We start from the raw sequence: 144,179 nt of genomic DNA, 5'->3' as shown, positions 1-144,179 counted from the left end.
ATTCCATGTGCCCAAACAGCAGTTTTTGACCACATATGGGGTAGTATTTGATTCAGATCTTTCATTCACCCCCTACATCCGATCACTCTCTAGCTCTTGTCTGCTACAGTAGTGTTCAAAATAATAGCAGTCCAATATGACTAACCAGAATAATCACTGTTTTTGGCATAAATTATATTACCACATGTCAAACAATTTACCAGTTGTTGCAGTCGATTATAAGAAAACCAACTGACTCCGCATTCATGATCTGCGTGTTTTTGAGTCTGTATATTTGAACAATCAATTGAAAGGGGTGTGTTCAAAATAATAGCAGTGTGGAGTTCAATTAGTGAGGTCAATCATTCTGTGAAGAAACAGGTGTGAATCCGGTGGCCCTTATTTAAGGGTGAAGCCAGCACATGTTGTACATGCATTTCTCCTTGAGAGCCTGAGAAATATGGGTAATTCGAGACATTGGTCAGAAGAACAGCCTACTTTGATTAAAAAGTTGATTGGAGTGGGAAAAACTTACAAAGAAGTGCAGACAATGATAGGCTGTTCAGTTAAAATGATGTCCAATGCTTTAAAATGGAAAGCAAAACCAGAGCAATGTGGAAGAAAACGGAAGACTACCATTTGAATGGATCAAAGAATAGCAAGAAATGGTAAAGGCTCAGCCAATGATCAGCTCCAGGATGATCAAAGGTACTCTCAAGTTACCTGTGAGTACTATGACAGTTAGAAGATGGCTATGTGAAGCGAATCTCTATCAAGAAGTCCCTGCAAAGTCCCACTGTTAAAAAATAAAAGACAGGTACTGAAGCCGATACAATTTGCCAAAAAACACATCAACTGTCCTAAAGAGAAATGGAGAAACATTTTGTGGACTGATGAAAATAAAATTGTTCTTTTTGGGTCGAAAGGACGCAGACAGTTCATCAGGTGACCTCCAAACTCGGCATTCAAGCCACAGTACACTCTGAATACAGTGAAGCATGGTGGATCAAGCATCATGTTTCTCTTACTATGGTGCCGCACCTATTTACCGCATACCAGGGATCATGGTCCAGTTTGCATATATTAAAATATTTGAAGAGGTCATGTTGCCTTACGCTGAAGAGGATATGCCCTTGAAATGGGTGTTTCAACAAGACAACGATCCTAAACACACCAGTAAACTAGCAAAATCTTGGTTCCAGTCCAACAAAATTGAGGTTATGGAGAGGACAGCCCAATCCCTGGACCATAGTCCGATAGAATATTAGTGGGGTGTCATCAAAAATGCTGTTTCTGGGGCAAAGCCAACAAATGCCAAAAACGTGTTGGATGTAGCCAAAGCATCCTGGACTAGAATAACAGTTGGCAGGTGCCAGAAGTTTGTTGACTCTAGGCAACATATGAGGTGAAGCAGTTCTAAAAAACTGTGGGTATACAAATAAATATTAGGTTAGTGATTCACAGGAATGTTAAATCCTCAAAAAAGAGTGAGTTTGTAAAAACAAATGCAGACAATGCTATTTTTTAGAACAGCCCAATGTTCATTTTTTGTTATTTTCTATAAAGTAGTTAAAAAATAAAAACATTTCTCTTCATGTTTTGAATTAGAAAACAGTGTGCAATGTTCCCAATGCATGGAAGTAAAAACTAGTGTAAAGATTTTGTGCTTAACTCATGTTTTTAAACACACTGCTATTATTTTGAACACTACTGTACACCTCAAATACATCTCTAGAATTTGACCTTTTCTTACCTTTGACTCTGCAAAAACTCTTACTCTTGGTTTTATTCATTCTCGTCTGGACCATTGCAACTGTCTACAATTCGGTCTCCCTCTTAATAAACTCTTCCCTCTCCAATCCATCCTTAAGGCGGCAGCCATGATCATATTCCTTTCCAACCACTACACCGATGTCTCTACTCTGTTCCAATCATTGCACTGGTTGCCCATCCGCTACAGGGTGCAATATAAACTTATCACTCTTACTCACAAAGCGCTCCACAACTCAGCCCCACCCTACATTTCCTCCCTCGTCTCTCAACATTCTCAATAATCCGAAATTCTCACCCCTGTCTCCAAGATTTCTCGCGTGCTGCACCAATTCTCTGGACTGCACTACCCAGTACAATTCAGTTAATTCCCAATGCCAACAGTTTCCCGTTTTGCTCTTACAAAATTTTCTACCAAACCAGGATTCTCGTAGCATCTGTTTACACACCCTCCATGCACTTAACAGCACTCTGTATTCGTACTGTACATATACCAGCTGGTGACCGTTTCATGCAGCGGTATTTGAATATCTTATTTACTATCTTGAATACTTCAATACTTCAATACAAGCTCCTTTTACCATTTATCTTGCTTGTCTCCTCTATTTCCTCATAGTCATCTTGTGAGCAGGGCCTTCTCTCCTTTTGCTATCTATTGAATTATGTGTTACTCTCTAATGTCTTTATTGTCTGGTCTAGTACCTTCTGAAATGTAAAGTGTGGCGGAATATGTTGGCGCTATGGAAATAAAAAATATTTTTTTATTATTGCATTTGGGAGAATTTGTGTAAAAAAATATGGGGTCCATTTTTTTCCTATTATTCATTGTAAAAACAACATTTTAGAGGAAGAAACTTAATTTTAGTTTTCATATCTACATTTTAAAAAGTTTTGTGAAGTACCTGTAGGTTTAACAATGCTCAACACTAGAGATGAGCGTTGTTCTACTCGAACTGTTCGCCAATCTCAAATTCGAGCTGTTTTGGGCGGTGTTCGAGCCGTTCGGCGAACACGAACATTTTGAGAAAAATTCGGCTGTTCGAGGTTATGTTTGATAACTGTTCGTGCACCAAAATCATAACTGGATTTTTTCTCAGTAATGATGAAAATTAATGTTAATACGCAGTTTGAGTGTACAGCGGGGTGGGGGGAGGGGCAGGGGATGGATCTCTGCAGGAACAATGAAGATCTCCATTTTTTTTTCTCTTTCCCGCATTTGCAGTGGGGAGGTGCAATCTGTCAGCCTATCAGCAGCGCACACACGGAGCGAAGTGCTTTTTTTCACACAAGCAAGGGCATGTGTCATTGGCAGTGTATGTCACATGTCCTTGCCCTATAAGACCAAGCCATTTTCCCCGTCGCCACCATTTTCTCACTGCTGCAGCTGCGTGTTAGACGGCACCGCTGTTGCTGTGTGCGCTATACCTTGTTAATTTCAAGCCAATTTTCGCACAAATATACAGATAGCTTGGGAGTAGGGAATAGTTGTGATTGCAGTCCTTTTAAGGACTAGGTTACAGCATTTCCTACGACTTTTATCAGGGAGGTCTGTGCTCTTAAATAGATAGGTTGTGGGAGTAAAGACAAATTGTAATTGTAGTCCTTTTCAGGACTAGGTTACATGAGTTCCTATCAGTTTTTGCCAGGCAGGTCTGTGCCAGTGCTGTGCAAGTTTTTTTCACAGCATTTGGCGGAATCTAGCAAAGCTAATCCTTTTTGGCCTATTGCAGAGTGTGTTAGTCAGTGGAGTAGCCTATCTGTGTTGCAAGATATAACACCTGTGTATAGAATACCAATTTTTTTACTGCACCTAGTGAAGTAAAATCTTTTGGGCATAGCATCATTCTATTAGTCCATCTATACTGACCTCCATCAGGTTGCAAACTGAATATAATTTTTTTCTGCATCTAGCTCTGAAAAAATATTTGGGCTTCTAGCAGTGTGTGGGACTTGGTCTATTAGTCCATCTATACTGACCTCCATCAGGTTGCAAATTAAAAATATTTTTTTTCTTCATTTAGCTCTGAAAAAATATTTGGGCTTCTAGCAGTGTGTGGGACTTGTTCTATTAGTCCTTCTATACTGACCTCCAGCAGGTTGCAAATTGAATATAATTTTTTTCTGCATCCAGCTCTGAAAAAATAGTTGGGCTTCTAGCGGTGTGTGGGACTTGGTCTATTAGTCCATCTATACTGACCTCCATCAGGTTGCAAATTAAAAATAATTTTTTTCTGCATCTAGCTCTGAAAAAATATTTGGGCTTCTAGCAGTGTGTGGGACTTGGTCTATTAGTCCATCTATACTGACCTCCATCAGGTTGCAAATTAAAAATAATTTTTTTCTGCATCTAGCTCTGAAAAAATATTTGGGCTTCTAGCAGTGTGTGGGACTTGTTCTATTAGTCCTTCTATACTGACCTCCAGCAGGTTGCAAATTGAATATAATTTTTTTCTGCATCCAGCTCTGAAAAAATAGTTGGGCTTCTAGCGGTGTGTGGGACTTGGTCTATTAGTCCATCTATACTGACCTCCATCAGGTTGCAAATTAAAAATAATTTTTTTCTGCATCTAGCTCTGAAAAAATATTTGGGCTTCTAGCAGTGTGTGGGACTTGGTCTATTAGTCCATCTATACTGACCTCCATCAGGTTGCAAATTAAAAATAATTTTTTTCTGCATCTAGCTCTGAAAAAATATTTGGGCTTCTAGCAGTGTGTGGGACTTGGTCTATTAGTCCATCTATACTGACCTCCATCAGGTTGCAAATTAAAAATAATTTTTTTCTGCATCTAGCTCTGAAAAAATATTTGGGCTTCTAGCAGTGTGTGGGACTTGGTCTATTAGTCCATCTATACTGACCTCCATCAGGTTGCAAATTAAAAATAATTTTTTTCTTCATTTAGCTCTGAAAAAATATTTGGGCTTCTAGCAGTGTGTGGGACTTGTTCTAGTAGTCCTTCTATACTGAACTCCAGCAGGTTGCAAATTGAATATAATTTTTTTCTGCATCTAGCTCTGAAAAAATAGTTGGGCTTCTAGCGGTGTGTGGGACTTGGTCTATTAGTCCATCTATACTGACCTCCATCAGGTTGCAAATTAAAAATAATTTTTTTCTGCATCTAGCTCTGAAAAAATATTTGGGCTTCTAGCAGTGTGTGGGACTTGGTCTATTAGTCCATCTATACTGACCTCCATCAGGTTGCAAATTAAAAATAATTTTTTTCTGCATCTAACTCTGAAAAAATATTTGGGCTTCTAGCGGTGTGTGGGACTTGGTCTATTAGTCCATCTATACTGACCTCCATCAGGTTGCAAATTAAAAATAATTTTTTTCTGCATCTACCTCTGAAAAAATATTTGGGCTTCTAGCAGTGTGTGGGACTTGGTCTATTAGTCCATCTATACTGACCTCCATCAGGTTGCAAATTAAAAATAATTTTTTTCTGCATCTAGCTCTGAAAAAATATTTGGGCTTCTAGCGGTGTGTGGGACTTGGTCTATTAGTCCATCTATACTGACCTCCATCAGGTTGCAAATAAAAAATATTTTTTTTCTGCATCTAGCTCTGAAAAAATATTTGGGCTTCTAGCAGTGTGTGGGACTTGGTCTATTAGTCCATCTATACTGACCTCCATCAGGTTGCAAATTAAAAATAATTTTTTTCTTCATTTAGCTCTGAAAAAATATTTGGGCTTCTAGCAGTGTGTGGGACTTGTTCTATTAGTCCTTCTATACTGACCTCCAGCAGGTTGCAAATTGAATATAATTTTTTTCTGCATCTAGCTCTGAAAAAATAGTTGGGCTTCTAGCGGTGTGTGGGACTTGGTCTATTAGTCCATCTATACTGACATCCATCAGGTTGCAAATTAAAAATAATTTTTTTCTGCATCTAGCTCTGAAAAAATATTTGGGCTTCTAGCAGTGTGTGGGACTTGGTCTATTAGTCCATCTATACTGACCTCCATCAGGTTGCAAATTAAAAATAATTTTTATCTGCATCTACAGTACCTCTGAAAAAATATTTGGGCTTCTAGCAGTGTGTGGGACTATTTGTATTAGTCCATCTATACTGACCTCCATCAGGTTGCAAATTCAAAATAATTTTTTTCTGCATCTAACCCAGCCAATAGTTTTGGCCTAATACCACAGTTTGGCCACTCAGCTCTGCTCGGTTACCATCCATTGTTTTTTTGTGCAAACAACTCCAGAGTTGTGAATTAGTTAACCACCAAAATGAGTGGAAAAAGGCCTGCTGCTGGTGGAAAGGGGAATAGGCGTGTTGGGAAGGGGAAAAAAGGTTGTGTCCGTGGGGTAGGTGTTAAAGCAACAGTAACATCTGCAGAAGAAAGACCATCTTCCAGCCAAACTAAAATGTCTACTTCTTTTAGCGGACAATGTGATAAGATCCCTTTCTTACGGCCACGCCAATCGCTACAAATTCCAGATGAGGCACAAAAACAGCAGGTGCTTCAACGGATATCAAGTGCTCCTTTAAGTGGGCTCTCCTCCACATCAACTTCAACATCACAAATACTCCAGTCCTCAAAGGTGTCACCCAAATCGCACTTGCTTCCTCACAGCTCCCAAATCTCCAGCTGCCCGTCTGAGTATGAGGTAGAACAGATGGTTGAGTCTGCAGAGCTGTTTACTCATACTATAGCCTGGGAATCAGAGGTCGACTCCAGCGCTTCTGTGAATCCAGACGAGGAAATGATCTGCACTGATGCCCAGAATCTTTATGAGTCGGATCCAGGACCAGACGCAGAAGGTTCTGACCATAATGTAGACCCTCATTCCCAAACTGTAACTCCTGTTGGTGGAGACAATGAGGAAGACGATGATAAGACTCAAATACCTGATTGGAGCGACAACTTTAGTTTTTTGTCAGGGCAGGAACAGGTTGGCTCTGAGTACGACGGGTGTGATAACGCACAGGGTGATGATGATGAGGTCGGAGATCCCACTTACTGTCAACCCACAGTCAGCCAAGAGATGAGGTCAGCAGAGGAGGTGGAGGAAGATGCTAGTGACGACGAGGTCAGGTTGCGCCTTCCTGGACAGAGACGTAGTACTGGAAGCACGTCAACAACTGCATCCTCAAACACAACTCTGCCTCTCACCACAAGTCGTGGTGGCTCTTCAGGTCGCATGGGTGCTAAGCCTTGCATAGCCTGGGCATTTTTTCAGATCGATAAAGATGACCCAACTCGTGTTATCTGTAACATTTGTCAGCAAAAGCTAAGTAGAGGCCAAAAATTACATAGTTTGAGTACTTCATGCATGAACCGGCACATGGACATGAAGCATAAGTTGCAGTGGGAAGCTCAGTGTGCTACAATGCGGCCTAGCCGGCCGGGCCAATCACCGTCTGCCATATCTTGTGCATCCGCGGCCTCTTCATCCTCTGTGACTGGGGGGACAGCAGTCACACCTGTTTTGGGGCGCAGACCTGCCACCTCTTTACCCGCAACAGCCAGCGTGATTGGCAGGTCATCATTTTCTTTGGAGGTGGTAACACCAGCTGGTGTTGAGCGCTGTCCGACATCGATAGCACCACCTTTGGATCAAGGCAACCTAACATGTCCGCCTGCATCTTCCTCACAGACCGGCAGTTTGCCGGGGACACCCTTATCAACCCCGTCTAAGCACAATAGCCAGCCCTCGGTCCCTCAGATGTGGACAAGTAAAAGACCATTTCCTCCTAGCCATGAGAAAGCTAAGAGGTTGAATTTCACCATCTGCAAGCTCTTGGCTACAGAAATGCTGCCTTTCCGCCTGGTGGACACAGAGGATTTTCGAGACCTTATGTCCGTCGCAGTGCCCCAGTACCAGATGCCCAGTCGGCACTACTTCTCAAAGAAAGGTGTGCCTGCGCTCCACCAGCATGTCGCACACAACATCACCGCTTCTTTGAGAAACTCTGTGTGTGACAGGGTGCATTTCACCACAGACACTTGGACGAGTAGGCATGGACAGGGGCGTTACATGTCGCTGACTGGGCACTGGGTAACTATGGTGACAGCAGGACAAGGGGCTGCTGTCCAAGTCTTGCCGTCCCCACGAGTTGTGCGTCAATCCTCTTTATGTCAAAGTTCCTCCACTGCTTCTGCCTCCTCAACCTCCTCTCGGTCTTCCACCTGCACCCAAAGCCTGTCTGGTCATGCCACAAGCTTTCTAACTGCGCAGAAGGGATCCTGCACACCTCCTTACTATGCTGGCAGTAGGGCTCAACGTCATCAGGCGGTTTTTACATTGAAATGTCTGGGAAATGTGAGTCACACAGCTGAGGAGTTGTGGTCAGCTCTGGAGAACCAATTTCATGAATGGTTGTCTCCACTGGACCTGAAACCAGGGAAGGCCATGTGCGACAATGCTGCAAACCTGGGTGCGGCCCTTCGCCGGGGCAATGTCACACACGTGCCTTGTATGGCTCACGTGTTGAACCTGGTTGTCCAGCAATTTTTAGCCCACTATCCCAGACTAGATGGCCTTCTGCAGAGGGCACGGTCGCTGTGTGCTCACTTCCGCCGTTCGCATCCCGGAGCTCAGCGACTTACATCTCTACAGAAGTCGTTGGGCCTGCCACTTCACCGGCTAAAATGCGATGTGCCTACCCGGTGGAATTCAACTCTGCACATGTTGCAGCGACTGTGGCAGCACCGACAAGCCCTGGTGCAATACGTTCTGACGTATAGCCTGGGCCAACGAGATTCAGAGGTGGGGCAAATCACGCTGGAGGAGTGGTCTCAGATCAGGGACCTATGCACCCTTCTGCACAGTTTTGAAATGGCGACGAAGATGTTTAGTGCTGACGATGCCATTATCAGCATGACTATTCCGGTGATTTACATGCTGGAGCACATGTTAAACAGAATTCGGAGTCAGGTGGTGGCACAAGAGGAGGTGGAGGAAGTAGAGGAGGAGGAGTTGTATGCGGAAGGGCTAACATCTGCAAGGTCCAGACGGTCGGCAGCACCAAGGCGGCAGGCATGTGAGGGTGGGGGAGATGGTTTTACCAGGGCGCATGGTAGCAGCCAAACTAGTGAGGAAGGTGCAGGAGCCCAGGAAGAAGTGGAGGACGAACTGATGGAAGACTCATCAGATGAGGGAGACCTTGATCACATTTCTGTTGTGCGAGGTTGGGGGGAGAGGACAGAGGAAGGAAGCATGATTGTTACCTCGCCACCAACACAACAGGGACTTGGTGCTCCTGGATGCGCAACACACATGAGTGCCTTCTTGCTGCACTACCTGCAACATGACCCTCGAATTGTGAGAATTAGAAATAATCCTGACTACTGGGTTGCCACACTATTAGATCCCCGGTACAAAAGTAAATTTGCAGAAATTATTCCTGCCATAGAAAGGGATGCACGCATGCAGGAGTATCAGCAGAGACTGTTGCAGAATCTTACATGTGCTTTTCAACAAAATACCAGTGGTGCACGTAGTGAATCTCACAGTTCCAACTTGCCAACCGTGGGACCGTCAAGTGTTCAGCACTCAAACCGTAACAGAACCACAGTATCTGCTGGTAACATCAATTTTGCAGAATCATTTCACCACTTTTTTAGCCCATCCTTTGCAAGGCCACAGGAGACAAGAAGTCTGACACATAGTCAACGCCTAGAGACGATGGTACAGGAGTATCTCCAAGTAAACATTGAAGCCACGACTGTGTCACTGGACCCTTGCTCTTTTTGGGCTTCCAATCTGGATAAATGGCCGGAGCTAGCCACTTACGCCTTGGAGATCTTGTCATGCCCCGCAGCCAGCGTTCTGTCTGAACGTGTGTTCAGCGCTGCTGGTGGTGTGCTGACAGATAAGCGCACGCGGCCCTCCACTGATAATGTAGACAGACTCACGTTCGTAAAGATGAACAAATCATGGATCCGAAACGACTTTTCTACCCCTGTGTCATCCTGGGGAGAGTAAAAGCTTGATGATTGGTTAAAATTACCCTACCAACCGTTTTAAGCTTTCAAATTACTAATCATGTTTATCTGTATCTTGACTGGAAAATAATTTGGGCTTTGTAGCAGTGTGCAGCACTGATCCTATTAGGCCATCTATACTAAAGCTTCACCAGATTTAAAATTAAAAATAATTTTTAGCTGCATCTAGCCCGGAAAATAATTTTGGAGCTCCGAGATGCGCAAGGCACATAAGTGACTTCTTGCTGCACTACCTGCAGCATGACCCTCATATTGTCAGAATTCGAAGTAATCATGACTACTGGGTTGCCACACTCTTAGATCCCCCAAACTTTTCGATCAACCTTTTCATTTTAATAAAGACCAAAAAAATGGTCATTTTTGAAATTATAAGCATTAGCAGGTTGTTAGAAACTGAAATCAAACAGTTTTCAACTCAAAACTTTATTCTAGGTGATGTTACATTTTCACATAGGACCCCTTGTTCGAAAGGAGCTTCTGAACTCTCTCGTCCATTGAATTTGTCAGGTTTTGGATGGTTTCTGCTTCAATTGTTTTGCATGAGGACAGAATACCCTCCCAGAGCTGTTGCTTAGATGTGAACTGCCTCCCGCCATCATAGACACTCCTTTTAATGATGCTCCAAAGGTTCTGAATGGGGTAGAGGTCAGGGGAGCATGGGGGTCACACCATAAGTTTGTCCCCTTTTATGCCCATATCAGCCAGAGATGCAGATGTTTTATGTGCAGCATGAGATGGTGCATTATCATGCAGAAAAATGATCTTGCTGTGAAATACACGGTTCTTCTTCTTGAACCATGGCAGGAAGTGCTGTTTGAGAAAATCCACATACATTATGGAGTTCATCTTTAGCGCCTTCAGGGATCCCAAAGGGGCCGACAATCTCTCTCCCCATGATTCCAGCCCAAAACATTACTCCACCTCCTCCTTGTTGGCGCTGTAGCCGTGTTTGCGTGGGGTGTCCATCAACCAGCCATCCTCCACTCCATCCATCTGGACCATCGAGCGCTGCACGGCACTCATCCGTGAACAAAACAGTTTTGAAATCAGTCTTCATGTAATGTTTGGCCCACTGGAGCCGTTTCTGCTTGTGTGAAGTGGATAGAGGAGGTCGACAGGATGGCGCATGCACAGCTGCAAACCTCTGAAGGACCCTGCATCTTGTTGTTCGGGGGACGTTGGAGGCACAAGCAGCTTCAAAAACTTGTCTGCTGCTATGACAAGGCTTTTTTGCCGCTGCTCTTTCAACCTGACGTAATTGCCTGTAGGAAAGAGTCCTCAATTTGCCCTTATCAGCACGCACACGTGTGTACTGTGAATCAGCTACATACTTCTTGATTGCCAAGACACTTCATCCTGATCATCGCACAATGTTGATTGTAGTCATGCCTTGACCTAAACACTCCACAATTTGTTGCTTCTCAGCAGCCGACACATCCTTTTTCTTTCCCATTTTGGCAGAAAATGTAGGCTGCTTAATAATGTGAGAGAGCCTTCTTAAGTAGTCTTGCCTTTCATTGGACACACCTGCCAAACTAATTAGCACAGGTGTCTGCAATTGCTTACAGTGATATAAAGAGCCCTGACACACATCACCATCAATGAGTTTAACTGACAAAGAAACAAATTCTTCCCTTATCACTCCTAAACACTTTTTGTATAATAATTTGGAACGCAGTGTACATGTGCTTTTCCACAAAACACCAGTGGTTCACGTAGTGAATCTTACAGTTCTAACTTGCCAACCGTGGTCTGTATGGAGTTGTTCAATAAAGGGCCCAAAATTAAGATAACATAGATGGGAGAGGTCTCTATGAATAGGAATTCCTAAGTATTTGATACCCTGTGAGGGCCAGGCAAAGGGAAAGTTGGACTGGATGGAATCCTATATGGATTTGGGGAGGGAGACATCGAGTGCCTCAGACTTCGCTGCATTGATTTTAAAATTTTACCATGTAACAAAGTGATCTATTTCAGCCATAACAGCATGGATGGATATATGTGATTGAGTGATATATACTAGGACATCATCAGCAAATAGAGAGCACTTGTACTCGGTGCCTCCCACCTCAATCCACCTAATATTGGGGTTATGGCCAATTGATGAGAGCAGGTGCTCCGTCACTAGGATGTATAAGAGAGGGGACAGAGGACATCACTGCCTTGTCCCATTGGTGATTGTGAAAGGTGATGAAAATGTTCTGACGCACCCCCTGGGCCTTGGGACACCCGGAGCCGGACCCTTTTTGGTGGATGCTGGTGGTTGTAGTCTTCGTGGTGGCGACCCAGTTCCGTGGCTCAGGGCGGTCAAACCAGTGGCGGAACTATTTATGTGGTTTTCATGTTTAAATGTCCGACTACGCCACCCGTGGATTGCGGTCAGAGTGAACCGCCGCTACAGGGCAGACCACTGAGGCTGGTGTTGTGGGTGCAGCAGAGCGTAGCATAACTCCCCACGGGAGGAGTATAGCCTCAGGGCAGTGTATGCGGAGGATGGGGGTGATGGTGCAGGGCAGCAGCAGTAACGACACGGAGTCAGTGATGCAGTTCAGGGCCTTTACTCACAGTTCTTATTATCCAGACCACGTCTGCAGGTAACGGCTGCCCACATCGTACTGTGCTCACCAGGTGAGGGGCTCAGACAACTCCCAGATAACTTTGGAGCACTTCACAGGACCCCCTTTGTGTGTCCTTTGTCTGGCCTTTCTTACCAACACTTCTGTCCGGCTGCCTCGGGCCTCCTCTTGGTAAACTTGGCGCCAGTTTCCCTGACCCTATGTGGTGCCTTCCTAGCGGGTGTAGCGAGGGGCTGCGCCACATAAAATATCAGAGCCTCCGGTTTCTAGCTGAGGGTCGTTTCCTGCCTCCACTAGTTCGGGGACCGGTCTCCCCCTCTGGCCTGACCCCTCCACGCAGGTGGATTCGGGCGTGCGGTGGCGACTCGCCCGTCCGCACCCCTGGGATCCCTTCATTCCTCGTTCCTGGAGCCTTCTCCGCTCCTCTTCCTTCCTTCTCCCTCTTCCAGGCCTGGGCCTCTGTTACTAGGCCCGCCTCCGGAGCAGAGCTCATGCAGAGCCCCTGCTCCCTGCCACTTCTGCTCAGACTTCTCTGCACTGAACTAAGATGGTGCCCACCTTTTATACTCCCTTCTCAATGCACCCAGGAACTGCTTCCTCCCTGCTCCTGCACTACAGGGTTCCCCTTCCTCAGTGTTCCCTCCCCCCACTCCAGCCAGGGACAGGGACTGTCGTGCCCATCTCAGGGGCATATTGGTCGCCCTGCCCCACGGCAATGTGGTGTAATGCATGCAGGTGTCGGGTCCTGATCCACACTCCATCCTTACCTGAGAGTGAGATATCACACCTCTGGGTGAGGTGCAATACGTCTGTAGCAACCGAGCCCTCAGGGTGCTACAGTTCCATTTATCTTCAGCCTAGGTGACGTATTGCGATACAGGGCCGTGATTTTGGCTATAAAAGGGTCCCCTAGACCCCTACCCCAAGCTTTTTAAGAGAATCATATATGGCGTGCCAGGAGACTCTATGGAATGCTTTCTCAGCATCCAACGAGAGTATCTAATTACAAATTTTTAACTGCATCTAGCCCAGGAAATACTTTGTGCCTAGTAGCAGTGTCTGCTAGTGAGCGGATTATCCCGGCTGTTAAGCAAGCTGCACCACCTGTAGTTTAGACACTTAATTTTTTCAAAGGAAATGCTTCGGGACCATGGAATACTTAGTGAAGAGCATCAGGAGGCACCCCAAGGCATAGGGGCTGGGACTGGCAGTAGGATGCCTTGCGGTGGACAGCCGAGCTCGATCCTTATAAAAGCTTTTTAACTGCAGCAGCTTTAGTGGACGCTACTGGAGCTGGAATTACCGCGGCTGCTGGCATGAGACTTGCCCTCCAATAGATCCTTGTAAATGGATTTAAAGTGTATTCATTCAAATTAGAGAGACAATTTAAATTAAAAAGCTTAGAGCTGCCTCCACCACAGGGGGGCTCGCTCGACCCACCAGCGGACAGGCACCAGTATTGGGAGAGGGGGGCTGGCCGTCAGGGTTCACCGCGGCTCTGGCACAAACCCGGCGACACGGAGGTGGCACGGGCAGGAGCGGACTGGCCGTGTCGGCTTCTCACTTTTTGGATTTTAGAAGGGCATGACATGCCTATATCTGTGTCTCCCCCTCCTTTTACTCCTCCACCTCTTTTATTTTCGCATGACTATATGTACTTGTCACTTTTCCATGTGTTAGTTATGTCTTCTGAGCAGTTTGTCAGCTTTTGGACACCTTTGAAGGTGTTTTCTATGTGTTTCTATGTGTTTTTGTTTGCCTGCCATTGGTTTTAACGGTGTTCGAAGGTGTTCGACGAACAGTTCGACGAACAGTTCGGCGAACACACGGGTGTTCGACGAACCGAACCGAACTCGAACACTACGAGGGTGGCTCAACACTACTCAACACATCCTTAGATGAATTCCTTGATGTGTCTAGTTTCCAAAATGGGGTTACTTGTCAGGGGTTTCTCCTGTTTTTGTACCTCAAGGCATCTACAAATGAGACATGATGTCTGCAATCTATTCCAGCCAAATTTACATTCCAAATGGAAAAATGTCGCTTCTTCTCTTCCGAGCTCTGCCATTAGTCCAAACAGTACTTTTTGACTACATATGGGGTATCGTCATACTTAGAAGACAGTAGGTAAAAAATTGTGAGGTCCACTTTTTCGTGTTTCTACTTGCAAAGTGAAAATGTTGGTGAAAAAAATTAACATTTCCAATATGATGATTTAATGTTATCAATTTTTTTGTAGTACCTGTGGGTTCAAAATGCTTACTATACCCTTTGTTAAAATCCTTGAGGGGTGTAGTTTCTAAAATCAGGTCACTTGTTGGGGGATTCTGCTGTATAGGCACCTTAGAGGCCATGCAAATGCGACATAGCGCCCTCTATCTATTTCAGCCAAATTTGAGTTCCAAAATTCAGATTGTGCTCCTTCCCTTCCAGGCCCTGCTGTTTGTCCAAATAGAAGTTTCTGACCACATGTGGGGTAGCACCATGCTGAGAATAAACTGTGTAACAGATTGTGGGGTCAATTTTCTTGTGCTATTCCAATGTAAAAATTGGGGCTAAAGCAACATTTTAGAGGAAAAATTGTAATTTTTTTTTCAATCCCTTTTAAATGAATTCCTGTGTAGCACCTGAAGGGTTAAACAACCTCCTGACAACAGTTTTGAAGTATATGAGGGGTGTGGTTTTTAAAATAGTATCCCTTTTGTGGAGTTTCCTTAAAGAAACAGGTTTTGCTAATGTCTTGAAAAAATCAGAAAGTGCTGCTCAACTGTCAACCCTTCTAAAATCCTAAGAAAATAAAATGACTTGTTTTAACACCTTTCTGACGTGGTACGTAATAGTATGCACCACGTCGGCACCCGCTGGTCAGTGCGGGCTCCGGCACTGTCAGCTGATTATTACAGCTGACATGTGCCTGCAACAGCCGCGGGTGGAATCGTGATCCTCCCGCAGCTGTAAGCCACTTAAATGCCGCTGTCAATCTCTGACAGCGGCATTTAACTCACTCTTCCAGGAAGCGCGTCGATGACCCCGTCACGTGATCGCGGGTCATAGATGCGTGGGCATCACAACCCGGGGTCTGCAGCAGACCCCTGTGGTTGTCATGTCTCGTATGCTATTGACGCGCCCCCGGGGCAATGGGGTACTCGGCAGCCAGGCCTCTGGCTGCTGGTGGGGGATATCACGGTGGCTGGCCCGGTCTGTGGCCCAAGGCGGTCAACTAAAAAGGGGGATTTGTAACTTGGATAGGAAAATTAAAATAAATAGTTTGTGACGCCACCTGTGGAATGCGGCCAAAGGGAGCCGCCGCTGCGGAGCAGTCCTCTGAAGCTGATGTTACTGCAACAGGGATGGTGTGGCTCTCCACAGGAAGAGCTAGCTCCAGGGAAGTAGATAGTGTGGGTTGCGCTGGGCATTGTAGTGCAGGGGGAAAGATGGCGCAGCTGAAATAATGGACGGAGGCAGTGCGGTGCAGTCATCCGAGTTTTTACTCACAGTTGTTAAGTTCCTCAGGTTGTACTGTCCAGCTTGCAGCCTCCCACGTCACGCTGCATTCACCAGAACGGGGATTCAGCTCTTTCTCAGGTAGTTTAGGAGCACCTGACGGAACATCGCTTTCTTGTGTTCCTCTCTAGAACAACTTCACGCTGGGTCTTCTCCCTCCTGCCCTGCGCTTCCCCACTCTCAGTACCGCTCGGGTTCTCTGATGTCCCTCCTGTCTAACTGGAGTTCCCGGACCCGCTTGACCCTCACGAAGATTAGAATGAGGCTTTGGCAACTGGACTATGAAAGCCAGAAGCCTCCGTTTTTTCCAGCCGAGACCTGGAGTTACACGACTGGTCCAGGGGCCGGTCCCCTTCTTGCGGCCTAAGATCCCTCAGTCTTCTGACAGATTCGGGGCGTACGGGTGCTGTCCTGCACTCGCCATACCCCCTAGGATCCCTTTACTAGAACGGAGCCTACTCCTCTGCTCCCCTCCTGGGCCTCTAGGACTGGGCCCTACTTGTGGAGCAGAGCTCCTAAAGAGACTCTGCTCCCAGACTGTCTTCACTCTCTCCTCTCACTGACTGATCTGCCACCCTAAGATGGCTTCCCTTTATATCTACTGTCAAAGTGCTCCCCTTAACTGCTTCCTCCACCCACATCCACTACTGGTTCCCCCTACCTTTGGGTTCCCCCCACTCCAGCTAGGGACAGGGCTCAGCAATGCGCATGTATCTAGCTCCTCCAGCCGGCCTGGAGTAGTGTAGTGTTGAATGTGAGTGTTGGGGTTCCGGGCAGCACTCCCTCCTTACCTAAGAAAAGGGGATACCACACCTCTGGGTGAGGTGCAGTACCTCTGTGGCGACTGAACCCTCAGGGGCGCCACACTATGAGCGCAACCCAGTGGTCGGTGCTCATAGCAAATGTGCATTTCTATTACATACAGGCGATCTGCTCATTGCCTCTATGTAGCAGAGGCAATCGGACTGCTGCTGCTTCTAGTCTCCTATGGAGACTATTGAAGCATGGAAAAAGTATAAAAAAAATGTTTTAAAAATATTTAAAAAATGTAAAAAATATAAAAGTTTAAATCACCTCTCTTTTGCCACATTCAAAATAAAACAATAAAAAATAAACATCACATACACATATTTGGTATCACCGCGTTCAGAATCGCCCGATCTATCCATATAAAAAAAAGAATTAATCCAATCGTTAAACGGCGTAACGAGAAAAAAATTCCAAATGCCAAAAATTATGGTTTTTGGGTCACCACAACATTGCAATAAAATGCAATAACGGGCGATCAAAACATCGAATTTACCCCAAAATGGTATCAATGAAAATGTCAGCCCAGTGCGCAAAAAATAAGCCTTCACCCGGCCCCAGATCCCAAAAAATGGCATTTTTTTTTTTTTTAGCAAACTTTGGAATTTTTTTCCACCACTTAAATGAAAAAGAACCTATACAAGTTGGTGACTACGAACTCATAATGACCTGGAGAATAATAATGGCAAGTCAGTTTTAGCATTCAGTGAAGGTGGTAAAAAAAACAACAAAAAAAAAACAAACTGTGGAATTGCATTTTTTTTGCAACTTCACCGCACTTGGAATTTTTTTCCCGTTTTCCAGTACATGATAAAACCAGTGATGGCGTTTAAAAGTACAACTCGTCACACGGCCATATTGAAAAAAAAATAAAAAAGTTCTGGCTCTGGAAAGAAGGGGAACAAAAAACAAAAACGCAAAAACAGAAAATGCTCCTGTCATTAAGGGGTTAAAATAAGGCAGATGTAAAGTATCAGAAATGTCACTTATTAATTATTTTGTACAACATGACTAACTGGTTTAAGGGTATAAAAATTGAAAGTTTGAATATTGCAAATTTTTCAAAACTTTCGATAAAATCTGATGTTTTCACATATTGACCTAAATTTACCACTAACAAAAAGTACAATGTGTCATGAAAAATTATTCTCTGAATCACTGGGATATGTTGAAGCGTTCCAGAGTTATCACCACAAGTGAAGCTGGTGAAATTGAAAAAATGTAGCCTGTCATTAAGGTCAAATTTGGCTAAAGATAATTATACTTTTAAGTGAAAATGGTATTCATTGTTTTATTTAGAAGGACAACCCCCTCCTTATCTAGTCCAACAAGTTTTCAGTCCCGGTACAGGAGAGTTTTTCCTCCTCATGCCTTTTGTCAGCTGTGGTGTGTGAATGGAGTTGGCTGTCTACATAAGTTGAAAGGCTATACCATCGCCATTTTTCTGTCCCTGATTTAGCTATGATGGTGTAGAGGCCACATAACATTTGTCTAAAATTATTACGTATAAGGTGGTGCAAGCCATTATTATTTTGAGGTGCAGTTCATTCGGGATGGTATGGGTGTTGGATAACTTTGACCAAAAGACAGTCTAAGCATGCAATGTATATATCTTACAGTGTGATACATTTGGTGTCTCTTGATACAAGTTAGACACTTTCTCTTATATAAGTAAACTGGTAGGCCACTGTTTATCATTTTTGGTTTTCTTTTTTTTTTGTCATGTGGTATTCATTGATTTTGTTGCGCCAAACTCTTCAAAATGGCACACGTACCTCATGAATTTTGTGTAAATGCTCTTTTACACCTTTTTAGAGCAAAATGTCAAGTTCCACTAAATTGTCACAAAAATTGCTCAAAAATTTCAGGTGTTCAACGAAATCACTTTAGGGAAGGAGTGGGGGAATGAAGTCCAGATGCTTAAAAAATCTGCGACTTTTTAAAAATTTACAGTTAAAAATACAAAAAAATCACTCCCACCGAAAACAGTCCTTGTTTCTGTCCCTACCACCTTGTTCACTGAAATGAGACGTCATGGGTAGGTGGGTGATGATAAAAGCAGGGGGAGTGAAACAAGCACTGCTCCCTGATGATGATTCATTTTAATTTGGTGATAGAAGCCGTGGAACGGTGCTGCTGTCACTCACACTGATAACGTCTCATTTCAGTGAACAAGGCGGTGTGGACAGAATGAGTGACTGTGGCAATGACTGAAGATTCGGGCGACAAGGACAGACGCTTCTATCACTTCCGTGTCACCACTACTGAAGCAGAAAGCTATCTGGTTATGACAGTGACAGAAGCGGTGGTAAGTTACCGCAGCACCACTTCATGTTACAGCAAAATACATGGCAACATTCAAAACTACAACTCGTTCTGCAAAATAACAAGACTTAATATAGTATAGAAAATACAGAAAAATAAAGTTAAGGCTCTTGGAAGAAAAGGAGGAAAAAATTAAAGCGCAAAGCGAAAAAACAATTTTTAGGGTTACGAGTTAGAAGTTATCTAGTTAGGCTCACATATCTGTTCTTTTTGGTGCAAATAAGTTTGCCTAAATTTATTTGCGCTAAAAATGTGCAGTTTATTTTTTAACAAGAGGAAAACAGAGTCATCATGGTTTAAAAAAGAATACATATTTTATTGAGACATTAATTAAAAGATATAACTCAAAGACAAAGTGAAGAGCAAGGTAGACAACGAAATATCCGATTTAGCCAAACAGAGCCTGCCCAAGTACTGGATACTCAGTCAAATTGACATAAGTTTACAGATAGAAAACCAAAACAGATTACCATGAAAGTGGAAAAGCGCTGCACCCCAAATTCTTGACCAATAGAGTAAAGATTATAAAAATATAGGTAATAGACATAAAATGTAATAAGGTGCATAATAATGTCAAGGTTAACAGGCTATTATTAAACCAACCATGTGGTGGCACACTCTATAGTGCACTGCTAAGAAGCAGCCAGACCAGACCTGTCAGATAAGGTGCAGAGTGCATGTTTACACTGGTATAAAGTTTTACAAGTAGGAGAATATCTACACCAAAATCCCCCCAAATGAAGAGAGGAAAATAACCTCTTCTTGCTCTAGGGCTTAGTAACAGGGGAAGTGTATCCCTAAAAATTAGCATAAAGGAGATAGTTATCATACCAAAGGTAACAGGCTGTCAATAGGCTTATCGGATAGAAAACCACGTGCGTCCCCCGACGCGCGATTCACGGCAGCTGAGGCCGCTTTCTCAAGGGGCAGAAGCAACAATGGGGATAGGAGACCTTTTAAACCGTTCGCATCGGTCACGTGAGCGCTCACGTGACTGGTTGCACGTGTAGTAGAGGCGTGCACAGGTGCCCCAGAGACGCCAAGAGGGCGCATTTTCCTGCCGAGTCCCGCGCCAGGCAACGCCCCCAAGCCATCAGGAATAGTGTTGAGCCACCCCCGTAGTGTTCGAGTTCGGTTCGGTTCGGTTCGTCGAACACCCGTGTGTTCGCCGAACTGTTCGTCGAACTGTTCGTCGAACACCTTCGAACACCGTTAAAACCAATGGCAGGCAAACAAAAACACATAGAAACACATAGAAAACACCTTCAAAGGTGTCCAAAAGCTGACAAACTGCTCAGAAGACACAACTAACACATGGAAAAGTGACAAGTACATATAGTCATGCGAAAAGAAAAGAGGTGGAGGAGTAAAAGGAGGGGGAGACACAGATATAGGCATGTCATGCCCTTCTAAAATCCAAAAAGTGAGAAGCCGACACGGCCAGTCCGTTCCTGCCTGTGCCACCTCTGTGTCGCCGGGTTTGTGCCAAAGCCGCGGTGGACCCTGACGGCCAGCCCCCCTATCCCAATACTGGTGCCTGTCCGCCGGTGGGTCGAGGCCCCCCATGGTGGGGGGGGGAGTAACATCTGCAGAAGAAAGACCATCTTCCAGCCAAACTAAGATGTCGACTTCTTTTCGTGGACAATGTGATACGATCCCATTCTTACGGACACGCCCATCGCTACAAATTCTAGATGAGGCACAAAACAGCAGGTGCTTCAACGGATATCAAGTGCTCCTTCAAGTGGGCTCTCCATCACCTCAATTTCAACATCACAAATACTCCAGTCCTCAGAGGTGTCACCCCAATCGCACTTGCTTCCTCACAGCTCCCAAGTCTCCAGCTGCCCGTCTGAGTATGGGGTAACACAGATGACTGAGTCAGCCCAGCTGTTTACTCATACTATAGCCTGGGAAACGGAGGTCTGCTCCAGAGCTTCTGTTAATCCAGATGAGGAAATGATCTGATCCGATGCCCAGAATCTTTATAAGTTGGATCCAGGACCAGATGAAGAAGGTTCTGAGCATAATGTAGACCCTTGTTCCCAAACTGTAACTCCTGTTGGTGGAGACAATGATGAAGACGATGATGAGACTCAAATACCTGATTGGAGCGACAACTTGACTTTTCGGTCAGGGCAGGAAGAGGTTGGCTCTGAGGGCGACGGGTGTGATAACACACAGGGTGATGATGACGAGGTTGGAGATCCCACTTACTGTCAACCCACAGTCAGACAGTCGATGAGGTCAGCAGAGGAGGTGGAGGAGGATGTGACTAGCCCTGGGGATGGGGATGACTCGGTACCCGGGCATTTGCCTGGCCTTGGGGATGTCGCGGTGGTCGGCTCCCTGGCCCGTACCCTGGGGTCTCTCTTTAAAAGGGTGGATAATTGTTAATTTTATAAGAGTTCATGACGCCACCTGTGGTATCTGGTGACAAGCACCAGCGCTGCAGCAGTCCACTGAGGCCGGTGATAAGGCAGCTCGATGGTATGGCTCCCCACAGGTGGAGCTAGGTCTCAGGGCAGCTTATGCAGGGGGAATGCAGGACAGGCGAGACCCAGCTGGGTCAGAGCAAGAACGGGAACGGACACGGTAGTCACTTCAGTACCTTTTACTGGTGGAAATTCAGGCACATCCCGGAGCACTGTAGGGTGAAGGGTGGATATCAGGATCCTCCCCAATGAGCGGGTGTAGGGCCTCCTGTTTCTTGCCTCTGCGTAGTAAGTTTCTGACCTGCCTGGAGCTAGGCCTAACTTTGTCTCTGTCCTGCGCTGGCTGACCTTGTGGTAGGGCCTTCTCTTGGAGTTCACGCTCCCAGTATGCGGGGCCTAAGCGTCTCCTGGCTCTGTTACATATCAGCACCTTAGCGATCCTGGGACTTGTAGTTCTCCAGGGATTCCAGTTATGCCTTACTGGGTCATAGAGATACCGGTAAGCTCGGATTCTGTGTCCGGTAAATGCTTCGGGGTGAGCTGGTTAAGCTCCTCTGCCCCTTATGTACTAACTCGCCACTCGCCTTTGGCCTACTCGGGCCCTCACTAGGCTATACACACTAACAGCAGCTTGCCGCGCTTCACTGATCTTACGGCACCGGCACACCTTAAGCTCTATCTGGGCTCCCTGAATCTAGCAAGCAGGAGCCTCGTGCTCCACTGCTGAACTATTAACTGCGTTCTCTAGACTAGACTGAGCTCCACTGCAGACTGACCTCTCTTAGGCTTCTCTACTGCAGTAACTCTTCAGAGGAACTGAACTGCCTAGCTCCACCTTCCCTATTTATATCCCTAACGGGCTCCCTCTGCTGGTCTGAGGTGGAAGGTGGAGATGTGTGAATGTTTATGGGGGCCTCTTGTGGAGGATTCCATCAATGCACTCTTGTAGGATCTGTGATACCAAGCGCAGCGGGGCATCACAGATGCTATTGACGACGAGGTTAGTTTGCGCCTTCCTGAACAGAGACGGAGTACTGGAAGCACGTCAACAACTGCATTCTCAACCACAACTCTGCCTCTGACCACAAGTCGTAGTGGCTCTTCAGGTCACATGGGCTCTAAGCCTTGCATAGCCTGGGCATTTATTCAGATCGATAAGGATGACCCAACTCGTGTTATCTGTAATATTTGTCAGCAAAAGCTAAGTAGAGGCCAAAAAATACATAGTTTGAGTACTTCATGCATGTACCGTCACATGGATATGAAGCATAAGTTGCAGTGGGAAGCTCACTGTGCTACAATGCGGCCTAGCCGGCTGGGCCAACCACCGTCTGCCCCATCTTGTGCATCCGCAGCCTCTTCATCCTCTGTGACTGGGGGGACAGCAGTCACACATGTTTTTGGACGCAGACCTGCCACCTCTTTACCCGCAACAGCCAGTGTGATTGGCAGGTCGTCAGTTCATTGGGAAGTGGAAACACCTGCTAGTGTTGAGCGCTCTCCGACATCGAGAGCACCACCTTTGGATCAAGGCAACCTAACATGTCTGCCTGCATCTTCCTCACAGACCGGCAGTTGCCGGGGACACCCTACTCAACACCGTCTAAGCACAACAGCCAGCCCTCGGTCCCTCAGATGTGGAAAAGTAAAAGACCATTTCCTCCTAGCCATGAGAAAGCTAAGAGGTTGAATTTCACCATCTGCAAGCTGTTGGCTACAGAAATGCTGCCTTTCCACCTGGAGGACACAGAGGATTTTCAAGACCTTATGTCCGTCACAGTGCCCCAGTACCAGATGCCCAGTCGGCACTACCTCTCAAAGAAAGGTGTGCCTGCGCTCCACTAGCATGTCGCACACAACATCACCGCTTCTTTGAGAAACTCTGTGTGTGACACGGTGCACTTCACCACAGACACTTGGACGAGAAGGCATGGACAGGGGCGTTACATGTCGCTGACTGGGCACTGGGTAACTATGGTGACAGCAGGACAAGGGGCTGCTGTCCAAGTCTTACCGTCCCCACGAGTTGTGTGTTAATCCTCTTTATCTCGAACTTCCTCCACTGCTTCTGCCTCCTCAACCTCCTCTCGGTCCTCCACCTGCACCCAAAGCCTGTCTGGTAATGCCACCTGCTTTCTAACTGCGCAGAAGGAATCCTGCACACCTCCTTAGTATGCTGGCAGCAGGGCTCAACGCATCAGTGCTTACTTTGAAATGTCTGGGAAATGTGAGTCACACAGCTGAGGAGTTTTGGTCAGCTCTGGAGACCCAGTTTCATGAAAGGTTGTCTCCACTGGACCTGCAACCAGGGAAGGCCATGTGCGACAATGCTGCAAAACTGGGTGCGGCACTTCGCTGGGGCAATGTCACACACGTGCCTTGTATGGCTCACGTGTTGAACCTGGTTGTCCAGCAATTTTTAGCCCACTATCCCAGACTAGATGGCCTTCTGCAGAGTGCACGGTCGCTGTGTGCTCACTTCCGCCATTCGCATCCCGCAGTTCAACGACTTACATCTCTACAGAAGTCGTTTGGCCTGCCAGTTCACCGGCTGAAATGCGATGTGCCGACACGGTGGAATTCAACTCTGCACATGTTGCAGCGACTGTGGCAGCACCGACAAGCCCTGGTGCAATACGTTCTGACGTATAGCCTGGGCCAATGAGATCCAGAGGTGGGGCAAATCACGCTGGAGGAGTGGTCTCAGATCAGGGACCTATGCACCCTTCTGCACAGTCTTGAAATGGCGACAAAGATGTTTAGTGCTGACGATGCCATTATCAGCATGACTATTACGGTGATTTACATGCTGGAGCACATGTTAAACAGAATTCGGAGTCAGGTGGTGGGACAAGAGGAGGTGGAGGAAGTAGAGGAGGAGTCGTATGCGGAAGGGATAACATCTCCAAGGTCCAGACGGTTGGCAGCACCAAGGCGGCAGGCATGGGAGGGTGGGGGAGAGGGATTAACCAGGGCGCATGGTAGCAGCCAAACTGTTGAGGAAGGTGCAGGAGCCGAGGAAGAAGTGGAGGACGAACTGGCAATGGGCATGGAAGACTCATCAGATGAGGGAGACCTTGATCACATTTCTGTTGTGCGAGGTTGGAGGGAGAGGGCAGAGGAAGGAAGCATGATTCTTACCTCGCTACCAACACAACAAGGACATGGTCCTTCTGGATGCGCAAGACACATGAGTGCCTTCTTGCTGCACTACCTGCAACATGACCCCCGGATTGTCAGAATTCGAAGTAATCCCGACTACTGGGTTGCCACACTCTTAGATCCCCGGTACAAAAGTATATTTGCCGAAATAATTCCTGCCATAAAAAGGTATTGACGAATGCAGGAGTATCTGTTGCAGAATCTTACATGTGCTTTTCCACAAAACACCAGTGGTGCACGTAGTGAATCTCACAGTTCTAACTTGCCAACGGTGGGACTGTCGAGTCTTCATCACTCAAACAGTAACAGTAACACAGTATCTGCTGGTAACAGCAATTTTGTGGAATCGTTTCACCACTTTTTTAGACCATCCTTTGCAAGGCCACAGGAGACAAGAAGTCTGACACATAGTCAATGCCTAGAGAGGATGGTACAGGAGAATCTCCAAGTGAACATCGAAGCCATGACTATGTCACTGGACCCTTGCTCATTTTGGTATTCCAATCTTGAAAAATCGCCGGAGCTCGCCACTCACGCCTTGGAGATCTTGTCATGCCATGCAGCCAGCGTTCTCTCTGAACGTGTGTTCAGCGCTGCTGGTGGTGTGCTGACAGATAAGCACACGCGGCTGTCCACTGAGAATGTAGACAGACTCACGTTCATAAAGATGATCAAATCATGGATTCGCAAGGACATTTCTACCCCTGTGTCATCCTTGGGAGACTAAAAGCTTGGGGATTTCGTAAAATCACCTCACCAACCGTTTTAAGCAACAGTGGGGCAATTGATGCCACTTAACCCTAGAACGCATGACCATAAAAATCTACACTTTCACATACCTGGGGCCCTTTAGGACCGTGTGCAAATAACATGGAATAACTCAAACTCAAATGACAAACAACTATATACATGAAGAATACCTAGAGTTTCAAAATTCTAACTAAAGCAATCTTGCAGAAAATAGAAAACAATTAACTGGGCGGGCCTGCAAGGCCACAGGTATGCGTTCTAGGGTTAAGTGGTGTCTGTGCCACAATTTTGGGAGTCCCCTTGCTGTGTCTTACGTGACGTTGGGATCGTCAATTCCAGGTGGGTTGGGTCGCACCCCCCCCTTTTAACTGTAAGAAACTACATACACTATGGCTTGGGGTAACACAGATGGTTGAGTCTGAAGAGCTGTTTACTCAGAGGTCTGCTCCAAATCTTCAGTGTCTGCTAGTCAGCGTAGAATTTTTAACTGCATCTAGCCTAGGCAATACTTTGGGCGTAGTAGCCCAGCTGCGAAGCAAGCTGCACCGCCTGTGTATCTAATAAGAATTTTTAAATTAATCTAGCCTAGGCAGACTGTGGGGACCCCCAACCAAACCCAGATGCTCAGCCCCCCTACCGCCCCCCTTTCATGGACAACCCAATAATGTAACTCTTACAACTGGATGGGTGAGGATCGGTCACAGCTTTATTAACTCTTTATACTCATTCCATTAGAAGGGCATATTATTTCTAAAATAATTCAGCTTGTTGCAGCATGCCCTGGGTCCCCACTCCGGCAAGTTGGCCAACAAGTGTAACTCTCCAACATGTCTTTTCTATTTCCAGGCCACTGAGGATCCAGCGTACTCGTATGCAGGACTCTGACCCCCACCCATCACTCTTAGCGCTTGTTCCACTCCGTCCTGGAGTCCTGACAGGAATATGTCCAGTCCAATATCTATTAAGTGAACACCGTCGGGCCGTATGAGGCCTGCTTTATCTCCTTCCAGTTGTCGGTGTCGTATCACTACACCGCCTCTGTCTCTTCTAAATTTTGCCATCCGAATATTTATTACCCGCCTTGTCCATTCGATGGCCGTGATGTCTCGAGCAACCTTGCCATACCGCTATCGGCACAATCTCTGACCATACTATAGCCAATTTTGTGAAAAATTCTCTGAAGCGCTCAGTGTCTAGTTTCATTATTGCCATTAGTTATGCGCTCTTGTGATGACCTAGGTTGTTTCCCCCGGCCTGTATAACTAAGATGACCGGACCTCTTGCCTCTCTCCCTACCTTGATTACCTCCATTAGTACCTGTGGCCATTGCAGGCCTCTAATACCTCTCCAGTTGAAATATGTGTTATGAAACTCTAATTTCCTCCCGCCTGGGTGGACTTTCGCCCTTTTTTGTGCCCAATATATATACGAGTGGCCTATCACTCACACTGTTGGCTTAGCGTCACCTGTAAAAGAAACAAACCACATTAGGATAACAAGTCCGGTCTTATGTATCTCGCCAAACACGTGGATCGCCATCTCCCTATCCTCTGAACTTCCGTTTCTGACAGTCCTGCTCTTGCTGCTTCCGTGGCCGCACCTATGCGGAATGAGTGTGTCCCGTAATCTTTGGGGTGGTTCCCTGCCGATGTTATGCATTTATTAAATATAGCTTGGAACAGGTATCTTGATAATGGCGTTCCATCAATGTGTGATACGAAGAAATTACTTTGTGATCTGATGGTTAGATATGTTTTTACTATTGTTACCCGACTCAGTGTACCGTTTGTGGGTTGTAGAAGTACCCAAGTACCCCTGCCCGCTGGAACCATTTTCGATTGGTGTATGCGTACACGTATTGCATTATTGGCTATGACTACTTCCTGGTGTAATAAGCGTCCACTGGTGGTAATTTTGGATTGAGGGACTAATTCGCTTATACATAGCGCCCCGAAGAAGGCGATCACAAATGCAATAGACATTAGTGTTGCTTCAAATTGTGAGTGTCATGTTAATGGTGTTAGGGATAAGATGTGAGAAATCAGTTTTAGTGACACGGGACGGGACGTCTACATTCCTGACTTGGCTGACCCCTTTTCCACCCTTTTATGGATTGCCTGATGATGAATCTTTGTCACATCTCCCCAATTCAGTAGTTGGAAGTGAAATGCTTCTCCGGTCAGACACCGCTGCGCTGACGCCCCTGATATGCCCCTCATCATTAGCTGGTGGAGAAATTCTATGGTGACTTGTGATCTGGCTTGTTCACATTGGTCAACCCGTCTGCCTGCTACTAGTCGTGTCCACTCTTCCCATGTCTTACCGTATGCTTGCCACGTTGACGGGGCAACTGACGCTCTGATTAATGGCATCAACTATTCGCCACTAGATCCCATAGGGAGGGTGGGCAACTGTTGCCCGATGGGTGGGCGTTGTGGAAGAGCTCTGTGAAAATCTGCCAATTGAATTGTTATAAAGCGTTAGCAGCAGCTTTATACCCCTCAGCATAGTGGCTAGCGCGGACCCATACATTGTGTTTTAGGCACAGGAATACTAGCCTGCGTAGTAGGCCTAGCACTGGGAGAGACGATGATGCCATCTTATTAATGCAGTGCGCTAGGCTAGTGTTTTGTGTTATGAAGCGTATATTTTTGTTAGCCAGGCGCGCGCCCCATATTTCTATTGCTACCACTATTGGGAAAAATTATTTTCAGATCTAGATGCAGCTAAAAATTATTATTAATTTCAAAGCTGATGGAGCTTGGTATAGATGGCCTAATACAATGAGTCCCACACACTGCTAGAAGCCCAAATAATTTTTCAGAGGTAGATGCAGATAAAAATTATTTTTAATTTGCAACCTGATGGAGGTCAGTATAGATGGACTAATAGAGAAAGTTCCACACACTGCTAGAAGGCCAAATATTTTTTCAGAGCTAGATGCAGATAAAAATTATATTCAATTTGCAACCTGATGGAGGTCAGTATAGATGGACTAATAGAGAAAGTCCCACACACTGCTAGAAGGCCAAATATTTTTTCAGAGCTAGATGCAGATAAAAATTATATTCAATTTGCAACCTGATGGAGGTCAGTATAGATGGACTAATAGAACAAGTCCCACACACAGCTAGAAGCCCAAATATTTTTTCAGAGGTACTGTAGATGCAGATAAAAATTATTTTTAATTTGCAACCTGACGGAGGTCAGTATAGATGGACTAATACAACAAGTCCCACACACAGCTAGAAGCCCAATATTTTTTCAGAGCTAGATGCAGACAAAAAATTATTTTGAATTTGCAACCTGATGGAGGTCAGTATAGATGGACTAATAGAGAAAGTCCCACACACTGCTAGAAGGCCCAATATTTTTTCAGAGGTAGATGCAGAAAAAAATATATTCAGTTTGCAACCTGATGGAGGTCAGTATAGATGGACTAATACAACAAGTCCCACACACAGCTAGAAGCCCAATATTTTTTCAGAGGTAGATGCAGAAAAAAATATATTCAGTTTGCAACCTGATGGAGGTCTGTATAGATGGATTAATAGAACAAGTCCCACACACAGCTAGAAGCCCAATATTTTTTCAGAGGTAGATGCAGAAAAAAATATATTCAGTTTGCAACCTGATGGAGGTCTGTATAGATGGATTAATAGAACAAGTCCCACACACAGCTAGAAGCCCAATATTTTTTCAGAGCTAGATGCAGACAAAAAATTATTTTGAATTTGCAACCTGATGGAGGTCAGTATAGATGGACTAATAGAGAAAGTCCCACACACTGCTAGAAGGCCACATATTTTTTCAGAGGTAGATGCAGAAAAAATATATTCAGTTTGCAACCTGATGGAGGTCTGTATAGATGGATTAATAGAACAAGTCCCACACACAGCTAGAAGCCCAAATATTTTTTCAGAGGTAGATGCAGATAAAAATTATTTTTAATTTGCAACCTGATGGAGGTCAGTATAGATGGACTAATAGAGAAAGTCCCACACACTGCTAGAAGGCCAAATATTTTTTCAGAGCTAGATGCAGATAAAAATTATATTCAATTTGCAACCTGATGGAGGTCAGTATAGATGGACTAATAGAACAAGTCCCACACACAGCTAGAAGCCCAAATATTTTTTCAGAGGTACTGTAGATGCAGATAAAAATTATTTTTAATTTGCAACCTGATGGAGGTCAGTATAGATGGACTAATACAACAAGTCCCACACACAGCTAGAAGCCCAATATTTTTTCAGAGGTAGATGCAGAAAAAAATATATTCAGTTTGCAACCTGATGGAGGTCTGTATAGATGGATTAATAGAACAAGTCCCACACACAGCTAGAAGCCCAATATTTTTTCAGAGGTAGATGCAGAAAAAAATATATTCAGTTTGCAACCTGATGGAGGTCAGTATAGATGGACTAATACACCAAGTCCCACACACAGCTAGAAGCCCAATATTTTTTCACAGCTAGATGCAGAAAAAAATTATATTCAATTTGCAACCTGATGGAGGTCAGTATAGATGGACTAATAGAATGATGCTATGCCCAAAAGATTTTACTTCACTAGGTGCAGTAAAAAAATTGGTATTCTATACACAGGTGGTATATCTTGCAACACAGATAGGCTACTCCACTGACTAACACACTCTGCAATAGGCCAAAAAGGATTAGCTTTGCTAGATTCAGCCAAATGCTGTGAAAAAAACTTGCACAGCACTGGCACAGACCTGCCTGGCAAAAACTGATAGGAACTGATGTAACCTAGTCCTGAAAAGGACTCCAATTACAATTAGTCTTTACTCCCACAACCTATCTATTTAAGAGCACAGACCTGCCTGATAAAAGTCATAGGAAATGCTGTAACCTAGTCCTTAAAAGGACTGCAATCACAACTATTCCCTACTCCCAAGCTATCTGTAGATTTGTGCGAAAATTGGCTTGAAATTAACAAGGTATAGCGCACACAGCAACAGCGGTGCCGTCTAACACGCAGCTGCAGCAGTGAGAAAATGGTGGCGACGAGGAAAATGGCTTTGTCTTATAGGGCAAGGACATGTGACATACACTGCCAATGACACATGCCCTTGCTTGTGTGAAAAAAAGCACTTCGCTCCGTGTGTGCGCTGCTGATAGGCTGACAGATTGCACCTCCCCACTGTAAATGCGGGAAAGAGAAAAAAAAATTGAGATCTTCATTGTTCCTGCAGAGATCCATCCCCTGCCCCTCCCCCCACCCCGCTGTACACTCAAACTGCGTATTAACATTAATTTTCATCATTACTGAGAAAAAATCCAGTTATGATTTTGGTGCACGAACAGTTATCGAACATAACCTCAAACAGCCGAATTTTTCTCAAATTGTTCGTGTTCGCCGAACGGCTCGAACACCGCCCAAAACAGCTTGAATTTGAGATTGGCGAACAGTTCGAGTAGAACAATGCTCATCTCTAGTCAGGAACCACCGCGCACGCAGTGCCCGACCGCTCGCGGACGTCGTATAGACAGCTGGGGGCGCGCCCAAAAGCAGGAGGGCAGGCGCATGCGCGCCACGTCACGGGGCAGCAGTACTCGCCTACGAAATGCATATAGGAGAGAATGAGAGAACATTACAGATGTCACCAAGTACATGACAAACGGGAGGTGAACAAGGGAGTGCATATATAATACAGTATCCATGACAATTTATCCATCAATGGTCTTTTTCTTTATCTTTGCCCATCGATTTATCATCCCATCCTTCATTTCATATGGGACATCTACATCACACAGTCACTTTGAATGGATAAGGGTTGGTCCAATAAGGTGCAAAGAGAGAAATTATTACATTATCTAGAAGAAAACTGAAAAAATAAACAGATTAAAAACCAAAGGTGAAGAATTATTTAAAAACAAAATATAATAAAAATAAACCCCAAACTAGACATATATGTCCCTCGGGCACAGTGAGGGTAGAAAGGAGGGGTCACTGTATGATATAGGATTAGCTATAGGTATCTTCATGTCATAAGAAAGAAGAGAAGGAAAGGGACTCATTTAGTCCACGAGGTGACAATGTTCCAAGTGTCACTATCCACTTGGCTTCCACTTGCGCCAAAATCTTTCTGATGTTGCCACCCCATGCACCCAAATGTGCAGTTTATACTGGATTTCTGGCACAACAACAATAGTAAGTATAGCACTTATTTTAATAATATAATAACCTATACAATTCTCCATCAAAAGTTGATTAGTCTCCCCTAACAACACACAATTATAACCAAAACAAAATGTCTAACTCATCATAGCGGCATCAAATAGAATCATATATAGAGTAAACCTAAACAGAGTTAGACAAAAAAAGGGAGTAACTGAGATAACATAATTAATTCTTTATTCAAAAATATAAACAGTACATGTATACACAGTGAAGGCTCTGTTAAAAGAACAATAAAGAGGCCATGAATCCCACAGAAATGATCTCTCCCAAACTTTCCAGTACAAGTTAACCCCTTTATGACGTGGTACATAATAGTACGCACCATGTAATAACACCCGGTTTAGCGAGGGCTCCGTGCTAAACCGGGCACATGTTAGCTGATTTATACAGCAACAATCGCGATCCACCCGCGGCTGTTAACTAGTCAATCTCTGACAGCGGCATTTAACAGCGCCGTGCTGGAAGCGCGTAAAATACCCTGCACATCGGTGACCCCGTCAGCAGACCCCTGTGGTTGTCATTGCCATATTGCTATGATCGCCGCCCAGCGGTCGGTACTCATAGCAAGTGAGCAATTCTGCTAGACACAGGCAATCTGATGATCGCCTATGTGTAGCAGAGGCAATCAGACAAGTGCAGCTTCTAGTCTCTCATGGAAACTATTGAAGCATGCAAAAAGTAAAAAAAAATGTTTTAAAAATATTTAAAAAAATGTAAAAAATAGAAGTTTAAATCACTTTCGCCCCATTTAAAATAAAACAATAAAAAAAACCACATACACATAATTGGTATCGCAGCATTCAGAATTGCCCAATCTATCAATATAAAAAAAGAATTCATCCGATCGGCAAACGGCGTAACGAGAAAAAAATTCTAAACGCCAGAATTACTTTTTTTGGTCTCCGCAACATTGCAATAAATGCAATAACGGGCGATCAAAACAACTGATCTACCCCAAAATGGTATCAATAAAAACATCAGGTCAGCACGCAAAAAAAAAGCCCTCACCCGGCCCCAGATCCCAAAAAATGGAGACGCTACGGGTCTCGGAAAATGTCGCCAATTTTTAGCAAACTTTGGATTCTTTTTTAAAAAAGAACCTATACATGTTTAGTGTCTACAAACTCATAATGACCTGAAGAATAGTAATGGCCGGTCAGTTTAAAAAAAACAACAACTGTGGAATTGCACTTTTTTTGCAATTTCACCGCACTTGGAATTTTTTTCCCATTTTCCAGTATACGATATAGTAAAACCAGTGAAATCTTTCAAAAGTACAACTCGTCCCGCAAAAAATAAGCCCTCACACGGCTATATTGACGAAATAATAAAAAAGTTATGGCTCTGGGAACAAGGGGAGCAAAAAATGAAAATGCTAATACTAAACCAGAATAATTAGACTGGATACAACAAGGTCAGACTATGCACAAGTAAATGACCAGACACAAAAGATCTACAAATGCACCAGTATGTCAGAGTTATAGAACCTAATATAAATAGTGAGCAACATATACAGTACAGACCAAAAGTTTGGACACACCTTCTCATTTAAAGATTTTTCTGTATTTTCATGACTATGAAAATTGTACATTCACACTGAAGGCATCAAAACTATAAATTATCACATGTGGAATTATATACTTAACAAAAAAGTGAGAAACAACTGAAAATATGTCTTATATTCTAGGTTCTTCAACGTAGCCCACTTTTGCTCTGGTGACTGCTTTGTATACTCTTGGCATTCTCTTGATGAGCTTCAAGAGTTTATCACCGGAAATGGTCTTCCAACAATCTTGAAGGAGTTCCCAGAGATGCTTAGCACTTCTTGGCCCTTTTGCCTTCACTCTGTGGTCCAGCTCACCCCAAACCATCTTGATTGGGTTCAGGTCTGGTGAATGTGGAGGCCAGGTCATCTGGCGTAGCACCCCATCACTCTCCCTCTTGGTCAAATAGCCCTTACACAGCCTGGAGGTGTGTTTGGGGTCATTGTCCTGTTGAAAAATAAATGATGGTCCAACTAAACGCAAACCGGATGTAATAGCATGCCGCTGCAAGATGCTGTGGTAGCCATGCTGGTTCAGTATGCCTTCAATTTTGAATAAATCCCCAAAAGTGTCACCAGCAAAGCACCCCCACACCATCACATCTCCTCCTCCATGCTTCACGGTGGGAACCAGGCATCTAGAGTCCATCGGTTCACCTTTTCTGCGTCGCACAAAGACACGGTGGTTGGAACCAAAGATCTCAAATTTGAACTCATCAAACCAAAGCACAGATTTCCACTGGTCTAATGTCCATTCCTTGTGTTCTTTAGCCCAAACAAGTCTCTTATGTTTGTTGCCTGTCCTTAGCAGTGGTTTTCTAGCAGCTATTTTACCATGAAGGCCTGCTGCACAAAGTCTCCTCTTAACAGTTGTTCTAGAGATGTGTCTGCTGCTAGAACTCTGTGTGGCATTGACCTGGTCTCTAATCTGAGCTGCTGTTCACCTGCGATTTCTGAGGCTCGTGACTCGGATAAACTTATCCTCAGAAGCAGAGGTGACTCTTGGTCTTCCTTTCCTGGGGCGGTCCTCATGTGAGCCAGTTTCTTTGTAGCCCTTGATGGTTTTTGCAACTGCACTTGGGGACACTTTCAAAGTTTGCCCAACTTTTCGCACTGACTGACCTTAATTTCTTAAAGTAATGATGGCCACTCGTTTTTCTTTACTTAGCTGCTTTTTTCTTGCCATAATACAAATTCTAACAGCCTATTCAGTAGGACTATCAGCTGTGTATCCACCTGACTTCTGCACAACACAACTGATGGTTCCAACCCCATTTATAAGGCAAGAAATCCCACTTATTAAACCTGAGAGGGCACACCTGTGAAGTGAAAACCATTTCTGGTGACTACCTCTTGATGCTCATCAAGAGAATGCCAAGAGTGTGCAAAGCAGTCATCAAAGAAAAAGGTGGCTACTTTGAAGAACCTAGAATACAAGACATATTTTCAGTTGTTTCACACTTTTTTGTTAAGTATATAATTCCACATGTGTTAATTCATAGTTTTGATGCCTTCAGTGTGAATGTACAATTTTCAAAGTAATGAAAATACAAAAAAATCTTTAAATGAGAAGGTGTGGCCAAACTTTTGGTCTGTACTGTATGTACAAATTGAATACAAAATGATGACATATATTCTATAGTATACAGATAAGTACATGTCATGACCTCATATAGCGATTATACCAGGTAGCATCATAGACAGATCAAAGAACGTAGCACAAAGTGCATATAGCGGCACATTTAAATAAGATAACTATTCGAATAAGTAGTTACCTATAGACATTATGCCTGAACTTGGGAGAGAGACACACAGTGGGGCACAGAAGGCACCTTGATGCAGGTTTTACCAATAGTAAGTGTGTCCCTTTGTTCCTTATATTAGTGCACTGACAATATAAATGGCTGTGTTGAGTGATTACTAAGGACTATTTGTCCAATTTGACCTTCTGTTTAAGACAAAAAACATTTAGTGTGACAAATGTGCAATAATTGAGGTGATGTATGAAGGGCCAGCTAATTTTTTTCATGGCATTATAGGTTCATCAAAGGTGAATCTACATTTTACGGTGATTTATTGAGGAGTCAACTGGCGGAGATAAAATTACATTTTTTTAACCATTAGTAATAACACTAGTACAATGTGTTTGTGTTTGTTACATTGAAGGGAGCCTTACAGCAGGATTTACCCCAATAAAGTGTTAGGAGGGTTGTATCAGCCTCCTAATGACAATGTCCTTATTTTGAATATGTGTTAATATATTAGCTGTAAAATTGAAGTTTTATCTTGGCTCTTTTGTTCCCAGACTAGTATGGGAGGGCCATCATCTCTGCACTTTGCTGGCTAGTCACCCCTCACAGTGTGATTGGTAAACCAGCATGTGCAGAGAGAATAGGGAGGAGGAGCACTTGGAGGACTTATTATCTTAGCACATGCTGGTTTATCAATCATGCTACAAGGGGGCAGACATGATGCCAACAAAGTGCAGAAATAAGTGAAGGTGTAGTCCGGGGACAGATCTATTGACGGAGGCGCCAATATGAAACTTCAGTTTTACAGCAAATATATAAACAGTAAACACATATTTATAAGGTCAACATTACAAACGTCATTAGGAGGCTTTACATGTGAATAGGGGTATACATAATAAAAAACAAATACAATAATCTTGAACAAAACAAGTCACCGACTGGTACAGTAGGGGAGAGGACCCTGCCCATGAGGGCTCACAGTCTACAAGGGATGGCTGAGGATATAGGTGAGGGTAGAGCTCGTTGTGCAGTCGTATGGTGGAACGAGGGTTACTGCAAGTTGTAGGCTTGTCAGAAGATGTAGGTCTTCAGGTTCCTATTCCTCAGTAGAGTCTGATATGTTGGGGTAGAGAGTTCCAAAGTAGGGGAGATACATAGGAAAAATCTTGTATGCAATTGTGGGAAGAGGAGATAAAAGGGGAGCAGAGAAGGAGGTCTTATGAGGATCGGAGCTTGCATACAGGTAAGTACCAGGAGACTAGGTCACAGATGTATGGAGGAGACAGGTTGTGCATTGCTTTGTATGCCATGGTTAGGGTTTTGAACTTGAGTCTCTGGGCAATGGGGAGCCAGTGAAGGGATTGACAAAGGTAGAGGCCGGAGAATAGGGGAGGGACAGCTGGATTAGTCAGGCTGCAGAGTTTAGGATAGATTGGAGATGTGCGAGAGTGTTAGAAGGGAGACCACAGAGCAGGAGGTTGCAGTAGTCAAGGCAAGAGATGATGAGGGCATCTGTTGGGGGCTGAGTGAGATGGTGGAAATACGATGAACTTTGTTTTATCAACGATAAGTTTTAGAAATCTAGCAGAGAAGAATGAAATAGCAGACAGACATTGTGGGATTCTGGTTAGTAAGGAGGTGATATTGGGTCCATAGAGGTAGATCTGTGTGTCATCAGCATAGAGGTGATACTGAAAGCTGTGGGACTCTATGAGCTGTCCCAGGCCGATGGTGTAGATGGAGAAGCAGGGGTCCTAGAACTGGACCTTGGGGGACACCAACAGATAGGGGGCGTGATGAGGAGGTGGTGTGTTAGTGGGAGACACTGAATGTCTGGTCTGTTAGGTATGAAGAGACCCGAGATAGGACCAGGTCTGTGATGCCAAGAGATGAGAGAATCTGTAGTAAGAGGAAATCATCCATTGTGTCAAAGGCAGAGGACAGATCCAGGATTAGGAGAACAGAGTAGTGTCGTTTGAATTTGGCAGTTAGTAGGTCATTGGTGACTTTAGTCAGGGCAGTTTCAGTGGAATGATGCGATCAGAAGCGGTCAAAGAGGGAGAAGATGCAGAGGTGGCAGGACAGTTCAAGATGGACGTGTTTTCCCAGCAGGTTTGATTCAAAAGGGAGAAGTGATATGGGGCGATATTTAGACACAGAGGATGGGTCAAGGAAGGCCTTTTTGAGGAAGTGTGTGATCGAGGCATCTTTAAAGCAAGAGGGAAAGACAGAAGTTGTTAGTGATAGGTTGAAGAGATTCGTTAGAGTTGGGATGAAGATTGTGATGAGGTTTGGGATGAGTTGGGATAGGATCGAGTCAAGTGCACAGGTGGTGAGATGTGATCTGGAGAGTAGAGAGGAGAGTAGATCTTCCATAATTGAGAAGAAGCTGGTTTTGGATGAGGGGGGCTGAGTAGCTATGAGGAGGCGCTGTGAGGACTGTAAGCCAAAGCTTTCTGTGATGTTTTCAATCTTCTGCTTGAAAAATGAGGCAAAGTCTTCAGCTGAGATGAGAGGAGAGGGAGGAGGTGATGAGGGTCGGAGGAGAGAATTGAAAGTTTTGAATAACTGTTTAGGGTTGTGAGACAGGTAGGATATGAGATGAGAAGTAGGATTTTTTGCTGCAGTGAGTGTGGACTTGAAAGTAGTGAGGGACTGTTTGAATGTGATGAAGTGCTCGTTGGAGTGGGATCTTTTCCATCTCTGATTAGCAACCCTGGATGCCCGCCTTAATTCTTTAGTCAGGTTAGTGTGCCAGGGTTGCCTGTTGATTGTGCAAGCATTGTTATGCGTGAAGAGGATGACCGATTAAAGAGCTGCATCTGTTGTGGTGTTATATAAAGTGACAAGATCATCTCTATCATGTAGGGAACCTATGTCTGCAAGAAGGAGAAGAGACTCAGAAAGTGAGTGCAAATCAAGGTGTTTGAGATTTCTGAGAGGGTGTGCAAATTTGTGGAGTGGGGATTGTGCACCTGGAGAGGAGAGTGAAGAAAATGTGAGCAGGTTATGGTCAGACAGAGGGAGAGGTAAGTTAGAGAGGTTAGATAGGGAACATAGGCAGGTGAAGATGATGTCCAGTGAGTGGCCATCTTTGTCAGTGTCTGTAGAAGACCAATGAGTGAGGCCGAAGGAGGAACTGAGAGATAGAAAAATAGAGACAGCTGAGTGGGAAGTGTCAATGGGGATGTTGAAGTCACGCATGATGATAGTGGGAATGCCAGTAGAAAGGAAATGAAGTAGCCAGATGGTGAAGTGGTCGAAACAGGTAGTGGCTGGCCATGGGGGGATGGTTAATGACAGCTAGTTGGATGTTGGAGGGGTATAAGATGCACACAGAGTGCACCTCAAATGAAGGGAAAGAAACGGAGGGTGGCAGTGGAATTTGGGTGAAGGAGCAGGTATTTGACAGGAGAAAACAATTCCTCCACCATGCTTGCTGCTGGGGAGGGGGTTGTGAGAAAGATCGAATCCACTATTATAAAGTGCAGCCAGGTTTCTGTGAAGCAGAGGAAGGAGAATTGTTAATAATGAAAAGGATCATGGATGTATGAAAGTTTGTGGGGGAGCAGGGGGCGGAGTGAATGGGTATAAGGATAGAGAGGATGCGGAAATTTGTGATAGATCGTATATGTGGAGTAGAAATGAAATGACTGTGGGGATATAGTGAGGAGAACTAGGATTTGGAGAGACTTCACCAGCAGTGAGGAGTAGAGATGAGCGAATGTTTCAATATTCGGTTCGGATTTAGTGATGAGCGAGCACTAATATGCTCGGGTACTCGTTGCTCGGGTCGAGCAAATTGGAATACTCGGGTGCTCGACCCGAGCAACGAGCCCAATGTAAGTCTATGGGAAACTCGAGCATTTTCAGGCGGCTCTCCCCGGCGGTCTGCAGAGGGCCTAAAAATTGCCCAAATCGATGGGAACAGTGCTCAAATGACATGGGAACAGCATGGGGAAGACCCCCTGGAAACATGTCTGACTCCCAGATCACTGCTGTCAGAGTATTACGCCACTTTTACAGACTCACAATAAAACATACAAAAACTAAACCAAAATGGATTTTCCTGGGAAATGTGTTAAGGAACATCCTTTCCAGGGTAATGACTTGTATATAAGGCAAAATAAATAACCAAAAACAAAAATACTCCTCCACAACTTGGGCTATGTTCACACGTAGCGTTTTTGATGCGTTTTTGCACTTTTGAATTGCTTTCAACCAAGATAAATGCATTCACCAGGAAATGTCATTTTAACATTTTACAACCTTATCTGGCCATGTGATGTGTGACACATCATCAGACACATGCACACAGTGCTGAAAAGACATGGGAACAGCATGGGGAAGACCTCTGGAAGCATCTCTGACTCCCAGGTCACTGCCTAAAAGTGTGCCCATCATAAGTGAAACCTTGGCTCATGTGAAGATGCCTCCCGCCAGCACCTGTCATTGCAGACTTGCAACTATCACTGTCCACGTCCTTGTCCCACTGCAGCGTTCAGTTGTCCCTACCCCATTCCCTATGTAGGCAGCCACCCACCCACCCACAGGCTGCAATACTTTACTGCCAAATTTTTGACAGCTGCTTGCACTTGAAATGTAGCCTTTTAGGCTCGTGGAGGCGGAAGCTTTTCACAACCTCATGCCGGCGATGGCCGGGTGTCCATACTCGGTCCCCAGCCGCCACTATATTTCCTGGTGTCGCTTCCGCCTTCAACAAGCACAGGTCCCACAGCATTACCCGTGCCCTCCCCAGTGCACTTACTGGGAAGGACCGCCTAACCACAAACACGTGGACAGGTGAATGTGGCCAGGGACGGTAAGGAGCCAGTCCACAACTTTTTTTGCTGAGAGTTGTATTTATCTCGGTGAAAGGACTGGCATAGAGGGAAACCGTATCTACCCTGTGTCATTTCTCCCAGGAAGTCCTCTAAAGCTGCTTGCACTTGAAATGTGGCCTGAACATTACTGCTTGTACTTTTCTGTGAGAATTTGCTTGCCTCCTACCAGCCTGGAATATTTCCAGCAAACTATGGTACGACGCCATGGTATTAGCACTGCCCCCAGTACCAGTAGCGAAGCCAACCCCAATTTCCTTCTCAAGAATTTTATTTTTTAGACTGAGTGGCTTCCCAAATACATTTTCTCCCAAAGGAGCTGAAGATAGAGTGGCAGTAGGTGCAAGTTTCTCCAGCCTGTTAGATATTATAGGGTGAACGGCAGCACATTGGATCAGTGGTTAGCACTGAAGCTTTGCAGCGCTGGAATCCTGGGTTCAAATCCCAGCAAGGACAACATTTGCAAGGACTTTGTATGTTCTCCCCATGTTTGCGTGTGTTTCCTCCTCAGTAAAAAAGCAGCCATGGAGTGTCCGGAAACCTTCCCACACACTTTTCTTAGTCAGGACTGCTTCTCGGCAGGGTTGGACGGTCCCACCAGAGAATCCTCTGGTGTGCCTTGGCTTCTACCTCAGGAGAGTTCTGTTATGATCTGCATCATGTACTAAGGAAAGATAGGGGAAAGCTGAATCCCTACAATGTAGCGGGCTGCCTGTTCCTATAGCGAGCAGACCCGCCTTAGTCCTTGGCTAGTCTGAACGAAGACCTATAGCATTAAGGGAGGGGTCCCTAAAAGAACTAAGGACTGGGACAAAATGCGACACCTCCTAAACAGAGAAGTTGTTGCAGAACACAAAAAGACAAACTGACAAAAAGGTATAAGAGGTCCCAGAAGGACCAAGTGAACTGACAGAGAAAGGCACAGAAGCACCAGGCTAGAGAAACAGTCAAACACTGAAGTGCAGCACAGCAAAAAGGGCGGAGCTGGAATATAAAGGCAGATGGTCACGTGACCGGAAAACACAAGATGGAAAAAACAAACAGGAGGGTTCTAACAGTACCCCTTCTTTTATGAGGATCCTCCGGATCCTCCAGGCCCAGGCCTATCCGGAAACCTCTTGTGGAAAGCTTTAACAAGCCTAGGAGCAGAGACATCATCCGTCCTTACCCAGGAGTTGTCTTTGGGACCGAAACCCTTCCAGGAGACGAGATACTGTAATCTCCCCCTATGCCATCTAGAATTCAAGATACGATAAATTTCATATTCGCCGTCTTCCACCACAGGATGAACTGTGACAGTGGCATCCCTATCAGATACATCAGCCTTTTTCAACAAGGAAACATGAAACACAGGATTAATCTTCCAGGAAGTAGGGACATCCAACCTAACAGCAGATGGGTTAACAACCTGAAGCACTTTAAATGGACCCACAAACTTATGGTTCTTCGAGGACAACCAAACCATGTCACCCACAGTAAAAAAAACGTCCTTACGTTTCCTGTCAAAATACTTCTTGGACTTCTGGTTAGCCTCTTGAAGTTTGCAACGTACATTAGTCCAAACTCTCTCCAAATCCCCGGAAAAATTGTCCTCCTCCGGCACCCCCGACCCCAATTTGGAGAACAAACCAAAAGACGGATGTCTCCCAGTACAACAAAAAAAAGGAGAACACCCAGCAGAGGAGGATGTATGATTGTTAAAAGCAAATTCTGCGAGAGGCAGAAACTCAGACGAAACCTCTTGGTTGTCCACCACAAAACAACACAAAAACTGTTCAACATCTTGTTTTTTTCTTTCAGTCTGTCCATTTGACTCAGGATGATAACCAGACGAAAATGACAAATGGACTACCAACCTGTCACAAAAAGCACGACAAAAGCGAGCCACAAACTGAGGTCCTCTACCAGAAACAATATCTGTGGGAACGCCATGGAGCTTGACAATCTCCTTAACAAATGCCTTAGCGAGTGTCTTGGCACAGAGCAACTTAATGAATGGAACCAAATGACACATCTTACTAAAACGGTCCACGACCACCCAGATGACAGTAAAACCCTCGGACACCGGAAGATCAGTAATAAAATTCATTGTGAGATGCGTCCAAGGCACACTAGGAACCTCAAGAGAGCAAAAGAACCCCGTAGCAGGAGTTTGTGAATCCTTAGACCTAGCACACACAGTACACTGATGCATCAACTTGATGACCTCTCTCTGCCATCCCGGCCACCAAAAACTGCAACTGATAAGTCTCTTAGTCTCCGAAATTCCTGGATGACCTGCCAACCGAGACTCATGACACTCCACATACAAATCTCTCCTAAAGGCTCTAGGCACGAACAACCTCCCTTGGGGAGTGTTAGATGGAGCATCATCTTGAGCTTTCAGAATCCCATTCTCCAAAACGGAGTCCAATGCCGCCACCACAACTCCCTTCTGTAAAATGCGCTCCTCCTCCTCGGCACCGACCGTAGGAGAGAAGCTGCGAGATAAAGCATCGGCTTTAACATTCTTAGTACCAGGGATATAGGTAACAGAAAAATGAAACCGAGAAAAAAAAAGTGCCCACCTAGCTTGACGGGCATTCATGCGCTTGGCAGCATCCAGATAGATCAAATTCTTATGATCTGTGAAAACCTGAATAGGAAATCTAGCGCCTTCCAAAAAATGACGCCAATGTTCAAACGCGAGTTTAATAGCCAGCAACTCCCGATTTCCAACATCATAATTCAGTTCAGTTTCCGAATTTTTTTTCGAAAAGAAGGCACAAGGATGTATTCCACTTTTGTTCTCCTGAGACAAAACTGCTCCGACCCCCACCAATGAAGCATCGACCTCGACCAAAAAAGGCTTGGTCTCATCAGGCTGCATAAGGATAGGGGTAGAACTGAACCTCTCTTTGAGATACTCAAACGCTTAAATGGCCTCAGTAGTCCACTAAGGCCATATTCGCACCTTTCCTGGTGAGATCGGTTAGAGGTTTAGCAATTGCAGAAAAATTCTTAATGAATTTCCTGTAATAATTTGCAAAACCCCAAAATCTCTGTATAGATTTCAAACCAATAGGCCTAGGCCATTCCTGCACAGCCTGAACCTTCACAGGGTCCATCTCAAAGCCCTCGCTGGAGACAATGTAGCCCAAAAAACTAATTTTCTGCACAGCGCACTCACATTTCTCCAGCTTAGCAAAGAGTGAATTATCACTCAATAACTGTAAAACTTCACGTACACTCTGCCAATGGAACTCTAGATCTGGTGAATAAATCAAAATGTCATCCTAATACACAACCACATTCTTACCAATCAAAGGTCTCAGGATATCATTAATAAGGTTCTGAAAAATGCAGGTGCATTGGTAAGACCAAACGGCATCACCAGATTCTCAAAATGACTTGCCGGAGTGTTAAAAGCAGTTTTCCATTCATCACCCTCCTTCACTCGTAACAAATTGTATGCCCCCTGGAGATCAATTTTAGAGAACCACTTGGCCCCCACTAACTGGTTAATTAAGTCAGGAATTAACGGCAATGGATAGGAATTGCGTACAGTAATCTTATTAATTTCACGAAAATCCAGACATGGACGTAAACCCCCGTCCTTTTTTTTAGCAAAGAAAAATCCAACTGCCACAGGCAACTTAGAAGGTCTAATGTGACCAGCAGCCAGGCTAGTCTGTATGTATTCCTCCAAGGCCTTTCTTTCAGAGATAGTCAGATTAAACAAACGACTCTTGGGACGAGTAGCTCCCGGAGCAAACTCAATGGCGCAATCATAATCCCTATGAGGAGGTAAAACTTACGACTCCTCCTCCGAAAAAACTCTCCAAAAATCTTGAATAGGTACAGGTAATTCCCGTTTTTCCACAGCCGCAATGCGACCATTACAACTTTTATCATAGCACTTCGGACTCCAAGACTTAATCACATTAGTAGACCAGTCCAGTAAAGGATTGTGCAGTTTTAACCAAGGCAATCCTAGAACAACCGGAGAGGGTAAATTATCTAATACAACCAAGTCCAAAATTTCTTGGTGAACTCCATTGATAGTGAGGGGAAATGCAGCAACCTTGTGAGTAATACATTTCAAGGGAGTATTATCAATTTCAATCACAGAAATAGGTGATGACAAAGGTTTGGATTTCAATTTAAGGTTTTCCAAAAACCCTTTATCAATCACATTAAGTGTTGAACCACAATCCACAAATACCTGAAATTCAATCAAATCTCCCTGAAAAGTAGTACTCCCAGGAAGCAATACTCCTGCAGAGCGTAAACAAGCAATACAGGCGTAACTGAGCTTTTTTTTTCCTTTACTTAAACGACGTTCACAATACTTAATCAAATGGTCAGCTTTACCACAATAAAGACACAATCCCTCAGCGAACCTCCGGTCTCTTTCCTGAGAGCGGAGTGACATCGCCCCAACCTCCATTGGTTCTCCGCCGTCTGAGCAGATTTTCTGGGGACTTGGAATGGACATTACAGGAGTCTTTACCTCGTTCAGCCTGCACCTCAGCCTCCTGTCCACATGAACAGCTAATTGCATGGCATCCTGCAGAGTCTCAGGTGCAGGGAATGTAAATAGCAGATGCTTAACCCTTTCACTCAGACCAGCAACAAATAAACATTTCAGCGCAGGATCATTCCAATTAACTTCTGAGGCCCAACTCCTGAAGTGTGTGCAATAATTTTCAACATCACCTGACTCCTGATTCAAACGCCTGAGTTCTGCCTCAGCAGATGAGATTCAATCAGGATCGTCATATAATAGCCCCTTAGCAGAAAAAATTCTTCAACAGACCTTAAACGCGGATCATTAGGTAGGAGAGAAAAAGCCCACCCCAGTGGTTCATTGTGCAAAAGTGACATAATAAAACCAATGCGCTGTGATTCATTCCGAGAGGACCTTGGTCCCAAACGAAATTATAACAAACAAGCATTTTTAAAGGAAAAAAAATCTTGCTGTTTACCATAAAAAACATCAGGAAGTCCTACCTTGGGTTCATCAAAATACACTCCAGAACAGCTTCTCAAGTGTTGCTGAAGCTCAGCCACCTCCAGAGACAATCCCTGCAGGAGTTGAGCCAAATCCTGGATGGAAACCATACTGATTCCCGAATTTCTTTCCTTTTAGTTTTTTTGGCTGGACTTACTGTTATGATCTGCAACATGTACTAAGGAAAGATAGGGGAAAGCTGACCCTACAGTAAGACTAAGCTGAATCCCTATGATGTAGCGGGCTGCCTGTTCCTAGCGAACAGACCCGCCTTAGTCCTCGGCTAGTCTGAACGAAGACCTATAGCATTAAGGGAGAGGTCCTTAAAAGAACTAAGGACTGGGACAAAATGGGACACCTCCTAAAGTTGTTGCAGAACACAAAAATACAAACTGACAAAAAGGTACTAGAGGTCCCAGAAGGACCAAGTGAACTGACAGAGAAATGCACAGAAGCACCAGGCTAGAGAAACAGTGAAGCACTGAAGTCCAGTACAGACAAAAGGGCGGAGCTGGAATATAAAGGCAGATGGTCACGTGACCGCAAAACACAAGATGGAAAAAACAAACAGGAGGGTTCTAACAAGTTCATGATAGCGCTAACTTTGCAGCTGTTATGGGGCTCTTGAGCTGGTGAGAAAGGTTAGCCCTCAGAATTAAATCCTCTGGTGGGCACAATGTTTTTCAATCTGAAATAGCTATTCAGTGGGAGTTGTATTTCACCACAGCCATATTCTTTATCACAGTGAAAGGACTGGCATAGAGGGAAACCGTATCTTTCCCGGCTGTCATTTCTCGGTCACCAGGTTCCGCCCGTTGTCACACACGACCATGCCTGGCTGTATGTTCAGCGGTGAGAGCCACAGATCAGGCTGCTGTGTTACAGCTTTCAACAACTCTGCAGCACTGGGCGGTTTGTCAATTAAGAATTAAACATGTTATCTTCAGCACAGCCTGTTGCCACTTGGCCAAGGCAGTGCAGCAATGCTGTCAGCTTGTGACTGATGTGGTCATTTCGGAGATGGAGGAGGAGGTGCATGAGCTGAACAATGTGACTACATTGAGGTTAAATTGGTGACGCTGTTTTTTATACTAAAGAAAGATCCTATTGTTTTGTTTTTTATAAGTTATTTTTTAAGATAAATGCATTTTCCGGGAAATATCATTTTAACATTTCACAACCTTATCTGGCAATGTGGTGTGTGACACATCATCAGACACATGCTTTTTAATTTATGATGGAGGGACTCTGAAAATCATGAAGCCTATTTTTACAAGGACATCAGACGGCCCTTACTATTCTTAAAGGGCCAGCAGTCAGCCCTAGCTATTGTTAGAGAGCCATCAGCCGGCAATGCTTTGTTGTTCCCATTATTAACAAGTGGGTCTCCTATATTGCGTACCAGTGACTGCAAGGCCTGCCAAAAATGAGGACGCAACCCAATACCCCTTTGAAAAGACAGAGAGGAGGGTCTCAATAAAAAAAATGTTCCCATTATAAAGGAGCGGGTCTCCTATAGTGGTAATGCCCATGTTATGACTGCAAGGGCTGCTAAAATTTGGGAAAAGCCCCAATAAGAATTTAAAGACACACGGAGCAGGGCCACAGTAACAAGGTACGACATGTTTCCATTAGAAAGGAAAGGGTCTGCTATACAGTTATAGGGTATGCAGTGAGTCCAACGGCTGACCAATTTTAGGAAAAACACCATAAAGAATTTAAAGACACATAGAGCAGGGCCACAGTGACAAGGTACGAATTGTTCCCATTAGAAAGGAGATGGTCTGCTATACAGTTATAGGGTATGCAGTGAGTCCAACGGCTGACCAATTTTAGTAAAAACTCCACAAAGAATTTAAAGACACATGGAGCAGGGCCACAGTAACAAGGTACAACATGTTCCCATTAGAAAGGAGAGGGTCTGCTATACAGTTATAGGGTATGCAGTGAGTCCAACGGCATACCAATTTTAGGAAAAACCCCACTAAGAATTTAAAGACCTACGGAGCAGGGCCACAGTAACAAGGTACAACATGTTCCCATTAGAAAGGAGAGGGTCTGCTATACAGTTATAGGGTATGCATTGAGTCCAACGGCTGACCAATTTTAGGAAAAACCCCACTAAGAATTTAAAGACACATAGAGCAGGACCACAGTAACAATGTACTACATGTTCCCATTAGAAAGGAGAGGGTCTGCTATTCAGTTATAGGGTATGCAGTGAGTCCAACGGCTGACCAATTTTAGGAAAAACCCCACTAAGAATTTAAAGACACACGGAGCAGGGCCACAGTAACAAGGTACGACATATTCCCATTAGAAAGGAGAGGGTCTGCTATACAGTTATAGGGTATGCAGTGAGTCCACTGGCTGACCAATTTTAGGAAAACCCCACTAAGAATTTAAAGACACACGGAGCAGGGCCACAGTAACAAGGTATGACATGTTCCCATTAGAAAGGAGAGGGTCTGCTATTCAGTTATAGGGTATGCAGTGAGTCCAACGGCTGACCAATTTTAGGAAAAACCCCATAAAGAATTTAAAGACACACGGAGCAGGGCCACAGTAACAAGGTACAACATGTTCCCATTAGAAAGGAGAGGGTCTGTTATACAGTTATAGGGTATGCAGTGAGTCCAACGGCTGACCAATTTTAGGAAAAACCCCACTAAGAATTTAAAGACACACGGAGCAGGGCCACAGTAGCAAGGTATGACATGTTACCATTAGAAAGGAGAGGGTCTGCTATACAGTTATTAGGTATTCAGTGAGTCCAACGGCTTACCAATTTTAGGAAAAACCCCACTAAGAATTTAAAGACACACGAAGCAGGGCCACAGTAACAAGGTACGACATGTTCCCATTAGAAAGGAGAGGGTCTGCTATACAGTTATAGGGTATGCAGTGAGTCCAACGGCTGACCAATTTTAGGAAAAACCGCACTAAGAATTTAAAGACACACGGAGCAGGGCCACAGTAGCAAGGTATGACATGTTACCATTAGAAAGGAGAGGGTCTGCTATACAGTTATAGGGTATGCAGTGAGTCCAACGGCTGACCAATTTTAGGAAAAACCCCACTAAGAATTTAAAGACACACAGAGCAGGGCCACCATAACAAGTACGACATGTTCCCATTAGAAAGGAGAGGGTCTGCTATACAGTTATAGGGTATGCAGTGAGTCCATCGGCTGACCAATTTTAGGAAAAACCCCACTAAGAATTTAAAGACACATAGAGCAGGGCCACAGTAACAAGGTACGATATGTTCCCATTAGAAAGGAGAGGGTCTGCTATACAGTTATAGGGTATGCAGTGAGTCCAACGGCTGACCAATTTTAGGAAAAACCACACTAAGAATTTAAAGACACACGGAGCAGGGCCACAGTAACAAGGTACAACATCTTACCATTAGAAAGGAGAGTGTCTGCTATACAGTTATAGGGTATGCATTGAGTCCAACGGCTGACCAATTTTAGGAAAAACCAGACTAAGAATTTAAAGACACACGGAGCAGGGCCACAGTAACAAGGTACGACATGTTCCCATTAGAAAGGAGAGGGTCTGCTATACAGTTATAGGATATGCAGTGAGTCCAACGGCTGACCAATTTTAGGAAAAACCCCACTAAGAATTTAAAGACACACAGAGCAGGGCCACAGTAACGACAAATTCCCATAAGAAAGGAGAGAGTCTCCCATAGTGTTGGCCTATGCAGTGAATGCAAAGGCTAGCAAAAATATGGAGGCACTCCAATGCCCCTTGGAAGCGACGTGGAGGAGGGCCCCATAAAAAAATGTTCCCATTAGAAAGGAGCGGGCCTCCTATACTTGTAATGCCCATGCACTAAGACAAACATTTACCCCTGGGGGGTATACATGAACATACTGTATAAATTTTTATTTTTACGGGCATCATAAACACCGTTTAAAAAAATTATCTGGGTGTTGCATCACGGATCACGGTCACCCTGGTGATATGGTGGTGGAGGATGAGGAGAAGGAGAAGGACAAGAGCAAATAGACAAAATCAGGAAGCGTATACCCATGTGTGGGTGTGAAAAGGTGCATGGGAATACACCTCCCAAGAAAAGACACTGGATTGGAGTTTATGTTACGCTGCTATCATTCGGTGGTGTTGAGAAAACTGGTCCAATCCAGCCCTTGTTCATTTTTATAAGAGTCAGCCTGTCAGCATTTTCAGTTGACAGGCGGATGCACTTATCAGTTATAATTCCACCAGCGGCACTAAGAACCCGCTCTGATAAAGCGCTGGTGGCAGGGCAGGCCAGGACCTCCAAGGCAGAGTGAGCCAGTTCATTCCACGTATCCAGCTTGGATACCCAATAATTAAAAGGCACAGAGGAATCATGGAGGATGTTGGTACGGTCGGCAAGGTACTCCCTCAGCATCTTCCCAAACTTTGCACTCCTTGTGAGAGTATCCCGCGCCTCAGGGCCTGTGCGATGGGAGTGTCTGAGAAAACTCTCCCAGAACTTTGACAGTGTTCCCCTGCCTCTGCTGGATTGAAGTTGTGTCTCTCTCGCCTGTACTCCATGGTTGTCCAACAAAGTGTGCCCTCTGCCACCAGCTTTTTCAGATGGGAATTTTTTTAATATTTCCGCAACAAGGGCCTTGTGGTACTGCCCCATTTTTGAAGACGTATCCGCCTCAGGAATAAGAGATATAATGGTCTCCTTGTAGCATGGGTCTAGAAGTGTCACCAACCAGTAATGACTGTCACCCAAAATTTTGAGAACGCGAGGGTCATGGGAAAGGCAGCGTAACATAAACTCAGCCTTGCGTGCCAGACTACTAACAGGCAAGACTTCCGTGTCCTCACCAAGAGGATGACTGACCATGCTCTCCTCCTCCTCCTCTCTGTCCTCTGGCCATCCACGCTGAACAGACGGTATGACTACTGTGCAGGTAGTACCGTCTATAGTGCTTGAAACTAGCTCCTGTCCTTCCTCCTCCTCCTCCTCCTCTTCCTCATTGTCACCCAATCCACGTTGGGATGAGATGAGGCTTGGCTGTGTGTAATCACCCTGTATGGTTCCTTGCACCATCTCATCATGCTCCACCTGCAATGCTTCCTCTTTGATTGTGAGCAGAGAGCGTTTCAGAAGACAGAGAAGCAGGATGGTGACGCTACTTATGGCGTCATCGCCGCTCACCATCTTGGTGGAGTCCTCAAAGTTTTGGAGGATGGTACATATGTCTGACATCCATGTCCACTCCTGAGGTCTTCTGTGTGGAGTCTGAACTGAATAATGACGGCCTTGTTGATGCTGGTTCTCAACAACTGCCCTCTTCTGCTCACAATTCCTTCCCAACATCTGCAGTGTAGAGTTCCAACTCGTGGGGACATCACACACCAGTCTGTCAGCTGGAAGCTGCAAACGCTGCTGAAATACTGCAAGGGTGGGGGAATCTGTAGCTGACATCAGGTTGTAGAATGCTTCCGTCTCCACGAGCCTAAAAGGCAACATTTCGTGCGCAAGCAGTCGTGAAATGTGAGTATTTAGTAGTGTGGCCTGTGGGGCGTTGGCTGCATATTTGCGCTTGCGTTCCCAGGACTGGGGTATGGACAACTGAACGCTGCACTGGGACAAGGACATGGACGTGCTTCCTGATGCTGCCACTTGAGAGTGTGCAATGACAGGTGCAGGGTAGGAGGCGTCTTCGCATGCACCATGGACAGGGGATTGGCTTGCATGCACAACAGCGGAAGAAGCAATGGTGCCACCCACATACACTGTTCCTGGACCCTGGGGTTCGGCCCGCAAAGTCGGGTGCTTTGCTGCCATGTGCTGGATCATGCTGGGGGTGGTCAGGCTGGTCGTTTTGCCACCCCTTCTGATGCTGGCCTGGCAGGTGGTGCAAATGGCCTTTTTGGGGTTATCGACAGAGTCTATAAAAAATAACCAGACTCGGGAAGAGATAACAGTTGTACTGGCAACTTCCTTCATGTTGGTGTTATGGGGAACGGTTGCCTGCCTTCTTTCTGCAGCCACCAAACTGCTTTTTCCTGCCTGTTGGGGTGCTCTGCCTCCATCCCCCTGTGTGCTGCTGTCCTCGCTCTGCATGTCCTCCGGCCAGGTTGGGTCAGTTACTATATCATCCACCACCTCGTCTTCCACTTCCGCACCCTGGTCCTCCTTCTGACTTTCTAGCAATTGTGTCTCATCATCGTCCACCTCTTGTGACACTTTCCAACCATCGCCTTCATGTGAACGTGACTGCTCAAATATTTGGGCATCGCTACACGCAATCTCCTCTTGCCCTGCTTCAAGTGGACCGGGTGAGAGGCCCAAATCTATAAATGGAAAAGTGAACAGCTCTTCAGAGTGTCCAAGTGTGTGATCAGTTGTCTCTGGGTACTCGGCATGGTGGAAGGAAGAAGGATCAGGGTGAGGAATATGCGGTCAGGACTCACAGCTACTGAGACTTGACCGTGTGGAAGACAGGGTGGTGGTGGTGGTGGCTAAGTGACTGGAAGCATTATCTGCTATCCAGCCAACAACCTTTTGACACTGCTCTGGGTTCAATAGTGGTGTGCTGCGGTCCCCTAGAAATTGGGACAGGAAGGTCAGGCGAGAAGATGTGGGTGTTTGTTGTGGCACAATTTCGGCTTGCCCTCGGCCTCTGCATGCACCATTACCATCACATCTAGTTCCCCTTCCTTTGCCACGTGCCTTGTCCATTTTAAATGGAGGACAGTATCTTCCACTCTCACTACAAATGTCTGAGTTTAGAGCGAACTTATATGTGATTCGTGTGATAGAGAAATCAGAGTTTTAAATACCTGGCTTGTAGGTAAGTAGTTTGAATAGCAAACTGCGATGAATTGCTTCAATGACACACTAAAGGAAATTTTTAATGGAGGCCAGAAATGGCAGTATTTTCTGACAACGTATATATGATCCGTTTGACGGAGAAAACACAGTTTTAAGTAGCTGGCTTTCTAGCGCTCTAATATGGAAAGGACCTGACTGTATTCTGCAGTGCCAACTAGCAAATGGCGCAGAAAAAATGGTGTTCTCTGGATTGCTTTTTAAACAAATAATGAGGATTAAGATCCAAAGACAAGTATTCCTGGCCCCTGAGACCTGGGCCTTTGTATAGAAATATCTAACAGCAGCAGAAGGCAGAATTGGAATGGAGTCTCTTGTGCTATATGCACGGCAGTCTGCTATATACACCGCCTGCCTATACACCCTGCCTGCCTGATATCTGTGCAGATGGATTAGTTCTCAGAAGGACTGTTTGTTAAGATGGATATGTGTAATGTACTGTTTTCCTCCCTACACTACCTAATACACAAGCAAATCCGTCCCTGACCCTGCAGCACCTCTCCAAAAACAAGCAAATGGCGCAGAAAAACAGTGCTCTCTGGATTGCTTCTTAAGCAAATAATGAGGATTAAGATCCAAAGAAAAGTATTCCTGGCCCCTGAGACCTGGGCCTTTTATATACAAATATCTAACAGCAGCAGAAGGTAGAATTGGATTAGAACCTCTTGTGCTATATGCACTGCAGTCTGCTATATACACCGCCTGCCTATACATCCTGCCTGCCTGATATCTGTGCAGATGGATTAGTCCTCTGAAGGACTGTTTGTTAAGATGGATATGTGTAATGTACTGTTTTTCTCCTTACACTACCTAATACATGATCAAATCTCTCTGAGGCCAGTAAAACATAGGAGATATGCTATGAACTATTTCAAACTGAGATGTCCCCTGCTTTATAACATTAGGAAGAGAAGAAAGTATATTTTTTATTGTGGATGAGGCCTATATAGCATACGAGATATTCTCCAAACTATTTCAAATTGAGATGTCCCCTGCTGTATAACGTTAGTAACAGAAGAAAGTAATTTTTTTAGTGTGGATGAGGCCTGTATAACATACGAGATATTTTCCAAATTATTTCAAACTGAGAGGTCCCCTGCTGTACCACGTTAGGAACAGAAGAAAGTATTTTTTTTAGTGTGGATGAGGCTTGTATAACATAGGAGATATGCTACAAACTATTTTAAACTGAGATGTCCCCTGCTGTATAACATTAGGAACAGAAGAAAGTATCTTTTTAGTGTGGATGCTCCAAGATATTTCAAACTCAGATCTAGTCTGCTGTATCACGTTAGTCACAGCAAACAATCTTTTTTTTTTACTCTGAAAACAGCTGAAGTTCAACGCCACTAAAGTACTAGGTGATTAGGTCACATTTGCAACCGAAAAAATATTTTGTGGACTCTAGCTAGCAACAGAAAAAAACATTTTTTTACTGTGCATACAGCTGAATTTCACCCACAAAAAATGACAAGGTGGGCTACTATAGTTTGCTCTATCACATTAGCAAATTAAAAAAAATAGGTTTTGTGCTCTGCACTCAGGAGCTCTGCAGAGTCTGCATACAGCTGAATTTCAGCCCCATAAAATGAAAAAGTGGGCTACTAGGGCTTGCTTGCTGTATCACATTAGCAAGTGAAAAAATAAATAGAAGGGATACTGGTGCCCAGAGCATAATACAAGCAGTGTAGAACACAGTTCTATGCCATGGGTCCTGCTGTTTTTGTCTGAACCTCAGTAATTGCACAAGAAAAAAATGTTCTGCAAGGTCAAGTTCACAGGCACACAGCAGACTACTTATCTAAACTATCTGACTTCCAACCGCCTATCTATCTAACTAAAATCACTCCTTACACAGGAGCACAGTCAGAAGCAGGGTTTGTGAGCAGTGACATGCATAAAATGGCGCTGAGGGAACATTGCTACTCATTATATAGAGAGGACGTGTGATTTCAGCAGCCAATGGCAGAAGCCCTTGTTTCTGGACAGTGTGGATGCTTCCTGCGCTCTGATTGGCTAGCCGAGATTTGCACACAAAGTTACAGGCAAAAAAAACGATTTCAAGTGCACTGCTCCTCTGAGCTCTCCCCTGCCCCTCCACTCATCAAACATGTCCCCCTGCTCATCACACACAAGCAGAATGCTAGCCAAACTGTGAAAAACACTGTAGTTGCACTGCAATAATTTTCCCACACTTCTTTGCCGAATGTTACCGAATTTCCCGAATTTAAGCAAAATTGTTTGCGTTTCCGATCACGAATCCAAATGTGCCATATTCGTGTTGAATTTAACTTTTGAGATCGGACTTCGAACATATTCGCTCATCACTAGTGAGGAGGAGCAGAGAAAGTGTTAGGAAGTGGGAGCTGGAGAGGGCATGAGTTGGTTGTCTGTTTCGGAGACAAAGGATTGTATGTTGAGGAACAGATCTGAAGAGATGAGATGGATGGTTAGGATGGAGGGAGAGAGGACCAGTTCATTACTGGGAGTAGGGATTAGGGGGTTTAGTAGGAAGTCAAGGACTATTGAGGTTAGAGTGATAACAAACAGAAACTTTGTTTACTGAGACTATGTATCCAGTCCCCTTCAGTTCCCTTCTGTTTCAAGTCTGGTGTAATTCATAGTACACTTAGATACTGCACTTGGATGATGCACCAGCAGACTATGCCTATGCAGACGTACTGTATTACTCACAATTTATTTGCTTACAAATGTATTCAGGTGTGAAACCGAGGGGAGAGGCCTGAACTCATCTTTATCAGGTAATTAAAGCTGAGCCAGATGCAGGATATATCACAGGCAGAGTAAACAGACTGGCCGTAAAGAAAAGTGGTGAGGGGATAGTGCAGTGGTCAATTCCAAAACATATTAATTAAATATAATCAGTAGAGGTTGGGAATATCACAGGATGGGTAGCATACCTGCAGGAAGAATAGATAAATAGTCATGATGAATAGAGTGTGGTGGTAGATGAACAGGTGCATTCTGTATACATCATATTAAATTCTGGTGTCATTTACTGCAGTACTCATAGATTTTGCACTTGGATGATACACCAGCAGACTATATTATCAAGATATTCACATAGTTGTGCAAAATGAAGCTATAAACTGTTGCCAGCCACAAGCCAATGAAGCCCGGACTAGTCTGGGGAGATATTTATTTGGAGCCTTGTCAAGCCTCAGTAGTCGAGGTCTCCATTGCCCAGGTGGTTTGTGCTCTTCCAAGCTTCTCTCTTTCCCTGTCACAGTTCTAAAATAATTCATAAATAAGATGCAGGTTATGAAAGACAAAATAGGAAAAATTATGGACACTTGTTGCTTGATGTATTTCCCCATTATTATAATGTCAGAAAAAGACTTGCAAACATAAAAAGGATCTGTTTAATTGTAATATGGGACCCAACAGCTTCCTTTTATGAACAGATGATTTGTGGTCCTTTGATTTCAAGTGCTGGAGTCGCTCAAATAAATCCTGAAGGCGTAGCTTAATTGTATACTTATTATTACTTTCAGTTATATTCATGGTTAAGAAGACTATTGTTAATGACCATTACATGTACAATTTGAATCACAAAAGAAAATTTTAGTCAGGTTTTTCCCAAAAAATTGTACTGACCTCTGCAACTTTTCGGGTATGTTCACACAGAAAGGATATGCTGTAGTTTTTTCATCAGGATCTTCTTGGTGTAAAATTTGTAGTGTATTACAGAACAAGAAAAACACATGGAAATTGTCCCAAGAGTGGATTTTAAAGAGAATCACAAGGTTTTTGCAATGTAATCTGAGAGCATGATGTAGGGGCAGAGATTCTGATTCAAGCAATCTGTCACTTACTGGAATGCTTGCTGTCATTTTGATAAATACCCTGTTTTCTCTGCTGCAGATCTAACAGTTCTCTGAATGCCGAGAGCGCTGTATAATCCTGCCCACACCACTAATTGACAGCTTCCTGTGTACACTGTGCATTAACAGAAAGCTGCTAATCAGTGGTGGGAGTGGGGTTACACAGAAAAAGAAAACTACATGGTTTCAGACACCTGATCCATATCGCTGTAATTAGTGTCTCTGCTCCTACATCATGCTACTCTCAGATTACATAGCGAAAAACATGCTGACATATTCCCTTCAAACCCTCGGCTTGTCAATTTAACATTCCGATTTTCACCCTTTGCAATCACTTGCCCCCTATATATTGGGCGCTTTAAACACTTTTTGTGCCTATTCTGAAATGCACAAGGGAGCATAACCTGAAATGCAACAACTTAAGGGAAAATTTTGGTGCCTGTAATTGTTGTCCAGATGCATCTCATGGACAAAAGTTGACCCGTTACTTAAAAGATCAGACCTCTTTTTCTAATTCTTGACAAACTATTGAATCATTATGTGATGTATATAAAATATTTTTTCATAGTTTACAGCATGACAAAATGTTTCAGATGTGAAGGCATAGATAAACATGTTCATATTATACGCTTAGAGTAGCAGAGCAATAATTGAAGGACATAGTGGTTTTCATTACCAGCTCCCATAAGAATTAATCTCAGTTACTGTGCATTGCGAATTTGAGCAGCTTTGAATTTTTCCCTTGTTAATCCAATTGATGATAGAAAGGAGCATCCGTTTCAGATCATATGGATCATATGGATAATTTTAACATCTGTAGCGGCAATGAATTTCTCAATATATTGTTGTTACGACCGCCTGTATGGGAAATGATCAAGTCTATAGCAATTATTCCTGCAATAATTGTTTCCCATTCTGGTTAAGTTCATGGAAATAAAGTTGTTAGCTTTAAAAAATTATAACAATCATTTCTTAAAAAAAAATAAATCTAATTTTAGGCTAAGTGCGCACGATCAGGATTTGAAGCAGAAATTTCCTGAGCGTTTCTGCATCTCCTTGGCAGGAAAAATGCTGCGGAAAAACTGCAGTTTTGCCACGATTTTGACACATTTTTGATGTGGTTTTTGATGCATTTGATGCGCTTTTTTTCAAGCATTTTTGTACATCAATGAATGCTTTTTGGAGCTAAATAAAGTTATTTGGTGGGACATTGCTTAAACCCTTGGATTACCGTCAGAAATGGAGTATATAATTTAAATGATTAAAGAATGTACCTGTTGTATTTCAAATAAAGTGTTTACTCTGTGACTGTGTGTTTATTTAACTCTTTACTTTACTGATTGACACCTTGTCATCACCAAACAAAAGAGCTGAGTGTCAGCTGATCCCATTCACCCAATCTTCATTGGGAAGGTGCCATTTGCAAACATGGTCCCTAGCCATTATTAACAGCTCACAGATGCGCTTTGGACACAGCATATTTTTGTTGCATCCAAAATGCAGTGTTCTAATGCCGCACTTTTGTTGTCGGTACATGTGAATCCACCGCATATAATGACACTTCAATCATTCAATCAGTCACAATCTGCAGCGGAGACTAGCGTGTCCGCTACAGAACTTGACATGCTGCTGGTGAGTTTAGGTACGTGACCACGGTCAGGAGCCGCTGCGTGTTTATACAGCGTCAAACCCGCAGGGTCCAGATGTTACAGCATAGTGGATGGGATCTCTAGAAATCCCATGTCTGCTATGCGTGCATCTGAGGCTGTGGATCACCTGCGGACACTGACATGCAGCGCATCTTTCAGGACCTCAGCATGTCAAATTCTCTTGCAGAGTCGCTAGTCTCCACAACAGAGATTTGACCACTAGAATGTATTGAATGTGACAAATCTGCATGGTCTAGTGAACACATGTGGATTTAACTGCATTCAATAGAATGCAACGTTTTGGAAGCATCAAAAAATATGCATCCAAAGCGCTGTTACATCCGGATAGTGGGCACAGAGCCTAAAATAAAAAAAATAAAAAATGACGTGGGCTCCCGAGTCATTTTTATAACCAGCAGCGGGAAAACCGACTTCTGGGCGCTGATATTAGTAGCCGGGGAAGGGGCCATTAGCCAAAAATGTTCCCTGCCTATTAATGTCAGCCCACAGCTGTTTGTTTAGCCTTTACTGGCTAGATTACAGGGGACCCCAGAAAAAATTTACGTGGGGTCCCCCTATAAAATCTAATCAGCAAAGGCTAAACTAGACAGCTGTTGGCTGATATTAATAGCCAGGGAAGGGGCCATGAATACTAGCCCCCTCCACGGCTATTAATATCACCCCTCAGCAGTCCCAGAATTGGGGTATCCATAAGATGTGCCAAATCTAGCGCTAATCCTCCGCTCTTCCAACTGCCCTGTAGTGGTGTTGAGTGGGGTAATGGGGTTAGGGTTCATGTCAGCCTTGTATTGGCGACTGACGTGAAGCCCAGGTTAGTAATGGAGGGCATCTATAAGATGCCCCCATTACTAACCGCATATTAAAATGGTTGCCACTTTTTCAAATAAAGACACGGCCAGAATAAAGTATTTTAATGAAATTAAAAACAGTTCTACAATTTTTTTTATTACACTCCACCTGCGAATCCCTCGATCTCCTGAAAAAAACGTAAAATAACAAACAACCATATCCCTCACCTGTACACCGTCAATGATGTAATCACCGCCAACGAGTGTCCCACGGAGATCTGAGTCACTGTTACAGCAGTGACATCAAAAATCCCTGATGTCACTGCTGTAGAAGCCAGCAATGTACACTGACGGGGTGTAAAATCACTCCTCTCAGTGTACATGCTGCTGGAGTGAGGTCACTGGGGTTCAGCTTATTTCTGACGTTACCGCAGGTCCTGGCAGCTCAGTACTCTGCTGGGAGCGAGTGCGCTCCTGCAGTGTACCGCTGGGCGCCGTGAGTATCGGATCGCCGCCAGGGACCAGGAGGACTTTGGGGGGTGCCGGACAGGTGAGTGTAAGGTTTTTTTTTTTTTGTCTTCTTTTAATTTTTACTTTTTTTTTTCTTTTTTTAACAGCGGGCACGCCTGCTCTGCTGAGGAGAAAGTACTGCTCCCCTCAGCAGCGCCGCTCTCGCTGTTATCAGCGGCAGCGGCGGTCAGATGAGAGGAGCAGTAGTCCTTCTCTCCTGACCTGGGTACCACCCGCACTGCGTTTCCGGCGCAAATTCGTGCCCATTGGCTTTAATTGAAATGCAGCAAATAGATATTATATTATACCTGCGGGTTTGCTGCGGTTCAATGCAAGTCAATGGGCCCGAATTCGCACCGGAAACACCCGAACAATGGCCATGCTGCGTTTTTTTCCGCAATGGTAATCCTGAATGGAAATTTCCGCATCATATGCACAGTACATCAAGATTACCATTGCTACAGCTGGCAGACCTATTAACAAGCATTTTCACAGCGCTTCCGTGGTGGGAAAACCGCCGCGAAAACGCATCAAAAACGCTTTGTCTGCACATAGCCTAAATGTATAGAAATATAGCAGATTGCATATTTTAATTAGGTTAATAAAACCTAAGATTGGGATGATAAATATCACACCACATTTCAAAGAGTTAAAAAGTAGATTTGCAACAAAAGCTTTTGAAGTCATAACGTGCCTCTCAGCCTGGTGTACTCAACATATCCATTTTACAGTCAATATGAATGCCACAGGGGAATGGGTTAATCAGAGGCTAAGAGCAATGTATGAAATATCTGTACTTAAAATCAATTACGATATAAAAAAGAAACCAATAAAAAAGAAAATATAAGTTGATAAAAGAGAGACACAGGCATTGATTTACAGATAAAAGTGACACCTGTCTGACACAAGCATTAAATAGCAAGGGAGTAGGTTATATACTGGTGTATGCATCACACAATAATGCCGCAACACCAGAGAGCACAAATAAATGGGTTTCATCAAAAACAAGTCATAACATCACATAAAGTAACTTAATCTAATACCCGCTCCTTCCAAGGAAGAAAATCAAATCCCCATGACATTAGTAGCAAATTTTAATCTCCACTCACCTTACTTCAGCTTGCTTAAGAGAAAAATAAACCTATTGTAAAATAAAAAATGGAAGCAGAAAAAGCTCAGCTTTATATGACTCTTCAGGATACTGCTGTAGTTCGTATTGCAGTCTGCAAAGGATTCGGTTAAGTAATGGATTTGTAAAAATACATTAGCTATCGATAGTATTAGCTGCTTCGGGTTGTGAATAAATGGATTGTAAACGTAAAAGAGAGAACTAAAGAAAGAGAGAAGAAAAATCCCTGGTATCCAATATTAAGGTGACAGCTGCTTTAATGTAAGGATCTTTCTGACCCACTGTTGCTGGCCCTCGCTGGTCTTCACATCTCTGCAGGCACCATATGCCTCTCCAGATGTCAGCAGTGTCCACAACTTGTCTTTTACAGACTAATTAAAAAGGACATCTTGGTTTCTTAGTGGGGGAGCCACAGGGAACATCTGGAGGTCTCCTTACAGTCTAGGCGAGGGGCATGTAACAGACTGGTCAGAAGTCCGACATAAGTAGACAGATATTTCTGGGATTTAATTGAGAAGGTCTACTCATATGCCAGCATGAGGTCGGCACTCGGCACCTTGGAATTGTACATTTTATTGCTGGATTTAGACAAAAGAAATGAACGGCATAAAACAGCAGCATGACTGGTCATTTTGGCAAATCTATTTTCTATCAAGTGAAAAGATTTAAGAAGGAGCACGACGAATGATTATGAATTTAGAAAATTGGATCTATAATGTCTAAAGTCTATAAGCAAATTGTGTTCATTTTTTGAGCAAAATCAGAATCCTGTGTTCTTGACTAGTGTTGAGCCACCCCCGTAGTGTTCGAGTTCGGTTCGGTTCGTCGAACACCCGTGTGTTCGCCGAACTGTTCGTCGAACTGTTCGTCGAACACCTTCGAACACCGTTAAAACCAATGGCAGGCAAACAAAAACACATAGAAACACATAGAAAACACCTTCAAAGGTGTCCAAAAGCTGACAAACTGCTCAGAAGACACAACTAACACATGGAAAAGTGACAAGTACATATAGTCATGCGAAAAGAAAAGAGGTGGAGGAGTAAAAGGAGGGGGAGACACAGATATAGGCATGTCATGCCCTTCTAAAATCCAAAAAGTGAGAAGCCGAGACGGCCAGTCCGCTCCTGCCCGTGCCACCTCCGTGTCGCCGGGTTTGTGCCAGAGCCGCGGTGAACCCTGACGGCCAGCCCCCCTCTCCCAATACTGGTGCCTGTCCGCTGGTGGGTCGAGAGAGCCCCCCTGTGGTGGAGGCAGCTCTAAGCTTTTTAATTTAAATTGTCCCTCTAATTTGAATGAATACACTTTAAATCCATTTACAAGGATCTATTGGAGGGCAAGTCTCATGCCAGCAGCCGCGTAATTCCAGCTCCAGTAGCGTCCACTAAAGCTGCTGCAGTTAAAAAGCTTTTATAAGGATCGAGCTCGGCTGTCCACCGCAAGGCATCCTAGTGCCAGTCCCAGCCCCTATGCCTTGGGGTGCCTGGTGATGCTCTTCACTAAGTATCCCGTGGTCCCGAAGCATTTCCTTTGAAAAAATTAAGTGTCCAAACTACAGGTGGTGTAGCTTGCTTAACAGCCGGGATAATCCGCTGACTAGCAGACACTGCTACTAGGCACAAAGTATTTCCTGGGCTAGATGCAGTTAAAAATTTGTAAGTAGATACTCTCGTTGGATGCTGAGAAAGCATTCCATAGAGTCTCCTGGCACGCCATATATGATTCTCTTAAAAAGCTTGGGGTAGGGGTCTAGGGGACCCTTTTATAGCCAAAATCACGGCCCTGTATCGCAATACGTCACCTAGGCTGAAGATAAATGGAACTGTAGCACCGAGGGCTCGGTTGCTACAGACGTATTGCACCTCACCCAGAGGTGTGATATCTCACTCTCAGATAAGGATGGAGTGTGGATCAGGACCCGACACCTGCATGCATTACACCACATTGCCGTGGGGCAGGGCGACCAATATGCCCCTGAGATGGGCACGACAGTCCCTGTCCCTGGCTGGAGTGGGGGGAGGGAACACTGAGGAAGGGGAACCCTGCAGTGCAGGAGCAGGGAGGAAGCAGTTCCTGGGTGCATTGAGAAGGGAGTATAAAAGGTGGGCACCATCTTAGTTCAGTGCAGAGAAGTCTGAGCAGAAGTGGCAGGGAGCAGGGGCTCTGCATGAGCTCTGCTCCGGAGGCGGGCCTAGTAACAGAGGCCCAGGCCTGCAAGAGGGAGAAGGAAGGAAGAGGAGCGGAGAAGGCTCCAGGAACGAGGAATGAAGGGATCCCAGGGGTGCGGACGGGCGAGTCGCCACCGCACGCCCGAATCCACCTGCGTGGAGGGGTCAGGCCAAAGGGGGAGACCGGTCCCCGAACTAGTGGAGGCAGGAAACGACCCTCAGCTAGAAACCGGAGGCTCTGACATTTTATGTGGCGCAGCCCCTTGCTCCACCCACTAGGAAGGCACCACATACGGTCAGGGAAACTGGCGCCAAGTTTACCAAGAGGAGGCCCGAGGCAGCCGGACAGAAGTGTTGGTAAGAAAGGCCAGACAAAGGACACACAAAGGGGGTCCTGTGAAGCGCTCCAAAGTTATCTGGGAGTTGTCTGAGCCCCTCACCTGGTGAGCACAGTACGACGTGGGCAGCCGTTACCTGCAGACGTGGTCTGGATAATAAGAACTGTGAGTAAAGGCCCTGAACTGCATCACTGACTCCGTGTCGTTACTGCTGCTGCCCTGCACCATCACCCCCATCCTCCGCATACACTGCCCTGAGGCTATACTCCTCCCGTGGGGAGTTATGCTACGCTCTGCTGCACCCACAACACCAGCCTTAGCGGTCTGCCCTGTAGCGGCGGTTCACTCTGACCGCAATCCACGGGTGGCGTAGTCGGACATTTAAACATCAAAACCACATAAATAGTTCCGCCACTGGTTTGACCGCCCTGAGCCACGGAACCGGATCGCCGCCACGAAGACTACAACCACCAGCATCCACCAAAAAGGGTCCGGCTCCGGGTGTCCCAAGGCCCAGGGGGTGCGTCAGAACATTTTCATCACCTTTCACAATCACCAATGGGACAAGGCAGGGATGTCCTCTGTCCCCTCTCTTATACATCCTAGTGACGGAGCACCTGCTCTCATCAATTCGCCATAACCCCAATATTAGGTGGATTGAGGTGGGAGGCACCGAGTACAAGTGCTCTCTATTTGCTGATGATGTCCTAGTATATATCACTCAATCACATATATCCATCCCTGCTGTTATGGCTGAAATAGATCACTTTGTTACATGGTAAAATTTTAAAATCAATGCAGCGAAGTCTGAGGCCCTCGATGTCTCCCTCCCTAAATCCACATAGGATTCCATCCAGTCCAACTTTCCCTTTGCCTGGCCCTCACAGGGTATCAAATACTTAGGAATTCCTATTCATAGAGACCTCTCCCATCTATGTTATCTTAATTTTGGGCCCTTTATTGAACAATTCCATACAGACCACGGTTGGCAAGTTGGAACTGTGAGATTCACTATGTGCACCACTGGTATTTTGTGGAAAAGCACATGTAAGATTCTGCAACAGTCTCTGCTGATACTCCTGCATGCGTGCATCCCTTTCTATGGCAGGAATAATTTCTGCAAATTTACTTTTGTACCGGGGATCTAACAGTGTGGCAACCCAGTAGTCAGGATTATTTCTAATTCTCACAATTCGAGGGTCATGTTGCAGGTAGTGCAGCAAGAAGGCACTCATGTGTGTTGCGCATCCAGGAGCACCAAGTCCCTGTTGTGTTGGTGGCGAGGTAACAATCATGCTTCCTTCCTCTGTCCTCTCCCCCCAACCTCGCACAACAGAAATGTGATCAAGGTCTCCCTCATCTGATGAGTCTTCCATCAGTTCGTCCTCCACTTCTTCCTGGGCTCCTGCACCTTCCTCACTAGTTTGGCTGCTACCATGCGCCCTGGTAAAATCATCTCCCCCACCCTCACATGCCTGCCGCCCTGGTGCTGCCGACCGTCTGGACCTTGCAGATGTTAGCCCTTCCGCATACAACTCCTCCTCCTCTACTTCCTCCACCTCCTCTTGTGCCACCACCTGACTCCGAATTCTGTTTAACATGTGCTCCAGCATGTAAATCACCGGAATAGTCATGCTGATAATGGCATCGTCAGCACTAAACATCTTCGTCGCCATTTCAAAACTGTGCAGAAGGGTGCATAGGTCCCTGATCTGAGACCACTCCTCCAGCGTGATTTGCCCCACCTCTGAATCTCGTTGGCCCAGGCTATACGTCAGAACGTATTGCACCAGGGCTTGTCGGTGCTACCACAGTCGCTGCAACATGTGCAGAGTTGAATTCCACTGGGTAGGCACATCGCATTTTAGCCGGTGAAGTGGCAGGCCCAACGACTTCTGTAGAGATGTAAGTCGCTGAGCTACGGGATGCGAACGGCGGAAGTGAGCACACAGCGACCGTGCCCTCTGCAGAAGGCCATCTAGTCTGGGATAGTGGGCTAAAAATTGCTGGACAACCAGGTTCAACACGTGAGCCATACAAGGCACGTGTGTGACATTGCCCCGGCGAAGGGCCGCACCCAGGTTTGCAGCATTGTCGCACACGGCCTTCCCTGGTTTCAGGTCCAGTGGAGACAACCATTCATGAAATTGGTTCTCCAGAGCTGACCACAACTCCTCAGCTGTGTGACTCACATTTCCCAGACATTTCAATGTAAAAACCGCCTGATGACGTTGAGCCCTACTGCCAGCATAGTAAGGAGGTGTGCAGGATCCCTTCTGCGCAGTTAGAAAGCTTGTGGCATGACCAGACAGGCTTTGGGTGCAGGTGGAAGACCGAGAGGAGGTTGAGGAGGCAGAAGCAGTGGAGGAAAAATGACATAAAGAGGATTGACGCACAACTCGTGGGGACGGCAAGACTTGGACAGCAGCCCCTTGTCCTGCTGTCACCATAGTTACCCAGTGCCCAGTCAGCGACATGTAACGCCCCTGTCCATGCCTACTCGTCCAAGTGTCTGTGGTGAAATGCACCCTGTCACACACAGAGTTTCTCAAAGAAGAGGTGATGTTGTGTGCGACATGCTGGTGGAGCGCAGGCACACCTTTCTTTGAGAAGTAGTGCCGACTGGGCATCTGGTACTGGGGCACTGCGACGGACATAAGGTCTCGAAAATCCTCTGTGTCCACCAGGCGGAAAGGCAGCATTTCTGTAGCCAAGAGCTTGCAGATGGTTAAATTCAACCTCTTAGCTTTCTCATGGCTAGGAGGAAATGGTCTTTTACTTGTCCACATCTGAGGGACCGAGGGCTGGCTATTGTGCTTAGACGGGGTTGATAAGGGTGTCCCCGGCAAACTGCCGGTCTGTGAGGAAGATGCAGGCGGACATGTTAGGTTGCCTTGATCCAAAGGTGGTGCTATCGATGTCGGACAGCGCTCAAGACCAGCTGGTGTTACCACCTCCAAAGAAAATGATGACCTGCCAATCACGCTGGCTGTTGCGGGTAAAGAGGTGGCAGGTCTGCGCCCCAAAACAGGTGTGACTGCTGTCCCCCCAGTCACAGAGGATGAAGAGGCCGCGGATGCACAAGATATGGCAGACGGTGGTTGGCCCGGCCGGCTAGACCGCATTGTAGCACACTGAGCTTCCCACTGCAACTTATGCTTCATGTCCATGTGCCGGTTCATGCATGAAGTACTCAAACTATGTATTTTTTGGCCTCTACTTAGCTTTTGCTGACAAATGTTACAGATAACACGAGTTGGGTCATCTTTATCGATCTGAAAAAATGCCCAGGCTATGCAAGGCTTAGCACCCATGCGACCTGAAGAGCCACCACGACTTGTGGTGAGAGGCAGAGTTGTGTTTGAGGATGCAGTTGTTGACGTGCTTCCAGTACTACGTCTCTGTCCAGGAAGGCGCAAACTGACCTCGTCGTCACTAGCATCTTCCTCCACCTCCTCTGCTGACCTCATCTCTTGGCTGACTGTGGGTTGACAGTAAGTGGGATCTCCGACCTCATCATCATCACCCTGTGCGTTATCACACCCGTCGTCCTCAGAGCCAACCTGTTCCTGCCCTGACAAAAAACTAAAGTTGTCGCTCCAATCAGGTATTTGAGTCTTATCATCGTCTTCCTCATTGTCTCCACCAACAGGAGTTACAGTTTGGGAATGAGGGTCTACATTATGGTCAGAACCTTCTGCGTCTGGTCCTGGATCCGACTCATAAAGATTCTGGGCATCAGTGCAGATCATTTCCTCGTCTGGATTCACAGAAGCGCTGGAGTCGACCTCTGATTCCCAGGCTATAGTATGAGTAAACAGCTCTGCAGACTCAACCATCTGTTCTACCTCATACTCAGACGGGCAGCTGGAGATTTGGGAGCTGTGAGGAAGCAAGTGCGATTTGGGTGACACCTTTGAGGACTGGAGTATTTGTGATGTTGAAGTTGATGTGGAGGAGAGCCCACTTAAAGGAGCACTTGATATCCGTTGAAGCACCTGCTGTTTTTGTGCCTCATCTGGAATTTGTAGCGATTGGCGTGGCCGTAAGAAAGGGATCTTATCACATTGTCCGCTAAAAGAAGTAGACATTTTAGTTTGGCTGGAAGATGGTCTTTCTTCTGCACCTACCCCACGGACACAACCTTTTTTCCCCTTCCCAACACGCCTATTCCCCTTTCCACCAGCAGCAGGCCTTTTTCCACTCATTTTGGTGGTTAACTAATTCACAACTCTGGAGTTGTTTGCACAAAAAAACAATGGATGGTAAGCGAGCAGAGCTGAGTGGCCAAACTGTGGTATTAGGCCAAAACTATTGGCTGGGTTAGATGCAGAAAAAAATTATTTTTAATTTGCAACCTGATGGAGGTCAGTATAGATGGACTAATAGACCAAGTCCCACACACCGCTAGAAGCCCAAATATTTTTTCAGAGCTAGATGCAGAAAATTTTTTTATTCAATTTGCAACCTGATGGAGGTCAGTATAGATGGACTAATAGACCAAGTCCCACACACTGCTAGAAGCCCAAATATTTTTTCAGAGCTAGATGCAGAAAAAAATTATTTTTAATTTGCAACCTGATGGAGGTCAGTATAGATGGACTAATAGACCAAGTCCCACACACCGCTAGAAGCCCAAATATTTTTTCAGAGCTAGATGCAGAAAAAAATTATTTTTAATTTGCAACCTGATGGAGGTCAGTATAGATGGACTAATAGACCAAGTCCCACACACGGCTAGAAGCCCAAATATTTTTTCAGAGCTAGATGCAGAAAAAAATTATATTCAATTTGCAACCTGCTGGAGGTCAGTATAGAAGGACTAATAGAACAAGTCCCACACACTGCTAGAAGCCCAAATATTTTTTCAGAGCTAAATGAAGAAAAAAATTATTTTTAATTTGCAACCTGATGGAGGTCAGTATAGATGGACTAATAGACCAAGTCCCACACACTGCTAGAAGCCCAAATATTTTTTCAGAGCTAGATGCAGAAAAAAATTATTTTTAATTTGCAACCTGATGGAGGTCAGTATAGATGGACTAATAGACCAAGTCCCACACACTGCTAGAAGCCCAAATATTTTTTCAGAGCTAGATGCAGAAAAAAATTATTTTTAATATGCAACCTGATGGAGGTCAGTATAGATGGACTAATAGACCAAGTCCCACACACCGCTAGAAGCCCAAATATTTTTTCAGAGCTAGATGCAGAAAAAAATTATATTCAATTTGCAACCTGCTGGACGTCAGTATAGAAGGACTAATAGAACAAGTCCCACACACTGCTAGAAGCCCAAATATTTTTTCAGAGCTAAATGAAGAAAAAAATTATTTTTAATTTGCAACCTGATGGAGGTCAGTATAGATGGACTAATAGACCAAGTCCCACACACTGCTAGAAGCCCAAATATTTTTTCAGAGCTAGATGCAGAAAAAAATTATTTTTAATTTGCAACCTGATGGAGGTCAGTATAGATGGACTAATAGACCAAGTCCCACACACCGCTAGAAGCCCAAATATTTTTTCAGAGCTAGATGCAGAAAATTTTTTTATTCAATTTGCAACCTGATGGAGGTCAGTATAGATGGACTAATAGACCAAGTCCCACACACTGCTAGAAGCCCAAATATTTTTTCAGAGCTAGATGCAGAAAAAAATTATTTTTAATTTGCAACCTGATGGAGGTCAGTATAGATGGACTAATAGACCAAGTCCCACACACTGCTAGAAGCCCAAATATTTTTTCAGAGCTAGATGCAGAAAAAAATTATTTTTAATTTGCAACCTGATGGAGGTCAGTATAGATGGACTAATAGAACAAGTCCCACACGCTGCTAGAAGCCCAAATATTTTTTCAGAGATAAATGAAGAAAAAAATTATTTTTAATTTGCAACCTGATGGAGGTCAGTATAGATGGACTAATAGACCAAGTCCCACACACTGCTAGAAGCCCAAATATTTTTTCAGAGCTAGATGCAGAAAAAAATTATATTCAATTTGCAACCTGCTGGAGGTCAGTATAGAAGGACTAATAGAACAAGTACCACACACTGCTAGAAGCCCAAATATTTTTTCAGAGCTAAATGAAGAAAAAAATTATTTTTAATTTGCAACCTGATGGAGGTCAGTATAGATGGACTAATAGACCAAGTCCCACACACTGCTAGAAGCCCAAATATTTTTTCAGAGCTAGATGCAGAAAAAAATTATATTCAGTTTGCAACCTGATGGAGGTCAGTATAGATGGACTAATAGAATGATGCTATGCCCAAAAGATTTTACTTCACTAGGTGCAGTAAAAAAATTGGTATTCTATACACAGGTGGTATATCTTGCAACACAGATAGGCTACTCCACTGACTAACACACTCTGCAATAGGCCAAAAAGGATTAGCTTTGCTAGATTCAGCCAAATGCTGTGAAAAAAACTTGCACAGCACTGGCACAGACCTGCCTGGCAAAAACTGATAGGAACTGATGTAACCTAGTCCTGAAAAGGACTCCAATTACAATTAGTCTTTACTCCGACAATCTATCTATTTAAGAGCACAGACCTGCCTGATAAAAGTCGTAGGAAATGCTGTGACCTAGTCCTTAAAAGGACTGCAATCACAACTATTCCCTACTCCCAAGCTATCTGTATATTTGTGCGAAAATTGGCTTGAAATTAACAAGGTATAGCGCACACAGCAACAGCGGTGCCGTCTAACACGCAGCTGCAGCAGTGAGAAAATGGTGGCGACGGGGAAAATGGCTTGGTCTTATAGGGCAAGGACATGTGACATACACTGCCAATCACACATGCCCTTGCTTGTGTGAAAAAAAGCACTTCGCTCCGTGTGTGCGCTGCTGATAGGCTGACAGATTGCACCTCCCCACTGCAAATGCGGGAAAGAGAAAAAAAAATGGAGATCTTCATTGTTCCTGCAGAGATCCATCCCCTGCCCCTCCCCCCGCCCCGCTGTACACTCAAACTGCGTATTAACATTAATTTTCATCATTACTGAGAAAAAATCCAGTTATGATTTTGGTGCACGAACAGTTATCGAACATAACCTCGAACAGCCGAATTTTTCTCAAATTGTTCGTGTTCGCCGACCGGCTCGAACACCGCCCAAAACAGCTCGAATTTGAGATTGGCGAACAGTTCGAGTAGAACAACGCTCATCTCTATTCTTGACCTCTTCCCTACGCAGCTAATATTAATTTTTGTGTTTAGTCCTTACCTTCTTTAAAGAGCAATAACATTTTTTATTTTAATAAGGATTTTTTTTTGTGGCATGTGTACCGTACTGTTCTTTTAAACACCAAAAATTCCAAGTATGGTAAAATTCCAAAAAAACACCGCAATTCCAACATTTCTTTTTGGGTTTGTTCTTACAGTATGTATTGCATTGTGCTGTAAAAAATGACCTGGCATAATACTTCACTATGTCAGTACAATTATCATGATACCAAATACTACTTGTGTTAGTATTTTAGCGATGAAAAAAAAAATTGGAAATTTGTAAGAAAAAATTGGGGGGTTTGTGTCGCCATTTTCCAAGACTCGAAACTTTTTAATTTTGAGGTTGATAGAGCTGGGAGGGAGTTTGTTTTTTGCAAGGTGACCTGGTGTTTTTATTGATATTGGGGTGGATATGACATTTTGATCCCTTCTTATTGCATTATTTTGAGAAGCTGTTGTGACAAGAAAAGGGTAAGACTGGATTTTCAATTTTTTCTCTCTTTACAGCGTTTCCCAATTGGATTCATTAATTTCATAATTTGACAGATCAGACTTTCATAGACGCAGCAATACCACATATGTGTATTTTTTTTAAATGGGGAAAAAGGAGGTTGATTCAAATTTTTATGTTTTTTTTCAAACCTATTTTTTTCACTGTATTTGTTAGTCCCTTTTGGAGACTTGAACCTGTGATCATATGATCGCTTGTGCTATGTATATACAGCAATCCCATGGAATTGCTATGCATAGCACAGTCTCTTATGGAGACCATCCAGAAGCTGACATTCACAGGTGTAATGTCATGACAGGCATGAGGACCTTCAGCAGAACCCCAGACATTATGGGGGCGCCAGTGAGTGGTTAGAACAGTGCGCTTCCCCAGGAAGCGCTCTGTAACTGCTGCTGTCACAGAATTTTGCAGGTTAACAGCCAAAGCTGTTTGAGACAGATAATGGCTGAATGACACAGATATTATTTGCTGGGAATTGGGTGTCTCAGTTCCTGAGTCTTCTCCATTTATCCTCTGATGACGAGGTCAATAAGGGATTAATATGAAAAAACAGGTCTCACTTTGTGGCAAGGAGCTGATCATTTCAGCTTCTTGCTACATCCCAAGGATCAAACGGATATCATATTAGCCTGATCTTTTAAATGCAAAACACTACAATACGTGATCTGCAATTAAAGCTTATAACATATAGTATAATTATTATGCAGCCACAATGGGAAAGAGAACAAGAACTTTTTGTACATGTAAAACCTTGATCTTTGCAGACATTTCATACTTTTTTGTTGTCTTTTATGCCACTCCTTGCAATTATTTTGGAGACACCGTTATAACTGTTCTGCCTTTTCTAACGTGTATTACTGGTTATAACATTTTTCCCCTTACCCATGACAGCACCATGGAGAGAATGGGCTCTGCCCTATTACTGGACATGAAGCCAAGAGCACAAAATAAGAAGTCTTTCTACATTTTTTTTGCTAGAAAAAACTAATCTATTTTGCATTTGAATTGAACCATTTTCAGGTAACGATCTTCACGGTTCAATTGTATTAGCATTCATTTAAGTTGTAGAATTGATACTATTATAGAGAATAGGATAAATCCTATCATCCCTATAAGAACAGTGAATAGTGGCTTTTCTTTATATGGAATCGCTCAGATTTTTTTTTGCCTGCACAGGTTGTATCAGCTCTTAGTATGTGGCTAGGATGCGGCAACCAGAAATTCCCCAAGATAGGAATCTCGAGCTATAAGTGTCCATACTGGCTTAAATAAATTTCTTAGGAGAACTTAACATTACAACCTAAAAACAAGGAATGAAAAAAAAAAGTGTTAAAGTCAGATTATAATAAAGTACTAAATATTCCTGCTGGTTTCTGGAACCCCATTGGCATTCCGGGATGCTCATTCTATACTTGATAGCATAAAGTTAGGTGGATATTAAGCCATCAGCTGATCATTGATACTAGAAGGGTGTCTTATGGTCCAGATCTGGCATTAGGGGGGGCTTCAATAGAAAAGGTAAACAATGTTGGGGTAGAAACCCTAGACAAGGTCTTGTTAAGGTTACCAGGGTACTTGAATTGCTTAAACTTGGTCTTCCATTAACATGCTAAGTTTCAGTACCAGGTTCTATTGTTGGTTAGGTGTTTTAATGAGTATAGAATATCTAATTAAAATCTGGGGAAGCTAACCAACCACACATATAAATGAAGTCTATAAACTTGTTGTAAACAATAAAATAATTTATTTTTTTTGTTGGCGCTTTTTGCTGCAACCCTAGTCTAAAATATCCAATTTTGATATATATGCCAAACATCACTCCCCAGGAATATATATAAACTAGAGTAGTTTCTGGGTGATGTGTTGCCAGCACAATTAAAACAATAAGTAATCAAATTTATACAATCTTAAACTACTTTCCAAAAACAATAAATTAAACCCTGACTTGTATATATTTACATCCCTGTCTGTTTTAAGGGGTAATGTTTCTCCTTATGGAGAGTTACATACCGGCTCTGGCATGTCAAGGTAAGGAGTCTTATTCGCCTTGCAATGCTCCTCTGGGAAATTTAATATGCAAATTGCCTCTTCAGAGAAAAAGAGGACTTGAACTCTATAGCGCCACCTATTGGAAGCAGCAATCCTAAAAGTCACAATCAAACCTTTAACGAGTCATGCAATATGACTTACGATGAAAGCTAAATCAGAATCTCAATTTGCAGACACCGTGTTTCGGGCTGTTGGCCCTCGTCAGTGCAAAGTATGAGAACTGATTTGGCTGCATGAGAGGCTCGGGAGTGAGGTCTAAGGGGTCTATTTTAATACATTCTTTTAACAGCTTAGTTTACTTTTATTTTAAGTACTGTAGGACTGCTCAAATGAACTATTTCACAGTCTATTACCAGCTGAATTCACAGACTGCGTGTCAAAATTGGCGACTTTTGACAAGTGTTTGGAATAAAAAATAGATGAGTGTAGAACTTATTTTAAGCTGAAGGAGATTGTGCAGGTTACTCTGATTTTAATAATACAAATTTGTAGTTCAGAGTAAATGCTATTGAAGTATACATTTTCTGCTAAAGACAAATATCACATAGCATCCACTGGCATAATTTTTCTTATATATTTTTTTTCAGTTTGTCAATAAATTTTTTTTGCTGTCTATGAAAGACAAGTACAGGATTCTGGAATTACAGTACAGGTATTGTACATGTATTGTTTACAACACAAAAGCAATAATGTGTGAACTCTAGCAGCAATTTTCACTGTATGACAAGTAAAAATCATTTATTTAGAATGTAAGAGATGAAAAAAGATAATAGAGAATCAAAAAATGTTGCATTTTTTCTCATCGTAATCGTGATCAAAGTCTAAGCCAGAAAAGTCATCTTAAGGAAGGTTATCCTCTCTGGGAGCCCAGATTTGGGATTCTTAGTCTCCTTTAGAGTTTACTCCTTCTTACCCTCCTTTTAGCTGTGCCTCTCCCCTTCTTCCAGTCACTTGTCCTTGTGTTATAATTGACTTGTGTTGTCTGAATAAATTTTGTTATAATATTGCACTATACGCTTTCCGGGTTTCTTGACTATTCATGATACAGAGGGTCATATAGTTGATATTTCCCCATTCTATTAGAGGAAACCAGACCTTTTTTTCGGTTATATATCCTATATAAAATAAGTACAAAAATAAAATCAAGATATACATAAAATAGTAAATACCCACATATCTCCAAGACTGCTGAAAGTTAATCACCTCGATTTGTGTTTTGCAAAGAATGATTCATGGTAGAAAAATCAAACACAGAGCATCCTGTGTACTAATGAAAAAACACTGACCTAAAAAGTAAAAAAAAAAGACGTATGTAGCATGTTTTATATGTCACTAGAACCTTAAATGTAACATTGGCTATAAAAGAAAAGCTTAACAATGCCAAGAACAATGACACACTATTATACTGGCATTCTTAACAGGGTTTTTCAGAAAAACACTGTATTTTTGGAAAACATCACTGCAAAATGTCATCAAGTTTTTAAATCAAGAAAAAAAGCACAGAATATGCTATAGCATTAAAAAAGTGCTGAATATGAACCCACCCTACAACTGGCAGTTTTTGGTGCAGTGGAAATTTAACCCCTTTCTGACATGTGCCGTATAGTGTTGAGCGAGCACTAAAATGCTCGGGTGCTCGAAGCTCGGGCCAAGCTCAGCGTGATACTCGGGTGCTCAATCCGAGCAACGAGCCCAATTTTAGTCTATGGGAGACCCGAGCATTTTTGCGGCGGCACCCCCGGCAGTCTGTAGAAAGCCTAAAAAGTGCCCAAAATGATAGTGACAGTGCTCAAAAGACATGGGGACAGCATGGGCATCGCCCCAGGAAGCATTTCTGACCCCCAGGTCACTGCTGTCAACAACGTGGTCAGAGGTATTAAGCCACTTTTACGGGCTCACAAGAAAATGTTCAAAAACGAAACTGAAACTGATTTCCTGTGAAATATGTTAAGGAACTTCCTTTCCAGGGTAAAGACTTGTGTATAAGGTAAAATAAATAACCTAAAACAAAAATACTCCTCCACACATTGGGCTATGTTCACAAGTAGCATTTTTTATGTGTTTTTGCACTTTTGTATTGCTTTCAACCGTGACAAATGCATTCACCGGGAAATGTCATTTTAACATTTTACAATCTTATCTGGCCATGTGCTGTGTGACACATGCATACAGTGCTGAAAAGACATGGGAACATCATGGGGATGACCCCTGGAAGCATCTCTGACACCCAGGTCACTGCCTAAAAGTGTGCCCATCTGAAGTGATCCTTGCCGCATCAGAAGATGAAGACTTGCAACTATCCCTGTGCAAGTCCTTCTCCCAGAGCAGTGTTCAATTGTACCTCCCCCATTCCTTGCAATGCAAGCGCAAGTATGCAGCCTGCCACCCACCCACCCGCAGGCTGCAATACCATACTGCTAGCTTGCTTGCACTTGAAATTGGGACTTTTAGGCATGTGGAGGCCGACACCGGCCACCATGCCATGGGTGTCCACGCTCGGTCCCCAGCCACCAGGGGGCGGACGGGTGTCCATAAACGGTCCGCAGCCGCCCCTATTTCTCCCCTGAACTTCCCCCACGCTTTTCTTAGCCTGATCTGCTTTGGTGCAGAACCAGGCTCCTCCGGTGGGCCCTGGCTTCTCCATCAGGGGAGTTGAGAGTGCCAAGGTGAGGAGCATGATGATGATGATAGAAGTTAGCATCTGCTTTGTTTTCTTGGAATGCAAGCGCATGTATGTAGTAGCGGATAGGCCTGAGGTGGTCAGCGTTTTGGCGCATATCCTACCTCCTCCGAGGATTGCTGGATGTTTTCCTGCTACTATCCCAGTTCTAAGACTCCCGTTAAAACAAAGCTTCTGGTGATGAATGATGGATGAGGTGGTGGCAAAGGAGAAAGAACACGAGGAACATGGACCATTCACATCAATATCAGGCCAGTCAACCACACATGTCTTGTAGGATATGTTTTTGTACCAAAAGGAGAGGTTCGGCTACACAGTTATAGGGCATGCAGTGAGTGCAATGCCTAACAAAAATTTCGAGGCACTCCAATGCCCATTTGAAGTGACATGGAGGTCAGAGGGCCTTAACTAAACCATTTTTTCCATTTATAGCAACTGGGTCTCCTGTGCACTGTTGGCCAAAGCAGTGAATGGAAGGCTTTCCAAAAATTATGAGGAACTGCAATGCCCCTTGAAACAGACGTGGATTACAGCATACTAAAAACCTTCTACCCATTATTGGGGAGGGGGTCTCCCTTAGTGTTCGCCTATGCATTGAAAAGCAAAAGTTGACTAAAATTAGGAGGAAATGCAATGCCCGCAGGAAGAATGGTGGAGGTCGCAGTGGAATAAAAAGACAATATCAATGCCCCTTGGAAAAGTGGTAGAGGACGCAGTAGCTTAACAAAATTGTTTTAATGCCCCTTGGAAGAGACGTGGAGGTCGCAGTGGAATAAAAAGACAATATCAATGCCCCCGGGAAAAGTGGTAGAGGTTGCAGTAGCTTAACAAGACGGTTTTAATGCCCCTTGGAAAAGACATGGAGGTTGCAGTAGCTTAACAAGATGGTTTAAATGCCCCTTGGAAGAGTCATGCAGTACAGCATCTTAAAAACGTTATTCCTATTATTGGGGAGTGGGTCTCCCATAGTTTTTGCCTATGCCTTCCAACCAAAAGCTGCCAAAAATTAGGATGGAGGAACTCGCAATGCTGGCAAACAAGAGCCATGCAGTACAGCATCTTAAAAACATTATTCCCATTATTGGGGAGTGGGTCTCCCATAGTATTTGCCTATGCCTTCCAAGCAAAAGCTGCCAAAAAAGAGAACGGAGGAACTTGCAATGCTGGCAACATGGACCAAGGTCACCCTGGTGGTATAGTGGTGGTGGAGGCTGAGTATAAGGAGAAGAGCAAAATGCAGCTGAAATGAGGAAGCGTATACCCATGTGTGGGTGTGAAGCGGTGCATGGGAATACACCTCCCGAAATAACACAGTGGATTTGACTTTATGTTACTCTGCTGTCATTTGGTGGTGATGAGAAGTCTGGCTCAATCCAGCCCTTGTTCATTTTGATAAGGGTCAGCTTGTCAGCATTGTCAGTTGACAGGCGAGTGCGCTAATCTGTTATAATTAGCCCAGCGGCACTAAAAACACGTTCCGATAACATGCTAGTGGCAGGGCAGGCCAGGACCTACAAGGCATACAGAGGGAGTTCATTCCAAGTGTCCAGCTTGGATACCCAAAAATTAAAAGGCACAGAGGAATCACAGAGGACGCTGGTATGGTCGGCAAGGTACTCCCTCACCATCTTTTGAAACTTTCCACTCCTTTTGAGAGTACCCCGCGCCTCAGGGCCTGTAAGCTGGGCGGGTCTCAGAAAACTGTCCCAGAACGTTAACAGTGTTCCCCTGCCTCTGCTGGATTGGAGCTGCATCTCTCTCGCCTGTACGCCTTGGTTGGGCAACGAACTGTGACCTCTGCCGCTAGCGTGTTCAGATGGGAATTTTTTTAACAGTTGTGCAGCAAGGGCCTTCTGGTATGGCCCCATTTTTGTAGACCTCTGCACCTCAGGAATAAGAGAGTGAAAGTTCTCCTTGCAGCAGGGTCTAAAAGTGTCACCAACCAGTAATGACTGTCACCCAACATTTTGACAACGCGAGGGTCACGGTTAAGGCAGCGTAGCATAAAGTTAGCCATGCGTGCCAGACTGGTAACGGGCAAGACTTCCGTGTCCTCACCAAGATGATGACTGACCATGCTCTCCTCCTCCTCCCCCCTGTCCTCATGCCACCCACGCAGAGCCGACGGTATGACAGTTGTACAGGTACTACCGTCTACAGCGCATGATATCAGCTCCTGTTCTTCCTCCTCCTCCTCCTCCTCCTCCTCCGACTCTCCCTCATTGTCCCCCAATGCACATTGGGATGAGATGAGGCTGGGGTGTGTGTAATCACCCGCTATGGCTTCTTGATCCTTCTCATCATACTCTGGCTACAATGCCTCCTCTTTAATTCTCTGCAGAGAGCGTTGCAAAAGACAGAAAAGTGGGATGCTGACGCTAATGATGGCGTCATCGCCATTCATCATCTTGGTGGACTCCTCAAAGTTTGTCAGGATGGTACATATGTCAGACATCCAGGTCCACTCCTGAGGTCTTATGTGTGGAGTCTGACCTGAATATCGACGGCCTTGCTGCAGCTGGTACTCCACAACTGCTCTCTTCTGCTCACAAATCCTTTGCAACATGTGGAGGGTAGAGTTCCAATGTGTGGGGACATCACACACCAATCGGTGTGCCGGAAGCTGCAAACGCTGCTGTAACACAGCAAGGGCGGCGGAAGCTGTAACCGACTTGCGAAAATGAGCTGACAAGCGGGGTTCTTTGACGAGCAGATCTGTCAACTCAGGGTACAATTTAAGAAACCACTGAACCACGAGGTTAAGCACATGAGCAAGGCATGGTACGTGTGTGATCTTGCCTCGCCTCAGAGCCGCCACCAGGTTACGGACAATGTCACACACAACCATGCCTGGATGTAGGTTCAGCGGTTTCAGCCACAGATCTGCCTGCTCTTTCACAGCTGTCCACAACTCACAAGCAGTGTGACGTTTATCACCTAAGCTTATAAGTTTCAGCACAGCCTGTTGCTGCTTGGCTGAGGCAGTACTGCAGTGCTTCCAGCTTGTAACTGATGTGGTAATATCTGAGATGGAGGCTGAACATGAGGAGGAGGAGGAGGATGATACGCAGGAGCTGTACACTGTGGGGGCAACTCTTACATAGGGCCCACAATCCTCGGTGTGGGGAGGATGTGTTCTGTCCCAAGGTCCGACTGGGTCGCGGCTTCCATTATGTTTACCCAGTGTGCCGTCAGGGAGATGTACCATCCCTGGCCCCAAGCACTTGTCCACGTGTCCGTTGTCAGGTGGACTCTCCTAGTAACTGCGTTGTTGAGGGCACGCCAGATGTTTTGGGACACGTGCTTGTGTAGTGCGGGGATGGCACACCGGGCAAAATAGTGTCGGCTGGGCACCGAGTACCGAGGGACGGCCACCGCCATAAGGTTGTGGAAGGATTCCGTCTCCACCAGCCTAAAAGGCAGCATTTCCAACGCAAGCAGTAGTGAAATGTGCTAATTTAGAACTGTGGCCTGTGGGGCATTGGCTGCAAATTTGCGCTTTCATTCAAAGCTCTGGGATATGGACAAATGAACGCTGCGGTGGGACGTGGACGTGGACGTTGATGCTGAGTTCTTGAGAAACTGCCATAACAAGTGAAGACTGAGAGGAGGGGGCATCTTTGCATGCAGTATGGACAGGGGATTGCCTTGCACGCACAACAGGGCGTTCTATCACACGCACAACAGCGGACGAAGCAGTGGTGACACCCGCTGACACTGGTCGTGGACCCTGGGGTTCGCCCCACTCAGTCGAGTGCTTTACTGCCATGTGCCTGATCATGCTGGTGGTGGTCAGGCTGGTAGTTTTGTCACCCCTGCTGATGGTGGTCTGGCAGGTGGTACAAATGGCCTTTTTGGGGTTATCAGCAGAGTCTTTAAAAAAATTCCAGACTCTGGAAGACCTACCGGTTGCACTGGCAGCGTCCCTTGTGTTGGTGGTACGGGGAACTGTTGCCCGCCTTCTGTGTGCAGCCACCACACTGGTTCTTCCTGCATGCTGGGTTACTCCGCCTCCCTCCCCCTGTGTGCTGCTGGCTTCGCTCTGCGTGTACTCCTGCCACGTTGGGTCAGTTACTAGATCATCCACCACCTCCTCCTCTTCCACATGTGCACCACGATTCGCCTCCTCACTTCGTGGCAATTGTGTCTCATCATCGTCCACCTCTTGTGACAAATTGCCAGCGTTGACTTCCTGTGGCCGTGGCTGTTCAAATATTTGGGCATCGCAACATGGGATCTCCTCTTCCACCACTTCAAGCGGAGCAGGCGAGGGGCACAAATATGGAAATGGACCAGTGAACAGCTCTTCAGAGTGTCCAAGTGTGGGATCAGTTGCTATCTGACGACACTCGGCATGGTGGGAGGAAGGAGCATGAGGGTGAGGAGGAGTATGCGGTTGAGACTCACGGCTACTAAAAATTGATCGTGTGGAAGACAGACCGGAGGTGGTGGTGCCCAGGTAACTGGAAGTATTATCTGCTGTCCAATTAATAACCTGTTCACACTAATCAGTTCGCAATACTGGTGTTGTTCTGTGCTTACCTAGCAATTCGGTCAAGAAGTGGGAGAGAGAAGATGTGGCTGTTGGTTGTGGCACATTTTCACCTTGGCCACGGCCCCGTACTCTGCACGCATCATCACCAGAACGTCCAGTTCCACGTCCCTTGCCACGCGCCTTGCCCATTCTAAAGGAAGCAAAATAGCTTACACTCGCACTATCAATGGAAAAAGGGTAAAATAGATTAGAACCGTGGAAGAGGAAAACCACAGTTCTATTTCTCTGGCCTCCACTCGACTCTTTTAAACAATCTGAACAATCAAGGAGAAACTATTACTGTTTTTCTTTACGGAAAAAATACCAAAAGTAGGATAATAGAGAATTTTACCGAGGAACAGCAAAACCACAGTAATAATTTACTGGTGTATACAAGACTTTTTTAAATATATATATTTGCGGCTGAACAGTGAGCAACACACTCAAACTGATTTTTTTAGATACAAATGGCCCAAAAGTGGATAATACAGAGGTTTGAACCGTGGAACTGCAAAACCACACTTCTGTTTCTCTGGCCTACACCAGACTATTTTCAACAGATATATTTGTGTCTGAACAATCAGGGAGACACTATTACAGTTTTTTTTTCACGGCAAAAAATGCCAAAAGCAGGATAATAGAGATTTTTTAGCGTGGAACAGCAAAACCACATGCTTAGCAATTTCAGCAACAGGAGCACACAGGACTGTAATGCAGCGTTTGCTGGTATAACCACTGCGTCTCCTGTACAGCCTGCCTGCCTGATATCTGGGATGGATATTAGTCCTGAGAAGGACTGTTTGTTTGATCTGACTGCCTTTACAGACCCTACACTAACTATTTTGCAGTATATATCTCTCCCTAAATCAGCAGTGTTGTCCCTGCACTATTTGATCCCAGCCGTCTGTGTTCAAGATGGCGGCGCCCGGTTTTAAATACTTGAGGTGACGCTGTGCGGCCTGTCAATCAATGTAATGCCCACAAACAACATGGCTGCGGCATTACAGTGACTGTCTGGCAATCCCTGCATGTTCATTGGCTCTGTAAAAAGCACCAAACATGCAGGGCAGAGACCCGAGCTCCCGCCCGAGTAACCCGGAAATGCTCAGTGCTCGCCGAGCATCCCGAGTAGCGTGATGCTCGGGCGAGTACCGAGCAGTGTCGAGCATGTACGCTCAACACTAATATATTGGTGTCTGACCAGTCAGGGAGACACTATTACTGTTTTTTTATGGCAAAAAATGCAAAAAAGCAGGATAATACAGAGGTTTGACCCGTGGAACTGCAAAACCACAGTTACAGTTATGTGGCGTACACCAGACTCTTTTAAACAGATATATTGGTGTCTGACCAGTCAGGGAGACACTATTACAGTTTTTTTTACGGCAAAAAATGCCAAAAACAGGAAAAAACAGAGATTTGACCCGTGGAACTGCAAAACCACAGTTCTATTTTTCTGGCCTACACCAGACTCTCTTAAACAGATATATTGGTGTCTGAACAATCACAGACACACTTAACTTTTTTTTTTGGGGGGGGGGGAATACCAAAAGGTTAATAAGATGCATATTTGGACAGTCTGACTGAGGAAAAATAAATAAATACAGGATTTAGATGAAAAAAATAAAATGTTTTCCTGGCCCCTGAGACTGGGGTGATAAGTCTAGCAATTTGACCAACAGGCGCACACAGCGTTTGCTGGTATAACCACTGCGTCTCCTATACAGCCTGCCTGCCTGATATCTGGGATGGATATTAGTCCTGAGAAGGACTGTTTGTTTGATTTGGCAGCCTTTAGAGACCCTACACTACCTATTTCGCACTATATATCTCTCCCTAACTCAGCAGCACTGACTCTACACTGGCTGATCCGGAGCGACTGTGTCCAAGATGGCGGCGCCCAGTTTTAAATACTCGAGGTGACGCTGTGTGGCCAGCCAATCACTGTAATGCCCACAAACAGCATGGCTGCGGCATTACAGTGACTGGCTGGCAATCCCTGCATGTTCATTGGCTCTGTAAAGAGCGCCAAACGTGCAGGGCGGAGACCTGAGCTCCCGCCCTAGTAACCCGGAAATGCTCGGTGCTCGCCGAACATCCCGAGTAGCGTGATGCTCGGGAGAGTAACGAGCAGTGTCGAGCATGCTCGCTGAACACTAGAGCTGTATTATTACGACACGTCGAGTCTCTCAGCGCTGAAGCCCTCACCTTTCTGGGGATGTGACAGCTGATCTGTACAGCTATCATATGCCCCTAACAGCCTTGGGTGGAATCGCGATCCACCCACAGTTGTTAACTAGTTAAATGCGCTGTCAATCACTGTCAATCTATGAGCAGTCAGTGCTCATAGCAAGTGAGCATTTCTGCTACACACAGGCGATCTAATGATTGCCTCTGTGCAGTAGAGGCGAACAGACAATTGCGGCTTCTAGTCTCCCTTGGAAGCATGTGTAAAGTAAAAAAAAATGTTTTTAAAATTTTTAAAAAGATAAAAAAAATAAAAGTTTAAATCACCCCCTTTCACACCATTCAAAATAAAACAATAAAAAAATCAAATATATAAATATTTGGAATCGCCGCATTCAAAATCTCCCGATCTAATGAGAAAAAAATTAAAATTACATTTTTTGTGGTCGCCGCAACATTGCAATAAAATGCAATAATGGGAGATCAAAACATCATATCTACCTCAAAATGGTATCAATAATAAAGTCAGCTCGGTGAAGATGGAAATGGAGACGCTACTGGTCTCGGAAAATAGCAACATTTTTTTTTAACAAATTTTGTATTTTTTTTTCACCACTTAAATAAAAATTAACCTATACATGTTTGGTATCTACGAACTAATAATGACATGGATAATCATAACGGAAGGTCAGTTTTAGCATTTAGTGAACATGGTAAAAAAAATAAAAATAACTGTGGAATTGCACTTTTTTTTGCAATTTCACTGCACTTGGAATTTTTTTCCCATTTTTCAGTACACTATATGGTAAAACCAATGGTGTCATTCAAAAGTTCTACTTTTCCCACAAAAATAAGCCCTCATATGGCTATATTAACCAAAAAATAAAAAAGTTAAAAGTTATGGCTCTGGGAAGAAAGTGAGCAAAAAACAAAAACGGAAAATGGCCCTGGGGTAAAGGGGTTAAAAGAAGTATTTATATTGATTATCCTTCCTAGTGAATCCACTTCTGGCTTTGGCTGTATCACCCAAGGCCAGATTCACCCAAGGCCAGATATGGAATTTTTTTGCACCCAAGAGTCTCAGGCTGATTAAAGGTTTAAAGGCTCAATCTGACAGCTTCTTAAAGTGGCTCAGCCTGAGATTTGAGGATGTATTTTGAGAGTAAAATTGCACCCATATTGCATATTAAACTGGCCTAAGAATGCATTTACATGAGATATGTTCAGCAGCAAGAGAAATCTGGAAAAATAACTGCATGTAAAGCCAAACACAATTTAACAGAAATTGGCAAGGTGCAATAATTTGCCATTTCACCTATAAAAAACACATTAGAAAAACAGAGAGCGGGCAACACCTACGCAGTATATAAAAATAGATGCCACAAATAGTGTTGACCAAGCACGCTTGCTTAATCCTTTAAATGAGCTCGCTCGCGTGATCGCCGAGTTTTTGCAGTGTGCTCGGCATCTAGGTTTGATCCGCAGCGGCTGAATGTATCGCAGCTGTGAGAGAGCTGCGACACATGCAGGGATTTCCTAACAAACAGGCAATCCCTGCATGTGTAGCAGCTGTCTAAAAGCCACGACACATGCAGCCGCGGTGGATCAAACCTAGTTGCCGAGCATGCCGCAAATACTCTGTGAACACCCGAGCGTGCTTGTTTAAAGGGTTAAACGAGCATGCTCGCTCAACACTAGCTGCAAACCCATATAGCATGCAAAACACATATAACATAGACAGAAGAAAGAGGTAGCTTTCAGTGATGAACGAGCATGCTCGTCACTACTCGTTACTCAACCAAGCATCACAGTGCTCGAGATGCTCAGTACTTGCCAAATATTTTTTTAATGTTCAGGAGGGAGCTCGACTCCCCACTCCGCATATTTTGCCCTTTCTAGGCAGCCAATTAACATGCAGGGATTGCCTGACAGTCACGGTAATGCATAGCCACGTTGGTAGTGGCAATACAGTGATTTGCTGGCCACATAGTGTCTACATAGGGCATGGGACCCTATGCTCGTCACAGTCTACCCCAGAAATAGGCAGAGCAGAGTAGGGATAGCTGTGGCTGAGCTAGGGAGAGAATTTTAGCTTCTTTTAGGCAGGGATTCCACACCACTTTTATTTATTTCATCTGCACCCACAGCCCTTGAAAGGGCTCATTCTAAATATTATTAATACTGCTGTTAGCAGTAGTTAATTAGAGGTTGTGGAGAGATACAGCATAAGGTTCATTGCACGTTCCTTCTGCTGCTGGAACTAATATCAATAGCCCTAGTTCTCAGGGATAATAATATTCTTTTTGCAATTAATCCTGCTAACTTTAGTTAAAAGCACTATAATACACCATTTATACTGGCCAATTTGTTTGTTAACAGCATACAGTCAGGCTTGGCTCATTTGAATAGCACTGCTATTTATTGCAAGCAGTGAAACTTGTCCATCTGAGGTAGTCAGATTTTACTGCGGTAGTAATCCTGAAATTTTTTTTGAAGCTGCAAAATATTATACTCCATGTAAATTGCGCCAGTTGTGTGTTGAAAACATCTATCAGGACTTGGCCGGTAACCAATAGCATCACTATAGTGCTATTGCACTATAACAAGTCCATCTGAGGTGGTCAAACTTTATTGCGGTTATAATCTTGAAATTTTTTTAGAAGCTGCAAAATATTATACTACACTTAAACTACACCAGTTGTGTGTTGAAAACATTCATCCAGACTTGGCCAGCAACCAATAGCATTGCAACACTGGCATTGCAGTGAAACAAGTCTATCTGAGATGATCAAATTTTACTGCGATAATAATAAAAAAACAATAGCATTGCAATACTGGTATTGCAGTGGAACTTGTCCATCTGAGGTGGTCAGATTTTACTGTGGTAATAATCCTGAAATTTTTTTGAAGCTGGAAAATATTATTCTCCATTTAAACTGCACCAGTTCTGTGTTGAAAACATTCATCAAGACTTCGCTGGTAAGCAATAGCATCGCTATACTGGTATTGCAGTGAAACTTGTCCATCTGAGGTGGTCCGATTTTACTGCGGTAATAATCCTGAAATTTTTTTGACGCTGCAAAATATTATACTCCATTTAAACTGCACCAGTTGAAAACATCCATCCAGACTTGGCCAGTAACCAATAGCATCGCTATACTGCTATTGCACTATAACAAGTCCATCTGAGGTGGTCAAATTTTACTGCGGAAATAACAGTAAACAAAATGTTTGAAGCTGCAAAATATTATTCTGCGTTTAAACCGCCCCAGTACATTGAAAACATCCATCCAAACTTGGTCGGTAACCAATAGCATCGCTAAACTGCTTTTGCACTATAACAAGTTCATCTGAGGTGGTCAAATTTTACTGCAGTAATAATTCTGAAATATTTTTGAAGCTGCTAAATATTATACTCCATTTAAAATGGGCAAGGAGCGTGGTAAGGGACGGGGAAGTGGACGTGATGCTGATGGTGCACGCAGAGGCCGAGGTCGTGAACAAGGTGAAACTGTGCCTGCTTCGGGAGCACAGCACACACCCACATCATGTCAACCTAGCTTCCTATCTCACTTTTTAGGGGGAGGGGAACACCACTCTTGAAGCCAGACCAGTGTGAAAAGGGGGTTGATTGGATAGCAGATAATTCTTCCAGTCAGTTTTTTACCACCACCATCCTGTCTTCCATACGGTCAAGTCTCAGTAGCTGTGAGTGTGGAGCACATATTCCTCACCCTGATCCTTCTTCCTCCCACCATGCTGAGTGCCTGGAGACAAGTGATCCCACACTTGGACACTCTGAAGAGCTGTTCACATTTAGATTTATAGGTTCTGGCCTCTCGCCCTGCCCGTTTCAAGCGAGACATAAGGAGATCGCATGTAGCGAAGCCCAAATATTCGAGCAGTCACGGTCACAAGAAGGCGACAGTGGGAAAGTGCAATTACTGTCGCAAGAGGTGGATGATGATGAGACAAAATTGCCAGCAAGACAGAAGAAGGACCTGGGATGCAGAGCGAGGTCAGCAGCGCAGAGAGGGAGGGATCCGTAGCAGCACAATATGAAGGAAGAGTCAGTGGCCAGAGACACAAGGTGGGCAACTGTTCCCCAGAACACCAAGACGAGGGAAGTTGCCAGTCCAAGGGTTAGGTCTTCTCGAGTCTAGCACTTTTTTAATGACTGTCCAGTTAACCCAAAAAGGCCATTTGCAACATCTGCCAGCATCAGCAGGGGCAGCACAATTACCAGCCTTACCACCACAAGCATGCTCAGGCACAGGACAGCAAAGTCCCAGACTAGTTGGCTCAAACGCCAGGGTCCAGAAATAGTGTCTGCAGGTGACACCACTGCCTCTTCCCCTGTTGTATGTTCACGCCAATCCCCTGTCCAGAAAGATGCCTCCCTCCCTGGCCCTGTCATTGCACACTTGCAACTGCCATCAGCAACCACATCCACATCCTTGTCCCAGCGCAGCATTCAGTTGTCCTTTTCCCATTCCTTGGAACGCAAGCGCAAATATGCAGCCACCAATTCACACTCCACAAATAGAAACAGCCACATTTCCAGACTGCTTGCCCTGGAAATGTTGCCTTTTAGGCTTGTGAAGATGTAATCTTTCCGCAAACTCATGGCAACGGCTGTTCTTTGGTACTCGGCCCCAGCCGCCATTTTTTCCCATAACATTACCCGTGCCCTCATCAATGCAGTTCCTGAGAAGGTCCACCTAACCATGGACTTGTGGACAAGTGCTTTTAGCCAGGGACGCTACATTTCTCTGACAGCACACTGGGTGAATATTGTGGAAGCTGAGACCCAGTTGGACCCTGGGACGGAACACATGCTACCGACGCCAAGGATTGCGGGCCCTGGGTCAATCAGGGTTGCCCCCACCTTCTACAGCAGTCCATGCACCTCCTCCTCAGCCTCCATGTCCGAAACGACATCATCAGTCGTAAGTTGGAAGCACTGCAGCACTGCCTCGGCCAAACGGCAAAAGGCTCTGCTGAATCTAATCTGCTTAGGTGACAAACCACACACAGCTGCAGAGATGTTCAAAACTGTAACAGGGCAGACAGATTTGTGGCTCTCGACCCTTAAACTACAACTAGGCATGGTTGTGTGTGATAATGGCCGCAACCTAGTTGAGGCTCTGAAGCTTGGCAACCTCGCACACGTACCATGCATGGCCCACGTGCTCAACTTAGTGGTTCAGCGGTTTCTGCAAATTTACCCTGATCTGCCTGAGCTGCTTGTGAAAGTACGCCGCGTGTATGCCCATTTCGTCAAGTCAGCTACAGCTTCCACCGCCCTGGCAGTGCTTCAGCAGTGTTTGCACCTTCCAGCTCACTGACTGGTGTGCAATGTCACCCGCGTTGGAACTCAACGTTGCATGTGTTGGCAAGGCTATGGGAACAGCAGAGGGCAGTTGTTGAGTACTAGCTCCAATATGCCTGTTGGTAATCTGGTCAGCCTCCGTGCGGTTCTCCAAAACTTTGAGGACTCCACCAAGATGGAGAGTGGCAATGACGCCATAATCAGCATCACCATCCTGCTTCTCTGCTTACGGCTTTCGCTGCTCACAATTAAAGAGGAAGCTTTGCATGTGGAGCAAGTAATTACAAGAACACGAAATTATACAGGGTGATGCTACACAGTCCAGCCTCATCTCATCTTCTCAACATGGATTGGGTGATAATGGGGATGAGGAGGAACAGAAGCTGGTTTCCTTTGCTACAGATGGTATTACCCACACAACCTTCATCCTGTCTGTTTAGCGTGAATGATCTGAAGTGGAGGAGGAGAGGGAAGATGAGGAGGAAGACCAGGAGGAGGACGACCAGGAGAACCTGGGCAGTCGTCCTCTTGGTGGGGACAGGGAAGTCTTGGCTGTTGGCAGTCTGGAACACATGACTGAGTTTATGTTCCACTGCCTTTCCCGTGACCCTCGCGTTGTACACATTTTCGGCAACTGTAGCTACTGGTTGGTCACCCTCCTAGAACCACACTATAAGGAGAACTTTCTCTCTCTCCTTCCCATGTCAGAGTGGTCTATTAAAATGTTGCAGTACTAGAAGGCCCTAGTTGAAAAATTATCTAAAAAAATTCCCATCTGACAACGCTGGCGACAGAGGCAAGGGAGATAGGTAAGGGAGACACATACCAGATGCAGCAGAGGCAGGGTAAAACTCTCAAAGGTCTGGGACAGTTTTTTCAGACCCTCCCAGCGCACAGGCCCTGATGCGCGGGGTATGCTGACAAGGAGGGAAAAATTTTGGAAGATGCTGAAAGAGTACCTTGGCGACCGTACCAGCGTCCTCCGTGATTCCTCTGTGCCTTACAACTATTTAGTATCCAAGCTGGATACGTGGCATGAGCTATCTCTCTACACTTTGGAGGTCCTGGCCTGCCCTCCTGCCAGCATTTTGTCAGAGCGGGTTTTTAGTACCACCGGGGGTATTATAACTGATAGGCGCATCCGCCTGTCAACTGAAAATGCTGACAGGCTGACTCTTATCAAAATGAACAAGGGCTGAATTGGCCCAGACTTCTCAACACCACTGGATGACAGCAACTAAACATAAACTTAAATCCAGTGTTTTTTGGATTTTTTTCTGGTCTATTCCCATGCACCCCTTCCCACCCAGACATGGGCATACGCTTCAGGACTTTGTCTTTTTTATGTCGTCTTCCTCCTTCTCCCCATCCTCCACCACCTTATCAACAGGGTGACCATCATGCAAACCCCCCCATTAATTTCTTTAAGGATAATTATTATTCCCACATGAACAATTTTTAGAGGCCTACCTCTAACATTCTTTAAAATATATATGTATACCCCCCAGGGGTAAATGTTTTTCAGCCCCAGTCTTTACATTACCAGTCTTGGAGACCCACTACTTCATAATGTGAAAAAAAAATTCTGAAGCCTTCTACTATGTCTCTTCAAAGGGGTATTGGTGTGCCTCCTGATTTTTGGCAGCCCTTACACTTAGTGCATACGCATTACCAGTCTAGGAGCAAATTTTTTATTTTTTTATTTTTTATCAGGCCAATTCAAATCGATTCTATATTCTACAAAACTTTCTCTCATCTGCAATTCGGGTACGGTGAGCTATTGCACAAGGGGTAGCATATTTGCAGGCATCTAGTCAGGGATTATTGCCTTATAGTCCATGCTGCTGCAACCAAAAAAAAAAAGAAAAGAAAAAAATTCTATTAATACCGCTGTTAGCTGCATTTAGAATAGGCATCATCTGTTTGAAATGAGTGGTCATTGTCATCGCATACATCTCTTACACTGTCTATAACTTGATTGCTTTTTTCAAAATAATTATTGACAGATTAGTATTTTTTTATGTAATCTGCACTCAGAAATTCATCAAAGCAGGACAGGGTTTCTTGTGTTCCTTCACAGTTTGGTACTGCCACGTATAAAAAAAAATATTCGGGACTGGTTAAAATCTATTTTATATTCTACAATATTACCTCTCTTATCAGCAATTCATGTACCGGTGAGCTATAGCAGTAGAGATAGCTTATTACAGGCATCTGATCAGGGATTATCGCCTTATAGCCCTTACTGCTGCAATGGAAAAATAAAAAGAAAAAATTATATTTTATTTCCTATTAATACCGCTATTAGCTGTATTTAAAATAGAGATAGGTGCTAGGAATCATTTGCTGGAAATGAGTCTTAATTGTCATCGCACACATCTCTTACACTGTCAGTAATTTGATTGCTTTCTTCAAAGAACTAATTGATAGATTCGTGTTTTTTAATGTAATCTGCATTCAGAAATTCATCAAAGCAGGCAGGGTTGCTTGCGTTCCTTCACATTTTGGTGCTGCCACGTACCAAAAAAAAACCTCTTTGGGGCTGGTTAAAGTCTATTTTATAGTCTACAATATTACCTCTCTTATCAGCAATTCGTGTAAGGGTGGCTATCGCACTAGCCTTATACTTCTTGCTGCTGCAAACCAAACAAAAAAAATCCAAAAAATTATATTCTATTCCCTATTAATACCGCTGTTAGCTTCATTTAGAATAGACACAGGTGCTAGGAATCATTTGCTGGAAATGAGTCTTCATAGTCATCCCATACATCTCTTACACTGTCTATAATTTGATTGCTTTTTTCAAAAAACTCAATGACATATTAGTGTTTTTAATGTAATCTGCACTCAGAAATTCATCAAAGCAGACAGGGTTGCTTGTCTTCCTTCACAGTTTGGTGCTGCCACATACAAAAAAAATCTCTTTGGGGCCGGTTAAAACATTCTTTATATTCTACAATATTACCTCTCTTATCTGCAATTCGGGTACGGGTGAGCTATAACACTAAGGATAGCGTATGAGAGGCATCTAGTCAGGGATTATTGCCTTATAGTCTGTGAGACTGCAACCAAAAAAAGAAGAAAATTATATTCTATTCACTATTAATACCACTATTAGCTACATCTCTTCCACTCTTCCACTCTTGCATCTCTTCCAACTCCCCCGCTGTTAGCTAGATCTCTTCCACAGTTCATAATTTAATTGATTTTTTCCATACACTCATTGACCAATTCATAATTTTTACAGTGATCTGTACTCAGAAATTCATCAAAGTTGACAGAAATTTTTCAAAGTTGACAGAGAGTCATCGAAGTTGACATAATTTTTTCTAATTTGACAGAAATTCATCAAAGTTAGCAAAATTGATTGATTTAATGTGTCATTCGCAGTTTCTCGTCAGCATCTGTATGTAAGAGGTAGTGGTGGGAGAGTTGATGCAACTGGAGCTGGAATTAGCACTTCAGAACTCTCCAGCTCATTGTTTTTATCCATTTCTGGGTGCTTCTTCAAGTATGTTTTGGGTCATTTTCCTGCTGTAAGACCCATGACCTAGAATGCAAACCCAGCTTTCTAACATTGGGTACTACATTGCGACCCAAATCCTTTGGGAATCTTCACATTTCAATATGCCTTGCACACAGTCAAGGTGCCCAGTGTCACAGGCAGCAAAACAACCCCTAAATATCATTGAACCTCCATCATATTTGACTGTAAGTATTGTATTCTTTTATTTGTAGGCCTCATTCAATTTACAGTAAACAGTTATATGATGTGCTTTAACAAAAAGCTCTATCTTTGTCTCATCTGTCCTCAAGACACATGGCCCTCTAAAAATAGTGGGGGCCTCCTGCTGGAACACTATAAATTGTGATGGCCGACTGCTGGTTCTCCAAGTTTCAAACTTTACAGTATCAATACTATTATTACAAAAAAGAAATTTTGATCACCTCAGATGGGTAAATTATATTGCAGTAGCAATATGCTATCCAAAAAGCTTAGTGAGGGCTGGCTACTGGCCCTCTAAAAATGTTGAGTGAGGGCTGGCTGCTGGACCTCTAAAATTTGAGTGAGGGCCACTGAATGGCCTCTGACAATAGTGAGAGTCACCTGCTGGTCATCTAACAATTGTGAGGGCCGACAGCTGGCCCTCTAACAATAGTAAGGGCTACCTGATGGCCCTCTACAAATAGTAAGGGCCGCCTGATGGACCTGTAAAAACAGGCTTTGTGACTTTCAGAGTCCTTCCTTCATAAATTAAACAGGATGTGTCTGATCATGTCTCACACACCACATGGCCAGATAAGGTAGTAAAATGTTAAAATTACATTTACTAGTGAATGTTTTTTTTACCATTGAAAGCAATGCGAATGTGCAAAAATGCAGCAAAAACACTACATGTGAACATAGCCCAGGTATGGAGGAACATTTTTTTTCTCTTACTTTACCTTATACTCGTACAAGTCATTATCCTGGAAAGAATGTTTCTTAACATTTTTTCCAGTAAAATCCATTTTTTCTTTGGTTTTGTATGTTTTATTGTCAGTCTGTAAAAGTGGCGTAATACTCTGACAACAATGTTTACAGCAGCGACCTGGGATTCAGAAATGCTTCCAGGGTCCCCCATGCGGTTCCCATGTCATTTCAGCACTGTTTCCATCGATTTGGCCAATTCTAGACACCCTCCAGGGTGTCTAGGGGGGGTGCCGATAAAATGCTCAAGTTTCCTATTGACTTCCATTATACTCGTTACTTGGGTCGAGCATCCGAGCATTACGATTTGCTCGACCTGAGTAACGAGTACACGAGCATTTTAGTGCTCACTCATCACTAGTAGATATATTAAATGGGTCAAACACACTAAATAATAATACAGTTTATTAGTAGTGTTGAGCGAGCACTAAAATGCTCGGGTGCTCGAAGCTCGGGCCGAGCTCGCCGAGACACTCGGGTGCTCGACCCGAGCAACGAGCCCAATGTTAGTCTATGGGAGACTCGAGCATTTTTGCGGTGGCACCCCCGGCAGTCTTTTAAAAGCCTAACAAGTGCCCAAAACGATAGTGACAGTGCTCAAATGACAAGGGGACAGCATGGGGATCGCCCCAGGAAGCATTTCTGACCCCCAGGTCACTGCTGTCAACAACGTGGTCAGAGGTATTAAGCCACTTTTACAGGCTCACAATAAAACGAAAGTGAAACTTTTTTCCTGTGAACTATGACAAATGCATTCACCGGGAAATGTCATTTTAACATTTTACAACCTTATCTGGCCATGTGCTGTGTGACACATGCAGAAAGTGCTGAAAAGACATGGGAACAGCATGGGGAAGAACCCTGGAAGCATCTCTGACTCCCAGGTCACTGTCTAAAAGTGTGCCCATCATAAGCGATCCTTGCCGCATCAGAAGATGCAGACTTGCAGCTATCCCCATGCAAGTTCTAGTCCCAGGGCAGTGTTCAATTGTACCTCCCCCATTCCTTGCAATACAAGCGCAAGTATGCAGCCTGCCACCCTCCCACCCCCAGGCTGCAATACCATACTGCTTGCTTGCTTGAACTTGAAATTGGGCCTTTTAGGCATGTGGAGGCGGAATCTGGCCACCACGTCATGGCTGTATTGGCGGCCTGGAATCCATACTCAGTCCCCAGCCGCCCGGCGGCCGGGTGTCCGTACTCAGTCCCCAGCCGCCCCGCGGCCGGGTATCCATACTCAGTCCCCAGCCGCACCGCGGCCGAGTGCCCACACGGTCCCCAGCCGCCTGGGGGCAGTCGGGTGTCCATAAACGGTCCCCAGCTGCCCCCATTTCTCCTTGGAACATCCCCCCACACACTTTTCTTAGCCCGGCCTGCTTTAGGCAGCATTGGACGAGCCCACCAGAGAACCAGACTCCTCCGGTGGGCCCTGACTTCTCCATCGGTGGAGTTGAGAGTGCCAAGGTGAGGAGCATGATGATGATGACAGAAGTTAGCATCTGCTATGTTTTCTTTTAATGCAAGTGTAAGTGTGCAGCCTGCCACCCACCCACCCCCAGAATGCAATTCATACTGCTAGCTTGCACTTGAAATGGGGCCTTTTAGTTTAGAGGTGGCTGAAGCTGGCCACTACCTCATGGCTGCTTCGGCAGCGAGGTATCCATACTCAGTCCCCAGCCGCCCCTATTTGTCCTGGTGTGCCTTATACATAAGATTAGGCGCGTATACCAAAACATTACCTGTGCCCTCCCCAGTGCATTTAGTGGGAAGGAGAGCCTATTCCGCTGTAGTGTGTGCATGCCAAACCCCTGTTCATGGTACATGTGAAGATGCCTCCCACCTTGCACCTGTCATTGCAGACTTGCAACTATCCCCATTCAATTCCTTGTCCCAGGGCAGTGTTCAATTGTACCTCTCCCATTCCTTGCAATGCAAGCGCAAGTATGCAGCCTGCCACCCACCCACCCCCAGGCTGCAATACCATACTGGTTGCTTGCTTGCACTTTAAATTGGGCCTTTTAGGCATGTGGAGGCGGAATCTGGCCACCACGCCATGGCTGTGTCGGCGGCCTGGTATCCATACTCAGTCCCCAGCCGCCTGGTGGCTGGGTGTCCCCGCTTGCTCCCCAGCCTCCAGGGGGTGGCCGGGTGTCCATACTCGGTCCCCAGCCACCCCTATTTGTACCGGTAACCTTTCCCACACTTTTCTTAGCCTGGCCTGCTTTAGGGCAGCATTGGCCGAGCCCACCGGACTATCAAACTCCTCCGGTGGGCCCTGGCTTCTCCATCAGGGGAGTTGAGAGTGCCAAGGTGAGGAGCATGATGAGGATGATAGAAGTTAGCATCTGCTTTGTTTTGTTGTAATGCAAGCGCATGTATGTAGTAGCGGCTAGGCCTGAGGAGGTCAGCGTTTTGGCGCATATCCTACCTCCTCCGAGGATTGCTGGATGTTTTCCTGCTACTATCCAAGTTCTATGACTCCCGTTAAAACAAAGCTTCAGGTGATAAATGATGGATGAGGTAGTGGCAAAGGAGAAAGAGCAGGAGGAACAGGGACCATTCACGTCAATATCAGGCCAGTCAACCAGATATGTCTTGTAGGATATTTTTCTGTAACAAAAGGAGCGGTTCGGCTACACAGTTATAGGGCATACAGTGAGTGCAATGCCTACCAAAAATTTCGAGGCACTCCAATGCGCCTTGGAAATGACATGGAGGTCAGAGGGCGTTAACTAAACCTTTTTTTCCATTTTTAGCAACTGGGTCTCCTGTGCACTGTTGGCCTAAGCAGTGAATGGAATGCTTTCCAAAAATTATGAGGTACTGCAATGCCCCTTACAAGAGACATGTGTGGCATCCCAGGGGTCTGGTCACCACAGTAATAGAGATTACGTCGGAGAGCAAGTGGGAAGTTTCCTGGTCAGGATCCCTTAAACATGCAACATCCTCCTGCCCCAGTCCTGGGAGAGGAGAATTCTGCCCTTATAAACTGGATCTGGGGTGGGGTTGAGTGAGTCAGAGAACAGAGAACAGTCAGAGTCAGAGTGAGAGCAAGGGAAAGTAACAGCAAGGAGCTCTGTAGGAGCTAGGAGCTAAAGACGAGGGTCTGGAAGCTGAGCAGAGCTCGCCCTGGCAGAAGACAATAGGAACCGGACACAGGAGTCCGAAGCTGTGAGGACTTATATATCCAGCAGCAGAAACCAGCCGGCAGGGGATTTCAGGTCCTCTGGCCATAGAAGCCCGGAGGCTCAGTCACAAGCAAGGGACCAGCACCGCTGTCGTGGAGCGGAGGCTAACAGAAGGCCCCAAGTCACCAGCCATACGGGTGAGCACTACACAGTACACTCAGGGACGTGGGCTACTTCTACCCGCCTACAGCAAGGTAGCCAGGAAGAGTGCAGACAGACGGGGAGGCCTACAACTCCACCTGGCCAGGGGAACTCCTGCTTGCTCACAGACTGACCAGGCCTCTTATGCTAGCCAGTACTCCCGGGAGGGTCTACCTTATAATCATCAGTAAAGACCCTGAACTGCACTGCAAAGACTGAGTCGTTCCTGCTGCGCTCGTGCACCATCACCCCCATCATCCACACTCACTGCCCTGAGGCTATACTCCTCCAGAGGGGAGTTATCCCATTTTATGCTGCGCACACAACACCAGCCTCAGCGGTCAGCCTCGCAGCGGTGGTACTCCCTGACCGCAATCCACGGGTGGCGCAGTTGGACAATTAACCTCAAAACCTAAGAAAGAGTGCCCCTGGTTTGACCAGCCTGAGCCATGGGACCGGGTCACCGCCACGGAGACTACAGACCCCAGAGACCCGGCACCGGGTATCCCACACATGTGTACACACGGCCCAGGGGGCACGTCACATGCAGTACAGCATATTACAAACATAAGTCCCATTATTGGGGAGTGGGTGTCCCATAGTATTTGCTTATGCCTTGCAAGCAAAAGCTGCCAAAAATTAGGACGGAGCAACTTGCAATGCTCCTTACAAGAGCCATGCAGTACAGCATATTACAAACATAAGTCCCATTATTGGGGAGTGGGTCTCCCATAGTATTTGCTTATGCTTTCCCAGCAAAAGCTGCCAAAAATTAGGACGGAGCAACTTGCAATGCCCCTTACAAGAGCTATGCAGTACAGCATATTACAAGCATAAGTCCCATTATTGGGGAGTGGGTGTCCCATGGTATTTGCTTATGCTTTCCCAGCAAAAGCTGCCAAAAATTAGGACGGAGGAACTTGCAATGCTGGCACCCTGGTGGTATAGTGGTGGTGGAGGCTGAGGATAAGGAGAAGAAGATTAAACAGCCGAAATGAGGAAGCGTATACCCATGTGTGGGTGTGAAGCGGTGCATGTGAATACACCTCCCAAAATAACACAGTGGATTTGACTTTATGTTACTCTGCTGTCATTTGGTGGTGATGAGAAGTCTGGCCCAATCCAGCCCTTGTTCATTTTGATAAGGGTCAGCTTGTCAGCATTGTCAGTTGACAGGCGAGTGCGCTTATCAGTTATAATTCCCCCAGCGGCACTAAAAACACGCTCCGATAACACGCTAGCGGCAGGGCAGGCCAGGACCTCCAAGGCTTACAGAGCGAGTTCATTCCAAGTGTCCAGCTTGGATACCCAATAATTAAAAGGCACAGAGGAATCACGGAGGACGCTGGTACGATCGGCAAGGTACTCCCTCACCATCTTTTGAAACTTTCCACTCCTTGTGAGAGTACCCCGCGCCTCAGGGCCTGTAAGCTGGGCGGGTGTCGGAAAACTGTCCCAGAACGTTGACAGTGTTCCCCTGCCTCTGCTGGATTGGAGTAGCATCTCTCTCGCCTGTACGCCTTGGTTGGGCAACGAACTGTGACCTATGCCGCTAGCGTGGTCAGATGTGAATTTTTTTAAGAGTTCTGCAGCAAGGGCCTTCTGGTATTGCCCCATTTTTGTAGAACTCTCCACCTCAGGAATAAGAGAGTGAAAGTTCTCCTTGTAGCGGGGGTCTACAAGTGTCACCAACCAGTAATGACTGTCACCCAACATTTTGACAACGCGAGGGTCACGGTTAAGGCAGCGAAACATAAAGTCAGCCATGCGTGCCAGACTGGTAACGGGCAAGATTTCCGTGTCCTCACCAAGATGACGACTGACCATGCTCTCCTCCTCCTCCTCTTCCTCCTCCCCCCTGTCCTCAGGCCACCCACGCTGAACCGACGGTATGACACTTGTACAGGTACTACCGTCTACAACGCATGATAGCAGCTCCTGTTCTTCCTCCTCCTCCTCCTCTCCCTCATTGTCCCCCAATGCACATTGGGATGAGATGAGGCTGGGCTGTGTTTAATCGCCCACTACGGCTTCTTGATCCATCTCATCATACTCTGGCTGCAATGGCTCCTCTTTAATTCTCTGCAGAGAGCGTTGCAAAAGACAGACAAGTGGGATGCTGACACTAATGATGGCGTCATCGCCACTCATCATCTTGGTGGCCTCCTCAAAGTTTGTCAGGATAGTACATATGTCAGACATCCAGGTCCACTCCTGAGGTCTTATGTGTGGAGTCTGACCTGAATATCGACGGCCTTGTTGCAGCTGGTACTCCACAACTGCTCTCTTCTTCTCACAAATCCTTTGAAACATGTGGAGGGTAGAGTTCCAACATGTGGGGACATCACACACCAGTCGGTGTGCCGGAAGCTGCAAACGCTGCTGCAACACAGCAAGGGCAGCGGAAGCTGTAGCCGACTTGCGAAAATGAGCTGACAGGCGGCGTACTTTCACGAGCAGATCTGGCAACTCGGGGTACGATTTAAGAAACCGCTGAACTACGAGGTTAAGCACATGAGCCAGGCATGTTACGTGTGTGATCTCACCTCGTCTCAGAGCCGCCACCAGGTTACGGCCATTGTCACACACGACCATGCCGGGATGTAGGTTCAGCGGTCTCAGCCACAGATCTGCCTGCTCTTTCACAGCTGTCCACAACTCACAAGCAGTGTGAGGTTTATCACCTAAGCTTATGAGTTTCAGCACAGCCTGTTGCCGCTTGGCGGAGGCAGTACTGCAATGCTTCCAGCTTGTAACTGATGCGGTGATATCTGAGATGGAGACTGAACATGAGGAGGAGGAGGAGGAAGAGGATGCGCAGGAGCTGTACACTGTGGGGGCAACTCTGACTGACATAGGGCCCGCAATCCTCGGTGTGGGGAGGATGTGTTCCGTCCCAAGGTCCGACTGGGTCCCGGCTTCCACTATGTTTACCCAGTGTGCCGTCAGAGAGATGTACCGTCCCTGGCCACAAGCACTTGTCCTCGTGTCCGTTGTCAGGTGGACTCTCCCAGTAACTGCGTTGTTGAGGGCACGGCAGATGCTTTGGGACACGTGCTTGTGTAGTGCGGGGATGGGACACCGGGCAAAATAGTGTCGGCTGGGGACCTTGTACCGAGGGACGGCCACCGCCATAAGATTGCGGAAGGATTCAGTCTCCACCATCCTAAAAGGCAGCATTTCCAATGCAAGAAGTCGTGAAATGTGCGAATTTAGGACTGTGGCCTGTGGGGCGTTAGCTGCGAATTTCCGCTTTCGTTCAAAGGTCTGGGATATGGACAATTGAACGCTGCGGTGGGACGTGGACGATGATGCTGTTTCTGGAGAAACTGCCATAACAAGTGAAGACTGAGAGGAGGGGGCATCTTTACATGCAGTATGGACAGGGGATTGCCTTGCACACACAACAGGGGGTTCTATTGCACGCACAACAGTGGATGAAGCAGTGGTGACACCCGCTGACACTGGTCGCGGACCCTGGGTTCCGCCCCACAAAGTCGGGTGCTTTGCTGCCATGTGCCTGATCATGCTGGTGGTGGTCAGGCTGGTAGTTTTGTCACCCCTGCTGATGCTGGCATGGCAGGTGGAACATATGGCCTTTTAGGGGTTATCAGCAGAGTCTTTAAAAAAATTCCAGACTCTGGAAGACCTACCGCTTGTACTGGCAACGTCCCTCGTGTTGGTGTTACGGGGAACGGTTGCCTGCCTTCTGTCTGCGGCCACCACACTGCCTCTTCCTGCCTGTTGGGGTACTCTGCCTCCCTCCCCCTGTGTGCTGCTGGCCTCACTCTGCATGTCCTCCTTCCACGTTGGGTCAGTTACTAGATCATCCACCACCTCCTCCTCTTCCACTTGCGCACCACGATCCTCCTCCTCACTTCCTGGCAATTGTGTCTCGTCATCGTCCACCTCTTGTGACAGATTGCCAACGTCGACTTCCTGTGGCCGTGGCTGTTCAAATATTTGGGCATCGCAACATGGGATCTCCTCTTCCACCACTTCAAGCATATCAGGCGAGGGGCCCAAATATGGAAATGGACCAGTGAACAGCTCTTCAGAGTGTCAAAGTGTGGGATCACTTGCTGTCTGACGACACTCGGCATGGTGGGAGGAAGGAGCATCAGGGTGAGGAGGAGTATGCGGTCGAGACTCACGGCTACTAAGAGTTGACCGTGTGGAAGACAGACCGGAGGTGGTGGTGCCCAGGTAACTGGAAGTTTTGTCTGCTATCCAATTAATAACCTGTTCACACTGATCAGTTCTCTATACTGGTACTGTTCTGTGCTTCCCTAGTAATTCGGTCAAGAAGTGGGAGCGAGAAGATGTGGCTGTTGGTTGTGGCACATTTTCACCTTGGCCATGGCCCCGTCCGCTGCACGAACCATCACCAGAACGTCCACTTCCACGTCCCTTGCCACGCGCCTTGCCCATTGTAAATGAAGTAAAATAGCTTACACTTGCACTATCAATGGAAAAAGGGTAATGAAGAGTAGATTAGAACCGTGGAAGAGGAAAACCACAGTTATTGTTTACTGGGGTATACCACACTTTTTTAAATAGAGATATTTGCGGCTGAACAGTGAGCGACACACTCACCCTGCTTTTTTATTTTTGATACCAAAGGCCCAAAACTGGATAGTACAGCGATTTGACCCGTGGAACTGCGAAACCACACTGGGATGTCGGGCCTACACAAGACTATTTTCAACAGATATATTTTTGTGTCACAACAGTCAGGAGACACTACTATTTTTCTTTACGGAAAAAACTACCAAAACCTGAATAATAGAGATTTTTTACCATGGAACTGCAAAACCACAGTTATAATTTACTGGTGTATACCATGCTTTTTAAAATATATATATATTTGCGGCTGAACAGTGAGCGACACACTCAAACTGTTTTTTTTAGATACAAATCGCCCAAAAGTGGATAATACAGAGGTTTGTACCGTGGAACTGCAAAACCACACTTGTATTTCTCGGGCCTACACCAGACTATTTTCAACAGATATATTTGTGTCTGAAAAATCAGGGAGACACTATTTTTTTTTTTTTACAGCAAAAAATGCAAAAAGCAGGATAATAGAGATTTTTTACCGTGGAACAGCAAAAGCACACTTCTGCCTCTCTGGCCTACACCAGACTATTTTCAACAGATATATTTGTGTCTGAAAAATCAGGGAGACACTATTATTATTTTTATACAGCAAAAAATGCCAAAAACAGGATAATAGAGATGTTTTACCATGGAACATCAAAACCACAGTAATAATTTACTGGTGTATACCAGGCTTTTTAAAATATATATATATTTGTGGCTGAACAGTGAGCGACACACTCAAACTGTTTTTTTTACATACAAATGGCCCAAAAGTGGATAATACAGAGGTTTGTACCGTGGAACTGCAAAACCACACTTGTATTTCTCGGGCCTACACCAGACTATTTTCAACAGATATATTTGTGTCTGAAAAAGCAGGGAGACACTATTTTTTTTTTTTTTTACAGCAAAAAATGCAAAAATAAGGATAATAGAGATTTTTTACCGTGGAACAGCAAAAGCACACTTCTGTCTCTCTGGCCTACACCAGACTATTTTCAACAGATATATTTGTGTCTGAAAAATCAGGGAGACACTATTTTTTTTTTTTTTACAGCAAAAAATGCAAAAAGCAGGATAATAGAGATTTTTTTACCGTGGAACAGCAAAAGCACACTTCTGTCTCTCTGGCCTACACCAGACTATATTCAACAGATATATTTGTGTCTGAAATATCAGGGAGACACTATTATTATTTTTATACAGCAAAAAATGCCAAAAACAGGATAATAGAGATGTTTTACCGTGGAACATCAAAACCACAGTAATAATTTACTGGTGTATACCAGGCTTTTTAAAATATATATATATTTGCGGCTGAACAGTGAGCGACACACTGAAACTGTTTTTTTACATACAAATGTCCCATAGAACTGCAAAACCACACTTGTATTTCTCGGGCCTACACCAGACTACTTTCAACAGATATATTTGTGTCTGAAAAATCAGAGGCACACTTTTTTTTTGGGGGGGGCACCAAAAGGTTAATAAGATGGGTATTTGTACAGTGTGAAGGAGGAAAAAAAAAAGAGGATTTAGATTAAAAAAAAGGATTTTTCCTGGTTTCCTGATTTTTTGCTGGTATAACCACTGCGTCTCCTATACAGCCTGCCTGCCTGCCTGCCTGATATACCTGGGATGGATATTAGTCCTGAGAAGGACTGTTTGTTTCATCTGTCAGCCTTTACAGACCCTACACTAACTATTTTGCAGGATATATCTCTCCCTAAATCAGCAGCGCTGTCCCTACACTGTCTGAACCGGAGTGACTGTGTCCAAGATGGCGGCGCCCTGTTTTAAATACTCGAGGTGATGCTGTGCGGCCAGCCAATCACTGTAATGCCCACAAACAACATGGCTGCGGCATTACAGTGACTGGCTGGCAATCCCTGCATGTTCATTGGCTCTGTAAAGAGCGCCAAACATGCAGGGCGGAGACCCGAGCTCCCGCCTGAGTAACCCGGAAATGCTCGGTGCTCGCCAAACATCCCGAGTAGCGTGATGCTCGTGCGAGTACCGAGCAGTGTCGAGCATGTTCGCTCAACACTATTTATTAGATAAAGCAATATAAATTAATGTCACCAAAAAACACCATTAACATAATTTAAAAAGTAAATTACACCAAAAATACCATAATAAGTGTCGGGGTCAAAAATAACCTCTACTATTCCCCTTATATAAGTCAATAAACCCCTTAGAATAGAAACTACAGCATATCACATACCATATAAAGTGCCAAAGTGCAAAAAGAATGAAGGTCCACGATAATGAATAAATCAGATCAAGTATACAAATAAATAATACAAGAATAAATGAATAAATATGTAAATAAATGAAATTATTACCAAAGTGATTGCCAAAGGAAAGTAAGAGGATATGAAGTAGCCACCAAGCGTATCGTCACAAATGTGACTTCCTCAGGGGTCAGTAATAAAAATCGGCCAAACAATAATCACTTGCAATTTGCAGTGAAACACACGAGATTCCACAAGTGTTTTCTTTGTGATGTTATTACTGTACGGTCAAGACCTGTTATGTAAATGCACCATAACAGATGTTTCCTTAGTTCCTTATGCAAACCCTAGATTGCTACAGAATCTCAGATTTGCAACTTCAAACACCTTGATTGCTGAAGCAGTTTATTTAAAGCATTTGTTCTCTTGTAATATTTGCTATTATAAATACTTTCTTCTATCATGTCGCTGCTTCTCATCTTAGTTTCGTACTTCATTTTCAGATTCTTGCGTCTGATTGAAAGCTGACAGGTATTAATCAGAAGCTCTGATGAATTAAAGATGAGGCGGTGCTGATGCCCCTCCAGTGAGGGATAAAAAAATCCAAGATTAATCTTTGAAAAGCCTGTCATAATGTTAATGGATGGGCCTCCCTCCTGCTTAAATCGTACAGCTTGTACCGTGCCAACTCTGCCTAGGAGGGGTATGTAGTTAACGCTTTCTAACCTGGGCTTCAATGATCTCTTGTAAACAGATTGCCGTTCACTGTACAAAGGTGCAAAGGTGATGGTGAAGATTGGAAAAGAACTAAACCTTAAATGTTCTATATATTTTAAAGTGGTTGTGAATGGGCTCCAATAAAGTCACTGCTCGGCAGTGGTGTAGTCTTATCAATGCCAAGTTTAGGGCTGCTCCAGCTTTTTCATTGCTAAATCTCTTCCGATTACCTAATTTACACTGTAATCTGGTAAACCTCTTAAATAACACCAGCTCAATTAAACTCAAGCAGACAATTGCCATCATCGAAAATGAAGAAGGTGGGAGGAAGGTGCAAAATAACCTCAGCCAAGAAATGTATTGGAGAAAAAAAAAAAAGATCTTGAGTTGAGGGTATTCATGTGAACAGATGGTTGGAATAGGAATGAGAGAGGAGTAAATTGAAAATGGTGTTTCCACAGAATTCATTAAAGGATAAGAAAGTGTTTAACACTTTGGAGTTTTTTTAATAAGTGAAGGCTATTATGATTCGGCTGTAAAATGTTTGGAAGCCATAGTATAATAAGAATGCATTACCTGAAGTCATATTGCTGCTAATTAGAGATACTGCCCATAGGTCTATACCAGGGGAAGCTCCTCTCCTTCAAACACCATCTGTATTGTGATCATTAGCCGCAGCGGTGGGAGGTGTTTCTGACTGACTGACATTTGTCTGGGGCATCCAGCGGAGACTGATCCACTCAATGTACTGTGAAGCTTTTTAGAAACCAGTTTCCCCATCTCCATATATATAGCCATAAATACGATGTTAAAGGAGAAGCAATTGATCGTGTTGAGAAGGTTTAATACTAGCGATGAGCAGATCAGGCAAAATCTTAATTCACCTGCTCGTGCAAATTTTCCCAGGAAATACGTAGAAATTACCTCTGTGAATATAATGTCCCTTATGTTCTAAAATGCAATTAACTCAATATGTAAAAAATTAAAAAATCCTTAATCTCACCTTACCACACACTAGTGTTGAGCGAGCGTGCTCGTTTAACCCTTTAAACGAGCATGCTCGGGTACTCGTCGAGTAGTTTCGGCATGCTCGGCACCTCTGTTTGAGCCGCCGTGGCTGCAAATGTCACGGCTGTTAGAACGCTGTGACACATACAGGGATTGCTCAACAAACAGGCAATCCCTTAATGTGTCACAGCTGTCACATGCAGCCCCGACAAGCAGCCGTGGCAGCTCAAACCGAGATGCCGAGCACGCCGAAACTACTCGGCGAGTACCCGAGCGTGCTCGTTTAAAGGGTTAATCAATCACGCTCGCTCAACACTACCGCTCACCTCTCTAGCCCTTCCACTCTTCACTATCACCCATTCTGTCCTCGTCACATCTCTTGATCCCCGCCATGGGTGCTGAAGCACCCAGGCCTCTCACATTGAGAAGGGACTTCCGGCTCTGATGAGGTCTGGGAGAGGGATGGTGAGGAGTGTAAGGTCTGGAGAGGTGAGCAGTAAGGTAAATATATTTATTTATTTTAACCCTTTGATGGCCCTTTTTGGTTCAGATAAATGGTGACCAATAGTCTCTATTTTGCGGAATCCACATAGAAGGGGATTAAAAAAAATTAGCATTTTGGCAGATTAGTCCACTCTCTCCTGCTTCAGCAATGTGTAAAATGAAACATTTTCCTATTTTGGGATCCTCACGAATCGAATGGTAAAGATTGTGGGGACCTGCAAATTTTAGGAAATTCAACTTGAAGTTGATCATCCGTAGGTCGATCTGATTATCTCCAGGGCTTTATTTTATTGTTGTCACTTATTGTATCTACTGTAAAAAAACATGTCCTTTAATTTAAAAAAAAGCATCCGTAAAACAGGAAGGGTTTACACGTAGCTGTTGTAACATTCTCTATTTTGAGTTATATCCTAAAACTGTATAGAGTGAATCTGTCATCAGTGTTCACAATACAAATTGCCCATATTATTAAATCTCTTGGATCTGATGAAGCTGCTGTACTTACTTTGAAAATGCATTTCATAATGGATGCATAATCCAGAATCTTTCAGCTAATGAGTGAGAGATCTCATAAGTGCAAATGTATTTTGTTTCCAACCAACCTGACTGCCAGTTGCAGCTAGTACTGAGCAATATGAGGAGCTGCTTATCAGGCGACATACAGGAGGTTAAAGATGTTGTAAAAGCATCCTTATAACATTAATGTTTCAGTCACACAGCTTTAATATAAGTCTGTGTTGTAATGATCTGTAACACAGTATGTGTTTTGGTTTTATGTTAAAAAAAGTATGAATATGATATTTCGCAAGATTTCACAAAACAACATGCATACATTCTTAAATGGATGTCAGTCTTGTTGAGACTGATGTCCTAATTTTGAAAATTAATTTTATAATCACCTAATCTTTGTAGTGAAATGAGCTTTATTAGTCCATCTGATATCAAGTGTATTCAGTCTCCAACCACCCAGCCTGACTGACAGCTGCGGCTAACAGCATTACTTCATTAGTAAAGGTTATATGTACAACCATAATTATACCTCTCAACCTCCCAGATCCAGTGGAGTAGTACCACATATAGGGAACTGTCCTACTGACACAGATACAGTTATATACAATAATTGAGCTGGGAATACTCTGGTTCCTACTACACTGTTCCTACTACACTGTTCTGTCTATGTAAAGTCCTGAAAGACCTGAAAAGCCAAAAGATCACTTGACATCAGTGATGTGATTGTGTGTGGGTGACTGTAGGGGCATCATATTGTTTGGAGGGTGATAGTGGAGGCATGTTACTGTGTGTGGCAACAGAGGAGGCATCATACTGTGTGTGGGCTTCATACTCGTGTAGGGTCTGCCGGGGCATCATAGTTTGTGTGGGGGCATCATACTATGTGTGAGGGCTGTGGGGTATCATATTGTATGTGGTGACTGTGGGTGGATCATAGATTGGGGGTCTGTTGGAGCATAATGTGTTGGTGTACAGTGTGCAGCATAATGTGCTAGGGGTAAAATGGCATGCATAAAATTGTGTGGTTGGCACTGTGGGAGCATTATACTGTTTAGGGGGGGCATGCACTGTGGGGCCATTGCATCGTACACATGTGTGGGACCTCTTTGGACATCACACTGTGTGAGGGGCAGTGGGAACATGATAGTGTGTGGGGGGGGTACTGTGAGGGTATGATACATTGGTGGGCTAGGAGTATTCATACTGTGAGTTGGGGACAAGGGGTACCTTGTACGGAGTGGGAGAGTGGTTGCATCATAGTGTGTGTGGTGTAAATTTATGGTGAGGGTATCATACTATGTGTTACTATGTGGGAACACTAATGGGAATATTTTCCAACTCCAAGCTGTATAAACTTGAATGCTTATTGGGTTAAGCCTATCAGGGGACATGTATTTGTGTAATAAGGGAGGGTGCTGCCAAATTACATCAAATTCTTTATTAAAGTATGCATAATTATTAGGTAGCTGGATTTCCTCAGACAAAATGGGCCAAAAAGAGATTTAACTAACTATGAAAAGTAAAAAATTGCCAAAAGTCTTAGAGGAATGCAGCACTCTTGAAATTGCTAGGATATTGGGGCATATTCACAGAACCATCAGAAGTTTTGTTGCAAAAAGTCAACAGGGTGACTCAAGTATGTTGAGAAAAAAAGACACATTAACTTCCAAAGATTTCAGAAGAATCAAAAGTAAATCGAACAAAAATCCATTATCCTCCAGTGCTGTCATATACAGAACAACAGCCTCCCGGGTGTGCCCAGAAGTACAATGTGTTCAGTGCTCAGAGACATGACCAATGTGAGGAAGGCTGAAACCCGACCACCACTAAACAAGACACATAAGTTGACATGTCAAGAGTGGGCCAAGAAATATCTGGATGGATTTTTCAAAGGCGTAACGAGAAAAAAAATCAAAATGCAAAACTTTTTTTGGTCGCTGAAACATTGCAATAAAATTCAGTAAAACATTGTATCTACCTCAAAATAGTATCAGTAAAAACGTAAGCTCAGGGCGCAAAAAATAAACCACACAGCCCGAGATCCTGAAAAATAAAAATAAAAATGTTACGGGTCTCAAAAAATGGTGCCAAAAGTGACATTTTTTTACAAATCTCAGAATTTCTTTTCACCACATACATAATAAAAACTATTCATGTTTGGTATCTGCGTACTTTTACTGACCTGTGGAAATATACTGCCAGGTTAGTTTTACCATATATTGAACAAATAAAAAATAAATAAAAAACCCCAAAAACATTGAGGAATTGTACTTTTTTTTTGGCAATTTCACCGCACATGGAATTTTCTTTCCCATTTGCCAGTACACTATGCGATAGAATGAATGGTGTCATTCAAAAGTACAACTCGTCCAGCAAAAATAAGCCCTCATCACTGGAAAAATAAAAAATTATGTCTCTTGGGAGAAGGGGAGTAAAAAAAGAAAAATGCAAAATCGCCCGGGGGTGAAGGGTTTAAAGCCCCAATACACATTAGACTAATGTTGGTCAAACCCGCCAATATCAGTTCATGAATACAGGACCAAAACCACCAGCAGTTTATAAGAACAGCACCATAACCACCATCAGTGCAGAAATACACCAGCAGAACCTTCATAAGTATGTGAATTCAGCACTAGAACCACCATGAGTACTGGAATATATCACCACAACTATTATGCATACATTAATACATCACCAAAACCATCATCACCCATGAATATAACATCAGAAAAATCAGTACATAAATATAGCACCAGCACCATAATCATTACAAGAATACATCAGCAGAACCATCATCACACATGAATACAGCACCAGAACCATCATCAGTTCGTGAATGTACCACCTGAACCATTATCGGCACAGAAATACAGCACCAGAGCCATCATCATTACATGAATACATCAGCAGAACTATTATCTATACATGAATACAGCACCACAGCCACCATCAACACATAAATACATCAGAAGAAACATTATCTGTAAATGAATATAGTAAGCTTAGAACAGCAATCAATTGCAATGGCAGGTTGGCCCATGGCATATACAATTGTATCACATTAATCTGCAACTCCCTTTGACAATGGTAAGGAAATGATGGGAGTTGCTGTTGTTACCAGCCATCATCAGACTCCAGATTATATAGGAACCACAGTACTGATTAGACACAGGCAATAGCAATATTAAAGCACCACTCCAGCATTTTTTTTATTGCACAGCTGGAGTGGTGCTTTAAATGTAAATCCCCTGCCCCCTGTCTGATACTCACCTTCCGGCGTTTTCATTATCTTTTGCCGCTGCTCCAGTCGGTCTCCGGAGGAAAGTGACCTGCTCATAGCTTCAGTGTTTCATGGAGCTGCGTGGAGGTCTCTTTACAATACAAGTCTTTGAAAGTCTCGTTCTGGCTCTCATAGACTTGCATTGCCCTCTTGTGATGTAGTTTCTGACTTCCAGCCAGTCAAAAGCTGCGCTCACAAGATGGCTTAGATTTAAAGTGCTAATCCAGCGCTGAAAAAAATATATGCTGGAATGGTGCTTTAAACATTTAAAGAGTAACAGATTTTGGGAGATATATATTTTAGGCCCTTTAATTCTGCACAGATCAGTGGTATCTGGGTGCTGAGACAATCACTCCCCATACTGTGCTATGGTATGAATAATCACCACACAGTGTGCTCCATACAGAAAATATGACTCCTATCAAATGACCAAGTAGCCATCATGAGGTAATGTCAAAGTGTCCCAGAAGCATTTTTTCAAGCCTGTGTGGCCTAAACGTGCTATCATTGCCTGCAGCAACTTTGGAATTGTCTCCCATCAAGCACCAGGCACTTCATTGATCAGCAATTGCAAAGTGAGCTGCAAGCAGCGGATTTTAATGATGTGAACACACAATTGCATTCAGCATGGCATAGCATTCCTCAGACAACCATTAATAACTGCATTAATAGAAAACCTTCCGATTCTTTTCAGAATCAAGATCTTCTATGAGATACCATACTACGAAATGCATGGTGCCTACAGTGAAACATTATGGTGGCAGGGTCTTTATGTGGGGCTGCATGAGTGCTGCTGGTGTCGGGGAGCTACATTTCATTGATAGTATCTTGAATTCACAGATTTACTGCTCTATATTGAAAGGGAACATACTATCATCAGTGTACTTTTCCAGAATGACAATGATCCAGAACACACTTCTAAGGACACTGTTGCATTTCTGAAGAAGAACAGGGTGAAAGTGATTCAGTGACCAAATATGTCTCCTAATATGAACACAATCGAACACCTATGGGGAATTCTGAAAAGTCAAGTTGAGCATCAGTCTCCATCCATCATCCAGGCTCTAAAAGAGGTCGTCAAGTTGTTCATTCCATGCCTAGAAGACTTGGTGCTGTCCTTAAAGTGAATCTGTCACCCCCTGGCACTTATCTGACCTACTAATATGGACATTCAGGTGATAGAAATGTAAATCTATTCCTACCTGTATGCCTCATATTAGAGGTCTTGTTGCGGTGTGTTAATTACAATGTTTACCCCCTCCCCTGCACGTCACAGTGCCCTGTGATGTGCAGTTTCGGTGGCCAATTCCCACGCCAGCACACTTCACCATTTACGCAAGGTGCACTTTTTCCTCCAGTTCATGTTCAGTGTACAGCAAGGATTCTTGTGGGCAGTCGAGTCACTGTGACTTCGGCTCCAGTGACCTCCGGGGTGCGCAATACTAAGGTTCGCTCCCCACTTCCTCCCGGCTTCGTCATCATTAGGAACCATATGTATATACAGTACAGACCAAAAGTTTGGACACACCTTCTCATTTAAAGATTTTTCGGTATTTTCATGACTATGAAAATTGTACATTCACACTGAAGGCATCAAAACTATGAATTAACACATGTGGGATTATATACTTAAAAAAAAAGTGTGAAACAACTAAAAATATGTCTTATATTCTAGGTTGTTCAAGGTAGCCACCTTTTGCTTTGATGACTGCTTTGCACACTCTTGGCATTCTCTTGATGAGCTTCAAGAGGTAGTCACCGGAAATGGTCTTCCAACAATCTTGAAGGCGTTCCCAGAGATGCTTAGCACTTGTTGGCCCTTTTGCCTTCACTCCGCGGTCCAGATCACCCCAAACCATCTCGATTGGGTTCAGGTCTGGTGACTGTGGAGGCCAGGTCATCTGGCGTAGCACCCCATCACTCTCCTTCTTGGTCAAATAGCCTTTACACGGCCTGGAGGTGTGTTTGGGGTCATTGTCCTGTTGAAAAATAAATGATGGTCCAACTAAACGCAAACCGGATGGAATAGCATGCCGCTGCAAGATGCTGTGGTAGCCATGCTGGTTCAGTATGCCTTCAATTTTAAATAAATCCCCAACAATGTCACCAGCAAAGCACCCCCACACCATCACACCTCCTCCTCCATGATTCACAGTGGGAACCTGGCATGTAGAGTCCATCCGTTCACCTTTTCTGCGTTGCACAAAGACACGGTGGTTGGAACCAAAGATCTCAAATTTGGACTCATCAGACCAAAGCACAGATTTCCACTGGTCTAATGTCCATTCCTTGTGTTCTTTAGCCCAAACAAGTCTGTTCTGCTTGTTGCCTGTCCTTAGCATTGGTTTCCTAGCAGCTATTTTACCATGAAGGCCTGCTGCACAAAGTCTCCTCTTAACCGGTTCAGGACCGCCCACTGTACATAAAGGTCGGCGCTGCCTGGGCTCTGTGCAGCGCCGACGTTTAAAAACAGTGGGTGGTCCCGCAGCCCTCAGGACCCCCAGGGTCCTGCAAGCACTGCGGTTCCGGTGCAGAGCGATAGCTCTGACAGGGGACATCATCGGGACCTGATTGGATCAGGTCCCAATGATGTTAACCCTTTCCTATCTTCTATATGCCGCGATCTATAGTGATGGCGGCATATAGAAGATAGTGAGAGGAGAGGGGGTCGTCAACTTACCTCTCCAACGGCCCCCTGATGCCTTCCAGGACCTGCCGTTGTTATGGCAGCTGGATGTCACATGACCGCCTCCAGATCTGCCATATATGGTGTCCTGCTAGGCTCAGCCTGCAGCTGTACTCTAGCAGGAGACAGACAGTGTAAAACTGTCTGCAAAGATCTCATCCAATGCAATACATGTCTATTACATTGGATGACATCAGTGATTAGAAAAATAAAAATTAATGTCCCATACAAGGACTAAGTAAAAATGTAAAAAAAAGTCAAAAAAAAGTTTTCAAACTCTTAATAAAAATCACAAAATAAATAAAAATAAATAATTAAAATATTAAACCAATAAATCCGTATCTTTATGCAAAAACAAAAAAAGTACACATATTTGGTATCGTCGCATCCGAAACAACCCTATCTATAAAACTGTCACACTAATTAACTCCTTCTGTGCACACCGTAATAAAAATAAATAAAAAACTGAGCAAAACTATGCTTTTTCATCATATAGTCAAACAAAAAGTGGAAAAAAATGCGATAAAAAAGCAAAATGGAAATAAAAATGGTACCACTGAAAACGTCATCTTGTTCCGCAAAAAAAAAGCCGCCATACAACTCCATCAGCCGAAAAATAAAAAAGTTACAGCTCTCAGAATAAAGCGATGCAAAAAAAATATTTTTTCTATAAAATTGTTTTATTGTGCAAAAGCGCCAAAACATAAAAAAATATACAGTAAGTGTAGTATCGCTGTAAACGTACTGACCCGAAGAATAAAGCTGCCTTATCACTTTTACCACACGCAAAAACCCCTCAAAAAACAATTCCTGAATTGTTGGTTTTTGTTAATATTACCTCCCAAAAAATGGAATAGAAAGCGATCAAAAAATGTCACGTACCCAAAAATGGTACCAATAAAAATGTCAACTCGTTCCACAAAAAACAAGCCATCACATGACTCTTTTGGCCGAAATATGGAAAAATTATAGCTCTCAAAATATGACGTTGCAAAAAAAAGCGTCTCTTAGTGTGTGACAGCTGTCAATCATAAAAACCCGATATAAATCTTGTATCTCTGTAATCGCCTCGATCCGAAGAATAAAGTAATCTCATCACTTATACCGCACGAGAAACGGCGTAAAAAATAAATAAAACCAATTTTTCACCTGCTACTGATTTGTTTATTATGTCTCCCAAAGATCGCAGCAAGGGTCTGCTCACATTTATCCTGCGCTCTGCGCTGAGCACTTACACCAGAGTTTCCGTCTCTGAAATAAGTGATTCAGACCGAACCCATGACGGAAGATTCCCTGTAATGAGGCAGATATAGGCCACTGTGGATGCTGTCTGGCCTGTGATCCCACGGTGTCAGTTTTTTTAGGCGTGCATAAAAGTGCGGTTGGCCACAGTTTTGTGCACTTCTGAAAAAATGGAAACCGCTAAACAGAGGCCAGACAGAGTCCAGAGTAACTCTGCTGCCTCATTACAGTGAATGGATCCCACAGGGGTTTCATCTGAATTACATCACTTGGAAATTTAGATGGAAACCCCGATGTAAGTGCTCAGCCTCGAGCGCCGGATAAATGTTACGTAAAATGTTCCCAATAAAAGCTCAGTCCTCAAAAAAAGCTAGTCCCCACTCAGGTCCATAATCTGTTAAAAATATTCCAAGTTACTGGTAGCAGAAAGGCTCTGGAAAAGAAATTCTGTGCTCCCAAATCCAAATGCCTATTCTACAATAATTTGTTCTCCAATTGTCAAATAGCGCTCCATCCCTCCCAGATCTCACCGTATGGCAAAGCTGTACGATACAGCCACATATGGGGTATTGTCACTTTTAGAAGAAATTGTGTGACACATTTCTGCACCATTTTTACCCATTGCCCTGTGTGAAAATGTAAAATCTGAGGGTAAAACATTTTTTTGTGGTAAAAATATAATTATGTTTTCTTCACTGCCCAATGGTATAAATTAAAAAATTAAAAAATGCTCACTACTTCCCTAGATGAATTCCTTGAGAGGTGTAGTGTACAAAATGGGGTCACTTGTGGGGGTTTCTGCTGTTTTGGCATGTCAGCGACTCTTCAAATGTGACATGGTGTCTGCAACCTATCCAAGCCAACATTGCGCTCCTTTCTCTTCCGAACCCTGCCGTACACCAAAGCAGTGGTTTTCCCCCACATATGGGGTATCAGCATACTCAGGAGAAATTGCACAACAAACTTCATGGTGCAATTTCTCCTGTTATCCTTATGATAATGCAAAATTAGGGAATGAAAAACATTTTTTTGTGGGAAAAATGTAAAAATTGTATTTTTGCATCTCAATATTATAAACTTCTGTGAAGCACCTGGGGGTGCAAGGTGCTCACCACACATCTAGATAAGTTCCCTAAGGGGTCTAGTCACTTTTGGGGGGTTTCCACTGTTTAGGCACATTAGGGACTCCCCAAATGCGACATGGCGTCCGCTAATTATTCAAACAAATTTTACATTCAAAAAGTCAAATGGCGCTCCTTCCCTTCCGAACCCTGCAGTGTACCCAAATAGTGGTTTTCCCCCACATATGGGGTATCGGCATACTCAGGAGAAATTGCACAGCAAATTCATGGTGTAATTTCTCCTGTTACCCTTATGATAATGCGAAATTAGGGGATGAAAAACATTTTTTGTGGGAAAAATGTGAAAATTTTATTTTTACGGCTCAATATTATAAACTTCTGTGAAGCACCTGGGGGTGCAAGGTGCTCACCACACATCTAGATACAGTGGTGACCAAAAGTATTGGCACCCCTGCAATTCTGTCAGATAATACTCAGTTTCTTCCTGAAAATGATTGCAATCGCAAATTCTTTGGTATTATTATCTTCATTTAATTTGCTTGCAAGGAAAAAACACAGAAGAGAATAAAGCAAAAATCAAATCATTGATCATTTCACACAAAACTCCAAAAATGGGCCAGACAAAAGTATTGGCACCCTCAGCCTAGTACTTGGCTGCACAACCTTTAACCAAAATAACTGCGAACAACCGCTTCCGGTAACCATCAATGAGTTTCTTACAATGCTCTGCTGGAATTGTAGACCATTCTTCTTTGGCACACTGCTCCAGGTCCCTGATATTTGAAGGGTGCCTTCTCCAAACTGCCATTTTGGATCTCTCCACAGGTGTTCTATGGGATTCAGGTCTGGACTCATTGCTGGCCACCTTAGAAGTCTCCAGTGCTTTCTCTCAAACCATTTTATAGTGCTTTTGGAAGTGTGTTTAGGGTCATTGTCCTGCTGGAAGAACCATGACCCCTGAGGAAGACCCAGCTTTCTCACACTGGGCCCTACATTATGCTGCATAATTTGTTGGTAGTCATCAGACTTCATAATGCCATGCACACGGTCAAGCAGTCCAGTGCCAGAGGCAGCAAAGCAACCCCAAATCATCAGGGAACCTCCGCCATGTTTGACTGTAGGGACCGTGTTCTTTTCTTTGAATGCCTCTTTTTTTTCCTGTACACTCTATGTTGATGCTTTTTCCCCAAAAGCTCTACTTTTGTCTCATCTGACCAGAGAACATTCTTCCAAAACGTTTTAGGCTTTCTCAGGTAAGTTTTGCCAAACTCCAGCCTGGCTTTTTTATGTCTCAGGGTAAGAAATGGGGTCTTCCTGGGTATCCTACCATACAGTCCCTTTTCATTCAGATGCCGACGGATAGTACGGGTTGACACTGTTGTACCCTCGGACTGCAGGGCAGCTTGAACTTGTTTGGATGTTAGTTGAGGTTCTTTATCCACCATCCGCACAATCTTGCGTTGAAATCTCTCGTCAATTTTTCTTTTCCGTCCACATCTAGGGAGGTTAGCCACAGTGCCATGGGCTTTAAACTTCTTGATGACACTGCGCAAGGAAGACACAGGAACATTCAGGTCTTTGGAGATGGCCTTGTAGCCTTGAGATTACTCATGCTTCCTCACAATTTGTTTTCTCAAGTCCTCTGACAGTTCTTTGGTCTTCATTCATTTGTACATGCTCAATGTGGTACACACAAGGAAACAGGACAGAGGTTGAGTCAACTTTAATCCATGTTAACTGGCTGCAAGTGTGATTTAGTTATTGCCAACATCTGTTAGGTGCCACAGGTAAGTTACAGGTGCGGTTAATTACACGAATTAGAGAAGCATCACATGATTTTTCAAACAGTGCCAATACTTTTGTCCACCCCCTTTTTTAGGTTTGGTGTGGAATTGTATCCAATTTGGCTTTAGGACAATTCTTTTTGTGTTTTTTCATTGAAGACAAATTAAATGAAGATAATAATACCAAAGAATTTGTGATTGAAATCATTTTCAGGAAGAAACTGAGTATTATCTGACAGAATTGCAGAGGTGACAATACTTTTGGCCACCACTGTAAGTTCCCTAAGGGGTCTAGTTTCCAAAATGGTGTCACTTGTGGGGGGTTTCCACTGTTTAGGCACATCAGGGGCTCCCCAAATGCAACATGGCATCCGCTAATTATTCAAGCAAATTTTACATTCAAAAAGTCAAGTGGATCTCCATCCCTTCCAAACCCTGCCGTGCGCCCAAACAGTGGTTTGCCTCCACATATGGGGTATCGGCATGTTCAGGAGAAGTTGCACAGCAAACGTCATGGTGCAATTTATCCTATTACCCTTATGATAATGCAAAATTAGTGATGAAAAACGTTTTTGTGAAAAATGTGAAAATTTTATTTTTACAGCTCAATATTATAAACTTCTGTGAAGCACCTTGGGGTTCAAGGTGCTCACCACACATCTAGATAAGTTCCCTAAGGGGTCTAGTTTCCAAAATGGTGTTACTTGTGGGGGGTTTCCACTGTTTAGGCACATCAGGAGCTCTCCAAACGCAACATGGCGTCTGCTAATTATTCAAACAAATTTTACAGTCAAAAAGTCTAATGGCGCTCGTTCCCTTCCAAACCCTGTAGTGCGCCCAAACAGTGTTTTTACCTCACATATGGGATATCAGCACGCTCATGAGAAATTGCGCTACAAATTGTGTATTCCATTTTATCCAGTTACCCTTGTGAAAATAAAAAAATTGGGTCTAAAGTAACATTTTTGTGAAAAAAGGTTAAATGTTTATTGTTTTCTTCCACATTCCAAAAATTCCCGTGAAACACTTAAAGGGTTAATAAACTTCTTGAATGTGGTTTTGAGCACCTTGAGGGGTGCAGTTTTTAGAATGGTGTCATTTTTGGGTATTTTCTGTCATAAAGGCCCCTCAAAGTCACTTCAAATAAGATGTAGTCCCTAAAAAAATGTTTTTATAAATTTGGTTGGAAAAATGAGAAATCGCTGGTCAACTTTTAACCCTTATAGCTTCCTAACAAAATAAAATTTTGGTTCCAAAATTGTGCTGATGTAAAGTAGACATGTGGAAAATGTTATTTGTTAACTATTTTGTGTGACATATCTCTCTGATTTAAGGGCATGAAAATTCAAAGTTTGAAAATTGCAAAATTTTCAAAATTTTGGCCAAATTTAAGATTTTTTCACAAATAAACGCAAGTGATATCGATGAAATTTTACCACTATCATGAAGTACAATATGTCACGAAAAAAGAATCTCAGAATCAGGGGGAACCGTTGAAGCGTTCCAGAGTAATTACTTCATAAAGTGATAGTGGTCAGAATTGAAAAAATTGCTGCTAGAACTCTGTGTGGCATTGACCTGGTCTCTAATCTGAGCTGCTGTTAACCTGCGATTTCTGAGGCTGGTGACTCGGATAAACTTATCTTCAGAAGCAGAGGTAACTCTTGGTCTTCCTTTCCTGGGGCTGTCCTCATGTGAGCCAGTTTCTTTGTAGCGCTTGATGGTTTTTGCAACTGCAATTGGGGACACTTTCAAAGTTTTCCCAATTTTTCGGACTGACTGACCTTCATTTCTTAAAGTAATGATGGCCACTCATTTTTCTTTACTTAGAATTTGTATTATGGCAAGAAAAAAGCAGCTAACAGTCTATTCAGTAGGACTATCAGCTGTGTATCCGCCTGACTTCTGCACAACACAACTGATGGTCCCAACCCCATTTATAAGGCAAGAAATCCCACATATTAAACCTGACAGGACACACCTATGAAGTGAAAACCATTTCCGGTGACTACCTCTTGAAGCTCATCAAGAAAATGCCAAGAGTGTGCAATGCATTCATCAAAGCAAAAGGTGGCTACTTTGAATAACCTAGAATATAAGACATATTTTCAGTTGTTTCACACTTTTTTGTTAAGCATATAATTCCACATGTGTTAATTCATAGTTTTGATGCCTTCAGTGTGAATGTACAATTTTCAAAGTCATGAAAATACAGAAAAAACTTTAAATGAGAAGGTGTGTCTAAACTTTTGGTCTGTACTGTATGTATACACGTGTATATGTGTGTATATATATATGTGTATATGTATATATATATAGACATATATATGTGTTTATATATATATATACAGTACAGACTAAAAGTTTGGACACACCTTCTCATTTAAAGATCTTTCTGTATTTTCTTGACTATGAAAATTGTACATTCACACTGAAGGCATCAAAACTATGAATTAACACATGTGGAATTATATACTTAACAAAAAAGTGTGAAACAACTGAAAATATGTCTTATATTCTAGGTTCTTCAAAGTAGCCACCTTTTGCTTTGATGACTGCTTTGCACACTTTTGGCATTCTCTTGATGAGCTTCAAGAGGTAGTCACCGGAAATGGTCTTCCAACAATCTTGAAGGAGTTCCCAGAGATACTCTGCGGTCCAGCTCACCCCAAACCATCTCGATTGGGTTCAGGTCTGGTGACTGTGGAGGCCAGGTCATCTGGCGTAGCACCCCATCACTCTCCTTCTTGGTCAAATAGTCCTTACACAGCCTGGAGGTGTGTTTGGGGTCATTGTCCTGTTGAAAAATAAATGATGGTACAACTAAACGCAAACCGGATGGAATAGCATGCCGCTGCAAGATGTGGGGCACACCTGTGAAGTGAAAACCATTTCCGGTGACTACCTCTTGAAGCTCATCAAGAGAATGCCAAGAGTGTGCAAAGCAATCATCAAAGCAAAAGGCGGCTACTTTGAAGAACCTAGAATATAAGACATATTTTCAGTTGTTTCACACTTTTTTGTTAAGTATATAATTCCACATGTGTTAATTCATAGTTTTGATGCCTTCAGTGTGAATGTACAATTTTCAATTTATACGGCAGGCCATATCTTAACTTGTCATTTAGTTTCGCTGAAATTCAGGTGTGTGCTGAGCTATTGCACAGGAAAAAAAATATTTTTCTTTAGTTAATTGCATGCTCCTACCACTGTATCTGACCAACATGAGTGGGAAAAAAGAGAGGGCATGGTGGAAGGGGGAATAGGCTTTGTGTTCAAGGTGTACGTGGGGTACGTGGTAATGTTAGTGAAAGCACTAGTGAACCAACACTAACAGGTCCTATCCAAAGACAACTGACAACTTATGTTAGTGGACGGCCTACTGCACTCCCTTCCTTTGACAGCTGCACAGTAATACACCTTGTTGATAATGCCCAGAAAGAACAGCTGCTCCAGTGGATGGCAAGCTCTGCTTCCAGTGCCCTCTCCTCCACCTCAACATCACACGCAGTACAGTCCACAGAGGTGGCACCCCAATTACCCCGGCTTCCCCCCGCGTCACAACTGGCCAACTGCTCAACTGACTGTAGTGAACAACAGATGGGTGAGTCTGTAGAACTTTTCACCCATTCTACACCATGGGCATCAGAAGTGTACTCCAAACAGTCACAGAGTCAAGGGGAGGAAAGCATCTGCACCGATGCCCCAAATTTTTTTAGCTTGTGACCCTCGTCACAAGATGGTAACCGCAGGGGAGGGAGGTGATCCCGATGAGACCCAGAAACCTGAGGCTCATGCGGACTGTACTGTGCTGTCAGGGCAGCAAGAGGAGACGGGTCACTCTGAGGACGAAGAATGGGATAACACATTGGATGATGACGAGGTTGAAGATCCTACTTGGTGTGAACCTAGAGTTAAGCAGCCCAGTAGCTCATCTGAGGAGTTGGAGGAGGAAGAAGAGGAGGTTACATTTCACCCTACAGCGCAGACACGGAGGGATGCAAGCACGAACAGCACTACATCCTTAGCCACAACCGTGGCTGTGGTCATTTGCAGTCACGGGTCTGCAGCTCACAGGGGCAGCAAGGGTTGCCTAGCATGGGCCTTTTTTGTCACTGCAAAGGATGAGCCAACTCACGTTATCTGCAAACTTTGCGATAAAAACTCAGTAGAGAGAAAAACTGCAATAATTTGACTACTACATGCATGAACGTTCACATGCTTAAACAACATTCTTTATGCTGGGAATCTTACCGCACTGAAATGCATCTGCTGCTGCTTCCTCTTCCTCTGTTACAGTGCCAAGTATTGTCATGCAGGTCTCCCATCGCTGAAACTCCGGTTCTTTACCCGCTCCAGTCAGGCTGAGTGACAGCCCGTCAGCTGTAACAGAAGCAGACATGCCTGCTGTGTTTATTTCATCGAGCACATCGCATGTTTCTCAATCCACCGTAACATCTGTACCTCACTCACACTCCACCAGTTTTTCCGGTTCACCATACTCCACCCTCTCTCAGCACCTTAGCCAGCTCTTGATCCCGCATTTGTGGTTACTTAAAAGATTGTTTCATCCTACGCATTACAAAGCTAAGAGGTTGAACTCCACCATCTCCAATCTGTTGGCCACGGAAATGCTGCCTTTCCGCCTGGTAGATACAGATGGTTTCCAAAAACTGATGGCCATCACAGTCCCCCAGTAACAGTTGCCCAGTCGCCATTACTTCTCTAAGAAAGCTGTGCCTGCACTACACCAGCATGTCGCAGACTTCATCACCCTTTCCTTGTCTAAATCTACGTGTGCCAGGGTGCATTTCACCACAGACACCTGGACGAGTAAGCATGGCCAAGGACGTTACATCTCACTGACTGGGCACTGGGTGACTCCGGTGGCTGTGGGGGCAGCCGGGGAAGGGGCTTGTAGAAGAAACCTCTGTATTTCCCACTTTTCTGCTTCTGCGTCCTCCACCTACTCTAGGGGCTCCACCTGAGCACTCAACCTCTGCCTTAACAAGACACGCGTTCCAAGGGTGCTGAGCGAATACACACCACCTCCGTACTGCGCACTCATGGCTCACCGTAATCAGGCAGTCTTCAAATTAATATGCCTTGGAGATCGCAGTCATACAGGTGAAGAGTTGTGGGCAGCTGTCCAGGATAAGTTTGAGCAATGGCTGTCTCTGCTGAATCTAGAGCCAGGGAAGGCCGTGTGCGATAACGGTTCAAACCTGTTAGCGGCCATAGGCCGAGGCAAGCTCACACACGTGCCTTGCATGGCTCGCGTCCTCAATCTGGCGGTACAGCGATTTCTCTGCCACTATCCTGGCCTGTATAAGCTGCTTCATAAAATATGGAAGCTATGTGCTCACTTCCGCCGTTCGCACCCCTCATGTCATCGACTTGCATCGATACAGAGGTCTTTGAATGTGCCAGTTAACAGGTTGATCTGAGATGTGCCAACGCGGTGGAATTCCACTCTGCACATGTTGTAGCGACTGTGCCCACAGCAACTAGCTCTGACCAAGTATGTCATGACGTATAGCTTGGAGAAACGCAGTACAGACTTGGGGCATATCATGTTTGCGGAATGGGAACAAATTAAGGACCTCTGCACTCTTCTGCATGGTTTTGAAATGACTACTAAACTGGTTAGCGCTGACGATGCCATCATCAGCAACACTATTCTGGTCATATACATGCTGGAGCAAACTTTGAATAACCTGCGGCAGGAGGTGGTGGCCCCAGAAGAAGAGGAGTATGCGGAAGGGATACCAATGTCTCAAATTTCTAGACTGTCGTCACACAGGTGGATGCCAAGTGACGGTGGATTACAATGATCGATGGGGGTTTGGTGATACCAGGCAAACTGTTAGTGAAGGTGCAAGAGCCGAGGAACTAATGGAGGAGGAAGAGGTGATGGGTGATCATCTGTCAGAGTATGAAGAGGATAATCATCCCCTCTCGTTTGAACGTGGTTGGCAGGAGGGGACGGAGGAAACAAGCATCAGTGTTATGCCGCCCACAATACAGCCTGGATTTGAACCTCCTGGAAGAGCCTGACATATGAGTGCCTTCTTGATGCACTGCAGCATGATCCCCGTATAGTTAGGATTCAAAATAATGCTGACTACTGGGTTGCCACTCTGTTAGATCCATGTTATAAGAGTCAATTTTGCCAGATGCTTCCCGCCCTGGAAAGGGACCCACTTATTTTGGAGTATCGAAACAAGCTTTTAAACAACCTTAATAGAGGTTTTCCCCAAGATAACAGTGAGGCACACAGTGTGCATCGCAGCTGTAGTCTTTCAATCTCCGGCACGTCAGTTCGTCAATGCCAAAAAATTAGCAGCAGCAGAGTAAGTGGCAGAAGCAATTTCTGGGAGTCCTTTCACACATTTTTTGCACCAGCTCGTGCACCAGCACAACAGAGTACAAGTCTGACTCGTGTTGAACGACTGGAGAGGATGGTGCAGGAGTATCTGGAGTTCAATATCAAAACTATCAGGGAGGGTTTGGACCCTTTTACATTTTGGTCTTCAAAAATGGATGAATGGCCTGAGCTCGTCTCTCACGCCTTGGAGTTTATGTCATGCCCGGCAGCTAGCGTTCTCTCTGAACGTGTCTTCAGCACTGCTGGTGGTTTCTTGACGGATAAGCGCACCCGGCTGTCCACTAAAAGTGTACACTGCCTAACTTTCATCAAGATGAACAAGTCATGGATCTCCAAGGACTTTTACACCCCAATTGCAGACTGTACAGACTAGACGATGTTGTCGTTTTGAGTGTGCTGCATTGAGTCTGTGATATGACTTCTGTGCCTACTCTTGCTGCTGCTGCTCCTGGTTTTAGGTCCTAATTTTGGGAAATGTGGAGAATTCTGATTGTGTCTCCATCCATCCATTGGGTTGGCTGTAGTGGGACAGGTTTGGGTCTGCGTTAAACTAATCGTAGTCTGATGACATTGATGACATTGATGCCACTTCGGTTCATTTACGGCAATGTGAACACTCCTGGTTAGGTCTCCATCTCCTTGGTTGACTGTACTGGAAGAGGTGTGGGTCTTATTTACACTATTTCTACAGTAGTGAAATTCATGCCACTTTGCTGGCGTCTGCCACTAATTTTTTTAAATGTGGGGAATCCTGATTGGGTCTCCATTAGTGTTGAGCGAGCACTAAAATTCTCGGGTGCTCGAAGCTCGGGCCGAGCTCGCCGTGATACTCGGGTGCTCGACCCAAGCAACCAGCCCAATGTTAGTGTATGGGAGACTCGAGCATTTTTGCGGTGGCACCCCCGGCAGTCTTTTAAAAGCCTAACAAGTGCCCAAAACGATAGTGACAGTGCTAAAATGACATGGGGACAGCATGGGGATCGCCCCAGGAAGCATTTCTGACCCCGAGGTCACTGCTGTCAACAACGTGGTCAGAGGTATTAAGCCACTTTTACGGGCTCACAATAAAACGTTCAAAAACGAAAGTGAAACTTTTTTTCTGTGAAATATTTTAAGGAACATTCTTTCCAGGGAAAAGACTTGTGTATAAGTTAAAATAAATGACCAAAAACAAAAATACTCCTCCACACCTTCGGCTATGTTCACAAGTAGCATTTTTTATGCGTTTTTGCACTTTTGTATTGCTTTCAACTATGACAAATGCATTCACCGGGAAATGTCAATTTAACATTTTACAACCTTATCTGGCCATGTGCTGTGTGACACCTGCATAAAGTGCTGAAAAGACATGGGAACAGCATGGGGAAGACCCCTGGAAGCATCTCTGACTCCCAGGTCACTGTCTAAAAGTGTGCCCATCATAAGTGATCCTTGCCGCATCAGAAGATGCAGACTTGCAACTATCCCCATGCAAGTTCTAGTCCCAGGGCAGTGTTCAATTGTACCTCCCACATTCCTTGCAATACAAGCGCAAGTATGCAGTCTGCCACCCACCCACCCCCAGGCTGCAATACCTTACTGCTTGCTTGCTTGAACTTGAAATTGGGCCCTTTAGGCATGTGGAGGCGGAATCTGGCCACCACGTCATGGCTGTGTTGGCGGCCTGGAATCCATACTCAGTCCCCAGCCGCCCGGCGGCCGGGTGTCCATACTCGGTCCCCAGCCGCCCCGCGGCCGGGTGTCCACACACGGTCCCCAGCCGCTCCGCGGCCGGGTGTCCACACACGGTCCCCAGCCGCCTGGGGGCAGCCGGGTGTCCATAAACGGTCCCCAGCCGCCCCTATTTCTCCTTGGAACATCCCCCCACACACTTTTCCTAGCCCGGCCTGCTTTAGGCAGCATTGGACAAGCCCACCAGAGAACCAGACTCCTCCGGAGGGCCCTGACTTCTCCATCGGTGGAGTTGACAGTGCCAAGGTGAGGAGCATGATGATGATGACAGAAGTTAGCATCTGCTATGTTTTCTTTTAATGCAAGTGTAAGTGTGCAGCCTGCCACCCGCCCACCCCCAGACTGCAATTCCATACTGCTAGCTGGCACTTGAAATGGGGCCTTTTAATTTGGAGGAGGCCGAAGCTGGCCACTACCTCATGGCTGCTTCGGCAGCGAGGTATCCATACTCAGTCCCCAGCCGCCCCTATTTGTCCTGGTGTGCCTTATACATAAGATTCAAGCGCGTATACCAAAACATTACCTGTGCCCTCCTCAGTGCATTTAGTGGGAAGGAGAGCCTATTCCGCTGTAGTGTGTGCTTGCCAAACCCCTGTTCATGGTACATGCTAAGATGCCTCCCACCTTGCACCTGTCGTTGCAGACTTGCAACTATCCCCATTCAAGTCCTTGTCCCAGGGCAGTGTTCAATTGTACCTCTCCCATTCCTTGCAATGCAAGCGCAAGTATGCAGCCTGCCACCCACCCACCCCCAGGCTGCAATACCATGCTGCTTGCTTGCTTGCACTTTAAATTGGGCCTTTTAGGCATGTGGAGGCGGAATCTGGCCACCACGCCATGACTGTGTCGGCGGCCTGGTATCCATACTCAGTCCCCAGCCGCCTGGTGGCCGGGTGTCCATGCTTGCTCCCCAGCTTCCAGGGGGTGGCCGGGTGTCCATACTCGGTCCCCAGCCACCCCTATTTGTCCCGGTAACCTTTCCCACACTTTTCTTAGACTGGCCTGCTTTAGGTCAGCATTGGCCGAGCCCACCGGACTATCAGACTCCTCCGGTGGGCCCTGGCTTCTCCATCAGGGGAGTTGAGAGTGCCAAGGTGAGGAGCATGATGAGGATGATAGAAGTTAGCATCTGCTTTGTTTTGTTGTAATGCAAGCGCATGTATGTAGTAGCGGCTAGGCCTGAGGTGGTCAGCGTTTTGGCGCATATCCTACCTCCTCCGAGGATTGCTGGATGTTTTCCTGCTACTATCCAAGTTCTTTGACTCCCGTTAAAACCAAGCTTCAGGTGATAAATGATGGATGAGGTAGTGGCAAAGGAGAAAGAGCAGGAGGAACAGGGACCATTCACATCAATATCAGGCCAGTCAACCAGATATGTCTTGTAGGATATGTTTCTGTAACAAAAGTAGCGGTTCGGCTACACAGTTATAGGGCATACAGTGAGTGCAATGCCTACCAAAAATTTTGAGGCACTCCAATGCCCCTTGGAAATGACATGGAGGTCAGAGGGTGTTAACTAAACCTTTTTTTCCATTTATAGCAACTGGGTCTCCTGTGCACTGTTGGCCTAAGCAGTGAATGGAAGGCTTTCCAAAAATTATGAGGAACTGCAATGCCCCTTACAAGAGCCATGTGTGGCACCCCAGGGGTCTGGTCACCATAGTAATAGAGATATTAAGTCGGAGAGCAAGTGGGAGGTTTCCTGGTCATGATCCCTTAAACATGTGACATCCTCCTGCCCCAGTCCTGGGAGGGGAGAATTCTGCCCTTATAAACTGGATCTGGGGCGGGGTTGAGTGAGTCAGAGAACAGAGAACAGTCAGAGTCAGAGTGAGAGCAAGGGAAAGTAACAGCAAAGAGCTCTGTAGGAGCTAGGAGCTAAAGACCAGGGGCTGGAAGCTGAGCAAAGCTCGCCCTGGCAGAAGACAATAGGAACCGGACACATGAGACCGAGGCTGTGAGGACTTATATATCCAGCAGCAGAAACCAGCCGGCAGGGGATTTCAGGTCCTCTGGCCATAGAAGCCCGGAGGCTCAGTCACAAGCAAGGGACCAGCACCGCCGTCGTGGAGCGGAGGCTAACAGAAGGCCCCAAGTTACCAGCCATACGGGTGAGCACTACACGGTACACTCAGGGATGTGGGCTACTTCTACCCGCTTACAGCAAGGTAGCCAGGAAGAGTGCAGACAGATCGGGAGGCCTACAACTCCACCTGGCCAGGGGAACTCCTGCTTGCTCACAGACTGACCAGGCCTCTTATGCTAGCCAGTACTCCCGGGAGGGTCTACCTTATAATCATCAGTAATGACCCTGATCAGCACTGCAAAGACTCTGAGTCATTCCTGCTGCGCTCGTGCACCATCACCCCCATCATCCACACTCACTGCCCTGAGGCTATACTCCTCCCGTGGGGAGTTGTCCCATTCTCTGCTGCGCACACAACACCAGCCTCAGCGATCTGCCTCGCAGAGGTGGTACTCCCTGACCGCAATCCACGGGTGGCGCAGTCGGACAATTAACCTCAAAAAGAAAGACTGCCACTGGTTTAACCAGCCTGAGCCACGGGACCGGGTCACAGCCACGGAGACTACAGACCCAAGAGACCCGGCACCGGGTATCCCACACATGTGTACACACGGCCCAGGGGGCGCGTCACATGCAGTACAGCATATTACAAACATAAGTCCCATTATTGGGGAGTTGGTCTCCCATAGTATTTGCTTATGCCTTGCAAGCAAATGCTGCCAAAAATTAGGACGGAGCAACTTGCAATGCCCCTTGCAAGAGCCATGCAGTACAGAATATTACAAACATAAGTCCCATTATTGGAGAGTGGGTCTCCCATAGTATTTGCTTATGCCTTGCAAGCAAAAGCTGCCAAAAATTAGGATGGAGCAACTTGCAATGCCCCTTACAAGAGCCATGCAGTACAGCATATTACAAACATAAGCACCATTATTGGGGAGTGGGTCTCCCATAGTGTTTGCTTATGCCGTGCAAGCAAAAGCTGGCAAAAATTAGGATGGAGCAATTTGCAATGCCCCTTACAAGAGCCATGCAGTACAGCATATTACAAACATAAGTCCCATTATTGGGGAGTGGGTCTCCCATAGTATTTGCTTATGCTTTCCAAGCAAAAGCTGCCAAAAATTAGGATGGAGCAACTTGCAATGCCCCTTACAAGAGCCATGCAGTACAGTATATTACAAACATAAGTCCCATTATTGGGGAGTGGGTGTCCCATAGTATTTGCTTATGCCTTGCAAGCAAAAGCTGCCAAAAATAAGGACGGAGGAACTTGCAATGCTGGCACCCTGGTGGTATAGTGGTGGTGGAGGCTGATGATAAGGAGAAGAAGATAAAACAGCTGAAACGAGGAAGCTTATACCCATATGTGGGTGTGAAGCGGTGCATATGAATACACCCCCCGAAATAACACAGTGGATTTGACTTTATGTTACTCTGCTGTCATTTGGTGGTGATGAGAAGTCTGGCCCAATCCAGCCCTTGTTCATTTTGATAAGGTCAGCTTGTCAGCATTGTCAGTTGACAGACGAGTGCGCTTATCAGTTATAATTCCCCCAGCGGCACTAAAAACACGCTCTGATAACACGCTAGTGGCAGGGCAGGCCAGGACCTCCAAGGCGTACAGAGTGAGTTCATTCCAAGTGTCCAGCTTGGAAACCCAATAATTAAAAGGCACAGAGGAATCACGGAGGACGCTGGTACGATCGGCAAGGTACTCCCTCACCATCTTTTGAAACTTTCCACTCCTTGTGAGAGTACCCCGCGCCTCAGGGCCTGTAAGCTGGGCGGGTGTCAGAAAACTGTCCCAGAACGTTGACAGTGTTCCCCTGCCTCTGCTGGATTGGAGTTGCTTCTCTCTCGCCTGTACGCCTTGGTTGGGCAACGAACTGTGACCTCTGCCGATAGCGTGTTCAGATGGGAATTTTTTTAAGAGTTCTGCAGCAAGGGCCTTCTGGTACTGCCCCATTTTTGTAGACCTCTCCACCTCAGGAATAAGAGAGTGAAAGTTCTCCTTGTAGCGGGGGTCTACAAGTGTCACCAACCAGTAATGACTGTCACCCAACATTTTGACAACGCGAGGGTCACGGTTAAGGCAGCGTAACATAAAGTCAGCCATGCGTGCCAGACTGGTAATGGGCAAGATTTCCGTGTCCTCACCAAGATGACGACTGACCATGCTCTCCTCCTCCTCCTCCTCTTCCACCTCCCCCCTGTCGTCAGGCCACCCACGCTGAACCGACGGTATGACACTTGTACAGGTACTACCGTCTACAATGCATGATAGCTGCTCCTGTTCTTCCTCCTCCTCCTCCTCCTCTCCCTCATTGTCCCCCAATGCACATTGGGATGAGATGAGGCTGGGCTGTGTGTAATCGCCCGCTACGGCTTCTTGATCCATCTCATCATACTCTGGCTGCAATGTCTCCTCTTTAATTCTCTGCAGAGAGCGTTGCAAAAGACAGACAATTGGGATTCTGACACTAATGATGGCGTCATCGCCACTCACCATCTTGGTGGCCTCCTCAAAGTTTGTCAGGATGGTACATATGTCAGACATCCAGGTCCACTCCTGAGGTCTTATGTATGGAGTCTGACCTGAATATCGACGGACATGTTGCAGCTGGTACTCCACAACTGCTCTCTTCTGCTCACAAATCCTTTGCAACATGTGGAGGGTGGAGTTCCAATGTGTGGGGACATCACACACCAGTCGGTGTGCCGGAAGCTGCAAACGCTGCTGCAACACAGCAAGGGCGGTGGAAGCTGTAGCCGACTTGCGAAAATGAGCTGACAGGCGGCGTACTTTCACGAGCAGATCTGGCAACTTGGGGTACAATTTAAGAAACCGTGAACCACGAGGTTAAGCACATGAGCCAGGCATGGTACGTGTGTGATCTCACCTCGCTTCAGAGCCGCCACCAGGTTACGGCCATTGTCACACATGACCATGCCGGGATGTAGGTTCAGCGGTCTCAGCCACAGATCTGCCTGCTCTTTCACAGCTGTCCACAACTCACAAGCAGTGTGAGGTTTATCACCTAAGCTTATGAGTTTCAGCACAGCCTGTTGCCGCTTGGCGGAGGTAGTACTGCAATGCTTCCAGCTTGTAACTGATGTGGTGATATCTGAGATGGAGGCTGAACATGAGGAGGAGGAGGAGGATGCGCAGGAGCTGTACACTGTGGGGGCAACTCTGACTGACATAGGGCCCGCAATCCTCGGTGTGGGGAGGATGTGTTCCGTCCCAAGGTCCGACTGGGTCCCGGCTTCCACTATGTTTACCCAGTGTGCCGTCAGAGAGATGTACCGTCCCTGGCCTCAAGCACTTGTACACGTGTCCGTTGTCAGGTGGACTCTCCCAGTAACTGCGTTGTTGAGGGCACGGCAGATGCTTTTGGACACGTGCTTGTGTAGTGCGGGGATGGCACACCGGGCAAAATAGTGTCGGCTGGGGACCGAGTACCGAGGGACGGCCACCGCCATAAGATTGCGGAAGGATTCCTTCTCCACCATCCTAAAAGGCAGCATTTCCAATGCAAGCAGTCGTGAAATGTGCGAATTTAGGACTGTGGCCTGTGGGGCGTTAGCTGCGAATTTCCGCTTTCGTTCAAAGGTCTGGGATATGGACAATTGAACGCTGCGGTGGGACGTGCACGTGGACGTTGATGCTGTTTCTTGAGAAACTGCCATAACAAGTGAAGACTGAGAGGAGGGGGCATCTTTACAGGCAGTATGGACAGGGGATTGCCTTGCACACACAACAGGGGGTTCTATTGCACGCACAACAGTGGAAGAAGCAGTGGTGACACCCGCTGACACTGGTCGTGGACCCTGGGTCTCGCCCCACAAAGTCGGGTGCTTTGCTGACATGTGCCTGATCATGCTGGTGGTGGTCAGGCTGGTAGTTTTGTCACCCCTGCTGATGCTGGCATGGCAGGTGGAACATATGGCCTTTTTGGGGTTATCAGCAGAGTCTTTATAAAAATTCCAGACTCTGGAAGACCTACCGCTTGTACTGGCAACATCCCTCGTGTTGGTGTTACGGGGAACAGTTGCCTGCCTTCTGTCTGTGGCCACCACACTGCTTCTTCCTGCCTGTTGGGGTACTCTGCCTCCCTCCCCCTGTGTGCTGCTGGCCTCACTCTGCATGTCCTCCTTCCATGTTGGGTCAGTTACTAGATCATCCACCACCTCCTCCTCTTCCACTTGCGCACCACGATCCTCCTCCTCACTTACTGGCAACTGTGTCTCGTCATCGTCCACCTCTTGTGACAGATTGCCAACGTCGACTTCCTGTGGCCGTGGCTATTCAAATATTTGGGCATCGCAACATGGGATCTCCTCTTCCACCACTTCAAGCATATCAGGCGAGGGGCACAAATATGGAAATGGACCAGTGAACAGATCTTCAGAGTGTCCAAGTGTGGGATCAGTTGCTGTCTGACGACACTCGGCATGGTGGGAGGAAGGAGCATCAGGGTGAGGAGGAGTATGCGGTCGAGACTCACGGCTACTAACAGTTGACCGTGTGGAAGACAGACCGGAGGTGGTGGTGCCCAGGTAACTGGAAGTATTATCTGCTATCCAATTAATAACCTGTTCACACTGATCATTTCTCAATACTGGTGCTGTTCTGCGCTTCCCTAGTAATTCGGTCAAGAAGTGGGAGCGAGAAGATGTGGCTGTTGGTTGTAGCACATTTTCACCTTGGCCACGGCCCCGTCCTCTGCACAAACCATCACCAGAACGTCCAATTCCACGTCCCTTGCCATGCGCCTTGCCCATTGTAAATGAAGTAAAATAGCTTACACTTGCACTATCAATGGAAAAAGGGTAATAAAGAGTAGATTAGAACCGTGGAAGAGGAAACCCACAGTTATTGTTTCCTGGGGTATACCACACTTTTTTAAATAGAGATATTTGCGGCTGAACAGTGAGCGACACACTCAAACTGCTTTTTTTTTAGATACCAAAGGCCCAAAACTGGATAGTACAGCGATTTGACCCATGGAACTGCGAAACCACACTGGGATGTCGGGCCTACACAAGACTATTTTCAACAGATATATTTTTGTGTCACAACAGTCAAGAGACACTACTGTTTTTCTTTACGGAAAAAACAACCTAAAGCAGAATAATAGAGATTTTTTACCGTGGGATGGCAAAACCAGAGTTATTATTTACTGGGGTATACCACACTTTTTTAAATAGAGATATTTGCGGCTGAACAGTGAGCGACACACTCAAACTGCTTTTTTTTTAGATACCAAAGGCCCAAAACTGGATAGTACAGCGATTTGACCCGTGGAACTGCGAAACCACACTGGGATGTCGAGCCTACACAAGACTATTTTCAACAGATATATTTTTGTGTCACAACAGTCAGGAAACACTACTGTTTTTCTTTACGGAAAATAGACCAAAACCTGAATAATAGAGATTTTTTACCGTGGGATGGCAAAACGACAGTTATTGTTTACTGGGGTATACCACACTTTTTTAAATAGAGATATTTGCAGCGGAACAGTGAGCGACACACTCAAACTGCTTTTTTTTTAGATACCAAAGGCCCAAAACTGGATAGTACAGTGATTTGACCCATGGAGCTGCGAAACCACACTGGGATGTCGGGCCTACACAAGACTATTTTCAACACATATATTTTTGTGTCACAACAGTCAGGAGACACTACTGTTTTTCTTTATGGAAAAAACTACCAAAAGCTGAATAATAGAGATTTTTTACCCTGGGATGGCAAAACCACAGTTATTAGTTACTGGGGTATACCACACTTTTTTAAATAGAGATATTTGCGGCTGAACAGTGAGCGACACACTCAAACTGCTTTTTTTTTAGATACCAAAGGCCCAAAACTGGATAGTACAGCGATTTGACCCGTGGAACTGCGAAACCACACTGGGATGTCGGGCCTACACAAGACTATTTTCAACAGATATATTTTTGAGTCACAACAGTCAGGAGACACTACTGTTTTTCTTTACGGAAAATATACCAAAACCTGAATAATAGAGATTTTTTACCGTGGGATGGCAAAATCACAGTTATTGTTTACTGGGGTATACCACACTTTTTTAAATAGAGATATTTGCGGCTGAACAGTGAGCGACCCACTCAAACTGCTTTTTTTTTAGATACCAAAGGCCCAAAACTGGATAGTACAGCAATTTGACCCATGGAACTGCGAAACCACACTGGGATGTTGGGCCTACACAAGACTATTTTCAACAGATATATTTTTGTGTCACAACAGTCAGGAGACACTACTGTTTTTCTTTACGGAAAAAACTATCTAAAGCTGAATAATAGAGATTTTTTACCGTGGGATGGCAAAACCACAGTTATTGTTTACTGGGGTATACCACACATTTTTAAATAGAGATATTTGCGGCTGAACAGTGAGCGACACACTCAAGCTGCTTTTTTTTTAGATACCAAAGGCCCAAAACTGAATAGTACAGCGATTTGACCCGTGGAACTGCGAACCACACCGAGATGTTGGGCCTACACAAGACTATTTTCAACAGATATATTTTTGTGTCACAACAGTCAGGAGACACTACTGTTTTTCTTTACGGAAAAAACAACCAAAATCTGAATAATAGAGATTTTTTACCCTGGGATGCAAAACCACAGTTATTGTTTACTGGGGTATACCACACTTTTTTAAATAGAGATATTTGCGGCTGAACAGTGAGCGACACACTCAAACTGCTTTTTTTTTTTATACCAAAGGCCCAAAACTGGATAGTACAGCGATTTGACCCGTGGAACTGCGAAACCACACTGGGATGTCGGGCCTACACAAGACTATTTTCAAAATATATATTTTTGTGTCACAACAGTCAGGAGACACTACTGTTTTTCTTTACGGAAAAAACTACCAAAAGCTGAATAATAGAGATTTTTTACCGTGGGATGGCAAAACCACAGTTATTGTTTACTGGGGTATACCACACTTTTTTAAATAGAGATATTTGCGGCTGAACAGTGAGCGACACACTCAAACTGCTTTTTTTTTAGATACCAAAGGCCCAAAACTGGATAGTACTGCGATTTGACCCGTGGAACTGCGAAACCACACTGGGATGTCGGGCCTACACAAGACTATTTTCAACAGATATATTTTTGTGTCACAACTGTCAGGAGACACTACTGTTTTTCTTTACGGAAAATATACCAAAACCTGGATAATAGAGATTTTTTACCGTGGGATGGCAAAACCACAATTATTGTTTACTGGGGTATACCACACTTTTTAAATAGAGATATTTGCGACTGAACAGTGAGCGACACACTCAAACTGCTTTTTTTTTAGATACCAAAGGCCCAAAACTGGATAGTACAGCGATTTGACCCGTGGAACTGCGAAACCACTCTGGGATGTCGGGCCTACACAAGACTATTTTCAGCAGATATATTTTTGTGTCTCAACAGTCAGGAGACAATACTATTTTTCTTTACGGAAAAAACTACCAAAAGCTGAATAATTGAGATTTTTTACCGTGGGATGGCAAAACCACAGTTATTGTTTACTGGGGTATACCACACTTTTTAAATAGAGATATTTGCGGCTGAACAGTGAGTGACATACTCAAACTGCTTTTTTTTTAGATACCAAAGGCCCAAAACTGGATAGTACTGCGATTTGACCCATGGAGCTGCGAAACCACACTGGGATGTCGGGCCTACTCAAGACTATTTTCAGCAGATATATTTTTGTGTCACAACAGTCAGGAGACACTAATGTTTTTCTTTACGGAAAAAACTACCAAAAGCTGAATAATAGAGATTTTTTACCCTGGGATGGCAAAACCACAGTTATTGTTTACTGGGGTATACCACACTTTTTTAAATAGAGATATTTGCGGCTGAACAGTGAGCGACACACTCAAACTGCTTTTTTTTTAGATACCAAAGGCCCAAAACTGGATAGTACAGCGATTTGACCCGTGGAACTGCGAAATCACACAGGGATGTCGGGCCTACACAAGACTATTTTCAACAGATATATTTTGGTGTCACAACAGTCAGGAGACACTACTGTTTTTCTTTACGGAAAAAACTAACAAAAGCTGAATAATAGAGATTTTTTACAGTGGGAGGGCAAAACCACAGGTATTGTTTTCTGGGTAATACCACACTTTTTTAAAATAGAGATATTTGCGGCTGAACAGTGAGCGATACACTCAAACTGCTTTTTTTTTAGGTAGGAAATGCCCAGAACTGGATAGTACTGCGATTTGACCCGTGGAACTGCGAAACCACACTGGGATGTCGGGCCTACACAAGACTATTTTCAACAGATATATTTTTGTGTCACAACAGTCAGGAGACACTACTGTTTTTCTTTACGGAAAAAACTACCAAAAGCTGAATAATAGAGATTTTTTACCGTGGGATGGCAAAACCACAGGTATTGTTTTCTGGGATATACCACACTTTTTTAAATAGAGAAATTTGCGGCTGAACAGTGAGCGACACACTCAAACTGCTTTTTTTTTAGATACCAAAGGCCCAAAACTGAATAGCACAGCGATTTGACTCATGGAACTGCGAACCACACTGGGATGTCGGGCCTACACAAGACTATTTTCAACAGATATGTTTTTGTGTCACAACAGTCGGGAGGCACTACTGTTTTTCTTTACGGAAAAAACTACCAAAAGCTGAATAATAGAGATTTTTTACCGTGGGATGGCAAAACCACAGTTATTGTTTACTGGGGTATACCACACTTTTTTAAATAGAGATATTTGCGGCTGAACAGTGATCAACACACTCAAACTGCTTTTTTTTTAGATACCAAAGGCCCAAAACTGGATAGTACAGCGATTTGACCCGTGGGACTGCGAAACCACACTGGGATGTCGGGCCTACACAAGACTATTTTCAAAATATATATTTTTGTGTCACAACAGTCAGGAGACACTACTGTTTTTCTTTACGGAAAAAACTACCAAAAGCTGAATAATAGAGATTTTTTACCGTGGGATGGCAAAACCACAGTTATTGTTTACTGGGGTATACCACACTTTTTTAAATAGAGATATTTGCGGCTGAACAGTGAGCGACACACTCAAACTGCTTTTTTTTAGATACCAAAGGCCCAAAACTGGATAGTACAGCGATTTGACCCATGGAGCTGCGAAACCACACTGGGATGTCGGGCCTACACAAGACTATTTTCAACAGATATATTTTTGTGTCACAACAGTCAGGAGACACTACTGTTTTTCTTTACGGAAAAAACAACCAAAATCTGAATAATAGAGATTTTTTACCCTGGGATGGCAAAACCACAGTTATTGTTTACTGGGGTATACCACACTTTTTTAAATAGAGATATTTGCGGCTGAACAGTGAGCGACACACTCAAACTGCTTTTTTTTTAGATACCAAAGGCCCAAAACTGGATAGTACAGCGATTTGACCCGTGGAACTGTGAAACCACACTGGGCTGCCGGGCCTACACAAGACTATTTTCAAAATATATATTTTTGTGTCACAACAGTCAGGAGACACTACTGTTTTTCTTTACGGAAAAAACTACCAAAAGCTGAATAATAGAGATTTTTTACCGTGGGATGGCAAAACCACAGTTATTGTTTACTGGGGTATACCACACTTTTTAAATAGAGATATTTGCGGCTGAACAGTGAGTGACACACTCAAACTGCTTTTTTTTTAGATACCAAAGGCCCAAAACTGGATAGTACTGCGATTTGACCCATGGAGCTGCGAAACCACACTGGGGTGTCGGGCCTTCTCAAGACAATTTTCAGCAGATATATTTTTGTGTCACAACAGTCAGGAGACACTACTGTTTTTCTTTACGGAAAAAACTACCAAAAGCTGAATAATAGAGATTTTTTACCCTGGGATGGCAAAACCACAGTTATTATTTACTGGGGTATACCACACTTTTTTAAATAGAGATATTTGCGGCTGAACAGTGAGCGACACACTCAAACTGCTTTTTTTTTTAGATACCAAAGGCCCAAAACTGGATAGTACAGCGATTTGACCCGTGGAACTGCGAAATCACACAGGGATGTCGGGCCTACACAAGACTATTTTCAACAGATATATTTTGGTGTCACAACAGTCAGGAGACACTACTGTTTTTCTTTACGGAAAAAACTAACAAAAGCTGAATAATAGAGATTTTTTACCGTGGGATGGCAAAACCACAGGTATTGTTTTCTGGGTAATACCACACTTTTTTAAAATAGAGATATTTGCGGCTGAACAGTGAGCGACACACTCAAACTGCTTTTTTTTTAGATACCAAAGGCCCAAAACTGGATAGTACAGCGATTTGACCCATGGAACTGCGAAACCACACTGGGATGTCGGGCCTACACAAGACTATTTTCAACAGATATATTTTTGTGTCACAACAGTCAGGAGACATTACTGTTTTTCTTTACGGAAAAAACTATCTAAAGCTGAATAATAGAGATTTTTTAACCGTGGGATGGCAAAACCACAGTTATTGTTTACTGGGGTATACCACACTTTTTTAAATAGAGATATTTGCGGCTGAACAGTGAGCGACACACTCAAGCTGCTTTTTTTTTTAGATACCAAAGGCCCAAAACTGAATAGTACAGCGATTTGACCCGTGGAACTGCGAACCACACCGAGATGTCGGGCCTACACAAGACTATTTTCAACAGATATATTTTTGTGTCACAACAGTCGGCAGACACTACTGTTTTTCTTTACGGAAAAAACTACCAAAAGCTGAATAATAGAGATTTTTTACCGTGGGATGGCAAAACCACAGTTATTGTTTACTGGGGTATACCACACTTTTTTAAATAGAGATATTTGCGGCGGAACAGTGAGCGACACACTCAAACTGCTTTTTTTTTAGATACCAAAGGCCCAAAACTGGATAGTACAGCGATTTGACCCGTGGAACTGCGAAACCACACTGGGATGTCGGGCCTACACAAGATTATTTTCAACAGATATATTTTTGTGTCACAACTGTCAGGAGACACTACTGTTTTTCTTTACGGAAAATATACCAAAACCTGAATAATAGAGATTTTTTACCGTGGGATGGCAAAACCACAGGTATTGTTTTCTGGGTAATACCACACTTTTTTAAAATAGAGATATTTGCGGCTGAACAGTGAGCGATACACTCAAACTGCTTTTTTTTTAGGTACCAAATGCCCAAAACTGGATAGTACTGCGATTTGACCCGTGGAACTGCGAAACCACACTGGGATGTCGGGCCTACACAAGACTATTTTCAACAGATATATTTTTGTGTCACAACAGTCAGGAGACACTACTGTTTTTCTTTACGGAAAAAACTACCAAAAGCTGAATAATAGAGATTTTTTACCGTGGGATGGCAAAACCACAGGTATTGTTTTCTGGGATATACCACACTTTTTTAAATAGAGAAATTTGAGGCTGAACAGTGAGCGACACACTCAAACTGCTTTTTTTTTAGATACCAAAGGCCCAAAACTGAATAGTACAGCGATTTGACTCATGGAACTGCGAACCACACTGGGATGTCGGGCCTACACAAGACTATTTTCAACAGATATATTTTTGTGTCACAACAGTCAGGAGACACTACTGTTTTTCTTTACGGAAAAAACAACCAAAATCTGAATAATAGAGATTTTTTACCCTGGGATGGCAAAACCACAGTTATTGTTTACTGGGGTATACCACACTTTTTTAAATAGAGATATTTGCGTCTGAACAGTGATCAACACACTCAAACTGCTTTTTTTTTAGATACCAAAGGCCCAAAACTGGATAGTACAGCGATTTGACCCGTGGAACTGCGAAACCACACTGGGATGTCGGGCCTACACAAGACTATTTTCAAAATATATATTTTTGTGTCACAACAGTCAGGAGACACTACTGTTTTTCTTTACGGAAAAAACTACCAAAAGCTGAATAATAGAGATTTTTTACCGTGGGATGGCAAAACCACAGTTATTGTTTACTGGGGTATACTACACTTTTTTAAATAGAGATATTTGCGGCTGAACAGTGAGCGACACACTCAAACTGCTTTTTTTTTAGATACCAAAAGCCCAAAACTGGATAGTACAGCGATTTGACCCGTGGAACTGTGAAACCACTCTGGGATGTCGGGCCTACACAAGACTATTTTCAACAGATATATTTTTGTGTCTCAACAGTCAGGAGACAATACTATTTTTCTTTACGGAAAAAACTACCAAAAGCTGAATAATAGAGATTTTTTACCGTGGGATGCCAAAACCACAGTTATTGTTTACTGGGGTATACCACACTTTTTAAATAGAGATATTTGCGGCTGAACAGTGAGTGACACACTCAAACTGCTTTTTTTTTAGATACCAAAGGCCCAAAACTGGATAGTACTGCGATTTGACCCATGGAGCTGCGAAACCACACTGGGATGTCGGGCCTACTCAAGACTATTTTCAGCAGATATATTTTTGTGTCACAACAGTCAGGAGACACTACTGTTTTTCTTTACGGAAAAAACTACCAAAAGCTGAATAATAGAGATTTTTTACCCTGGGATGGCAAAACCACAGTTATTGTTTACTGGGGTATATCACACTTTTTTAAATAGAGATATTTGCGGCTGAACAGTGAGCGACACACTCAAACTGCTTTTTTTTAGATACCAAAGGCCCAAAACTGGATAGTACAGCGATTTGACCCGTGGAACTGCGAAATCACACAGGTATGTCGGGCCTACACAAGACTATTTTCAACAGATATATTTTGGTGTCACAAGAGTCAGGAGACACTACTGTTTTTCTATACGGAAAAAACTAACAAAAGCTGAATAATAGAGATTTTTTACCGTGGGAGGGCAAAACCACAGGTATTGTTTTCTGGGTAATACCGCACTTTTTTAAAATAGAGATATTTGCGGCTGAACAGTGAGCGATTCACTCAAACTGCTTTTTTTTTAGGTACCAAATGCCCAAAACTGGATAGTACTGCGATTTGACCCGTGGAACTGCGAAACCACACTGGGATGTCGGGCCTACACAAGACTATTTTCAACAGATATATTTTTGTGTCACAACAGTCAGGAGACACTACTGTTTTTCTTTACGGAAAAAACTACCAAAAGCTGAATAATAGAGATTTTTACCGTGGGATGGCAAAACCACAGGTATTGTTTTCTGGGATATACCACACTTTTTTAAATAGAGAAATTTGCGGCTGAACAGTGAGCGACACACTCAAACTGCTTTTTTTTTTAGATACCAAAGGCCCAAAACTGAATAGCACAGCGATTTGACTCATGGAACTGCGAACCACACTGGGATGTCGGGCCTACACAAGACTATTTTCAACAGATATATTTTTGTGTCACAACAGTCGGGAGACACTACTGTTTTTCTTTACGGAAAAAACTACCAAAAGCTGAATAATAGAGATTTTTTACCGTGGGATGGCAAAACCACAATTATTGTTTACTGGGGTATACCACACTTTTTTAAATAGAGCTATTTGCGGCTGAACAGTGAGCGACACACTCAAACTGCTTTTTTTTAGATACCAAAGGCCCAAAACTGGATAGTACAGCGATTTGACCCATGGAGCTGCGAAACCACACTGGAATGTCGGGCCTACACAAGACTATTTTCAACAGATATATTTTTGTGTCACAACAGTCAGGAGACACTACTGTTTTTCTTTACGGAAAAAACAACCAAAATCTGAATAATAGAGATTTTTTACCCTGGGATGGCAAAACCACAGTTATTGTTTACTGGGGTATACCACACTTTTTTAAATAGAGATATTTGCGGCTGAACAGTGAGCGACACACTCAAACTGCTTTTTTTTTAGATACCAAAGGCCCAAAACTGGATAGTACAGCGATTTGACCCGTGGAACTGCAAAACCACACTGGGATGTCGGGCCTACACAAGACTATTTTGAAAATATATATTTTTGTGTCACAACAGTCAGGAGACACTACTGTTTTTCTTTAAGGAAAAACTACCAAAAGCTGAATAATAGAGATTTTTTACCGTGGGATGGCAAAACCACAGTTATTGTTTACTGGGGTATACCACACTTTTTTAAATAGAGATATTTGCGGCTGAACAGTGAGCGACACACTCAAACTGCTTTTTTTTTAGATACCAAAGGCCCAAAACTGGATAGTACTGCGATTTGACCCGTGGAACTGCGAAACCACACTGGGATGTCGGGCCTACACAAGACTATTTTCAACAGATATATTTTTGTGTCACAACTGTCAGGAGACACTACTGTTTTTCTTTACGGAAAATATACCAAAACCTGGATAATAGAGATTTTTTACCGTGGGATGGCAAAACCACAGTTATTGTTTACTGGGGTATACCACACTTTTTAAATAGAGATATTTGCGACTGAACAGTGAGCGACACACTCAAACTGCTTTTTTTTTAGATACCAAAGGCCCAAAACTGGATAGTACAGCGATTTGACCCGTGGAACTGCGAAACCACTCTGGGATGTCGGGCCTACACAAGACTATTTTCAACAGATATATTTTTGTGTCTCAACAGTCAGGAGACAATACTATTTTTCTTTACGGAAAAAACTACCAAAAGCTGAATAATAGAGATTTTTTACCGTGGGATGTCAAAACCACAGTTATTGTTTACTGGGGTATACCACACTTTTTAAATAGAGATATTTGCGGCTGAACAGTGAGTGACACACTCAAACTGCTTTTTTTTTAGATACCAAAGGCCCAAAACTGGATAGTACTGTGATTTGACGCATGGAGCTGCGAAACCACACTGGGATGTCGGGCCTTCTCAAGACTATTTTCAGCAGATATATTTTTGTGTCACAACAGTCAGGAGACACTACTGTTTTTCTTTACGGAAAAAACTACCAAAAGCTGAATAATAGAGATTTTTTACCCTGGGATGGCAAAACCACAGTTATTGTTTACTGGGGTATACCACACTTTTTTAAATAGAGATATTTGCGGCTGAACAGTGAGCGACACACTCAAACTGCTTTTTTTTTTAGATACCAAAGGCCCAAAACTGGATAGTACAGCGATTTGACCCGTGGAACTGCGAAATCACACAGGGATGTCGGGCCTACACAAGACTATTTTCAACAGATATATTTTGGTGTCACAACAGTCAGGAGACACTACTGTTTTTCTTTACGGAAAAAACTAACAAAAGCTGAATAATAGAGATTTTTTACCATGGGATGGCAAAACCACAGGTATTGTTTTCTGGGTAATACCACACTTTTTTAAAATAGAGATATTTGCGGCTGAACAGTGAGCGATACACTCAAACTGCTTTTTTTTTAGGTACCAAATGCCCAAAACTGGATAGTACTGCGATTTGACCCGTGGAACTGCGAAACCACACTGGGATGTCGGGCCTACACAAGACTATTTTCAACAGATATATTTTTGTGTCACAACAGTCAGGAGACACTACTGTTTTTCTTTACGGAAAATATACCAAAACCTGAATAATAGAGATTTTTTACCGTGGGATGGCAAAACCACAGTTATTGTTTACTGGGGTATACCACACTTTTTTAAATAGAGATATTTGCGGCTGAACAGTGAGCGACACACTCAAACTGCTTTTTTTTTAGATACCAAAGGCCCAAAACTGGATAGTACAGCGATTTGACCCATGGAGCTGCGAAACCACACTGGGATGTCGGGCCTACACAAGACTATTTTCAACACATATATTTTTGTGTCACAACAGTCAGGAGACACTACTGTTTTTCTTTATGGAAAAAACTACCAAAAGCTGAATAATAAAGATTTCTTACCCTGGGATGGCAAAACCACAGTTATTAGTTACTGGGGTATACCACACTTTTTTAAATAGAGATATTTGCGGCTGAACAGTGAGCGACACACTCAAACTGCTTTTTTTTTAGATACCAAAGGCCCAAAACTGGATAGTACAGCGATTTGACCCGTGGAACTGCGAAACCACACTGGGATGTCGGGCCTACACAAGACTATTTTCAAAATATATATTTTTGTGTCACAACAGTCAGGAGACACTACTGTTTTTCTTTACGGAAAAAACTACCAAAAGCTGAATAATAGAGATTTTTTACCGTGGGATGGCAAAATCACAGTTATTGTTTACTGGGGTATACCACACTTTTTTAAATAGAGATATTTGCGGCTGAACAGTGAGCGACACACTCAAACTGCTTTTTTTTTAGATACCAAAGGCCCAAAACTGGATAGTACTGCGATTTGACCCGTGGAACTGCGAAACCACACTGGGATGTCGGGCCTACACAAGACTATTTTCAACAGATATATTTTTGTGTCACAACTGTCAGGAGACACTACTGTTTTTCTTTACGGAAAATATACCAAAACCTGGATAATAGAGATTTTTTACCGTGGGATGGCAAAACCACAGTTATTGTTTACTGGGGTATACCACACTTTTTAAATAGAGATATTTGCGACTGAACAGTGAGCGACACACTCAAACTGCTTTTTTTTTAGATACCAAAGGCCCAAAACTGGATAGTACAGCGATTTGACCCGTGGAACTGCGAAACCACTCTGGGATGTCGGGCCTACACAAGACTATTTTCAACAGATATATTTTTGTGTCACAACAGTCAGGAGACAATACTATTTTTCTTTACGGAAAAAACTACCAAAAGCTGAATAATAGAGATTTTTTACCGTGGGATGGCAAAACCACAGTTATTGTTTACTGGGGTATACCACACTTTTTAAATAGAGATATTTGCGGCTGAACAGTGAGTGACACACTCAAACTGCTTTTTTTTTAGATACCAAAGGCCCAAAACTGGATAGTACTGCGATTTGACCCATGGAGCTGCGAAACCACACTGGGATGTCGGGCCTTCTCAAGACTATTTTCAGCAGATATATTTTTGTGTCACAACAGTCAGGAGACACTACTGTTTTTCTTTACGGAAAAAACTACCAAAAGCTGAATAATAGAGATTTTTTACCCTGGGATGGCAAAACCACAGTTATTGTTTACTGGGGTATACCACACTTTTTTAAATAGAGATATTTGCGGCTGAACAGTGAGCGACACACTCAAACTGCTTTTTTTTTTAGATACCAAAGGCCCAAAACTGGATAGTACAGCGATTTGACCCGTGGAACTGCGAAATCACACAGGGATGTCGGGCCTACACAAGACTATTTTCAACAGATATATTTTGGTGTCACAACAGTCAGGAGACACTACTGTTTTTCTTTACGGAAAAAACTAACAAAAGCTGAATAATAGAGATTTTTTACCATGGGATTGCAAAACCACAGGTATTGTTTTCTGGGTAATACCACACTTTTTTAAAATAGAGATATTTGCGGCTGAACAGTGAGCGATACACTCAAACTGCTTTTTTTTTAGGTACCAAATGCCCAAAACTGGATAGTACTGCGATTTGACCCGTGGAACTGCGAAACCATACTGGGATGTCGGGCCTACACAAGACTATTTTCAACAGATATATTTTTGTGTCACAACAGTCAGGAGACACTACTGTTTTTCTTTACGGAAAATATACCAAAACCTGAATAATAGAGATTTTTTACCGTGGGATGGCAAAACCACAGTTATTGTTTACTGGGGTATACCACACTTTTTTAAATAGAGATATTTGCGGCTGAACAGTGAGCGACACACTCAAACTGCTTTTTTTTTAGATACCAAAGGCCCAAAACTGGATAGTACAGCGATTTGACCCATGGAGCTGCGAAACCACACTGGGATGTCGGGCCTACACAAGACTATTTTCAACACATATATTTTTGTGTCACAACAGTCAGGAGACACTACTGTTTTTCTTTATGGAAAAAACTACCAAAAGCTGAATAATAGAGATTTCTTACACTGGGATGGCAAAACCACAGTTATTAGTTACTGGGGTATACCACACTTTTTTAAATAGAGATATTTGCGGCTGAACAGTGAGCGACACACTCAAACTGCTTTTTTTTTAGATACCAAAGGCCCAAAACTGGATAGGACAGCGATTTGACCCGTGGAACTGCGAAACCACACTGGGATGTCGGGCCTACACAAGACTATTTTCAACAGATATATTTTTGTGTCACAACAGTCAGGAGACACTACTGTTTTTCTTTACGGAAAATATACCAAAACCTGAATAATAGAGATTTTTTACCTTGGGATGGCAAAATCACAGTTATTGTTTACTGGGGTATACCACACTTTTTTAAATAGAGATATTTGCGGCTGAACAGTGAGCGGCACACTCAAACTGCTTTTTTTTAGATACCAAAGGCCCAAAACTGGATAGTACAGCGATTTGACCCATGGAACTGCGAAACCACACTGGGATGTCGGGCCTACACAAGACTATTTTCAACAGATATATTTTTGTGTCACAACAGTCAGGAGACACTACTGTTTTTCTTTACGGAAAAAACTATCTAAAGCTGAATAATAGAGATTTTTTACCGTGGGATGGCAAAACCACAGTTATTGTTTACTGGGGTATACCACACTTTTTTAAATAGAGATATTTGCGGCTGAACAGTGAGCGACACACTCAAGCTGCTTTTTTTTTAGATACCAAAGGCCCAAAACTAAATAGTACAGCGATTTGACCCGTGGAACTGCGAACCACACCGAGATGTCGGGCCTACACAAGACTATTTTCAACAGATATATTTTTGTGTCACAACAGTCGGGAGACACTACTGTTTTTCTTTACGGAAAAAACTACCAAAAGCTGAATAATAGAGATTTTTTACCGTGGGATGGCAAAACCACAGTTATTGTTTACTGGGGTATACCACACTTTTTTAAATAGAGATATTTGCGGCGGAACAGTGAGCGACACACTCAAACTGCTTTTTTTTTAGATACCAAAGGCCCAAAACTGGATAGTACAGCGATTTGACCCGTGGAACTGCGAAACCACACTGGGATGTCGGGCCTACACAAAACTATTTTCAACAGATATATTTTTGTGTCACAACTGTCAGGAGACACTACTGTTTTTCTTTACGGAAAATATACCAAAACCTGAATAATAGAGATTTTTTACCGTGGGATGGCAAAACCACAGGTATTGTTTTCTGGGTAATACCACACTTTTTTAAAATAGAGATATTTGCGGCTGAACAGTGAGCGATACACTCAAACTGCTTTTTTTTTAGGTACCAAATGCCCAAAACTGGATAGTACAGCGATTTGACCCATGGAGCTGCGAAACCACACTGGGATGTCGGGCCTACACAAGACTATTTTCAACAGATATATTTTTGTGTCACAACAGTCAGGAGACACTACTGTTTTTCTTTACGGAAAAAACAACCAAAATCTGAATAATAGAGATTTTTTACCCTGGGATGGCAAAACCACAGTTATTGTTTACTGGGGTATACCACACTTTTTTAAATAGAGATATTTGCGGCTGAACAGTGAGCGACACACTCAAACTGCTTTTTTTTTAGATACCAAAAGCCCAAAACTGGATAGTACAGCGATTTGACCCGTGGAACTGCGAAACCACACTGGGATGTCGGGCCTACACAAGACTATTTTCAACAGATATATTTTTGTGTCACAACTGTCAGGAGACACTACTAGAGATGAGCGTTGTTCTACTCGAACTGTTCGCCAATCTCAAATTCGAGCTGTTTTGGGCGGTGTTCGAGCCGTTCGGCGAACACGAACAATTTGAGAAAAATTCGGCTGTTCGAGGTTATGTTCGATAACTGTTCGTGCACCAAAATCATAACTGGATTTTTTCTCAGTAATGATGAAAATTAATGTTAATACGCAGTTTGAGTGTACAGCGGGGTGGGGGGAGGGGCAGGGGATGGATCTCTGCAGGAACAATGAAGATCTCCATTTTTTTTTCTCTTTCCCGCATTTACAGTGGGGAGGTGCAATCTGTCAGCCTATCAGCAGCGCACACACGGAGCGAAGTGCTTTTTTTCACACAAGCAAGGGCATGTGTGATTGGCAGTGTATGTCACATGTACTTGCCCTATAAGACCAAGCATTTTCCCCGTCGCCACCATTTTCTCACTGCTGCAGCTGCGTGTTAGACGGCACCGCTGTTGCTGTGTGCGCTATACCTTGTTAATTTCAAGCCAATTTTCGCACAA

The sequence above is a fragment of the Phyllobates terribilis genome, unplaced genomic scaffold (assembly GCF_046119375.1).
Source record: "Phyllobates terribilis strain yellow unplaced genomic scaffold, ASM4611937v1 Scaffold_2__4_contigs__length_985480577, whole genome shotgun sequence".
NCBI lineage: Eukaryota > Metazoa > Chordata > Amphibia > Anura > Dendrobatidae > Phyllobates > Phyllobates terribilis.
The sequence above is the reverse complement of the archived record's forward strand: the minus strand, read 5'-3'. Positions refer to the sequence as shown.